This window comes from Toxotes jaculatrix, chromosome 3, assembly GCF_017976425.1.
Source record: "Toxotes jaculatrix isolate fToxJac2 chromosome 3, fToxJac2.pri, whole genome shotgun sequence".
NCBI classification, from domain to species: domain Eukaryota; kingdom Metazoa; phylum Chordata; class Actinopteri; family Toxotidae; genus Toxotes; species Toxotes jaculatrix.
Window position 1 is genome coordinate 20,325,692 of NC_054396.1, and position 114,047 is coordinate 20,439,738.

Consider the following 114,047-nt stretch of genomic DNA (forward strand, 5'->3'; position numbering starts at 1 on the left):
GTTTTTGTAAAGATTAAAGGGGAAGTCAACACATTTTACAAGTCACAGTCTGTTTACAGGTCTTGGCAAGTACTATTGCATATGAAAAAAAAAGTTCTATAATGTATTTTGTGGCTCCAGGTGAAGCGGCAAAAAATCTGACAAAGTGCCTCAAGTCATGTCACTTGAGTCAGCGTCAGTTTGAAATTGAGAAAAAAAAATATTGGGGTGTGTAGCCAGAAAAATGTCTAGTTAACGAAGCTCAGTAGCCTGTTCCTCATCTATGTTTGAGGCTACCAGCTGCAGGCTACATTAGCTGCTAGAAGCATATCCCATCTGAATCTCCGACCAAAGTGTTAGGGGTGTATTGCAAATGCATTGTGGGTAATGTAGACACAAATTTGACAAGGAAGAAGAACATGAAGAATAAAACAGATGATATCTCTGGTTCTTGAGCAATGCTAAATCGGTGAAGTACTCTTTAAAACAAATAGAGCTTTAGAGGTGCTGGCAGGCAGATATTGTTACCACTGGACTGAGCCAGGTGAGCTGTTTTCTCCTGCTTCCAGTCTCTATGCTAAGCTCCCTGGTGGTAAGCATAGGCTCATATTTACCATGCTGACAGACATGAAGGTGGTATGAATATTCTCTTCAAACTCTCAACAAGAACACAAATAAGCATATTTCCAAAAACAGCAAACGATTAAAGGTCCACATTCTGAAGTCTCTCATTTCTTCTCTTGCCAAAACTGAGATTTTCATGTAAAACTGACATCTACATGATTGCTCCATGAGCCAGAAACAAAATTTGTCTCCACAGCCGTCCTGTTTAAAAGGGCGCAGAATGACTGGCATCGACTGAATACACACACCCCCAACATGTAACTTCAAGGAGAAAAAAAAAATACAGGCACTCTTTGACTTAATGGCATGTTTTCGGTCAAATGTCTGTCATCTGAAACGCTGGCATGCTTTAACCCCACTATTACCCCACTAAAAAGGAGACTCTGTGATTGGTGGATTACCCAACCTACTGTAGTCTCTGCTGCATGGCCCTATTATCAAAATATACAAGAATACTTGCCACATTCAAAAGCGGGTGTACCAGTGGCTGTGGAGCTTTTTATAGTCCCCCCTGTGTTCAAATAAAGTTTGGTTCACTTGGTTGGACAACACTGAAAAGAAAGTAGCCATTTATATGTGTACAGTATACAGTCTGTGTGTGCATGAGTGTGTGTGAGCTGGCTGGTGTGTGAAAGACAGAGAGAGGGAGAGAGAGACAGATGAAGGGAGAGGGTGGGGAGTGTCTGAATCTGTGTGCATGCTTGTATACTGTATGTTCCCTGCAACTTGACACCAATTAATCTGATTGACGGCCTTATAATTATTACCAAATGTAGGTGTGGTAACTTAAATCGCTGGTCCCTGTGACTTCCTGTCACATGACGGGTAATTTTCTGGTTAGAGAGGTGGTGGTCTCACTTTGATATTTTGCTGTTCCGTCACCATAATTGATAGCTTCAGCACAGTAAACAGGGGTTTAAAAAAAAAAATGACGCACAAGGATACATAAAGAAGATTATCCTAGAAGAGAATGGAGGTATAGAACATGGAGACATTTTTTCTTCAGCTGTCATATTCCACAGTCCTGTGCTTCTCCTGAGTGACCCTTCGCAAAGTTTATCACTGCAACCTGTCAGAGGTGCGGAGGTCCACCATCGGTCAGGAGAACCCAGCTTGCTCAGGCCAGCTTATGCAGCTGTTGCTCTGAAAAGGAGGGGAGGGCCCAGGCCGGGTTTCTCCGGGGGTTCCTGAGGGCAAGAATGTGGATGGGAGAAAGGGAGCGCAGTGATTCTGCTGAGTTCAGCAAAAGACTGCAGCTGCTGTCTTCTCTGTTCCTACCTGGACACTGAACTTCAGACAACAGCACTAAACATGTAATTGTCACTTTTCCCCATGTGCAGCCTTGTACATAAAACTGTAGGGCTGAAACAATTAATGGACAAAATGTTGGAAAGAAAATATATCAGCAGCTATTTTGACAATTGATTAATTGTCTCCACCTTTTAAGCAAAAATACCAAACATTTGCCGGTTCCAGCTTCAGGAATGTGACTGATAAAATATCTTTGTGTTTTGGACTGTTGGCTGGACAAATCAAGACATCTGAAGACGTAATCTTTACACGTCGACAATGGACATTTTTCACAATATTTTGACATTTCACATGCTTAACAATCCGTTGATTAATTGATAAATAATCACCTGATTAATAGGCCCTTCTACTATGTGTCACATTTGGCGCACATTGCTGTCTGCCAACCTTTTTTATTTAAGCGACCACTAGAGGTCGCTTAAATTAGATATTTTCAGACCCTACATGTCAGACCTTTAAAATTGGACTGAAACATAAGTTAAAGCATCTTTATCTACATGAGGTATTTTAAATCTAATATGTGAGCAGAGTATAATTACACAAAGTATTTAAATCAGATTCTTCAAATTTGACTGGATCATTCAAAAGTGGGCGTGGCTTACCAAATACAGTGTGTTACAGAGCTGTGGTAGGTTATGGAGTTGTTGGTTTTCATTTACCCCTCCCTCAGCCATACTGTGAGATCAGCATAGGAGGCGGGAGAAGTGAATAAAGCACATCATAAGTTTTTGCTACGGAGATCCGAACACAAACCTCTTTGACATATATCTAACAGACTGTAAGATGACTCAGTAACTAACACAGTGAACAGGTTCAGAGCTTGGAGAATGTTTTTTAAACTATTTTATAGTGGCAAAGAACAATTTCTCAGTATTTTGTATTGTAAATCATATGTAGCGTGCACAGCTGTCTGCCAGTGTCCTTTTGAAACTGCCACTTGGCGTCGCCCAAGTCAGAAATGCTGAAATCCTAAATATATGTGTTTTAAAATTAATTATTTCCACAAAATGTATTGACATAACGATCTTAATCAAATTCTATAGTGTTACATTATCCTGAATTATCAAACTATGTGCCCTCAGTCGTCAACATGAACAACACAAACTTCTACTCAAGTCAAATCTCTCCTTCACCACCTCCAAGATTTCATCACCTGGTTTCATCTGCAGGACCACTCAGCTCCCATAAATAGGCCTATTCATGTGCTTAACCTACACTGATCTAGTGCAGGAAATTAGCTCCATACGTGCAGGCCACAGAGACTCTACAATACAGTACCCCCTCACAAATATGGCCTCCAGTGTTTTGACTGTGTCACAACCATCAATTATAAGATGCATATCAAGCAGGACATGTTTTTGATGTGCTAAACTGTGTTTCTTGTTGGACTGCCATGGTTAAATTTCATCTGAACAATACATAATAGGAGTAGAAGGCTGGATTCATTTGTGACGTGTTCTTTTTTTAAATTTATTTTACTTAAACATAATTTCATAACCTAATTTAAGCTTGTGGTTAGTTAACACTGAGAAGAACATTCATGACTGTGTTTGACTCTTAGTGCTGTAAAACTAACTTTAAACATGCACTGTTTGGGCATCACTTGACAAAAGTTTACATCTGACTTAAAGAGCACTTTTCTAAAGTCTTAGGATGACACATAACAGTATTTAATGTTATTGGCTGAGGTTTTAGGACTGAAGGGTGAAAAGTATTTGTTTCCCCTAAGAAAAAATATCCATGAGGACAATAAATGCGCTGCCAGCATCTCTTTAAATCGTAGCAAGTGAATCACTCCCAGATGGATCTGCATAGATCACAATGAGGCAGTTTGTCACTCGCTCCTCCTCGCTGCCTTTGCTCTGATTGTTTGTTTGGCCTATTGTAATGGGAATTACACATCTTAGCACAGCTGTCAGTGATTAGCCTCTAAACATATATGTTGATGGCACTGCCAGTGCCCTAAGAACATCGGTGAGAGTTAACATTTCCAGGAAAATTGGCCCTGCAAAATAAAAGTCCACATTTTATTCATTACATTAGTGTGGGCATTACTCTGCAGAAGGGGTGAATCAAATACACAAATACACAAAAACACTTCTGAAAGCAATGCAGCACAGGTGGATCACATTAATGTGGGTTACATGTCTGTAACTTTATTTGTTTTATTCAACATCATATATTTTGGTACAGATGTACCTAAAATTTGGACATCAGTATGACTAATGTGAAATTAGTCATACTGATGATCAAAGAGTTGATTGCCAGACCTCTTGGAATTCAAAATAATATGACCCACCTGTTTTTATAGATAAGTATATGACTATGTTAGATTATAGTTGAAGTCTGTGTCCGTGAGGTGTTAACTGTCAGAGTTTTTCAAGTCTGTCTTAAAAATAATAATCAGGTGCCCACATGAACACTGAAGCAGGCTTTGTTTTCTATAATCAATACTTTGTGTTCATACTGGCCTAAGAGAGTTCCAGTCCTTGTTTTGTGCAGATATCTAGTCCAAAGTTCACCTAACACTTCTATCAGGCTTTAAACATCTGTTAGACAAACCAAATGGATATCTGTAGAAGAAGAGGCTGCAGAAGAAGAAGAGGCTGCAACAAGTTGACATACTTAAAAGAGCGGCAGTCAAACCTCAAACAAAAACAATATGGAAACAGTGATGGAAATATGACATCTATGTTAGTTTTATGTATTAATTTGAAGAACAGTCTACTCATTGGTCCACAGATAACTAACGTTTTTTTTTTTTATGATATAATCTGACCAGTGACATTTAAGTCACATGGTTTCAGTACACCATGATTTATTCAGCCATTCTGTTTCCATTGCACTTTGTCACATTTTGCTTTCACTGAAGATACTTCTATACTAGATACTACTCAATATACTCAATATGTGCATGGATCCAGGCACTAAATGGCATGTAGAACACAGAGAAGGCTTCGTTCAGCAGCTACTCTGGACTGCAACGTGTTTCAAGCTTGGCACTCTTCCTTAGGCAGCATCTCATGGCTCTCTCCCCTTTCGCTGAGTACTTTGACTGGCCTGTTTGGGAAGCTTAGTCCTCCCCATTTTTTTGTGGATTTTATTGATACACCAACCTTTCCACCAGAGCCAAGTGTAAAAGCTGTTTCTGCAATATTTTCACTTTTTTCTTTTTTTTTCCTTCTTGAAAATCTGGTGTTTTCACTCTGTTTTTTTTTTAATGCATGAATTGAAAATGCACAACAGGTGGACTTTTAGACAGAATTTTAGACATCTCAGTAAAACAAGTTGTTCAATTAACTGAATTTAATTTTACAAAAAATTTACATCTGTTAAAAAGCACGAGCAGAGAGGGAAAGGAAGCGAGCAGAGGGCAGTTTACAGTTCAGCTAAATAGCAGCTCTTCAGGTGGATTCTGTTGGAAATTTCAAGAGGCCATGGAGAGCAGATGTGAGGGGCTGGCACAGGTGTGAGACCATGGGTCTTCACGGACACTTTAACAGTCGAGGAGTCTTTCAACAAGTAACTTTAATACCGTTCACCACAATGGTTCCTAAATACAACCCCCCCCCCCCGCCAAAAAAAAAAAGAAAAAACACGGTGCACCTTTAAAGAAACAGATGATGCATATCTTTTACTGTTCATTAGTTTCAATGCATTTCCTAAAATACACAGAGTGAGAAATTCCTATTAACATTTAAGAATTTTAAAGTTTCTAAAGCATGTCAGTTATCTTTGGCTCATTGCATCAGTGCTGCAACAGGATACAATGTTCAGAGAACTAGCAGAAGAAAAATAGAGGATTTTTTGGATGTGTTTGATGTATTGAACACAGCTAGCAGGAAACTCGACAGCCCTGCCGAAAGAAAAACCTTCCCAACTCCCAAAGCTGGGTCTGTTAGAGAGGTGGGAACATTGATCACACTGATAGACAAACCAGACACTTTCAGAGAAAAGGAGACAGAGAGAAAAAAATAAGATTAATCAAAGCTTTGTGATTCTCTTGCTGTTAAAACTGTATTTTTCCTCACACCTAAAGTATTCCCAGTGGCTGTCAGCCAAAGCTACCTTCCTACATACACAAATCCTGACATAAGTAACCCTGTAAGTGCATTTGTTTGTCTATCAATACTATTGAGGTCATTATTTGATGAGATATCCCACTCTTAAATGCTTAAAAAATACTTTCTTTTAAAAAATATGTGAAGCAGTTCAATAATGTGTACGTCAGCATTCACAAATGCTCATGAAGTTTCCACTTCTTCCCCCCTCCTTCATCATCATCCTCCTCTCCCTCTCCCTCTCTCTCTCTCTCTCCCTCTCTCTGTGTGACTCGCTCACAGTGAAGGAGTCTCAAAAACACATGCCCGGACCACTGAAACCAAGCTCTTCCAGAGATTTGGACTATTTCAGAGCTCTCCCCACCCCCAGCTCCTTGAAGAGATTTCCACAGATGCTGCCACATTCTACCGCTTTCCTCTATTTTCCTCTCATTTTCTGACTCTGTCTTTCTACCTCATCTGTACTATTAAGGTGGTCAATATCCGAAATCTGTCTATTCTTTGAAAAAAAAATTTTTTTGCTGTTGTATTAGTTATGTCTTTTTAAAGCTTATACCATAACTAGAGTAAAGGTTTTCCTTTTTCATGGCTCTTATTGTGAATATAACACTTTCTCTCTCTTTTTTTTTTTTTTTTTTAACTTGGGCTCACACTTTGGTGTCAACTGCTGCTAATACAAATAGTGAGGGCTTTGTGCGAGACGGTCATTGACTTATGCAAACATAATTGGGCTGTGTTATTGACCGATGTGCTCATAGCTAGACGGAGGGGTGTCTCTGAGTCTGAATCATCAGGTACACAGAGATGGCAACTCAGAAACACACACACAGAATGTCTGCATTCACACCCAAACACACACACACACACATAATATATAGTGTGATGAAACAGCAATGAAAGTAAAACTTCTTTCCCACATCAAATCTCAAAGTGTTAGTTTGCTATTCTATTTCTTGTGCATTTTGATAAGTGAAAGGCAAGATCTTGTAGTAGTAGCGCACTTGTTCCTATGTTGAAGCCAAATCTGTGGGAGACATGATAGCCATGAACGTTTTGAATTGGATAAAATACTAGATTTTCAGTCACATGCTAATATCCATAACAAAGCAGAAAACCGCATTTAACATCCTGTGCTAAACAGGAAAATACTAAGAACCCGTAGCAAAAACATACACGCTTACAAACATTATTAACCCATTTACTTTTAAGTTTGAAGCTTTCATGGCAATGTTCAGTATCAATACACCACAGTTTGTTTAGTGGCTACAGTTTATTTAGCCAAGCTGGAAACACATCAAACTCCTAGTTCCCAGCCTTTTTTCATACTCCATCAATAAACATCCAAGTTCATAAGGCTAGACTGTAGATTTAATGCAGCTAATGATGGGTTGCCTGCTGATTTTGACATGATGTAATTTGTGGTGCAAAAACCAAAAGGTCATCAGTTGTCACTTAAAGAAAAAGTCTAGTGATATTATTCTTAGCGTCAACAAATTCTATTAAAATACCAAACACCTGCAATTAATTGATCATTAATCCATTTAACAAGTTTATGTAGTCAAAGCCTAATGTTGTTAGAGACAACCTAACCTTGTTGGTTTTTCTCTTTCCATGTGATTTGTTAACAATAACAAAGAAATTGAATACCACTAACCTTAAACTATAAGGTGGCAATAGTCAATAATTTTTTTATAATAGCAATGTATCAAATGACAATGGGGGAGGCGTTGCTTGTAGTGATGAATTTATTTTAGTATAGTCGAATCTGCAGCTCCACTTGGCTTTATGGAGCCAGGTGGTAGAGACCAAAAACAAAGCTAAAAGAGAGTGAATACTGGACAACTGCATATGAATGATAATGGTGCTCCATATCTACTCGATGTGTAAATAAGAAACTGTTTGCTCATTAATTTGCCATAGTAACTTAAATATTAATGATTTGTCAGTGTTGTATTCACAACTGTTTCCACTGCCACCAGGTGGCCAAAATAATCAATTATTGTTAGAGAGTAATATTTTGGAATTTGTAAAACTGAATAAAATAAGTGGTAAATTTAAACTATGTGAGTAGTGTGGGTAGTAAAGTTAAAGTTTAATTGCTATCCCCATTTGGCCCCATAGTAGAAACCAGGCCGTTTAAAGTAATGTTATTATGGCTAAAGACAGTCTGACAACTTCACATCCAACCTCTCTGGTGATGTAATGGCTTTTGTTATTTCAGTGGCAATCTCACATGGCCTTAGTTAAAGCTCTCCCTGCTGTGTGCACCTCTCTCTCTTCATTATCCATCTCCTTCCCACTCTCAGGGTCCCACCCTCTCCTCCTCTTTCAGCTGTCCCCTCCCTCACTCCTGCATTCCATCTTTCCCACCCACCTCACCTCTCCTCACCCTCTCCTTCATTTTCTATTTTTCTGCAACTCCCCTCTCTGTCTGACTCCTTTTCTCTCTTCTTTTTTTCCCATACTCTCTGATTATCTTTCCAGACAGTCCTCATTCCTAAACAACTACAGACCTATATTCACCGACTATTCCCATAATTTTCTGCCTCTTTAAAGCACAGGTCTTCAAGGTGAATCCTAAGAGGCACAGCAGACTGAGCTTCCTGCAGCTGTAATTTGTCAACACATCATAACTTCACAGAAAAGAGATGCCAATACAGAACCTGGCCATTGCAAATTTTTGGAAGACAATCAATGTTTATTACAAGAAAACTTAATGAGAAAATTGTTAAAAGGGTAAAAAGATTTTTCTGGGCCTTATGTTGGCAGGAATTAATCCTAATCTCTCGGTCATAGGTGCTTCCATGACACACATTTGATACCTCAAGTGCCAGTGTTTATTTTCTCATCCTTTCTGCAGCATTGGGGACTCTGTCACCCTTAACCCCTCACCGATAGAGAGGGGTACACGTCTGTCAGTTCAGTACAAAGAAGCTCTGAAGAAGTGATCAAATTCCAGCAAGAGGACACTGCAACCCATCTCTTTTCCAGGCATAACTGAGGTTTGCACGTCTGAAACAAAGCAATGTTTTGTCTGGAGTCACCGTCTGCAATTCTTAATACTTTAACCATGCATGCACACTCACAGGAACTGAGATGAGAATCAGGAAATATCAAAACTTCTCACAGACACAGGGTGTCATTTGTTTGGGAGTCGTCTTCAAAGAGGTCTCTTCAAAGACATCTGTGGGCTGCTTACTGAAAGATTGTACACACATACAGAGCAACACCTCTGCTCAACAATACTTCACATATCCACACAATGAGACCATGAAACAGCATATACACTTTTGTCAAGCAGCAGTATGTTATTGGTTTTACAACTGTGGACAAATTTTCAGTCCTCAACACACTGCCCGATGTAGCCAGACCAGCCAGTTACTACAAGCAATAACAAAATAAGAAGCAACAGCTGATTTTAGGTCTCCAGCCTATGAATAGATAATTGGTAGTTTAGTGATCCAGAGTCTTTGATCCGCGGGTTGCAAAAGGTTTATGGGCAAGCCACAAGATCACAAAAGGAAAACAATTATAATTTGCCAGGAATTTCTCTATACATAGTCAGACACAAGCTTTTTGTGCAGTACCAACCGCACAAAACGTCTGAGACTACACAAAATTACAAGTTGTTAAATTTTCAGTACAACTGTGGGGTAGGGATTACATGAAAAATATAACACTGATTTTATATTTAGGTAAAACAAACACATGTATATGGTTTACAAGTAAATGAAAGCTAAAAGGCCATAATTAAGTTTGTCTCAGCTTCACTTTTTGACCACATTTTATAGCTGAATTAATAGAGTGTTTAAGTCAAATCATTTTTGACCAAAAAAATCTATTTCACCACTCACTGTATGTTGTTATGCAAACTTGCAAGGAGACACCTGCAAGTTTCAGTGATTCACATGTTTGCCAGTGTGTACTACAGGATCTACCACTGATCTGTGATCAGTTATTTACTTGACTTGAACCTGGACTCAATAAATGAACCTCTAAACAAATTAACTTGAGGTATGATTCTCTGACCCAATGGACAACCACAGTTCTCCATAAACGGCTAAGAGACTGCAAGTGGCACTAATGCTGCACGCTCAGGCTGCACCAGCTGCTGAGGTCAAGACTCAGGGGTCACAACCTGCAGAGGGGTGAGGACCCTACATAAATGATGCAACCAAACTGCCCCTTACCATTTATATATAGCTAGAGTTGTAGCTACAGATAACAAGTAGTTCTTCATGGCATGAGCACCCAGCTACATGTGACAGGGTTAGACCAGGGACAAGTGTCTGTCTAGCACAAACTGTGGACTGATGAGAAGATCAAGGCTGTTTGGTTTGGCCATGTGTTCCCTCTGTGAACAGAAGTGGCCTGGAAATGATCATATTAAAGAGAATATAGAAAAGGTTGTTACGGCTGCAGCCACTGCAGCTTAAATTTAGAGGAAGTTTTGTTTTAACGAGGAAAATAATGGTCAGCAGTGGATTGTGACTAAGTACATCTACTCAGTATTACTTACTTGAGAAGGGGTGCATTACTTTTACTTCAAGTAAGATTTTTGCACTTTATAATAGTTTTACTACTTTTACACACTTTTAATAGGTTGAATGCCTGTATTTCTTAGAATACTGCCTCCACCCCTTCACCTCTGCTCATAATAAGTATAATCCATCTCAGTCATAAGTGCAGCCAATGCTGGCCTTTAAAAGTTTTGTTTTAAAATTTGGCTTTGCTTTTTAAATTGTCCAGTGTTTACTCAAATTACAATTGGTTAATTGTGAGTGGAGCTTGGGTTACGATTAGAGTATGAACATCGGGCATTCTATAAAGTACCCAAAATTACAACAATAAATTGTAACATCTAACATTTAACTGTGGTCAAAGCTGCATGGGAGGAGTCTCAGCAGTACGCTTCAATCATTCCCTCAGCGCATCATGTTGTGTAGTGAGTACAAAAAATGGAATTTTGCTTTACCAGCTCTATGAAATCTTACCTGTACTACTATATATGAAAAAGAGATACTATAGCACCTATATCAGTTTTCATGAAGCTATCACTGTCAATGCATTCTAGGCAGCTTACTGGTTTGTCACTGCTGTATCCTGCTGGTTTACAGCTACAGGTCTTTAAAATGCACAAATGCCCCCACCTGTATTTGAAGCGTCTGTGAAACTGACAATTTAGCAAGTCCTTCTAATAAAAATCTCTCCATTTCATTTTACACACAAAAAAAAAAAACATTGGTGCTCACTGGCTTTTGTCCTAAATAATGTATCACACTGGATTAATAAACACACCCAACAATAATAAACTGCATGAAACTTCTTTAACACTCAGTTGACCTTGGTGGCTGGTTTTCATCATGCAGTGGGCAAGTGAACTTTCTATCTGATCTAAAGTTAAGGACAGTTTGTTAAAAACCTGTGTTAACTGTCTATCTTCCTCTAATGTTTTTACCCCACTTTTTTAAGTCTACTCTTCCACGCCTGTTCTTAACCAGTGAGACAGAGAAAATACAGAGTAGCAGCTACTGAGAACACCCTCAATATCAGAGACTGTAGAAGAAATGTTCAGTCTTACACCAGAGACATAACAGAAGCAAATTGCCATAGTAAAGAGTGAAATACAGAGATAAGTCATACAGACTGTCTAAGTATAAATATTTTCTAAGTATTAATTTATCATACATATCTGTCTTACCATTGATGCTGCATTCCGTCAACCTCACCTAAGGTCATGCTTTCTTTTCGCACAGGCCTCACCATCAGATCAAATTCCTCCCTTTCACTCTAGTCTCCCTAAGGCTTTAAACATCACACAAGCTGGTGCAGCTTATTACAGCCAAGATAGTCACATCACAGAAAAAAAAAAAAAAAAAAAAAAAAAAACAGGTGAGACACCTGGTCCTGCCCACTCTGACATAAATCTCTTAATGCTTCTTCAGCTTTCAAGCTGATGAAAGAAAAAAAAGTAATATTCTAGTTTGAATGACACAGGTGTTATGTCTCTGACAGATGTGAAAGCAATCATCTGTAAGCTCATGCTACAAACGCAAAATGAACAAAGAAACACAATTTCTTTTTATTTAATGCATTTAACCTCACAAACAACTCCATGTGAACTAATGATTCTATTCATAAATACCTTACAAAAAATATCCAAGTTTTCACACAAGAAATTGGAGCCAGCAAAATGTCTGAAATGATAAATCCATTAATAATTCATTTTTTGTTTCGATTGACTAATTGATTACATGATGAATCCTTGCAGTGCTACACTCTTAATACAGCATGGCTGATCATGACCTGCCAGAGTAAATGCAAGATATTGTGAATTATTGTGGCTCAAAATTAGTGGAAAGTATAAAGCTTCGTAACAAATGAACTGCTTGCTTATAGAGAGGCTGATCAGGGGCCTGGGAAACATCCATGCCTGCAGTAAAAGTAATGTCCAGAAACTGATGGACCATTCAGTGTGAAGTAATGACATGAAATTATAGTGCCCTAAAGGTGTAATATATGGGGTTATGGGAACTTCACAATAAATGTTTTCATTAATAGTATTATGCAACACATCACTCTGATTCATGCATTACTTACAGTGTTTAAAAACGAATGTCGTTCATATATTTTACAGTGAGCTCAAAATATGTGTGAGAAATGTTCACTTTTGGGGTTTTTACGTCAGTTTCCAAGATCCACACTTGCCTTTCCTCTGTGTGGCAAGAACACTCAATAAATCTCTGTTTTCTTGTCAGTTGAATCTCTCTGACATTAATATTTAGTAAGACTATTAATTGGAATTAGACTTTCCCCAAAGACTATTTATCAGTTAGACTGCACATGCCAAAATACAGAAGAAGCTCCTTCAATTGGCGTAACGAAACGATTCTGACATCGCTATGCTTTCGATGAACAAGGCGGGGTGGGAAAGGGAGGGCACCAAAGTTAGGGGAGAAAAGTTTTTTTTTTTTCTTTTTTTTGGGTTCAGTAGCAGCACGTGGAGAAAGGAGTGGTCTGGGACTGGAATAATGGAACCTGGGAGAGAGAATGGGAGGGAAACGGGGCTCGGATTTCAGCCTGACAGGGGGTAAGGGGCCGGACTGATATTTGGGAATATACGAAGATTCATTGAAGGCAACGGGGACATAAAACTTTAGCGTCTGGCCTGAAGCGGTCGGTGCTGAGTTTCTGCTGCAGGTCCGGGTCCTGCCGCTGGATTCCCCCATCGGTTTTTGGGAAGGGTGAATGTCGAATGGTTCGGCTTTTGTAACTGGGGACACACACTAAATACTGAGAGAAGCCTCCGCTCCCCTCGCACCCTTCTTTCTCCCTCAAGGGCCCTGCATGTCTAATATTTAGACATGTTCAGCTTTATGGATTCCAGGACTGTACTGCTACTTGTAGCGACCCAAGTCTGTCTATTAGCCGTTGTGAGATGTCAGGAGGAGGACGACCGTAAGTGACAGATTTTTTTTTTTTCAGAGCTATAATGACGAAAAGTTAAAGTTATCTCAAGGTGCATATGGAGAGCAAAAGTTCTTCTCCAAGTCAGTTTACTCTGAAATATGTTTATCTTTAGGCATAGTACGTGAACTTTGAGCAGTTTTGAGGCTGTTCTGATGCTTGGAGTGATTTTGTTATCCCTTTTACGCACAGAAAGTTCACCTTCGTTTGGGTACTCTGTTGCAGGCAAAGTTATTTTTGATTGATGATAGTTGAGGACCTTCTGTTTACCATAACTACTGATATTATTGTGTCTGTAAGCTGAGATAAAACGCAATATATCAGAGCAGTGGACGTGCGTAAAAGTGATGGAATGGATGCAAGCCTGTGGGACGTTTACGTGAAATGCGGCGCACAAATCTGAATTTGTTTTCCTAGTTGTGCAGTTATTTTTTAATTCAGGTTCGTTGGTTCTCAGCAGTAGTTATTCATTCTCGTTAAAGTTTACATCCTTAGTTATACTTTGAATAGCGAAAATCACAAGATTCAGATTTTGATCCATCACAGTAAAGCTCAATCCCTTATCCTACTCCCCCCATCCTTTTTCAAGTTGAGCTGCTGGACACCTGTGGGTGCTTTAGGGGCCTTGACAAGCTCTCCTTTTTAACTGCAGATTCACTTAATATAGAGGGGGGGGGAGGGGTTGGGCAAAAAGTGAAAGGTGGTCAGGCTCAAGGGCCTTTGGTGAAAAGTGTTCACATTCCATTTCTGTCAGAGGGCATCCAGACAAATCCTGGCTTGTTGAGGCGGAAAGGTGGACTAATAACCAAAATTTCCTCAAAAAAAAAAAAAAAAATCTCCATTTAGAACCAAATGGCCCTATTCTGCTATTCTTCATACCTATTTTCTACTGTCTCTGCATTTTCTTTGAATAAAGCTGGAGTGGGCTTATTCAGTGTCGTTATTGATTTTAGTATCCACAAGAGACATGTGAGAGTTAAGGTATTCCAGCAGATTTGGGGCCAGAAATAATGTTCCATATGATTTCAGGGTTTCCATCTGCTTAAAAGATTACCCATAAGCTGTGACAGTCAGCCCAGAAAGAGACAGAGCCAGGGTGCAAGAGAGAAGTGATTGGAAAAATATAAAACAGAGACTTTCTAACAGTAGTTCTGAGAAGTGCAGTCTTCTCAGTATACAATAAGTCATCCTTAACAAGCTTTTAAAGCAAAGGAAAGGCATTTTTTTCAAGAAGAATGAGTGAAAGGGGGGAAAATGCTCATGCCAAAGCAACTGCTCGTCTCAGGTTACTCTTTCAAAGACGTATAATGCAAGTCCTTTCCTCTGCGTTAACTGGAGGCAGAAATTTTTCTGGGAGACACTCAAGTGGTAAAGAGGTCTGACTGTGACCTCAGCACAGCATGCTCAATGGCGGAGAGTCACACAGGGTTGACAGGGGTCAGTTCTTTAAGCTCTCAATTTTGGGGCTGCTGACTGACACATTCATGTAGGTGAGGGGGGCAGAAAGCTAATCAGACAGGGGTTAGAGCTGGATCAAGGCCTAAAAGTTACTAAATATAGAGAAAACAGCGATGACTTTACTGTCCTTGAAGTTCACTTGGGTTCATTTTACAATTTTCATTGTTCATTTTTACTCTCCTGGAAAACAGTATGTCTGCCAACACATGGGAAAGGAGACTAACAAATTATCCTCAGTGACGAAAAGCCAGCTTTCTATCAGCTCTCCAGTAGATAGAGGAGCCCTTGTCCCAGAATATCCCATATCAGACAAATCTTTCATATCTGAGTCAGTGAAAGGACAGGTGCAGGCCTTTGACAGTACATCCAGGCCTGTAAAACTAAATGTCAAAACCGCAAGGTATGTGCATGAAAGCTGACCATTTTCTTTTTTCTGACGTGTTTGAACTGGCATCTGACACAGCTATGGCTTCCAGATGGGGTTTAAAATGTGCCACATGTTTATACAAGGCAATAGTTTGTGAATTGCCCACTCTGTCCCATTCCAGAAAGACCTCATTCATTGCTGCTGGGGTCCGTTAGGTTACCTAGACTTAAGCAGGGCTCAAAGGTAAATATAGCTACTGTACTTGCTCCTTCTCCTCTCACCCTCTCGGCTCCCCCGTACCCTGAGGCCTTTCTTTTGGTGCGTCAGACACTTTCACCCCTCGGTGCAGGTTCAGTGACTCCAATCAGAGCATTTCTTTCAGCAAGTGTTTGGTCCTCTGTTCAGTGTTCAGTAAGCTGCCAGACTGAAAAAATGAACTTGAATATGGCTAATTACCTATGTCTATTGTTACATTTTCTTGAGTGGTATAATTTAGACCACTTACAGTACCTGTATTGAAACATGCCCCACCCCCTTCACATTATTCTGTGCTCTGTTTGCCAGACAGTGGTCAGAAAAAAAAATTAAAACATTTTTCATGCACTGAATGCAAAGACTGTGCCCTTTGCAGTAAATTAGGGTGTCTCCCGCAATGTAAACTGGCCCTATATTTAACTTGTGGTGGAATTCAGGCACATGGTCTCCAGCTCCTGTTAAGTTATTGGAGGTTTCCTGCAGGTCTCACTTAGCTTCAGTGTGAATCTACGGTGTTACACTGCTACCCTGTGGCTACTTGAGAGGTTGCATAGTTCAACAACTAGATTCAGTGTTTGCTACTTATTACTGTTTTTGTTTTTTCTAAGTTTACCATTGGGATGGTGACACCACACTCAGTCATCAGTAGCTGGGACATCAACTGTAATAAGACAGATGATCAGAGTTCATGTGCTTTTGATGTAACTGCCCTGATGAAGTCCCACTGAACAAGACAGCTCATCTCAATCAGCTTCAGTACCACTGGTCTGTTGCTGACATTGTTTCTTGCCTAGAAAATTTCCCACAGGGATCAATAAAGTATAAAATCACGTTCTTATTAAGCAAACAAAAATCTTTCTGGGTTAGGTTTGTATTCAGGTTAATGCTCTCCAACATGTGTTTTCTATTAACACCTTGGAATACCTGTTATTGTTCTGCAAATGTGTTTCCCACCTGAGCAAAACATTTGGTTTGGCTCCTATCTCAAACACGTTGTGATATACTGTAAATACTATACTTGTTTGTCTGTGAGCTACACATTGCAGTGACTTCTATTCACACCTGATGCATAATCTCCTTTTTCCTCCCACCTATCTACCTGTCTGGGCCTCTATGTGTCCTTTACTATGATCTCGCACACAGAGGAGGATGCTTTTAGCTGTATACAAGACGGACAGCGCTATAGCGACAAGGACGTATGGAAACCAGAGCCTTGTCGCATCTGTGTGTGTGACACTGGAACCGTCCTGTGTGATGAAATTGTCTGCGAGGAGCTAAAAGACTGCCCCAAACCTGAAATCCCATTCGGAGAGTGTTGCCCCATCTGCGCAGCTGACACGTCTCCGCCCATTGGTTGTAATTTATTTATCTCACACCTCTCATAAATAAATTACTGTATGACATCATGTTGTTTATTTTGGGGAGAAAATGACACATGGATAATTTGGTATCAATCAAAGGTTGACCAGGTGCAGTTTAACCTCTTCACTTTAATATATTAATCAGGCTGATACTGTATGTCACCCTTTGATTTGAATACTCTTTTCTTTCCCCAAAGCAAACAAATGATAAGAAGTAAACAGCAACAGTGACACATCTGACCAGATTTCAGTGCAATGCTACCTCATCGTCATTTTTCTATAGCTGGCTCACCTTGGCCCCATCTTGTTTGAATACTCTGTCCTTCCGTGAGTATCATGAAAACATGTGGGAGTCATTAAGGAAATACCTCAGTCAAGCAGACGCGGCCTCGCATTTCTACTCTATATCCTCTCTGTAGATTTCTGCAGATCTGACGGCAAGAAAAAACGCTGACACTCTACTGAGGGTTGAGACTTTTTGAAGGAGTTATTCACCACATTAAAAACTGCCATTGCTTCCTGATAAACAGGGACCTTGTTGGTCAGCTTTGGAAATGTCAAATGACAAATTTGGTTGAGGAGCATGAATGAAATCAGAGGTGTCATTGTTTGCAATGCATGCTTATTGATTAAAATGCTTTATAAAATACTTATGTTCCACTCAAGGCAAAGTTAAGTGCTTAGCACCAAGTGTGTAACAAGTAAAGCATCATTTTAAGTTATCAATCACCTAAAAATAGGGCTGGCTATCAAACCTCCATACTTTTTTGGTAATGACTGAAATGTGTCTGGACCACAGATTATCAAACACTGTCAGGTACTAAAAGTTGGCGCTGATTGTCAGGTTAAACTTGTAATTTGTTTACTTATTCTTAAACAAATAGTCCCTAATTTTAATCAAAGTTTTGCAGATTTCAGACTAGTTTATGGAGGCATACGTCTTATGGATCCTTGTAGTACTTAAAAGTAGTTATAAAATTGGAATTAGTACCAAGCCTTTTGATTTCATTTCAGTGATGCCCAGCCCTACCTAAAGAGTGTGCAAACTCATAATTTATCAATATTGCTACTTAACAAATGCTTATTAGAATGCTTAGATATATAAAAAACAAAAATACAGCTCTGGTCTACAATACATCACATTTAATATTGTAATGAAAATACATACTTTACAGGAGCTGTTCAAATGCCTTTGCTTCATACTAGTCTCTTTTACCTGCAGCTGCTATGCTTTTGCTTTGAGCTCTCGAGATGGTGATTCAGACAACACTTTAAATCCTGATGGGCTCTTTGGGTACCACAAGTCTTATTTGGTGGTGGTCTTTAGTATAGTTTAATTTTAAGTACAACTGGTTATCAGCATATACAGACTGTCTGGGCCTCTGGGAAATATTGAGCAACCCTCATGGATTGTTCTTGTGTAAACCAGTCACTAACTGCATATCTGTTTTTCCCCTCTACCTCCCACCCCCGACCACATAACAGGAGTACCTGGTGCTAAGGTGAGACCATTCTAGAATATGGTGTGTGTGTGTTTGCATGGATTTGTCTGTGTATGTGATCATGATGCTCTGTGTGTGTGTGTGCCTATGACATGAAGCTCCCCAGCACCTGCAATTAAATCTGTATCTGTCCCAGACTCATATCAGTGCTGCAGGAGGGCCCTGTAGTTTATGGATTTAGACGAGACTTTGATCTGAAAAAGCTTTGCCAGATGGCAAATAGTCATTTCCTGCCCCACACTGTGTGCCATATTTATGTGTCTGCTGATACTGTAGGGGGATACTTATTTTCAACATTTTGCTGTTAACCAGTTTATAAAAGGTCTCATCAATCAAACTGTAAGTGTGAAAAGACAGAACACAGAAAAAATGTCGAATATAATTTTGTTGCCCTAATGCTAATTGCTGTTTTTATGCTTTATCTTGTCAATATCAGGGTCAGAAAGGCGAGCCCGGAGACATTACCGATGTAAGTTGACACCACACCACCCTGTACTGAAAATCCATCTTAACACATCTAACATTTTTACTAAAGTAAAAAAGTAGCAATACTGCAATATAAAAATACACCATTACAAGTAAAAGTGCTGCAAAATAACTAGTCATTTAAGCTACATACTAAATGTATTAGAGTAGAAAGTACATTTCCCTCTGAGATGTAAAAGGAGTAGAAGTAGCATGAAATGGAAACACTAGTGCAAGTACCTCAGATTACTTGAATAAATGCTATTAGCTCCATTCCTTCAGTGTTGGTAGCACATTATCCCTGTACATCAGAATAGTTTTTACTAATTACAGAAGTAATGTAACTCAGTATTACAAAATAACTGAAGTATTGAAAGATTGTATACTGCCAGTCTACAAAAGAAAGAAGGAGTAAGAGACAGAGAGAGGAGGCAGGTCTGTAAGCCCACTCATCAGGAGGACAGCCAAGCACAATAAGGCCTCCATACAATCCTCCATAAAGATCTTCATAGGCCAGGAGAGAGAGAGAGAGAGAGAGAGAGAGAGAGAGAGAGAGAGAGAGAGAGAGAGAGAGAGAGAGAGAGAGAGAAACTCCCCTCTGCTGCGGCACTGCACCTGGAAATGTTTTACCCATCTGAGGGAATACAAGTTCACGGCAGGAAATAAGAAGGCATTGTTTATTGTATGTTTCTTATAATGCTTTGCCTGAAGAGATGGGCAATTAACAAGTCGGCTCTAATGGGAGCAAGATAATGTTTCCCCTCATGTGCAAGGAGATCTAAACCTCACATGTGCAAATACATCTGGTAAATGTAAGCTTTAGTTTTAGTAATGGGTGTGAATTTAAAGAGTATTCAGCTTGTGCACTCCAAAATATCTTCATATGCTTATACATTAACATGACTTCAAAGATTGAAGGTAACATTTTCTACAAGATAAGTGACATAGAAATACAAATAACTTTATAATTTCCCTATTTTCTTCCCTTGTGCAGGTTGTAGGACCAAGAGGACCAGCTGGCCCAATGGTATGCAATTATTACTGCATTTCCACATTTTTCCTAAGAAGGCTTTTAGAACTTGATCTATGTAGAGAGTATTCTGTACTATCTGTGTTCATGCAAGACAGAGAGACTGCATTCAGTGTAACTATATAGGTAATAAATGTAACTGCCAGTTGCAGTGACAGGAAATAGAAACTGATCTGACATTAACAGTAGCAGAGTTCACAAGCTGCAGCTGTTTCTTCAACTCACACCTGAAGTTACTGACAACTTCACTGTCTCCCATTCACCCAGGGCCCACCAGGAGAGCAAGGACCCCGCGGAGCAAGAGGAGAGAAGGGAGAGAAGGTCGGTTTGAAAGGTTTTTAAAAAAGATGGTTGTCTTACTTTCGCCTTGACCTTTAAAAAACTAGACCCACACTCTGCTCCCTTAAGAAGTACAGTATGTCCTATTGAATCTGATAGCTGTAGGTCTTTGAGGGGGTGTGCAGTAGAGGTGGGGGGATGGGATACCTGCTATAGCTCGCAGGTTTGCAGAATGGTAGCCTTTCACTGAGCAGCTCAGTCTAACTAGTCATGTGTCGTTTCCATTAGGCAGTGTGGTCTGGGTTGTTTAACAGATGTGGGACTGTCGGAGTCTCATAATATAAACTTCTGCTTCTCTCTGAGGCCTCACAGTCAGCCAGTGTGGGAAATCAGCTTCGCCGCGTTCGCCAGGCTTTGATCATGACATTAACGCAACAACACTTGTATATATGATAATGGCTGGAGGCGAAGAGTTTATATCATGTAGTCATCTTGTTTATGCAGATTTAAGCACAAGGTATACTGAGATTTGGCTAGCAGAGGTTAAGTAGCTTTTTAGGTGTTCAGCACATTCTTTGTCCAGGATTCCCTTGCAGGGTAATTTGTCACAACATGCACAGAGGTATGCCAAGTAGTCTGATTTGGACTGATAAATCATCAGCATGCAAAACAGCCTCCAAGAGGGAAAAAAAAACTGTATTTTGTTTTGCATTGCATAACTTGCAACTGATATAAAAGTTAACCTATTTTTTGTGCTTTCATTTTTTTTTTTTTTTTGCCTTCAAATTTCCAGTGTATTTATTTAGACAAATCTCAGTCCTGATGGATCACTGTTTGCTACCAGCTGGTCACATGTAGACTGTCAGTGCAGTTTGGAAAAGGTTCAACTGAACATTAGGCTTCTGTCAACAGTGTCTGACGAATGTAGTCCAGCAGTGTATCGTCTGCCAGCAACGGTGTAATGATTTATCCAAAGTACTTATGGGTTCAAATATTGGCACACAGGCCTGAAATGAATCAATGCTGAATTGTAATGATTAGTATTTAACACCTTCTCTGTACTCAAATATGCTTGGAAAGACCATGTTATTTTGCAAGGTGTATTTATAGTTAATAACAATAAGATCAAAAGAAAAATGGAGGATTATTAGTCAAAGATATGTAATTTGCATTTTATTCCAAATATGTGCCCTTTGTTGTCAAAAAGGAAACTGCAGAAAAATCTAGATATGAGCTGCATATGTGAGTACAGCAAAAAAGCAACAATTATTTATCAATCACTCGATAAATTGGTAATATAGATTGCCTCAAGTCTTTTTTTTTTAAGTAAATTTCCCAAATTACCTGGGTCCAGCTTCTCAAATGTAAATATTTGCTAGTTTTTTAGTTGTTAATAATATAAAATTTAATTTACTACACATTTGAATATATCTGCTTAGGAAATTGTGATCAACACGTTTTGCAGTTTTCTCACATTTTATGGATCAAATGTTTAATCAATTGATGGAGAAAACCACCTAAAGATTAAATGATAATGAAAATAATTCACAGTTGCAGAAGTTATCTCTGATTGATATGTATTTTGCTATCAGTCATTACAAATGACCTTATCCTTGTTCTTATCCTTTTTATAGATTTAGATAGATTTCATTCATTTTAATTCTACTTTTCTATTTCAGGGAAGCCCTGGTCCCCGTGGCAGAGATGGTGAGCCTGGCACCCCTGGAAACCCCGGACCCCCTGGACCTCCAGGACCTAATGGACCCCCTGGCCTTGGTGGAGTAAGTATCCCATGACAAGTAGGAGTGGTGGACTGGCATTCACTGCAGACATGGGAGCTGACAGGTCGAACACTGTTGCAGGGCCAAGAGTGGGTTCACTTTGAATGCGTGGAATAAGCAGAGAGAATGGTAAAATGGAGCAGGGAAGAATTCAAGAGGACAAAAGATGTGGGAAATTGCTGGAGATGGGAGGAGGCAGAAAGACAACAGCGAATGGATGCAGAGTGAGAGAATAGATCGAATGCCTCTCATTCTTTGCAGGAGAAAAGAAGGGAGGAGGTGGATTGAGGGGAGGGGAGGTGGAAGGGCTGGAGGTAGTATGATAGACTTGGGGACTTGGGGAGGGGAGGGGAAGGAGCTTTTCTTGGGGAGGGGGGGACAAGGAGAGTCTTTGTGAAGGGGAGAGAGATGAAAACTGTTCACATGCCCTCTGTCTCTGTTCTGTCTGCATCAGGATTCACAAAATAAGCTCTGCTGCTGACAATCCATTAAAAACTGATCCTCTCTCCTGCTAAAATGACACAGCATCCTCCAAACTATGCAAACCAATAACAACACTTTTAACAACACAAGATACATTATTACATTTTGCATGATAGACGCTGAAAAAGCTAAAGCTCAGTTTTATGGTTTATGCAGTCTGAAGTATTTTTTATTTACTTATTTATTTTTGGCCTTTTCTTTTCAGTTTATTCCAACCAGATGCTTTACCCAGCAGTGAAAATTACATCTTTTCCAATTTAGCAGATAACTTTAAAAGCCTGATTTCACTAACAGTTAACCAACATCAAACAACATTCATATTTCATAATCTTACTGTCTTTTCTTTTGTCTTTTTTAGAACTTTGCTGCTCAGATGGCTGGTGGCTTTGACGAGAAGGCCGGTGGCGCACAGATGGGTGTGATGCAAGGACCAATGGTGAGCGAGAGATGATGAGAGCAGCCATGTTCTTGTTTTACAGTCGGCTGCTTATGAATCTGCTAGGATGCAACAGTTTGAGGGCTCAGGAGCAAAACCAAGTGCTTAGACAGACTTGTCTTTCCACGTGGAGGCCTGGGTTAAAATTCTGCATCAGCCAACATCTGCTCAGCTAAAGTACTGGAGTCAAATGCTGAATGCCAGCAAGCTTTTTTTTGTGACTGATTCTGCACTTTGACCTTTGTGGAGGAGCACGAACCAGAGAAGCATCACACAGTTATCAAATAATGTAAACTACGAGATGGACACATCATCATCATCGTTCTTCACCAGGAGAGGAGATACCCATGTAGGATTTAAAATCAAGGATGGGAGAAAACTACGCAGACTACTGATTTAAGACTAGTCCAAGTGATACGTATCATCGCCTGTGTTTTTCCCCTCCTTTACCATTGGTTTTGGGAGAAACCTGAGACATAAAAGTGAGAGCTTTCCCAAATGTTGGAGAAAAGAAACAAGAAAAGTTCTGTGTCCTGAAGGAAAATAAACACCTCAAATGGAGTACACAGGGGCAATTTTATAAACTGAGGAAACAGCCGTTGATCTTCATTATACTTGAAGCCCATGAAAAACCACTGCTGCCATCAGTTAGCTGGCATGGCAGGATGCCTGAGATGGAGTGAGAAGAGGAGCACACTGGGAGTTATTTTGGTTTAGAGGGCCACAGAGCAGCTTGGCAGTGGCTCAGCCCAGCAGAGGTTGGGGTGGGGGGTGGCGGGAGTCTATCAGATCCCCACAGCTAGCTGTGGTGTGTGTGTGGCTTCACTCCTACTGACTGTCCTACCACATGTCTGAGAGCACACCACAGTAGTGGGTCCTTTTGAAGCCAGCCCATGTTTACTTTAGGGTTTGCCAGCGTGCTGGGGGGAGGAAGGGGGGCAGTGAAAGAACAGACTGGACTGATGTTAAATCACAGGTCAAGCTTATAACCCACTGATACACACGCTGGACCCCAAATCATATCCATACGCCTACATACCAAACCCTCAAACAACGCTCTTACTGAAATGTATGCACACACACATAAGTACACATATGCATGTCCCTCAAACACATATTCAGATGTCCGGAAGATATAGAGCCCCATTGATAGGTTTCTACCCGCTGTGGTGAAGGCTTCCCACAGCCACTGAAAGGTGACTTTCATTCCCTTCTGAGGACCACTGTGCCGCACTGTGACGTTTTCTTTGGCTGCAGTCCCTGATTTTTTAAGCATAACCATGATGCTAAAATGAGGGTTTATAAAAATCAAGCCTACTGAAAGGAATATTTTTTTTTTATCCGAGAGGAAAGCCGTCACACGTAATCTGAATCGAGGCATTTTTTCAAAAGTTACCTAAGAACTTGGAATCTTGTGAAGCTGTATTGATACCAACTCGTTCAGCTTCATTGTTCCTTCTACAGCTGATTTTCCTTGTGTATGTGTGTGAGAGAGAAAAGCAATGAAGATTTGGCTCATCACCTCCACAGAATGTGAATTTCTCTTGCTGAGCACTGATGCATGAAATTTAAGCAGAAATTACTTTTGCTTGTGAGTCCAAGCAGAAACAGAAGAGATTAAGATTCAGTCAGAGAAAATTTAGTCTGAGAAATCTCACCTCGTCCTGTTTTGATGCCTGAAATCTTACAGCTCTAAGACCAAGAATTTCTCTTAACCTAGACCTTTGAGTATTGTGTTGTTTTTCATCCCATGCCAAAGTGTAAGAAGTCATGTAGAGTTCAAGACCTTCCCTTAAGAGTACAGCACTGCCACTGATGACCTCTGAACTATGGAAATACACAGCAAGGGGAGGCTGAAAAGAAGTGAAAAGAGAGGGACAGAAAGCATGAGAAAGTCTGAATGCCACTGAGGAATTTCAAACGATTTATGGATTTGACAAGTAGAGCTGTTTTGTGTTGCTTTAGGGCAAAGCAGGTGAAATGTTTTTTAACAGCTTCTGACAGAATTCAAGTGGACCAGAGTGTAGGATTTCCTCTTACACTAAAACAGAATGGCAAAATGTATAGAATTGTACAAGGGTCTGTTTTATGTGTTTGTGTAGTTTAAATAGTGATTACAGGATGCAGTTATATGTCATTAGCCTCATGTTGTGTCTCTTGCCTCTCTTCTTCCCCTCAGGGCCCTATGGGACCCAGAGGACCACCTGGCCCCAGTGGAGCACCTGTAAGTACCTCCTGTACTCCCCAAACAACACATAAGCTGAGCGCACCTGTAGACAAGATCGGTCACAGACAGGATACTGAAGACTAAATCTTATAATTGTAATGTGCTTGATACTGCGTACAAATGCCTCACAGTTTACTCCCTCTGAGTGTATTTAGTAACAATTAAATGTATATCTGTTTATAATTTAATAACAATAAAGACCCCTAAATGACCAGCAGAGAGCATACCACAGTCTGCCAGAGATAAATATTTACACACAGCCCTGTTTTTATGGTGTGTCTGCTGTTTTACGGAGGAAGGTGACACACAGAGAATACTTTCACCTCCCCAGCTGCAGGCTCCGGGGCTTTTTCCTATGCCACAGCCCCAGACATACTGAAGCACACCTGACAATTTACCTTTCACAGAGCCTACTGGGCTTAACCCTCCTATTCCGACGTCCCCACCTCTTTCTGTTCCTGCCAAGCCCTAACTGTAGTGAACCTCCAGAGTAAGGCTATGAAGTTGTAGGCAATGCCATCTGACTTGCCTCAACTTGATGTTTTAATAACCCTAAACCCACATATGGAGAGAAGTAGCTTCTTCTTGGGAATATAATAAAGAAGTCATTTTGTAAGGATTGCTTCTGTAGTTTTCCTCTACCCTGCTGCGGGTGTACATGTACTCGGTTTTGCTGAATGTGTAAGTGTGCTCTGTATTGCAGTTTAAATTAAGTCTTCATTTTAAAGTGAAAATTAAGCTGTGAAGAGAAATAGACAGCATCTGCTACAAATGACCGGACTTAATTGCTCAGTTTTTCAAGCAACAACTGTGAAAAAATACAATACATTCTCTGATTTCAGGTTCTCTAGTGTGAAGACTTGATCTTAAAATGAAAACCTTTTGGTTTTGGATTTTTGGTCAGAAATTTATTAGACTAAACAATTAATTGATTGATTGAAGATATAATCTCTGGATTAATTCATAATGAAAATGTTTAGAGGCTTTCTACATAACAAGTCTGTAATATCAGTGATGCTTAAAAGTAAGATATTTAGTGATGCACCTAGTGATTATTTTTATCTGCTAATCTGACAAATATTTTTGTGATTAACTGATTTGCCACTGTATATATGCACTTTCATCAAACAGTTTGTCTCTTCTTTCTACATCTCAGGGGCCACAAGGTTTCCAGGGCAACCCGGGAGAGGCCGGAGAGCCTGGACAATCTGTAAGTGTCCCCCAGAATACTATTCCTTCCCCAGTCCACATTACATGGTTTGTTATAAATTCTTGCTCTATAGCCTTCTTCAAAACCTCTTTAGATATCTCCCCTCCAGGCTCCCGTAAGCCTCTCTTCTTCTCTTATTTATCTGTCTCTTTTTACTCATGCCTGATTTTTTAAAAGGATGTCATTGTCCACAAAAACACTATTATCACATTACTTCAACAAATAAGGAAAATCAGATATCGTTTATACAGGATAGTGTGTGCAAAGAAAAACAAAGTCAAAGAAAAACAAAACAAAAAAAGAAACAAAACATCATGAAGCTCCACTGTACTGAATAACAGTCTGTTTAACCTTATTCTATCCAGTTTTACTTCTTCATGAGGAAACTTCAGCCTCAGCTGAATCTCATGTAGCTGAACTTCATTTCCATTAACGCTTTCTAACCTTTCACTGCAGACCAGTAAGTTCTATATCCTGTATTTGAGTAGTCAGGTCCTTATATTTCAACATTTACAGCCCTCTTCGGTCACTCGACAGTGCTCATGACGCAAACTCACACTTGTGTGAAGCCTGACATCTACTGGTGAAAGCAGGGTACTGAAGCCTTTCTTTACCAATCTTCTCACTCATGTTGTGCCTCTCCTGCTCTGTTCTTTCTCCTCAGATTAATTACCCCTCAAATAACTGCTCTCAGACACAAGACCCTAGGTTTTTCCCATTAGTTATCACTTTGTGTTCTTCTTACAATCCTCTTAATTTTCTCTGTCCTCAGGGCGCCCCCCTCTACCCTTTACCCCTTACCCCTCCTGTAGTTTTACAAAATCAGACTACCCTCCTGTCCTTCCCATTCCCACAGCGGGTAGACAAGTCAGGGTCTCCCCACTGCTGTGTTAATCTGCTCCTGTGGAGTTCAGATAAGCAGAAGTGCCTTCTCTTTTAAATACATGCCAGTGCATCATTACGTGTGATTAAAATCAAGCTTCTTACCAGAAAATAACTTGACAGTTGTATAGGGGTCACGGTGTTGGTTGAGTGTTTGTGAAGTCCAGAGATAATTTTAGCCTTTGAAATCATAATGAGTCTGTTTTTTTTCTTTCATGACAGTACAAATTCACCCCTTATCCCTTATATTATTGCACTTCAATGTTTTATCCAATATCAGCACTACAGAGTTGCTTACTAACGGCAGGGTAATACATGGAAAAAGAAAAGAAGTCATCCAGATGGAAAAATAATAACAGGACCAAGAGACCTATCACTACACATTCACTGAGAAACCTTAGGAAGAAAATGGCAGGCAGAAAGACTGGAAACAGATGAACTTTATAATAATGATTTAGGATAATATTGAAGTATTTGTTTCATCTTTTTTGCATAATCTTCTCAATTTAACCTAACTGATTCTCATTGAAAAATATTGTCATTAATAATTGTAATATTCTCATTACTGTTCAGGGAATCCTAAACAGAGATGCTTGCATTAAATAGAAAGCAAAGTTCAATGTGTTTCAGATCAGCAAGATAATATCTGATTAATGTGAACTTTAACTGCCACAACTGTTTTTAATGAATCTATTAATAAACACATTACTGATAGCAGCTTATGTCAGCAATTTCAACACACACTTCTACAGGTTAAGTGATAACTGATTGATTAATTGATAACAATATACATCTTTAATGTGTCTCATTTGGCATCTCTGACATGCTTTCTGTCAGGGCTGATTGCAAAGCGAAGGACAGCAGGAGCTGACACCCCATGTTATGAATTGCGACCCAAAAGTCCAAAATTTTGCCCTCTGTCGATTATGAATGGTAACTGTGTTTCACTTTTGCATGTTTTTTTCTTCACCAATAACAGGGCCCTATGGGTCCCCGTGGCCCCCCTGGACCTCCTGGAAAAGCTGGAGATGATGTAAGTGTATCTCAACTTCAAAAAACTGTCACTGCATATTTAAATAGCAGGAACACAGTACTAACTATTCTGATTGTATTCTTTAAAAAAAAAAAAGTGTCAACATCTCTGTTGAGCCCCTTCTTTATCTGACCTAAACCCACCATAAAGAAAAATACATTCTGATTGATTTTTCTTTTCGGACTCCCCCTCCAGAAGTACCGTGTCAGTGTTATGGTTATCATAGGTGAATTATGCTTAGTTTTAATATCCCGCTCCTGACCTTTTGACACATAAAAACACAGAAATAGCGTTCTTTGATTTTTGTTATTTGATTTATACTTTATATTAGTATAGTATATTAGTATATTACTCTTACTACTTACTACTGTACCAGTTTGTACCCTTTAGTTCTGAATGTTATTTTCATCATCTTTGCTTTGTCTTTCAGAGCCATATCTACAGTGTCTGACATTTTTAAATTTGGTGTTATTACTGCTATACCACCATTAAAAACAAGATTTTATGAGAAAAAAATATGCAATGTATTTTATATTGTTTTGTCTATACAACTGCTCTCTGGGTTAACAATTATGACATAAGATGTGTGTCATTACTGCCATGCATTTAGGCCTTTACAGCATTCATTAAATTACATATTGCTTACCAGACTGTAACAATCACACTCAGGAACAACCTCCCAAATTACCGTCTTTCACTTGTGTCTTTTGTTGTTATTGTGACCAAACAAAGATCTCAACCCAAACCCTGACCTGAAATTCTACCATACACTGGCATATTCCTCGCTTATCTGCCTGACAAAAGGGGTTCAAAGAGATCAAAATGTAATTTCTACTTTTAGCCACATGATGGCAGCAGACATGACATATCCCACTGTGCCCACTAGGAGTGCTCATTCTCACATCAACTACATTAACTACACAGTACAGAGTTTTACATTTTACAAAGGAGCACTTACATGTATTCACACTTTTTTTTTTCATGTATTTTTCACATAACTTTTCCGTTCTGTTTCTGTTTTAGGGTGAACCTGGCAAAGCTGGAAAATCAGGCGAGCGTGGACCTCCTGGACCTCAGGTGAGATTTCTGTTGATTCATTCTCGACAACTGACTAGAATGATTTGGGGGAACCACACAATATTTATCTGAACTTTTATACTCTAATGGACTTCACATACAGCTATACTGATGCTGTTACTTCAGAATAACATAATCCTCTCAAACTGTCAGTGTAGTTTTACATTTCATTTTCTATTCATTAAACAATAAAACAGAACTCACCATTAGTAATGGCGGATTACTGTATAAACTAAGTACATCCAGATTTTTTATTATAGAGTTAAAAGTTATTTTAATTATTTTTTTATTATTTTCAGTCTAGCTAAGACTCTGAGCATTTATTGACCAACAGAAGTTGGAGCCAAAACTGGACAACTTCTAAAAGTGCATTTGAAAAAAAAAAATTCCACACTAATGGGAATAATTCACTTTAAAAGTTCCTTCCAACCAGTGGAGGAAATCTTTACAGCAACATTATTTTATTTCATTAGCTTCATCTTCTTTCTCCCTTCTGTACATTAATCTTGAGCATCATCTCTCCTCTTGCATTATAGGGAGCTCGTGGATTTCCAGGAACTCCTGGCCTGCCTGGCATCAAAGGACACAGAGTGAGTGTGTTTGCCGCCTGTTGATGATTTCCACGAAAATTAGGTGGTTCTAGTTTGTGATCTTATTATTGGTTTCCTCACTATCTTGCACTGTCTTGCTGTGCTGTCTTTTAGGGTTATCCAGGTCTTGATGGTGCAAAGGGAGAGACTGGAGCTGTTGGTTCTAAGGTAGGGGCGTTCCTACTAGAACACAGCTTAACATTAAAAAGACAACAACAACTACTACTCAAATAACACTTGGTATTAAATTATTTTTCACTGACCGAGAAATTGTTAACCAAATATAGTGTATATACCCCCCGTAAATTGTAGTTGTTGCCAAGGTAACAAATAATGGGGATTCAAACAAAACATAAATGATCTTTAATTACGGTTCCTTGCCATACTAACAGCCAAATCTTTCCTCTTATTAGGGTGAGTCCGGTGCTCCCGGAGAGAACGGCGCTCCTGGACCAATGGTGTGTATTTCTGAACTTCACAACAACTGAACATCACAACAGAAAAGACGTACAAACCCAGTCTTAATTATAAGAGTAATCTGATTGTCAATGTTTCTTTTCCTCTCCATAGGGACCTCGGGGTTTGCCCGGTGAGAGAGGCCGTCCTGGACCCAGTGGAGCTGCTGTGAGTGTCTTTTTTTTTTTGTTTTTTTTTGTTACTCTTTACTATTACTATTACTATTCACAATAGATGGTTTAGATGCTTCCCTTGGCTTTCTTAGTGTCTACTGGAGAGTTGGTGAGCATTTCCTTAGAATACAGTTTAAAGGTTTTACCTTTAATGTATCAAACTGTGGTACTTGTTAAAATAACACTGTAACTCGGAGGCGTTAACCTCGTTGTGTAAGGTATTATCCATATGTCTCATGTACCAATTTGCTGATTTTAATTGCTTGTGTGAAACTATTTATGTCCCATTATTTTGTCCAACTGCTCTTCTGTCAAATGCTGACGATGCATTGCTTACTATTTTCAGGGAGCACGTGGAAATGATGGCTTGCCCGGCCCTGCTGGTCCCCCAGTGAGTATCATTTTGAGTGTGATTTAATTCATTTTCATAATTTTCAACTAAGTTTGAGACTTATTAAGAAATACAGTTTATAAACACCCAGCATCCCTGTCTCCTCTAACCCTCACTTCTCCCCACACTCCCCTCTGCAGTATAATAGTAGTCTCTACATCTCTAAAACTGAAAGTGTCAGTGATTAATAGTTGAGCTGACAGCCTGTCTCTTTTCCTCTCTGTAGGGCCCCGTTGGTCCCTCTGGAGCTCCTGGCTTCCCTGGCTCTCCTGGTGCTAAGGTAAGTTAACTGGTGCCACTGCTTCTTCTCTCCCTTCACCACTGTTATATTTGAGAGAATAAGTGTGTGTGTCTCTATGTCTGTCCCTTTCTTTCTGCGAGAAATCAAGCCAACATAGCTGTACTTACAGCTGAACTGACTGACTAGACTGACTTTTTCTCACCCAAAACAAAGCTGTGTGTAACAGGCACAATTTTCTTTTTTGTGAATTCTACATAGTTAGAATAAGACTTTCTTGAGTCAAATCAAAAAGTTTATATCGCAGAAAATGGCAGCACACAACTCAGGGAGGATTTGTGGGGACAAGTTGAAATGCTTTAGTGAAATTGGAGAAGGCTGCGCTGCACTGAAAAGTGCTTTAAGCCTCCATCTGTGTGGAAAATTAGGGAGGAGGGGTTTTAAAGTGTTATTCTCCATCTCTCACTCACGCTGTCTTTTTCTTCTTTTCTCTCTCTGCTCTCTCTCTCTTTGCATTTGATTTATTCCTCCTGCATGGCAGACAGGCTTAGCTCTGTGCTCGAGGGCCCAGTGCTAGTGGTTTGCTTTCTTCTTTAAGCCCCTTGCTAGTTTGGAAAATCTTTTAGAGATCACAAATGAAGTATCTCTTTCCAAAATCCTGGAGTTTCCCTGGAAGTAATCAAGTGAAAATGTGTGTCTGTACATGTGGTGATCCATTGTATAAAGTTACATCCATAAACACAGAGTATAGTTTCATGTTTGTCTGCAGGACAGTGTGTGTGCCTCTGTGCGAATGTGTGTTTTTGTGTGACTTTATAATATCACAGGAAGTGTCCCACAGTGAGGAACATTAAATATCTCATATTACATTACTGTGCTGTACCTTCAGGAGCCCGTTCTGTCTGGTTGGATCTGACCTGCCTGTTAATTCCCTGAGAGTTCATGAAATGTAGCCTCATTTTAAGTTTTTCCTTTCTGGACATTATGAGTGAGGCTTTACACATTTAAAATGGACCCAAGATTAAACTGTGCTGCTGAATAGAAGTTGTAATCAGAACAATTTTTACGTAGCTCCAACTGCTCTAGCAGCATTATTTTGCCACCTCTAAAGTACTGAGAACCTTAAAAAAAACTGGCAATGTTCCTCCTTTTGTCCCAGTTTTCACCTCAGCGGCCAGCGGCTTTTACAGTGGGCTAAGGCAGAAGAAAAATTCAATCTACTACATCACCATTTTTGAAAAAACTGACAAACCGTATTATGTCATACTATCGAGTCTGCAAAGTGTACAAAGCTGCAACAATAGCAAAGGAATTCCATTCAGCACCATGAGGCTGCAAACCACCAGTGTGGTAAAATCTCTGGCTTGTGTCCATGTGAGGCAGGGCTACAAAATATTCACTTCAGTTCCTCTGAATAGAGGCCTGAGTCATTTTTTTTTATACTGAACCAGAAGGTCTGCAAAACATTATGCACTTGGCTTTGGATAACATGCCTTGGAGAAGCACAGAAAAGACAGCAAATTGATTATTTTGTTCACTTAAATGCTACTATAGGCTCTTCACCAGCAGGTTGAGAAGCAGACAATGATTCGCCCACTGTTAGAATCACAAGAAGGAGCAGGCAGTCTCTTACTATGAAATGCAGCAGATACAGGCTTAGAATTGGTGATAAGTGCAGCAGCAGCATCAAAGATAGATCAGCATAAATTAGATGCAGCGTAATGAGGATATGAAGAATAGTAAAGCAAGCAGTCACATAAACAAATTCATTTAGGTGGATTTTCTTTTCTTCTGTTGTTAGGCTGACTATGGGGTGTCTGACAAAAGGCATGCAGAGTTTTCTATCAAGCTACTATTACAGGAAAATAATTATGTGACTGAATGGGCTGTGTGCAAGGCCAGTCCTGTTTAAGTCCCCAAAACAACAGCAGCAAGGAGGAAGAATGCAACAAAACAAAACCAATACAGCCAACAACCGACTCATAATACTTACAAGCATATTTTATCACCATGTAAACAGACAGCAGAAAATTTTTCATGTATGCCAAAAAGCACCCAAAGAAAAATGAGCTCAGCAGCCGTAAGAAGGAAAATTACTATTAATACCAAATAATACTTAATACAGGCAGATGACAACCACACAGGATGAGAAAATAGCAGAAGCGATTACCAGCAGCAAACAGGTGCACAGCAATACATACAGCCACGGTGCTACACGGCAGTAATACAAGCAGAAACATGCTCTTGTAAAACTGAAAAATACTGTTTGAAAACAGTTTGATAAAGAACCTTACTTTTATGTCACTTTTCCGAGTTCACTTCTAGTGGGTGTTTTGCCACCAACGACCACAAGGAGCGCCAATGAGCCCATTCCATTTATTATTAGTTTATTGCTTATTTATCTTAAGTGTTTTTCAAACAATATTTTTTTCGGTTTTACGAGAGAAAAGACCTTAAAGCTGAAAACTAAATGGTTTGTTTGGCGAATGCGCGTATAAGCGCCCCACCTCTGCACAGCAGCTTCTCTGAGCTTCTCTTAGGCAACCAAAAGCCGACTGAGCAAAGCAAAGACATGCGCTCAGGAGCACATGCAAAGCAGCAGAGACGGAGAGTATTTACCTTAGTGAAGTGAAGCAGTGACATCCTACATTTCCATGAATAACAGCGTAAATCCTTTGGTCAGAGTTGGAGCGGGCCTTGGGTTTACAGGAAAACTCAGCTTGGAGACAGAGAGGCATGGCTGATAATGTCCAAGGAGCAGAGTGGCAGATCAGACACTCAAACACAGTCCTTCACAGTTAAAGTCCAGGCGATATGACGTGACAATACAGTCGGTGGACTAGCGTCTACCAATATATGAGCAAAAGTGGTGGACATTAGCCACAGAGCTTTAAAACACACAATATGGGAGCAGGATGCTAGAGCTCGACATGAGACACTGACGGTTTAAAGGGCCCGCCTGTGCGCAGAAGGTGCGCTTGATATGTGTTGCGGTGCGTCGAGCGTAATCATGGATGGATTACTGAACGGGTCTCCCGGGCACATGCCCAGGGGTGAGAGGAGTCAGGAGGCCTCTGGTGTTCAGCTGCAAAATATTCCAGAGTTAGACACAAAATGACCAAAGTGAGATGTAAAACATCTCAACAGAGATTCACGACCTCCACAAAGAGTACAAAAGTACACAAAATACAAAGAGACTCAAAACATCAACAAAACAAAGCAAAATAACCATAAGGAGATGCAAAGCATCTTCAAATAGACCCAGAATAACCACAAAGAGATGCAAACTGTCTATACATATTATATAAATTAATGTTTTCAACGTTGTAGTTACAAACAAATGAAAAAAAGAACTATTATAATTTTAGGTTTTACATGTGTGCAGACTTTAGTCTGGTGTAAAGCAGAACACTGGAACAGAAGTCATTGCAAACACTGGTTTATGTGATTTCACACACATTAGCTGTATCATCATATGTGAAAAATACAGGAAAAATAATTTTAGTAATGTTGGGTATACTGTTGGATACTGTCTTAATCCAACAACTGTTCTGTCATGGAAGATCATTTATTCTGTTGCATTCCACACATTTTCCTGCGTTACATCATTAATGCTTGTTTTTAAATGGATGTCTATTAATGTCATGTCAAGTGGATGTCTATATTTAGGGCTACGTTTATACTGTATAACATACATTTATAGCCCCCAGAACTGCTTCCATTTTTTTCTATAGCCTCCGAAGATCTTTGCTTGCATATTCATTTAATACCATCTTCTTTTCTCTCTTCTGTGTTGTCGACCAGGGAGAAGCTGGTCCTACTGGTGCTCGTGGACCTGAGGGTGCTCAGGGACCTCGTGGAGAGTCTGGCACTCCTGGATCACCTGGTCCTTCTGGCGCTTCTGTAAGTGACGCCGTAAACATGTATTTACAAAGAAAAACTTTTTTTAAAAAAACAACGGCTTTTGAATACATCCCTTTCTGTTATATTAGTTGATATTTTTCTTGCCTGGTTTATATATACTGTAACATTGTTGAGTAGACTAATGAGTCCAGAACAATAACTGAATCAGGACCAGTTATGGCAGTGTATTGACTTTCTTTGTCTCTTTTTCTTTTCAGGGCAACCCCGGTACTGATGGTATCCCTGGAGCTAAAGGATCAGCTGTAAGTTTAAAGCTGCTGTTTGTCTTTATTTCAAACTACCTCCCTTTTACCATATATTTTCCCATTTACCTGTTGTACAGTAGAAGTGCTGGTGGTGTTGTCTCACTGTACTTCAGTGTACATAATCTATATGCACACTACATTTGCATTTAAAATACAGAGCCATAGTGTTGTAAACTAATATGCAACATGTTTCACATCATCAGTCCACAGTTTGTACAGTCTTGTAAGAACTGGGCTGGTCCATAAAACAGAAAAAAAAAACCGGGGCAGCCAAATTCAAAGCCTTATAATAATTTGTAATAACTGATCATTTATAATAATTAATAACTTTTTGACCTCTAAATCTACATCCAGTTAGATGGATGTTTAAGTGATGAATCTGCTGACTGGCTTCATGTCTCCCTCTATCTTTATCTCTCTGTAGGGTGCACCTGGTATTGCTGGTGCTCCTGGTTTCCCAGGACCTCGTGGGCCTCCCGGGCCTCAGGGAGCAACTGGACCTCTCGGGCCCAAAGGAACATCTGTATGTACTCACTGAGTCATTCGTGAACCAGATATAGCCCAATTAAATGGCACTGAAAAAATAAGACCATCCTGCTGATTCCTCTCTCTCACTCTCTGTCTTGCCTGTTTGTCTGTCACTGTTTAGGGAGACCCAGGTATTCCAGGGTTCAAGGGAGAGGCTGGACCCAAAGGAGAAATTGTGAGTTTTCTTTTCTTTTAATTGTCCCTATATTCCCTGTTTGTTCTCCTATTCCACAAAATCCAAATTCACTGATACAATCTGCAAACATTGCATTTAGTTAAGTTTAGTTTTAATAAGCATAGATAACAATCACTACCAAGATCAAGTAAATTTGAATTCATCAGTTAAATACTTCAAATGACACTACCTGAAAATTCCTGTAAGATTTTGCAAAAACAACAAATTCTTCTTTTCCAGCATTAAAACAATTTGTTAATGCATGTGTTTTTTTAGGGACCAGCTGGTCCTCAGGGAGCACCTGGCCCTCAAGGAGAAGAGGGCAAGAGAGGACCCAGAGGTGAGCCTGGTGCTGCTGGACCACTTGGACCTCCTGGAGAGAGAGTAAGTATCTTCAAGTTAGTGGAAAACAGGTTATTTTGTAGTTCCAAAAAACTATATGCTGTATGGAACCTCTTCAGTGACCACTATGAGATTCAGTGACTGACATATCGTTCTTATAATCATAAGCCCTGACTCTAGTTTCCTGTTTTGTGTGTAGGGAGCCCCTGGTAACCGTGGTTTCCCTGGTCAAGATGGTCTGGCTGGTCCCAAGGTGAGTATCGTCACGGTTTCACTCATCCCTGAAGAAGAGGTTTTATTGTTGCTGTTGGAAGAGAAAGTCTGCTCTTACAAGAGAAAATAGCAGAGATGCATTTAGAGGATACGGATCTGGACAAGAAAGGCTGAGATCTGGAAATGAACGCAGCTGATGTGTCAGTAGTCACAGGTGTAAATCTGTGAAACTGACAATTCCATCTGCTCCAAATTGTATATGGAAATTGCTGTCCAAATTGCTGAATCCAGTATTCTCATTATATTTCTATTTGTTTTTGCTGCAGTGGAAAAAAAGGACATTTCTGAATCACTATCACACTGTACAACGCATACTGATTAAAAATCACATCACCATAAACTGAAATTTGATTTCAGTTTGATTCAATAAATAAATAAACAAATATAATTCACAAGGGAGGCAGAATGGAGTGGGGCATTTCTGTTGTCAGTTGCAGTTGATCTTTTGCATGTGAACAACCCCCCCCCCATCAACTTAGTTTTGCATAAAGTTTGCAAAAACAGGAGCCCTCACAGAATTTCTGAAGTTACAGTCACAAAGTTCAAACTTTGATTCTCCAAGCATTAGTTATTATCCATATTTGATCGCACTATGGTAGGAAAATAAATGGATAAAGCTCTTGGCATTATTTTGGCAAAAGATTTCTCTGAGTACTTGACCCAGTTGTCTGAAGCTCACTGCAGTGGTGATACATGTAAGTCCACCATGTGGCCGCAAGATGGCAGCATAGCTCCTAAACCCATCATGCACTAGTGACCTACAGACAAAAACCTGCATAAATGAGCACAGCAAATGCAGATGCTTCCAGACAGGTGCACTGCATGGTACAATTAAGCAATTAATATCCAGTCATGCGATGTGGCATGGATTGAAATGCTGAGCAGGCCTAGTTGATTCTGATTTTCTATCAAGATGGAAAAAGGAAAAGATTGAAGTGACTTTGAAAGAGGATTCATTGCTGGAGCATGGATGACAGGAGCTTCAATCAAACAGACTGCTCAACCGGCTAGTGTTTAGGAATTGTGACTAAAGTGACATCTGCATTTAGATCTGTGGGAAAGGCGTCAGTAAACTGGGTCAGAAATTGTGTTTTGACAGCGCACATTTGATGACAGTGATGCTTGTGCCTTGGTGCAACATGTAAGGAAAAACAAAAGAGCATCTCTTCATTATGCGAATGAGAATGTCAATGCAAGACATGATCTGACTGTGTCAGCAAGAACAGTCCAGGATATTATAGTAGGGCTGCAGTGCATAAACCCCTCATTCACAAAACGTGAAATGGTCAGATGAGTCATCCCTGTCTCTGGGGGACATTTTGTAGGCATTGTGACCCTTTAGAGGGAAGGGTCACAGCAAATCAATGCAAAGGTGTTCTGAGTGATCACCTTCATCCTTTGATCAAACATTTCTGACCTGATGGGAGTGGTCTCTTCCAGGATGACAATGCCCCCATACATAGGGCCACAGAGGGGTCACTGAATGGTTTGATGACAGTGAAAATGATGTGAATCATATGCTAGGGCCTTCACAGTCACCAGATCTCAACCCAGTTGAACAGTGGGGAGATTTTGGACCAGTGTGCCAGACGGAGCTTTCCATCACCATGGTGGTGTTCCATCCCTCTGTGAGAATTCTGGTGGCCAATGGTGGACCAGAACCTAAGACACTTTATGTTGGTTTTTCCTTTAATGTGTAACCCATCTGTCCCATATCACCAAAGCCAGCATCTCATTTAACATTATCTTCCCCCGGCCCAGTTTCATTTATACCAAAATGAGTCTGTCAAAATTTAATCTTCTCATCTCCAGCGGGTCAATGAAACTCCTTCACACTATTAAAAAGGAAACTTATTTCCTCTAGGGTTTGAGAATTGAAGTGTCGCTTCCTTAGTGATTGACTGAGTGACCAGCTCCTGTTTTATATTCTTTCTCCTCACACAGGGAGCACCCGGTGAGCGTGGACCCTCTGGTGCCAGTGGTCCCAAGGGTGCTAACGGTGACCCTGGCCGTCCTGGAGAGTCTGGTCTGCCTGGTGCCAGGGTAAGTCCCTCCGTTACCTTCAGTGTTTTACCACGGACCTGGATGTTGGTGATCTGCAGAAACGTGCTTCAAAACCTGCAGAAATAATAATTAACCATCAAGATCAGTATAATACATTTAATGTGAAGTAAAGTGAAAATACGATAGTGGTAATATTTAAGAAATTATTATCTAGCCGTAGCTCTGGGTCAGTCCTAATTTGTTGAACTATTTAAATCTCAGCTCACCACGCAGTTGCTGCCCTGTAAAAACCATGTATCTCCAAAAAAGAAGAAAAGAAAAACATTCCCATTTTCAGCTTTGTGACAATGAGTTTTTATGGTTAATTTAGCTTAAGAAGAAGGAGATTTATCTCAACTCACGAAGGAACACTTAAATGCTCCAGTGATTTAGGATTGCACTTCCCTAAATTTAGAAGACTTACAGAGGTAGACTGAAAATCAAATGAGTCCGTTAATGCTGAGATATCCTGAGTTTTAGTCACTTGTATAGATCAGTTGAAATAACCCTTATGTATGTATTATATTTCCCATAATGGAGGCAATAGAATTCATTAAACTCTACCTGCAGCACTCTGTTCTCTCTGTTCTTACTGCTCTCTATTAAAAGAGTATTCCACTGATTTAGCATTGCATGCCTCAGATTTGTAGTCCTCAGTCCTGACAGCCGCTGACTCAAACAACCTCACTTGAGGCAATGTTTCAGACTTCGTGTTTCCTCGTAGAATGACTTAATTTCCAGACAGTGACACAAGTGGTTGTTACTGTTTGTGTATAATCACTACAGAGGAAGTACGAAAAAAGCATCCGTAGTGAACTGAACCCATTAAGATCAGTTTCCTTAAATGTATTTTCATTCATGTTTCAGTTCTCAGTCATTTCCATCAGTAGGTGTTGAACTGTTGCTTCCGCCACACAGGACCAATCAGAGGTGTAAATTCAGTTTCCACAGTGCCATATGTTCCCACCTTTCTTTAGCACGTGTCTGCATTGAGGTGTTTGATGACTCACCTGGATTTCGTCTGTGTTTCTATTCCCCGTCTCTTACAGGGTCTAACTGGACGCCCTGGTGATGCTGGTCCTCAAGGCAAAGTTGGACCCTCTGTAAGTGCACTTTTTTATGCTGTAACAAATAATAATGTAGTTGTTGTGTAAATCAATAAAACAATCACACAGCCTGTATGTTGTTTTTTTTTAAATATTACATGGGTGAGTCAACAAGGGAGAGTAATTTTATCAAATGTGCTGTCATCATGTAATGACTCATAAGTGGTTTCATCAGATTGAATTGCAGGAGATTTATCCACCCATTATCCACCAGCCTCATCCCCAGTGGCGTTTGTTTTTCAAATAAGATCAGCTGTCCTGCTTTTTAGAGCAACACACAAGTCTGACACACTATAGCTTGTTTCAGCTTTCACATTGTATTCAGAGCACAGTCATTTTCTCAATCTCTGCACGCGCTGTTAGACAGGCTGCTGTTAGACATGCTGCTGTTTTTCATGATAAAGCTTAATCCTAAAGTGTATGTACTTTTTTTTCAGCCCAGTAAAAAGTCCTGTGAAATAATGTTTACATCAAAACTCTTCACTGAAACCACTGAAGCTGAATTATTTTTTAATAAATTGGCTCCTCATATGAAATTTGAATCTTTTGTTGCCTTTGTATCATACTGCTCACTGACAGATGAAGCAGTTGTTTCATTTTTTGACTCACTGCTTGAGTGACTGGCATATGGATAGACTGATTATGATGGAACAATTATTTGGTCTTTGACTTTACTTGACTAGGGATCTCCTGGTGAAGATGGACGTCCAGGACCCCCTGGCCCACAGGGAGCCCGTGGACAGCCTGGTGTCATGGGATTCCCTGGACCCAAGGGAGCAACTGTAAGTATTTATGAAAATCATTTTAAAAATGTGACAGAGCAACAAAGCTAAAAAATGAAGCTAAAAGCAAAAAAAAAAAAATGTTCTACTGTTTTATTATATTAGATGTGGGGCCAGTAGACCCTCTAAATCAGAAATACACTGTATGCCTCTTCACCTGAAGTACTACTGAACAATTTTATGCTATTCCATGTGCACCATCACATGTAACCTCTCTGCTCCCAAAATAGGTGCAGGACCAAGCGAATCAGTCGTGGCCTTTTGACTAACTACTGCATTTTGCCTGTATTTTGATTAGGGTGAGCCTGGCAAGTCTGGTGAGAAAGGACTGGCTGGGGCTCCAGGTCTGAGAGTAAGTTGGTTCACCTTTTCCGCTTTAGATAACCTAGCGTCTTCCAGATGCCTCTTACATGTGCTGTAATTTCAAAATACAAAAATCATTTAGCTCATAAAATTCAACCACTCAGTCTGGTTGACTTTTATCAACTAAATGATAACGTTATATATCAGTCAGGTGTGCAACATTAAAATGTTTTGGAACATGTAACCACATAATTGCAACATGCTAAAGTAGCAAAGACTGTGTTTTTACAATCTAAATGTACAGAAGCATACAGCGTACAGAAGAATGTATCTAAAGATCCAAATTATTAGACAGCTCAAATTGAGACGTTTTGTTCAAATATATAGTGTTTTATATTCTGTTGCTACTGTGACTCCCTATTGATCTGCTGTTATGTCTGTAGTTCAGCTTCCACATGAGAAGCATGTTGAAAAGCTCAATTATAGCTATCAGATGTCTATCTGGTTAATAGCATCATCTTTGGCCTAACTGTTGACATCTATCTCTTTGTTGCCCCCCCTCCTCCCTTTCTTCAATCCTCTCCTCAGGGTCTGCCTGGCAAAGATGGAGAAACCGGCCCTGCTGGACCCCCTGGCCCTGCTGTACGCATTTCATATCTTCCCCATCCCACTCCATATAGCTTCAATACTGATATTATCTTTCCCTTTTCTCACCCCGGAGTTAAAAGCAAACTTCGGTTTCTCCATTTACTACACAGCCTCAATTATAGCTGTGTCTGGGTGAAAATAATTCCTTGACAGTCCTGGACATTATAAGAGGGCGTCACTGACTGACTGACTGAAACACTAGTTATTCCTGTAATGTTTACCGATATCAGAGCTGCATTAATGGCAAGTTTAGCAATATTTTCCCACCATATCAACCATCAAAGTCATATGTGAAATTGCTGACATTTAGTTAATGATAGAAGTTGACTTTGATCATAAATTATGGATTATTTATGTAGGGCCCTGCTGGAGAGAGAGGAGAGCAAGGACAGCAAGGTCCTTCGGGCTTCCAGGTGAGTCTGTCTCCTCATAACTTTAGGCTGCTTATGTATGAATTGTGTCTGTATGTGTAGTATTAAATATATTGCTGTTTTTACAGTGTGAGACTTTCAAATGAAAACATCAATCACTCAGTTTATCTCTGGTATCTCTGCTGAGCAGTGCAAACATCAGTACACTCTGACCTGATTAAAACAATTGCATTACAACTGTTACATGTTTCTTTTTAGAATCAAGCTTTTTTTCTTGCTATACAAATATTCTCTTAACCAACAAATCCTTTTTTTTCATTTCTGTTTCAGTGTTTTTTACATGTTTTTTTAATTTCTTTCCTGTACACAGGGTCTGCCCGGACCACCTGGCCCCCCTGGTGAGGGTGGCAAACCCGGAGACCAGGTGGGTGCACTTTTTTGGTGAACTACAGCTTGTAAGGTCATGTAATTTCAATGGAAATACTAGTATTTATCTATCATAGGCTTGAAGAGAAGAGATCCTGAACTTACTGTGCCTAAGTAATTTTGTGGATGCTATTATTGAAATAACTTGACAAGATGGTAGTTACATGTACTTTACTCCCAATCTTGAGAGCATTAGTATTTTTCTGCTAAACTGGTATTGGTATGCTCAGCAGACTAACCCTGTATCGCTAAAGATCAGAGAAAAATAAATGAAACTAGTTTCCTGCTGCACTATTTCATGTAATACTAAAGATTTTATCAATCAAACAGCCATCTCTTATTGTCTAGTTATCTCATCAAAGAAGAAAAGCATTGAGATGTTGTTAATCAAGTCCATGTTCTCTTTAATATATATTTTTATACTTAGTACATCCTGTATATATCCGGCTCTCACTAATAATTTTGAGTAAGCATGGCCACTGTTGTAAGCCAGTCAAGAGAATAACTAAATCTGTCTGTAGTAGTAGTAATGCTAGCTGTAGTGGTTCCTCATTTTAAACATAAAAGCCTTGGTTTCTCTTACATGGATCCCACACATCTTTCTCTTAACGTCTCTTTCTTTTTGTCATTTAAGGGTGTTCCTGGAGAGGGTGGAGCTGCTGGTGCTACTGGACCCAGAGTGAGTTGACAGTCTTGATTTAACTTATCTATTCTTTGGTCAACTGATTGTTAGACATGCCCGCTGATTGTCTTTGTGTCACTCTGCAGGGAGAGCGCGGTTTCCCCGGAGAGAGAGGACCTGCTGGTTCTCAGGGTCTGCAGGGACCCAGAGGTCTGCCTGGAACTCCTGGAACTGACGGACCCAAGGTAAGTCCAGAATTTGGAAAAACCAAGCAGCATACTGGCCAGTGGTGTACTCACACCACTGGCCCAGGGCAGCAGTCCCAAAACTAGGGTTTGGGACCCCCACAAGGAGTCACACAATAAATTTGAGGCAACAAAATTTTGACCACAGTACTCCATATATGCCTGCATAGTCATATACACACTGTATGCCCATACAAGCATACACACTGTACACACATATTTGAATATAAACAGTAAATCACTGTATGATGTATAGTGTACATATCTGAAACACTATATGTATATGCTCCTGGAAACCCTGTATATTTATCACTTGAATAGAGGACTATATTATCATCATAATGATGATCTGCACAATTCAAGACTGTTTACCTGCATTTGAATACTACATTTTAATGAGTTAAGAAAAAGTGTGAGTATTTTAAAGAGAAATAATTTCTTCTCTGCATTCCTAAACAACTGTTCCCTCAGTGGATTTCCAGTCAAGCTATGCAGTCACTTGTCTATCAGCCATCAACAGATTCCTGCCACTGCAGTAATATGACACAACTGCACTGTGAGTGGAGGCAGAGCTCAGAGCGGCTGCAATTCCCACTTGTGGTTTGTTATCTGGTCAGATTTTAATCCCAGTTCATAGGTTTTCTTCCCTTGAGGTCACACGGGGGCTGATAGAGAGGATGAGGATTATAGAGCTGACATGAGTGATGGAGGAGGATTGAACAGACAGTATTTGGAGGGTGGAGCACGAATCTGAAAAAGATTCAGAAGGATTTCTTTGCACAAGAGACATTGTACATCAGTACGCTTAAGTTAAAATACAGTTTTAATATATTCACAGCCAACATTGGAGCTGTGTAAGCCCTGTGGTTACAGCTTAATGACTAGAGATAGGCAGCAGAGTTGGTGTTTGTCTGATCTCCAGTCTGAGGCTGCAACAGAAAGCCCTGCTGATAAGCCTGACAGCTTTTGACCAGGAGTGGGCCTGGTCGAGCCGCTTAAAAAAAAAACAAAAAATTAAAGTCTGCATTCCATTTTTCTTGGCTTTGATATGTGGAATAGAGTTTTTTTTATGATAAAACTCCCCTTTCTACTTAAAATACAGAATTAAAGGGGGCCCACCATCAAAAGGAACACATGGAATTTGAGATAGTTTTCAGAACCAAAACTGATGGGCTGATTAGTGGATTGTTTTTTTCTACTTTTTCATAAATTAGACTTGGTCAAAAAAGTTAGCCAAAGTTTATTTTAATCCAGAAAGTGAAACACCTGTGTCAGGTGTATAATATTTTACAGCTGTTTTTCAGTCCTTTTCTTTTATACTTTCAATTCTCTGATAACCTCGAGCAGAACACACTGAGACAAAGATGAGCGTGGGTCTCTTTTGTTGAATAACTGAATGTCTGTGACAGCATCATTTTTGTGTTTCTGACTCAAATGTAAATAAACACAAAGTCTTAGTGGAAGCAATCTGAAATGTGACAACAAAACATGATCACAAAACTCTAGTTTCAGCCTAAAACCTTGACTTCATCAATAAGCACACGGCTCCTCCTCACATCTGTAGCAGGTGCTTACATACAGTTATTCAATATACAGTAACCTGAATTACATCTTCTGTCTGTGTCTGTTTCTCAGCCCACTGCTGTCATTTATTTCTGCTCTGTAATAGGGAGCCATTGGACCTGCCGGTGCCCCTGGAGCTCAGGGACCCCCAGGCCTGCAGGGTATGCCTGGAGAGAGAGGAGCTGCTGGCATTCCTGGACCTAAAGGAGACAGAGTAAGACATGATGGGAACAATGTGTTAATGACAGAATATTCATATGTTAAATATGTTGAATTCTGCCTACTTGATTTTAGGTTTTATTCCTTTAACTGCCAAATGACTGAGTTGTTTTTTCTTTTGACCTCATAGGGTGACCTTGGAGAGAAAGGACCTGAAGGTGCTCCCGGCAAAGATGGTGCCAGAGTGAGTCATTGTCCTCCACTGTATTTTTCATGAACGATAATTGTCAGTGTTGAATATGGACAGAATGTATTACTCCACAAATGTTCAAGCCTTTAAATCTTAAAAGGCTTGAACAAAATCTCTGTTACAAATGGAAGTGTTTATTTTTCCAGGTCTTATTTCAAAAGAAAATATTAATTCTCTTATACTCTTTTCCTGTTTCCTGTCACAGGGTCTCACTGGTCCCATTGGTCCTCCTGGTCCTGGTGGTCCCAACGGTGAGAAGGTGAGTGCTGTATCAGTTTTTTGAAAATCTACAGCCACTGGTAGACTGGCACTAATGATTCAACATATCTATTGTGACTGTGAAAGGTCCTGCTACGCATTTTTTTTAATAAATTAGTTTATTTTTTATATGGTTTATTGTTTTAAGTATTTGAATTATGAAGAACATGCCTGTCATTAAGTGTATATCTGAGCCAAGTGTTTACAGCTTGATGTGTGTTGCTGATTCTGTGTTTTCTTCTAGGGTGAATCTGGTCCTGCTGGTCCTTCTGGAGCTCCTGGTACCCGCGGTGCTCCTGTAAGTGTCATAGTTTAAACAGTGTTAATTCAATCAAAAAGTGGGATGCTGTTGTCTTAGTAACAAAACGTTCCATTTTAACACTTTTCAGAAGTCAGTTTTCCCTTAGAGCCTATCATTTTGAAAGATCAGAGATGGTAGTTTTAAAACAGAGATTAATTGTGTTGGAGTTCAGAAAGTCTTAATTTTTTAACCCATTTCTCTCACTCAGCTTTGCAGCCTGAACTTACATCTGAGTTTTTGTTGCCTCTCTTCCTTCTTCTTCCAGGGTGACAGGGGTGAGACTGGACCTCCTGGGCCTGCTGGATTTGCTGGACCCCCTGTAAGTAACCAAAGACAGCAAGTGACCAATAGTGGTGGAAGATTCAGAGCTTTAACTTAAGTAAAAGTATCAATACAGCAACGTAAATTTCTCCATTACAAGTCAAAGACCCACATGAAAAATCCCACTTTCCGACAAGTACTTCAAAACTGTACTTAGGTACATTGCTTGAGTAAATGTACTTAGTTACTTTCCATCGCTGGTGACCAATTCTTAGCTCTGCAGAAATTTGAAGAACGTAATTCCAGAGCTAGTTCATGGCCCTGGAGTTACGTTCTTCAAATTTGTTAAAACATGTAGTCTCCAGGCCCTTGAGTGATGGGCTACATCTTGACTTGCGAGCAAGGTTAAGAAAGTTATGGCAAAAATAATTAAATCTGAATACAAAAATGTGACTGTAGATTTCTTTGATGTTTTCCATTCAGTCATAAATGTTTAGAATTACAAGAGAGATAAGGAATTGTTTGCATTAACTTTCAAGCCTTTGTTTTCTTCTTGTTTTCTATTGCTGCAGGAAAGCTGTAAGTTATTAAACTATACTAACTATATTAAACTATATGTTAATTATGACTATCACCCTTTTAAAAAACAGTAACACAAAGTTAATTAAATTGTAAGCACGCAATTACTCTTCCAGTATAAAAACAATTTCATATTTAAATGTTGGATTAAAGCACATTAGATATTCAACAGATAACTTCGACACCTTTATAATAATCAAGTCAAGTTAGAATAAAAATGTGGCTATTGTATTTTCTAAAATTAAAAAAAAGGATTTGAAATGTTTTGTCACCTGGAAAATGAGACTTCAGCTTTAATGTTTTTCTTTATCAAAAAGAGTCGTGAGCTGTGAGATGACAGATATCAACCTCACACAGCTTTCCTTTTTATCACTGCTACCTGGAAACACTTGGATATGTAATTGCCTTTACTTCTGTTTTAGCCCTCAGTGAATCTTTATATATATATATATATATATATATATATATATATATATATATATATATATATATATATATATATATATATATATATATATATATATATATATATATATATATAAAGATTCTTGTATATCTTGGCACACATCTTGTATCCTCAATCTATTATTCTGTGGAGCGAGATTTGTGTATAGATAGTCAGAAGTCTTCGCATCACTCATCCATTTAGTTCCTCCCAAAGACTCAAGGCCGTCATTGACTAAATGTTTTTAATAAGCTGCATCCTTCCAAATGCAATTCCATCAATATTATTTTGGACAACACAATTTATCAAACTTTTTTTTTTTCTCTAGGTTGCACTGTGATTAATTATTGAATTTATGTCAAAATGAATGAATAACACTACTAGGTGTCTAAAACTGTGTTTGGCTCACAGCTCACAAACTGTAACATCACAGCTTTTCACCACAGACACTGAAAATAGACATAGGTGATCAGCAGAGCTTATTAAATATTTTGAAATCCTGGTTCATAGTTGTAGACTTTTAAGTTGCTGTCGAAGCAGCACAATCTCAGTCTGTGAAAGAAAAAAAGAAAGAAGGAAGGTGAAAAAAAAAACTCATCTCCTTCCATGCTGTTGTTCTGTCAGTCAAGCATATTTCTTATAAAGTTAATAGCACTTGCTGCTATTTTAAATGAAGTCTGTGTAACACCAGCTACAGTGACAATCAGTGACAATTACACCATAAAGGTAAACAATAAAATATATTGCAGCAGTAGGACTTGTAGAGAACAGTCACTACAGACAATTTATGCAATGTTTGCTAACATTAGCCACTATAAGCTAATGGCTATATCAGGACTATTAAGGTTGTCTCAAACGGTATAAAATTGAGCAAGTTAGTGTGTTGTTGCTCATGTTTGCTCGTGTTGCTAACAAATTTTAATTTGTAAGATGAAGAACATGTTTCTTCTTTCTGTTGTTACATATTTATGGTGGAAAATATTAGTGTAGCCTAAGTGTAAAAAGTATGCAGAATGACCCATTTCAGCATAATGTATATCATATTATTGAATTATAATTATTGATGCATTGTTGTATATATTACTGTAATGTTCCAGTTGGTAAAGCAGGAGCTTACCAACCAGAATCTCCAAAAATGCTGGGAAAAAAATTCCCATAGTGCAACTAAGTAGCATATTTTTATTCCACTTTCCAAGCTTGAGAAATACTCCACACCTCTAATTTATAATGCCGGCTGTCTGTTATAATTTCTATTATAAAGCCCCACAAAACACAGTGCAACTGTTTTCACACCAACCATCAACCATGACTAGTAAACTGATCTTTATATGTAACACTGGTGGAGTGCCCCTTTCACCAAATTTATTTTTGGGTAACATGTTGCTCTGTCCTAGTTTTTAACTAATTCCATGATTGTTTCTCTCTTTTTCTCTCAGGGAGCTGACGGTCAACCTGGAACCAAGGGAGAGCAGGGAGAATCTGGACAGAAGGGAGATGCTGGTGCCCCTGGACCCCAAGGACCATCTGGTGCCCCTGGACCTGCAGTGAGTGTCACTCCAGATATTTTTTTTCTACCTGCCCTAAATTATGTGGGCTTATTCCAAAACACTGCACCACAGCAAGACAGACACTAACTGACAGTCTTTCTAATGAGAAAAGAAAAATGCAGAAATCAGCAGAAAACTCCTCCGTTTTTCTCTTTGTTGAACACGTGGTGGGGTTAACATCACGTCAGTTGTCACTGATTGTGCTACACTAGGCAGAATAAAAACTAGCTGAGGCAGATAACCCCCCACCCCAATGAATAGATTCCAGTATTACTTCACAGCAACCAAAAGTGTTTTTTAGATGTGTTCATATTGTCCTCTATAAAACATAAAACCAAGGTCAGACAGTAATGTACAGTGTGTTTTTTAATTCCAGGGTCCTACCGGTGTTTCTGGACCTAAAGGTGCTCGTGGTGCACAGGGACCTCCTGTAAGTGACTTTTTGAAAATACTTTTATCTTTTGCAAAGTTTCTCACTTTTCAGCATGCACAACTATAAGGCAAAAGTAAAATGTTATTTTTATTTTTACTTTATTGTGCATGCTGAAACCATTATTATTTTGAGATTATTTTTGGCTCTGACTAGATTTATCTTTTTCTGTCAGGGTGCCACTGGTTTCCCTGGAGCTGCTGGCCGAGTTGGACCCCCTGGTCCCAATGTAAGTTTAGTCTCTTTATACTGTAGACAAACAGCCTGCTGAGTATGAATATGTTAAAATACAATATAAATATACTATAGTATATTTATACCAGATATGTGACATTGATGTAGATATTATTTGACAGTTTTTTTAATGATAACCTACTTTTACAGACTTCTAGTATAAATAAACCGTTAGATAGGGAAGGGAAAATAGCTTTATGTACAACCCCAAGTATGAGAAAGAACAAGAACAATGGGCTTGCTTTATGCTATAGAGGCAAGAACCAGGTGTAGCAGAACAGAAACAGGAATGTTTCCTAAATGCCACCTGACGTAATGTCACCTTGAAAGCCTTTTTAATTTGCACCTGTAAAGCACTTCCTCTTGCTGTTTCAGCACCTAAGCACTACCAAGGCAGTATGTCTGACACAGTGGGAGTTGTTGTATTTTGTTTGGAAATATTTTTACAGACTTTCTAAAAGGAAGTGCAGCATATTGTGAGAAACAAGTCTGATCATGTGAGACAGCTGATGTTAGACGTGTTATTAAGAGTTATTTAAAGATCCTCGAGTGCCCTGGGACTAATAGAAATAATAGAAATCTGATTGCTCTTGGAACATTATGTGTACATGTACATGTTTGTGTACCATAACTGACATGCATTGTAATTTAATGTTATTTTCTGCTCGTGATTCCATTTAATGTATGTTATGTCATCCTACTTGCGCTTCTCAGGGTAATCCTGGACCTGCTGGTCCTCCCGGTCCTCCTGGCAAAGATGGACCCAAGGGTGTGAGGGGTGATGGTGGACCTCCAGGCAGACAGGGTGACCCTGGACTTCGCGGTCCTGCTGGGACTCCTGGAGAGAAGGGAGATGCTGGAGAAGACGGCCCTCCTGTGAGTTTATCATTCTTTAATCATATTCCTATATAAACCACTCACAACACTGCTTGGCTTTTACATAATCTGTAACTTCTTGACCTTGTGACACTTGACATACCTCTCCAGTCCCTCCAGCGCACACATGCACACATATTTAGCCACTCTTGAGGCAGCACGTGTCCTCAAATACCATCAAGGTGAACAGAGGTGTCCATTACAGAGAGAAGAAAATTAGTGTGAAAAGTGTTTTGTTTGTTTTCTACATTTCTGTCAACCTTTACGTAGCTCTCTCAGCCTCTTTCAACCATAATGGACAGCAGCTGAGCACATTCTCCATTAATACACACAGCTGTCAGTGGCCATCACTGGCTGTAATAGCAGACCAAGACATATGACAGCACGGGGCAGCACAGGCCCAGTGACAGACTGATGACAGGACCCCAGGCTTTTACCTTGCCTGCACTTAGCACTGCACACACACCCGTCACAAACACGAGGGTTTGAGTCCTGTCAAGATAATGACACATAGCAGATGATTACATACTCCAACATGAAGATAGCTGCTTGGCCGAGACCCTTCCCACCTATAAATTACATATATGAAATCTTGAACCATGTATCAACACATCAAAGTCTTTGTCAGCTGAACAGTGTGTCTCTGGTATCAGTTGGAGCAAGGTATATTGTGAACATGAGTTGAGGGAGCTTTCACTGTTGCACACCGTAGGATGTGGCAGAGTGGACTAAAGTGGTGTGGATGAAGTAGACTTGAAAGGTTTGATAGGGAGATTGATGTCGATATGTGTAGCTGCAAATGGGGGTTGTAAAATCCCAAGTGGAACAAATGACAGAAGATATAAATCAGAGATCTTTGCAAAAGTAAAGAAACATGACAGAAACAGAAGAAAAGAGAGGAAAGAAGAGGACACAAATAAAACTTGCTAAAACACAAGCATTAAAATGACTTGCTTTGTTTTCCAATTGTATGCATCTGTCAACAATGCTTGATGACGCAAAGGAGTATTTGCTGGTTAGTGTGCAACCTCACAGAAACAACAAAAGTCTAGAAATCACTGCTCCCACCCAAGAACTAGTCTGACACATAAAAGCACCCTTTAGATTTGTTACGCTCCTTGTGCTAAGCTAACTAGCTGCTCACTGGAGCTTAACATTTACTGTACAGACTTGAGAGTGATAATCATTAGTGGTAATATAGTTTTATATTGTTTTGACAATGAAAAAAGGAAGAAAAAACCTAAATAAATAATACTAAACTCTCATCAAATGAATTCACGATTACTACTATCACAGCACAAATGACATATGGCAACCTGTGACCGTGCAAATACATAATTTGTCACACATTAATTGTGTTTTCTGCCTCTTTGTTCCCCTCACAGGGTCCTCCAGGTCCTTCAGGTCCTCAGGGTTTGGCTGGTCAGCGCGGTATTGTCGGTCTACCTGGACAGCGTGGTGAGAGAGGTTTCCCTGGTCTGCCTGGACCTTCTGTAAGTAACACAATGTTCATCAAACAGAAATTCAGGCTGAAGCTTACAGTTGTTTTCATTATGAGTTAAATAACTAATCTGTCAATTTTTTTTTCAATTAATTGAAATTATTTTTTATTTTTATTTTTTGCTCAGTAAAAGATTAATTGATCAGAATTCATGTCAATTAACTGTCAGTCAACTAATCAGTACCAGTGTATTTGGATCAAAACAGGTTTATACAAAGTAGTATGACTTTTGGTGCAGTGTTTTTGGGTTGAAAGGAGGATTAGCACACACTGATAGTCACCGCAACTGTGTTTACTAAACCTAGCAATCCAACATGAGGTGTTTCTGCTGCAAGTGACAGTTTGTTAATTTAAAAAAACAGAACAGGCTGTTAACTAAATATTTATAAAACTGCCTTAAGAGCACAATACCTAATGTTTTGTCACATAGTACAAGTGAATGCAGAAACCCTCAGACAGGTTCTGAACTGCCTTTCTGCTGTCCTCACTGGATCACAGTCAAATCACATCTCACATGAGCCAAGACTTTTCTCCTGATTCCATTTGATGTACAGTATGACACGAGATAAGAAGGCTCCCCCTGCTTGCATGTCTCACTATCTGATATGTGACATGAGCCATGTCCCCTACTTACAACATCTCAGTGGGCATGTCCTTACCATTAATTATTCATCAGTACGCATGAAAGGGATGCCAAGAAAGCAGTAGTGATGCCAAACTCACCCAGGAATGTTTCAAGCAGAGAATATGCTTTTAATAACGGAAGTGAAGTTTGAAGTACAGATACAGTGTCTGTGACGCTGTGTAGATTTCTGCAAGTTTGGTCCCCTTGAAGGCAGCAGGTGTTCAGAGTTCGGTATTTCTGAATTGAGGTAATAGTTTGTGCCATTTGTTTATCCTTAAATTTTACCATTTTCATTCAAACTCATTTGGAAAAAAACTGAATATAGTTTTCAGATTAAGTTGCTTGTTTGTGGGTAAATTAGTATTTCAAGTTGTCTGTGTAACAGATAATTGGCAATTTTCTCCTTCATTAAGACCTGGACATGAACCCTTCCTACAGCTGACTGGATGAATACATCATTTGCAGGGATGAGATTTCTCTTTGCTTCTGATATTCAAACTAAAAAAACATGGTGACTGTTCTGGAAACATCTCCAATACTACTGACCATCATCTAAACATTTGCTGATTGATCCACAGTACCTGAATGGTCTGTTTTCAGACTTTAATTCTGCAGCAAAAACTGAGCTTTAAGATGTAGACTGGCTGTGCAAAGATAAGGATGAAGTGCTCTGACACAGACTTCATTGTCATCCTTGTGGGAATAACCTCTTACATGAACTTAGATTTTCAAGCCCTGTTAGACTTCAGTTATGTTAGCAGGTCTCTAAGGCACGATTAAGCAGGTAAAAATCCCACTCCTGAAGCTGGCTGAATAAATAATAATGAGATAATATCCTCAGCTCCACTTGAGGACTCAGCCTGCTTGCAGTATCAGCACCAGTATGTAATGATCTAACCCAATCTGTGTTCACTGGGTTGTTTCCCCCAAACAGTGATTCACTGAGATGTTAGAGAGAACATATAATCACAGTTTGAAGAGTGATTGAACGTACCAGTGGGTCTTACAGCATAATTTATCAGATTTAGTGTCGTAATGAGTCTTCTCCTCTCAGGGTGAGCCTGGAAAGCAGGGAGCTCCTGGTGGCGCCGGAGACCGTGGACCACCTGGACCTGTTGGACCACCTGGACTCACCGGACCCGCAGGAGAGCCTGGCAGAGAGGTGGGACAATGTCCAACACACAGCATTTTATTTTGCGTCTTGTCCAGAGGCTCCTAATTGCTCATATCCCATGACACAAATGGTAGAATTTTGGTCTGGAGGCCAAGTCCATTAAAATGCACTGCTATTTGCGTCATGTATACATTTGCATTGTGTTTACACCGTATCATTAATGCGTTTTGTTAGAGCAGGGTTCATTATGCAGCTGATCAGTATTCAGTAGGACATCTGGCTCAGTGGAGGTGGACGAAGCTATTAACGCTTGATATTGTTCTGTCATCTAACAGGGCAACCCTGGATCTGATGGACCTCCTGGTAGAGATGGTGCTTCTGGAATCAAGGTGAGAGAATCAGAATCATGCTACAGGAGAGAAACTACATCAAACACTCTGTGGTTAAAAGCTGTAACTTAAGGGTTTGACAGTCCTCAGATGTTAATTTAGTGTTTAGTATTGTAATTGTTCTGTTAAAGGCCCTTTGCCAGTCAGTTTTTTATATGCTGGATGAAATTCTACAAATGTTAAAAGTTTAATTGCATTAGTGATGTGAATCAGTTAAACACCTCTGATTCAGATAATGTAAACCTGCTGTTTTACTTCGGTGATTACTTTTAATCTGGCCTCATGAGATGGATTTTATTGATTCAGACAACAGTTTCCTTGAACTGTAGTAAAACTGTCTGCAAAATCTTTTTCTTACTCTGCTGCCACAAAAAAAAAAAAAGAAAACAATTGGAAAGCTATTTACCCATAATTTTAGTGTGCAAGAGAGATTTTGTTGTTGGATGGTAGTGCTGTTTCTTTCCTGGATGCTGCTTTTTTCCTTGAGTGCACTATTTCATTGCACTCGGAAATTTCTTACTTCCAGTACTTACAGTGCAGACTAAAGATAGGCGACCCTGTGTTCACAGCTTCCCTCATGTGACTGTTCTGCTCTCTGTGCTGCAGGGTGATCGTGGTAACACTGGTCCTGCTGGTGCTCCTGGCGCTCCAGGTGCTCCTGGTGCTCCCGGCCCTGTTGGTCCTACAGGCAAACAGGGAGACAGAGGAGAGTCTGTAAGTAGCTGCTCCAACACATCTCCTATGTCTGAAAATGTGAAATTATTTTCTTAAAAACCATTAGCAAATAAGAGGCATGATTTTAATGAGGTGGATTTTTCTCCTGCTGGAGATGAGCATATTGTCTGATAGCCCATAAGTACAGAGAAGGATGTCTCAAGTGTCTCATCCCTGGCTAAATGACCTGTGGTTAAAACCTTTTTCATGCCATTAATTCAGTGCACTGCATTTCTACATTATTTGCTCCTTAAATGCAACTTGGTGCAAAATTACCTTGCTCCAGAAGACATAATAACATTATGGGTTACCAGAGTGGTTTTGGAAAATTGGACATTTATCTTAAGTTGTACCAATTACCTACAGCAACTATTCTTTACTAACTTAAAGGGACAATGAGGCACATAGGTGATGGGTATACTGTATGTAGACATACTGGCTAAAACTCTGTTTGAAAAAGGAAAAACAAAGGAAAAACAATAGTAGATGACAATGATCTGCATATTTAAAGATAACAGTAACAGTAAATATTATGTCAGTTGAAAATTCTGCTCCAGTAAATTTTCAAGTCTTAAGTTTCTACTGTAAAATCTGTACCTTTTTTTTGTTTTTCTTTCTCAGGGTGCACAAGGACCTGCTGGACCTCCAGGACCTGCTGGAGCCAGAGGAATGCCCGTACGTATCTTTCTGAACACTGACACAGTTTTTAAATTATTTCTGGCCTGCACAAACTCTGAAGTCTGAACACAGAATTGGTTTATTCATTACAAGAGTGTAATTAAGCTTTGGAGTATCTAAACACTTTGCGAGGCAAACAAAGGTGTTTTAGGATGTTGTCTACTTTTTCCCAGGGACCCCAAGGACCCCGTGGAGACAAAGGTGAGGCTGGAGAGGCTGGTGAGAGAGGACAGAAGGGACACAGAGGCTTCACTGGTCTGCAGGGTCTGCCTGGACCTCCAGTAAGTATCCAAACAGAATGCAAAAAATGTGTATCCACTCCTTTGTGTCAGATGAGTTAAAGTGATCCTTGTTTTAGCTACAGTTTATTCCTTTCGTATTATCATCCCACTAAATGTAATTGTCATCTGTTCTAGGGTCAAGCTGGAGACCAGGGTGCTACTGGACCTGCTGGACCTTCTGGACAAAGAGTGAGTATAAACTCTACTTTATCTCAAATAAAATAAAATTGGAATGTTACTTTTAATTCAAAGAGAAATCAAATAAGCTTCTTCACATGTAGTGTCTTTAGAGATTAACATCAAGCATATTTTCTCCATCTGTGCATGTAGGGACCACCTGGACCTGTTGGCCCTGCTGGAAAGGATGGTGCAAATGGTCTGCCAGGACCCATTGGACCGCCTGGACCTCGTGGTCGCTCTGGAGACACAGGTCCCTCTGTGAGTACCCACCAGAACTTGATCCATACTAAGAGTCCTTGAAATAGCAAGAGTTTGAAACCAGAACTTACAAATGTAGCACAAGATTAAAACTGCATGTTGAAAATTTACAACACATAATTCGTTTCACTAATAAATCAAAACCACAACTACCCTGTCATCTTGGGCGATAAAGAAATATAAATCATTTAATCTGGGTAATGTCTTGATACCACTTGAAGACTTCAGAGCCATAAAAAAATTATGGGTTCACATACTGAAATATTGTAAAACAACTAATATTAAACATATTAGAAGCTCTTTCACAATTCAACCAAGTAACATATTTCTGCATTTTTCTCATTAGTGAGATCTAGCAGAACGCAATTCATTTTCACACAAGAATCACAATAATATTGCTGACATATATTTAAAAGCTGTAACTTAAAAGTTTGACGGTGCTCAGATGTTAATTTAGTGTTCACAATGCTCCTTTAATTCATACTTCAATACTAAAGAAGGAATTAATTGGAGGGATTGATAAAATCACTCCATCAATAAATAGATCAAGTTAATAGTAAATAAAGCAATTCATCTCATTATATTGAAAATGAACAAAAGAAAAAAAAAGAAAGAAAAGTTTAATGAAAGTTAAAAAGGAGATTTAATGTAACAAAAGGATATAGCGTGAGCTCTTATTGGCATCACATGAACTTTTTTACAACACATGCATTGTTCAAATTAAGAGTGAAGTCCTAGACAAGAAATGAGAGGAGAGAACAGATTGCCGAGCAGATGGTGGCATTTCCTGCACCAGAAATGGGAGATGAGGAGGGACTGGTCTGATTGGAGAAGAAAGAATAATCCACCATTTGTGAACAAAACATTAGAAAATACACAAGTTGAGCAATGACTGGACAAAAAAGTATTGTCTAAATGGTGCCAGATATAATCCTTTTATCTTTCTCTCTATTCTTTTTCTCTCAGGGTCCCCCTGGAAACCCTGGACCCCCTGGTCCTCCTGGTCCCCCTGGCCCTGGCATCGACATGTCTGCCTTCGCTGGACTCGGTCAGACTGAGAAGTCCCCTGATCCTCTCAGGTACATGAGGGCCGACCAGGCTTCTGGAAACCTCCGTCAGCACGACGCTGAGGTTGATGCCACCCTCAAATCTCTCAACAACCAGATTGAGAACATCCGCAGCCCTGAGGGATCCAAGAAGAACCCCGCTCGCACCTGCAGAGACCTGAAGCTCTGCCATCCTGACTGGAAGAGTGGTGAGTGACACGGGGAGGAATTGGTCAAATTGGGGTGAGACGATGAAGTAGATAGAAGTTGTGTGGCATTTCATGCCGGCAGCTCAAGTTTGGTAAAGTCAAGATTTGGGTTAAATATAGTTTGTGCATTCTGGGAGTGTTTGCTGGTGGCTGATATGTAATAAAATATTATATATGACAACATATCATAACATTACATACTACATTTTCAAAGATAATCAGCTTTTCATGCAGCCAGACAGGGGCTATAATGTGTGGTAAAAAGTTCCTAGAAGCTAATATGTGTATTTTTTTTTTTTACCTGTAGGAGAGTACTGGATTGATCCCAATCAGGGCTGCACTATTGATGCAGTCAAGGTCTTCTGCAACATGGAGACAGGAGAGTCCTGCGTCTACCCCAAGCCTTCCAGCATCCCTCGCAAGAACTGGTGGTCCAGCAAGAGCAAGGACCGCAAACACGTCTGGTTCGGGGAGACAATGAATGGAGGATTCCACGTAAGTTGCACTATGGTTTTCACTTGACACGTGCCCTCCTCTACTAGTAGTACTATAATGTAATCACAGATTGACTCTTGACATGACATGACCTTACCCACTGTAAGCTATCAGCCATCAGTCTTCTTGCAGCAGGAAACTCAACAAATTTTGGATGTGAAGGAATATAAAATCTTGGTGTGTAGGATTTAAAAATTTGGTGACACCTAATGGTGGTTTCAGACACTGACACTCCACTGACAGCCAAGTTCACCGCTAAACCTGCCCCCCACCCCCAGGATTGTCATAGGGAATTTAATAAAATCCGAGCACCTCTGTAAAAAAGTGTCAAAAACAAAAACAATTAGCCAAAAATAACAGTTAATCAGTAACAGTAATCAAAGCCTTTATTCGTTAACTGCTATCCTCACTTCCTCTTTCTAACTTGCGGCCTCTTGCAGTTCAGCTATGGTGATGACAGCCTGGCACCCAACACTGCTGCCATTCAGATGACCTTCCTGAGACTGCTCTCCACCGAGGCTTCTCAAAACCTCACCTACCACTGTAAGAACAGTGTAGCCTACATGGACGCCTCAACAGGGAACCTCAAGAAGGCCGTGCTGCTGCAGGGCTCCAACGATGTGGAGATCAGAGCCGAGGGCAACAGCCGCTTCACTTACAGCGTGATGGAGGACGGCTGCACGGTAAGACTGGCAGTTTCAACACATTTAGACAGTGCATAAACAGCTTCACTTGTATTCACAACATCATTTTTAATATTGGACCATAACACAATCAAACTTAAAAGAAGGATGTTAAAAATAATTATTTTTCCCTTTGTCACAGACATTATGCGCTGTCTTTTTTACTCTCTGCTGTTCAGTGAGACTCATCAAACTAATCTGTGCAATTTTGGGGAAGTCATAGGCCATTTATCAGCCATTGTGTTTTTTTTTTCCTTCTGCACAGAAACACACGGGACAGTGGGGCAAGACAGTGATTGAATACAGATCGCAGAAGACCTCTCGTCTCCCCATTGTGGACATTGCCCCCATGGATATTGGTGGAGCAGACCAGGAGTTTGGAGTTGAGGTCGGGCCAGTCTGCTTCTTGTAAAGAATGAGGGATCGAAAAGAAGAGAAAGAAAAAGTGGAAATTAAAAAAAAAAAAATTAAATGAGAGAGGAGCACACTTCAGATAAAGGAGGAGAGAAAGAGAGAAAAAGAAAAATCAAGACACTTTTTTTAAACAGGACTTTTTTTCTAAGTAAAAAGTGCTTTTTCCAAGTTGAACTCCGTAGGATATCTGCACTGAATGGCACTAGCAACTGTCATCTGTGATTCATCCAGCATTGCCTCCAGTCAGCTCGCCCTGCCCCTTGGACTCCCGGCATTCCCCAAAAGCCACCACTTCACCCTGGGTGAACAGCAACCCCCTCTACCCACCCCAACCCCACATCCATGAACAAGAAGGAGGAAGTATGAGGAGAGTACGGGAACATACCAGGGAACTAGAGAGAGAAAAATGTGTTGGTGTTATTTATTTATTGTTTAGGTTTGGGTCCCAGGTGCGGTAGGACTGAGTTTGTTGCTAAGTAATAAAAAGCCCACTTACACATATTTAAAAAAGAAACTTATCCACCAACTTCCTCTCTTACTTCCTCCTCTTTTCTAACTGCCCCATCACTCCTGTATCCCATCCACTAATTAATAAATATATTTTTGAAACCAAAAATCTATCAACTTAGAAAGTGCAGGTGTTCCTATTTCTACCACCACAGTGTGTATCAAAAAGTTACTGTGTATTATAATAAAAGTTAATGGTGCTATTGTTGTAAAACAGTCTGTATTTTTTAACAACCAGATACTCATTTGTAGTGACTTGTATATATGTATATATATGTATATGTGTGTATACATATATATACAGTTTCTCAGAGAGAGCATTTCATCCTGGGATTTTGGATTTCAGGGTGATCAATGTCCCCTGCCTCACCCCACCCTCCTGCTTCAACCCTTGTATGTAAACAAACATGTCCCTGATGAATTTTTACAGTCAAGGCATGTCCAATTTGGAACGAATTTCTTTTTTTGTTGATTTTCTTTATATTTGTTTTGATATTTTAAAGCTACCTCACACTAAAAAAGAAACGTCACACATCAAACTAAGGCCTTTTCCTCCCTGAATCTTTGTTTACAAATCCCATACTTTAGGCAAATAACAAGATGACCAATATTTTGAAAAGTATGGTCATGAAAGTCCAGTCTGCTGCCCCCTATTTGCTGTGACCTTTGACCCCCCCCCCCATCCCTCTCTACTCCCATCAGTCCCCTCACACAGGGCGAGCCCTCTGCCTCGGCATACACACTCACACAGCTGAAGAGATTTAAGGTGTGTTTGACTTTGGTGCTCCAGTTCTACAGCCAGCGCAGAGGGTTCATTTGTGTGAGGTTGTGTATATTTTTTATTATTAATAATAGTATTATTATTAATAATAATAGCATTATTATATTATTATTATGATCATGACTTGTTTTTGTTACGTTTTAATTAATGTAAATTGGAAATAAAAGACAAAACCAAGTAACAGGCTGAAGTTGCTTTTTATTTATATCATGTTTTGTTCTCCCCCATGTTGAAGTATCTGGGGCAACGGTTTTGAATCTTCCCCAAGGAAATTCCTTAAAATTCGCACCTAAAGTTTTTGTTGTGCCCTGCTTCCACTTTATGCTTTTATGGTGATGTCCAGATATATTTCCAAGGGGAGAAACGGTTCAGACATCACAATAAGGCAGTGGAGAGTTGGATGAATGCGAGGCCATTTTAATTTTGTTTGATGGTGATAGAAGAAAACAAACCAACACAAAAAACGTTGAAGGAGGTGGTGGTGGAAGTTCATATCATGTTCTTTTTATATTTGTAAAATAGTTTTTCAGTCATTTGCTTTAATTTTAACGCATGGTAGAGTAGAAATAGGAAACACTGCCGACCATAATCAGCTCATTCTGTGAACTGATAATGTCTTCCTGTACTTCTATTACTTCTCTTCATCTTCTTGCCTTTTTCAACTTACAGTAGCAATAAAAGGTAGAAGCATTTCTATGAACAAAGTAGAGCAACGTTTCTTTTATTTTTTATATATTTGTTGTTGTTTTTTTCCTAAAATCACTTTTTGATGGTTCATTTATTATTTAATGTAATGGTTTCCGATCAATGACTTTACCCTTGTTTGAATGATTATTTGCATACAAACAGGAGAGAAAACAAATCACCAGAACAGAAATACATCACCAATAAAAAAAAAAATACCTACAGAAAAAACTACACACAGATGACATGCTTGGTTCTTGTGTTTTGGCTTATCAGAATCACTGTACCGTCATGAACCAAAGGGGGTTGAAGATTATATTATTGGTAGAGATGCATTCAGGAAACTGAATTCTAGCAACATCCACATTTGATGTATGATTTGTGACAGACAGGTAACATTTAGGAAATATTCGGATCACGTGACGTTACACCAACAGCTCTTGACTAGTGCATCCACACACTGTTTTGTTTTTAAAGTCACAGAACAAATTTCCACCTTTTCTATTCTCATCTCTTAGCCTGTGGTCTACCACCAGAGACCAGGTTCTACATTTATCTTACAAACAACAACAATATCAACATCGTTCTACTCGTGGTTTAACTGACTCTAGATATAATTCACAGTATGTCTTCATCCTGAACAATACAGACTTAAACCTGCCTTTCTCTGTAGATTACAAAACACACACACACCACATTTAGGACATTACTGCACACAGAAAGTTGACCTATTCTAGGTTTTGCCTCCACTCTTACCAAACCAATTGTTATATAAAATGGGGTACGGTTATATCTTACTATATCCATGAACATGTAGAAGTTTGTAACTGTACAATTTAATCCATCAGGGATTAAAGACACTGAATAAGACAGTGAAGAAGAGTCCACAGCCATGCTAGTGGCAATGCGACGCTTTGAGCCTCATGCTCACAGTGACAAAGCTAACATGCTCATTTTGCGCAGGTATAATGTTTACTATGACCGTTAACCATCTTAGTTTAGTATGTTAGCTTTGTATAATTTGCACTGAACACAAAGTACAGCTGAGGATGATGTGAATAATCATTACTATGCAGGTATTTAGCCTTAACCAAAGTAAATTTTTGGATGAGGAAAAATTAAGGGATCACCAAGTTAATACAATTAATTCAGAGGGAAACATGAATGTTTGCACCAAATTCCATCATGGGATATCCAAAAGTGGTCGATCGACAGAGGTCCACATCACCAACCATCAGACCACGCTGCAAGCATGACTAAAAAGATCCTGTTAAAACCAAGTGTTCTCAGCCTATTTGGCATCAAAGAAATGGCCTAAATTATCCAATAATAAATTATTAGGGTAAAACCTGAAAAAATTACATAATTTTATTTATTTTAATAATTTTGTGAGCACTCAGGTTTAATTTGCAACCCCGTGTGGGGGTCCAAGCCCCCAAGCTGGAAACCACTGTCCTAAATATTCATTAAATGTTGCTGACTAACATTTTGAAAGAGGCCTTTTATAGTTTCTGTGTCTGTGACAAATGCACATACATCAACTACACAATACACCCTCCCCTCAGAGAATAATTCTCCACAGGCACTGCCACAGCAAATATGATCACCATGAACTCAAGTGAAATTAAAAAAAAAAAAAAAAACGTGGCTGTTAATCCAGTCAGGTTGTTCCATTTACTCTGAGCCAAATATTCAGTGCTCCTACAGTACACACACCCCAAGTGTCAGGATTGGCATTACTCTTAACATTACAAGCATTAAATGTACTAACTGAGAAAATTATTCCATTTATTACCAGAGTGCTCATTTCCACAGTGGCTTGATAAAAAAATCAGTTATACAGCCTATATGGAAAATTGGGAACGGAACGATTTGTACACAGCAATCAGAGCAGAGAGGAAGCAGGACTCAGGAGATTAATTAAAGCTTAAGTAACAGCTTCTCCCAGGATAAATGGCTATACTCATCTAATTTATAACAACGATCCATTTCTGGTTGAAATTTCTCTGTACCAATGAGTGACAGCTGTATGTCCACTAAGCTGTCCAGATATTTTTGAGCTGATTGCTGCAGCTTAGAGACAATATAGTTCACCTCCGGCTCTAATGACTCCCTGAGAGTAAATTTAGATCAGCAATTCTCCACCGGCAGCAACTGAAACAACTGGCTTAGTGATCGTGTATTGGCAAAGGCTTAAATAGCATCCGTGCAAAATCAATGTTATCAAAGCAAAAACGGCCGTAACAATGCACAAAGACACCACGTGCACACACATACACGCACAAACGAAACAAGCAATTAGATGAGGACACACATTTGAGTTTGCACACTGTCCTTTTTGACCTGATAAACACACTCCACCTGATTAGTGCCTTTCAAGTGTTCATTAAGGGTCAGTTGGTCAAAGACTCCTAATTAGAGCTTAATGAAAGATAAAAGGACACAATATGAGGCATCGTGGGAGAAGAAAAGAAGAGGAAAGGGACTACAAAAGGGAGACAGAAGGTTATAAGGTTCAAAGAATTTCTTTCTTTTGACTCATTCTTATTTCATCCTTTCATCTTCTGAGATACCACTTTTTTATTTTTCAGTTTCCTCTTTTCTCAAATGCAAATGATAAAATGAGTAAACCTACACTCACTTATTTTTCATCAAATTGAGAAAAATGCAATAGGAAAAGAGGAAAACCATGGGGGATCAGTAGTAACAAATATAAAGATTATATAAAGAATTTTGCAATCACAAAACACAGCTGTATCTGCGTCCTCCACAGTCGGCTTACAGTAACTCCACGCAGTATTTTAAAGTTTATCAGTCGTTCTCCCTAAAAACTGGCATTTGATTATTCCATTTAAATTACATCTGAGCAGAGGTTCAGAAACCGGTGCTTAGGGTGTCTGTCTCAGTGGGGGTCTTGCGTGGGCTGGGTAAACTCTTCAGATACTCCAAATGCCTGCGGGCTTCGGCTTGGTTCTGTCTCACATAGTACACAACATACACAATGACCATAAAGAACCACACAAACATTGTCACCAGCATGGCCACATCAGTGGTTTTCCTCTGGAGGCTGCAGAAGTTCACCCCAGAATCCAAGAGTTTGACCAGCGGTTGACCTGCATGCTCACTCTGCGAACTCGGGTCCTCCCACCTGCTCCCCTCGCCCACACCCCGCACAGAGCTCTCACAAACGATCCCGTTCACCGTTTCGGGCTCCAGGTTCAGAGTCTCCATTAGCTCCTGCAGGGCGCAGTCACAGTGCCAGGGGTTGTGGTAGAGACGTGTCTTTGCACGTGTGGAGCCAAACTCCTCCCTGTTGGCCTGCCTCAGCTGGTTATGTGAGAGGTCCAGCAGGCGCAGCTCAGGGCCCAGATGCCGCAGGGCCCCCGAAGCAAGCGAGTCGATGCGGTTGTGGGACAGGTACAGGTCCCGCAGGTGGACCAGGTCACTGAAGGCACTCTCCGGGATGTTACGGATGTAGTTGCGTTCCAGGTGGAGGGAGACAGTTTCCGGTGGGATCCCCTCCGGGATCTCCTGCAACCCAGCATCTGAGCACAGCACCGTGGCCGTGTCCCAGGCACAGTGGCAGCTGTCCGGGCACTGGGGGGACGCTTGGCCCCACAGAACAGAGAATAAGAGTGAGAAGCACAGCCATGAATGATGATCCACTCCTTTACCCCTCTGTCTTCTTCCACTGATGCTGGTACATCTCTCCTCACACCAGCCTGTGCACATCGCGTCACCATAGCCCCCTGACACACACCAGGTCCAAATTAGACACACACAGTCACACCAGGAGAATCTGACAGATTAAGAGAAAAAGAGTCAGTCTGGAAAAGATGAGTCTCTGTATTTCTCTCTTGACAAACCCTTTAAACAACATACACAATCAAATGAATGTTGACAGGGGAGATTATGATGTTTAAGGGGAGGAGGAGGAGCAAAAAAGGTCAGTGGGTAAAGAGACAGACACTGAAATGGGCTTAGACCGGTTTAGCTGATAAACACGATCCTGCATGGAGAAACAGTGCACGACAAAAGTACCAAAACATGTAATAGGACAACAATTTCAGTGCAACAAAAACATTTCTTGTTATTCACAATGCACAGTAACTGATTTAGATTTGATGGCGATGCTTGTCCATAATTTTGAAATGAAATTGGACATTTGGAAGAAGCAACAGTGTGTTTTATTGCAGTGATTCCCTCATGAATCACTGTCTGAGCAGCAGTAATGATAGTTTTAAGTGATCTAATAAGGCTGAAAATCCCTCTTGTATTTCTGCATTAAAAGAACATAAATCATTATACATCGTTGTGTGAACCCCCACCACTCATCCAAGAAGAAAAGCATCACATTACACTCATCGATACATGTTCTTCTCATTTCTCTGTCTATTTATTTTCCCATGATGCCATAGTCCCTTAATCATATTCCATGGGTGGAGGGATGAGGGTTTGAGAGGGGTGGGATCGATAGCCCGAGTATTGCCTGCTACACTATTAACAGCAAGAGCATCAATCCTGCCTGAGTCCCACAGTGTCAATAAGTGACAGAGGTGGAAAAAATAACCCAGCAGTAGCCTGGGTGTTAGCATCTGCTCACTACTCCTGCAGTTAGGAGGCTAAACTTTCGAAAAAGCAATCTGGCTAGACCCTGCATCACACGGGCAAAACCACTGGGGAATACATGACATGTGTTATGTGTGTTAAGCTATTTTAGAGCTGCTCAGTCTCATCTGCCTGTCTCTCTGACTCTTTTTTTTTTTTTTTTTTAATCTATGTAGGTCTGGAAATGGTGTCAGCATGGTTTGTTCAGACGATCCAATCAGGTGTTTTTAGAACATTTTTGTTTTGCTGAGACAAGAAGGGCCAAATGATGTTCTTGTTCCTAGACAGAAATAACAATACACTCCTTGAATTTGATTAAAAGACCATCATCCTTAAATGTCAAGCACTTCCATCTTTGTCCCTGCCTTCATAATAGAATCAAAACTGTCATGTGTCTCCATTCCCCTGCACAGAGAGCATACACTAAAGGCTTCTGTCCCAGACTAACCAGTGGCCTAGATTGGGTTGATATGCCTAAAGGTGACTGACTGACAGTCCTGTGATGTCCATCAAGTGGCCCTGTGTGTCTTATGAGCAGGACTGAGGATTTAGCTCACCACTCATTAACAGTCCGTTATTATCATACTGAATGTAGATGCATGCAAATCCCCAATTAACAAAAATAATAATCAGCTGCATGAATAAGAATGGGAATGAGAAAGGTTGAATGACAGGAATGGAGAGAGACTCCCAAAGCAAATACAGCTGGCACTGAGGTTACAGCTGATGCTTGCAATGGCTTTTTTGTTTTAATTGTTCCCTATTTCTCAAAGAAAAAGGCAGAATATATGAAAAAAAAAAATCACTGCGAGTTATAAGATTAACCTGCACTAAAGTCATAACATTTAGGAGAAAATTAAAAGTAAGCGTAAGTTTTTTTTTGTTTTTTTTTTTTTTGTTTTTGTTTTTTTTAGCTTCAAGCAAACATATCTGTCCTGTGTTGTTTTGCTACTTTGCGCTACTATTAAAAGTTAATGCAAATATTAAAAAGAGAAATCATCGACTATACAAGAGTACGGCAAAGACATGGTTAGCACTAATTAATTCTCCAGACACATTAAGAAAAATAAATAAATAAATGGACATGAACTATTTGCTAAAATAACTTACCTGTGTAGGGTTTGAAGTTTGAGATCCAGAAGGCGGACAAAGAAGGGTTGTTGTTTTTTTAGACTCTGTTCGCAGTTTTCCTTCGGACCTTTTCCGACGGCAGCCTGGACATCATTATTTTCTTCTTCAGTGTAGATACAGTTTTGAGAAAAGCTAGGAGAAAAGAATCAGTTGCGGATCCGTGTTTTTTTTTTTTTTTTTTTTTTGTCGCCTGCAGACGGCTTCATCACCGACTGTCGTACCGGAGGGTAGTTATAGCAATAGAGATGTGGGGCAAACTCTCTCTCCCTTCCCTCCTCTCTCTCTCTCTCTCTCCGCGTGTGTGTATGAGACTAAGAGACAAAACATAGGAGGTGTGCCATCATCAGTTCTGTCCACACTACAATGGGCATCAATCTCGGATTTCTGAGAAAACATTGCTTACCTTCTTATGAGATATTAATTTAATTACCTGTAGGTATAATCAGATTTTTCTGCCTGTGATTGAATCACGGGGGAAGAGACAGAAACATATATACAAATATAAATATATACTATATTTTATAGATCTATATCTATCTATATGTGTGTGTGAGTAGATATATGTCCACAAATAATATATATACATACTGTATGTATCCACATACATAAAGTATAAAAGCTGCACATAACCAGAGCTTTTATACCAAAACGGAATGTGAAATATCACCTGCAAAGCAATGCATATGCAATAGGTGTCACACTGTTAAGATAAATATTATTTTCCATTTGCAGCTGTCACAATAAAACAAACAGCAGTGGTGACTTATAGAGCTGAAAATAACAAGATTAAAGGAAACATGTGCCTCTTCTAATCACACCTTCCTTTCCAGGCTTAGTATTGGAGGTTAAGTACAAAAAGACATGTATCATGGTGTAAACTACAGGGATTCACCTTATAACAAGACTGATTTGAATATTTAGACATGGCAGATAATGCACATGCATACAAACAAACATGCATTTACAGATACAGGAGACAAAGGACGTAAAGGCGACCTTGAGGCTCACACATTTGACGGGGTCACAAATTTCCATATAAATAACAAGGACATATCCACACAAACACACACAGTGACACACAATGCATATACTGTACGTAAAAAAAAAATGTTATTCATGGAGGTTCCACTCTTAACACAAGTGCCCTGCCATCTCTTTGCTTTTCTACCCATAAGCAACAAGAATATCTGCCCATCTACAGGAGATCCCTCGGGGGGGGGACGAGTCTGACAGCCATGATGGCACCACACATCCCTCCGCTGCCTCCCCAGCCTGTCCTGCTCCCGTCAACCTGCTAAAAACTATGACATTTCCACTCCTGACAAATATAATACAGAATGCTGCAAATATAATACTTTTTTAACCACTTTACAGCTGAATGTTTTGCCCTTGACAGGTGATTGTCTCCATGGTTGCCAGAGACAGGGCTGCGGACAAGCTGAGTTTGGTGGTTTGTCAGATACAATACAACGGACAAAGGGGAGTATAATGAGAAAGCACATGGTGGCTGGGAGAAAAATTCCTGGGGAAAAAAAAAGTATTACACTGTTTATTTTCCTGGCCCCTGAACTGAGAGTGAATGGCATGATGATGGGTAAGAAGTTCAATTTGCAGCAAGACAAATAGAAATGGAAAAAATGACCCCCAGGAAGGTTATGTAGTGTCCATTTGGGATGTTCTCATAGGAAGCAATTCTAATAGGTGTGCATGCCTGGGGGCAGTTTATTGATGACAATGTTGACAGTGTGAACTCTACTGGAAAACCTGACTTCAGTGAAGTGAAGCAGTTTGGCATCATCTGTTTTATTTGGCTAGAGTTCTCCAAGGGGAAAACTGAATGAACCCTACTCAAATTTGTAAACAGATAGAGGCAGCGGAAAAGATTTGACAGCTAGTAGCAGAAATCTGCTCCTCCAAGACACACAGCGCATGTTTGGTAATGATTCTGTCTATTATCTCTGTTATAAAAAGAAATGAGGAGGACAAAAAAACACAAAATACATGTCCTGGCTGCCTGTTGAGTGCGCTTGATGGAGTGTGAGAGAGATAAAAAAGCAATGGAGCATTTTTTTTGTTCCTAGCCTGTAATTCTCTTGGGATTGAATCCACTAACAACAGGTCAGGTGTTCTGCTGAGGCTTTGAGTAGCCATTTTTTCACAGTGTGGCTCACTGGGACCTGCCAGGGCTGAAGTCTAAAAATGCTTACGACCGAGGACCAGGACAAAGGTTTGGTCTGTTGCTGCGTCGTTAGAAACTACAATGCAGACGGAAAATCACCCCTGCTGACAAAACACGGTATTAAAAAAATGTTGCTTTGTAGGGGATTTGGGTGATAGGAATGGACTTCATGCTGGCTAGTGGTGACTGGCCCTGTAGGGGGAAAACCAGAGCACAAGCTAAAATGAGAATTTAAAAAATGAACAAAAATGCAGGAAAAGGACTTTGAGAACATTTTGAATTTGAAAGTACAGTCGACGCATCCTGTGATTTCCTGTGCAAAGCAATCAGGCAAGTGCACTTGATCATGAATAAGCCTGAAATTGTGCATGCAAGGGTAAAGTGGTGGCTGGAAACTCAAATCAATACATATTAGACTATAAATCTTTTTTTTTTCTCCTTTCAATGTGATGTTTCTCTCAAACTGTCCGCAATTACACCCTCCACAGTGAATACACCTTCACTGTCTCCTGCTGCTTTCAGTGAGTTAAGCTGGGAAAAAGGGTTATCTTCTGTATCTCCCAAAATGACACGGCACTGCTTGGCAGAAATTACAATATGAACCATGTGACTGTAAAAGGCTGTCACAAATGTGTATAGATTGGATTGAGACCTTGGCTCAGATCCAGCACAATAGAGAGCAGAGTAATAACACTAAAATGTGTGAGTGTGTGTGTCTGTGATTTTGTTACCTTTTTAGGATCTCTTCCGGTTTGAACACCGACCTTGTCGGGACCAGTAGGTAGTCCCCTCATGGGGACCAAAACCTGGTCCAAACACAGCACAGCATTGTTTCTGAGGACCCAGCTAAGGTTAGGTTAAGGTTAGGGTTAGGGTTAGTCTGTCCACAATAAATGGAAGTCAGTGTAATGTCCTAACAAGGATAGCTGGGCAAACCTGTGTGTGTGTGAGAGAGACAAAGGTAGTGACTTTTCCAAAGCCATTAAAAATAAACACTGCACTCTCAGCTAAAAGGGAAACAATAACTCTGCAGCTGAAACTTGAGACTAAATATAGATTAGATGATACACTAAGAGATTTATTGTTATGACCATGTATTATCTTTGCAAATTTCTTGACTTAATGGCATCTGATGTTTGTATTTCTGAGTAGGATTTAGTCAAAGCATTAAAAGTTTCTCTGAGAGAATCATATTAAGAGAGAATCAATGAAAGCGAAAGAGTGACAAAGAAACATGGTACAAGGGTACCAGTGCGCACCACTGAACACAATAAATGACAAATGAGAAACAAGAAAAGAAGCAGAGCAACATTAACGACTGTAAGTAACAACATATGAATGGTTTCTTTTTTTCTCTGCTATGGCATTTGCACAATGACACAGCACTGATGGTAATAAAATTCATAGCAATGAAATTATAGAGCAATATGTTACATAGGGCAAAAGCAGCAGGAGGGCACCCTTGTAGAGAATGCAATAAGGGTGGAGTAACAGGTAGAGCTGGGGGGTAAGAAAATCTGGAGCAGTAATGAGAAAATTCAAGGCACATCCCCTGACTTTATTACAGGGAAATTGACTGTATGGCTCGTCCCGCTGGAGGTAACCTTGTCTCGACAGTGGCTGCTATAAGGAGAACCTCTTTGTGCTGTTTGGAAATTTAATTTTCTCAGAATTAATCAGGTCTCATTATTGACACTTTGATCTTGGAGCAAGTGGAAGTAGCCTCTGTATCTCTTTGTAGTGCTACAGTTAATGTCAGCACGCTGGAAATGAAAGGATGAACCACTGTCCAGGTGTCTATATAAATCAACCCTTGAAAGGTAAGGCCACGGTATTCATAGGCTTTGAAGATGCTGGAGCTGGTCGGCCAGATGGACTACGACAGCTAACAGTGAAAAAAAGAGGTGTGAGCAGAAGTGGAAGAATAATATTTCTGGATTTAATATCATACTGAGATGTTTATAGAAGACCAGAATATAATCCAAATAGTTTTTTATTGCAAATGAATACCAAAACAGATACGTATTTGTAAGTCCAGACAGAGAGAGGAAGAATAAAATGAGTGAAAATTATGATTCAGAGTGGGTGTTTTGAAATATAGGTATTTAGGGAACCGGTCCAAGGTTATTTGGCTGCCATTCCATACCATCCCCATTCTGGCAAGACAGAACAAAACAACATTAGCTCTGGCTGGAACAAACAAGCTGAAAGGTAGCAAACTAACATTTTAATCCTTGATCTCCTCGCTAAAGACTGACCCTGAGGACAAAACGTGCTGTTGGCTGTCCTCTCTGACCGGTCAGCTGCCTCCATTTGCAGGGGACTGGGCGGCAGCCTGCAGAGTTCTCCGGACCATCTCCAGGGCTCCATCCTGGGTCTTGTTCCCGCCAATGAAGCCTCCAGCGTGGACGAAGATGCAGCCCTCAATCCCGCTGAGCTCTGACAGCGCTTCGTCCCGAACGCCTCGCCACTCTTCTGGCAGGGACAGCCTGGTAAAGGAAGACAGAAGGGCTTGTTGGCTTACAGATGGACTCTCTGTGGTCAGCTGCTCACTTCCTGTTGACACATTACTTTTGCAAAACACACTGTGCTGTACATGTCTGCAAAAGCAGAAAACCAGCAATTATAGCATCATTTCTAGGCTCAGGAAGAATAAAACAAAATGTATATTTATTTATTTATTTATTTATTTATATTTAATTAATAGGTAACTATTTTATTAACTGATTAATTGTCTGAGCCACTTTTTAAGCAAAAATACGTTTGCTGGCTCCATCTTCTCAGGCAAATGTGAGGATTTGATTCTTTTAGACTGTAGACTGCAAAATTTTTGATAAGGAAAATAATTATTTGCGGCACTAAAACCAAAAAAGCAAACTCATTTAAAGGTGTGAATTAAATAATAATGATTTCCTTCCTTTATTTCTGCATGCTTTTGCACAAAGACTTGCATTCCTCTGGTCTCTTCGGATTTCATGACCAGAAGGACGTGAGGTAAACTGCTGCCATTAAAGGTAAACTGCAGACAAACCTCACACAAGGCACTGCTGCAATCAGTCCCAGCAAAATGACCAATAAAACTAGCTTTATTCTTCTCCAGCAACGTGGAAAACCACAGGATGGCACAGCGGTTGGAGAGCCATACAGTGGCAGCACAGTCAACAGGCAATCTTACAACGTGGGGAAAAGATTGGCTCTGTGAGGGTTTACGAGCTGACCTCGACAAAGTGTCTCTGGATGTAGCGTACAGAGGCTGAAAATTCATAAAAATGCAGAGCAGTTCATTTACCACCCACTGGATGTAGCATACGCCTCTGTCTACAGCCTGGCAGATCGTTTAAAACACATCGCCAGTTCTCTTTTGTGTGTATGACGGTGTCTGTGTGCATGTGAGTATCATTTTTGCCTTGATGGGGTCATTATCTCCATTATCTCAGACCTCTGTTCTTCTCAAAGTATTGATATATTTAGCTATGTTTCATACTGATCCTGATTTAATTCTGATTCATAACTTCATCCCTCGCCTCTCACCCTTCCACTGCCTCTGAAATAGACTTTAAATGCCTTAAAAACTGGATCAATCTGCTAAAAGCTTCAGATTTCATTACAAATGTCGTACCGACCTCAGGCACCTCTTCCTCTCTGTCACAGGCTTGATGAATTATGGAACTGTAACAGTCAAAACTTGTGAGAAATAAAGTGACACGGCTGCCAAACATGGCTGCAACTTTGAAATGCATAAAATGTTTTCCCTTGTTCTCAATTCTGAAAATGTTCAATTCTCAGACATTCTGCTCCCCTTGGAATATTATTCACCATTCTGTATAATATCATCTGCAACTGTAACATTCAGAGAGCGAGGAGCTTCAAAATCAAAAGAAATTACACGAAAGAACTATCATTTTAAATAATAGTCTAGACAATCTTATTCCTATTAAGACAGTTGTAGGACAACCTGGGGAGGAAAGCACAGCAAACCCATAATCCTTGTTAAGTGAATCAGCCAATCGATAGCTCCACAGTATGACTGGAAAAAGAGCTCTAAGGAAAGGTCAACAGGGCTGGTAATGAGGGAAGGAGTAGGCGGGGATGACTGTTGTTGTTATGACAGGCCAGGAAGCGCTGATTCTCAAGATGACCAGTCTAAAAATAAGCCCATAATTAGCAAATTACTTTTCTCATGGGATAAGACCCCCCATCAGACCTTTATTTACACCATAATAAGACAGATATTGGGAAGGAGTGCTTCATTAGGGAAAAAAATATTACTCAAGATTAGGTATACTGGAGACGATATGTTATCAAGACATAAAAACTGCATGTGCTTAGATGTTGTGCAGAGTCTGAACCTTCTGTGAAGTCTTAATCCTTAGCTTGCTGACTCAGAATTCATGGACACCTCACACATTTTTCTTTCAGCTGGAGCCATACGAGTGATTTAGCCAATTGGTATTACAAGGGGGCTGAGATGAAAAAAGGATAAGAATTTTTAGGGGAAATTACACAGAATTATTTCCATTTCCTCACTTCCTCACCACAATTTTAGTTTTACCATTTCGCCCAGCCAGAAACAGGACAGCTTTTTTATCCTCCTCTAATCTACAATTAAATCTGCAACATTTGATTCAACTGATTGGTCTACTGACAAAAATAAAAATTAGTGACAATTCTGATAATCTATAAAGTACTTTCCTAATTTTTACAGCAAAAATGTCAAACATCAAGTCCGAGCTTCTCATTTGTGGGGATTTGCTGCTTTCCTTTCACTCATGTGTAAGGTAATTGACTGTTCGTCAGACATTTGAAAATGTCACCTAGGGCTTTTGGAACATGTGATGGGGATCTTTATCAATTTTCTGACATTTTACTAAGCGAATGATAGATTGGAGAAAAAACATAATTGGCCAATAATCATTAGCTGCAACCCTAACACAGATGCACAGCAGATAACTATGACAGCAGCCAGTGTGTTTTTCAAGAAATGTTCTGGTTCAGCTCATTTTGTTGTCAACTTACAGTATTATCCTATACTGTACATCTCAGAGGAAGGACTGCTTCCACTCCCTCTCTCTTCCTTCTCCCGGCTCACATTTCCTTAGCAATGTGATGCTGATAAAAATAGACCTTTTTTTCCCCCAGGTGCAGTAGCAGGGACACAGGTGATAACAACACCCCTTTCGTGGAGTCGGCACATGCCAACTGAGAGGAAGCAGGCCACCCAGAGAAAGAGCCATCTGGTGCTATGTTTTTTATCCATCTCACAAGCCATTGTTCTCATGTAGCTCCACACCAACCGCCACGTTTGCATTAAATTAAATCTTTGAAGTACTACACGAACATAAACAGGTGCATGTGTCTTTTTAGTTAAAAGCGCTGCCGCCTGATGAGATTCTGCAGTGGAGTGGAAATAAGTCTAGCACAGGGATGAGGAAAGGGAGGTGTGGAAGGTGGGAAAGGTGAGACAGCGAGATAGGATGGGGGGGGGGGGGGGGGGGTTGTAGAAAAAAGGGGGGGTAGGATTAATAGGAAAAGAGAAAATCAGATAGGAAAAAAGGTGATGAAATGGAATAGGGTGATTATAGGAAAGAGACAGAAATACTGTACATGAGAGAGAGAGAGAGAGAGAGAGAGAGAGAGAGAGAGAGAGAGAGAGAGAGAGAGAGAGAGAGAGAGAGAGAGGGCAGAAAAGAAACACTAATAGAAGAGCCAGGAGCAAGGGGAGCTCATGGGAAGAGGTGAAAATAGAAAGCACGTAACAGAGAAGCCACTGGTCAGATAAAGCCTGAATTAAAAACATATTCCACCCTCTTCCTGTGTCTTCGGGCATGATGTGCTCTGGAAGCCCCCTACTGCTCCCAAGCAACCCACAGCGTATCAATAATGAGACATGTCAAACCCAGCATAAAGGCATAAGGGCACATACTGTCAGAGGGAATAAGACTTTTAAAGAACGTGGTGGTCACCATCTGCTGTGATAGTGAGGTCTCAAGCCCAGTATGTGGTATCTGAGATGTCACATTTGTCAAGTCAATCTTCATACAGTTCAGAGTTGCAAATTTGTCTCAGAGGGCTGAAGAACACCCTCTATGCTTAGACCCTTGATTCCAATTAGATATATTCTACAAAAAAAACTGGAGAAATGCTAGGAAGAGCAACATAGGAGGGATTTGCCCTCCAGGAAATATGTCACATGAACAAAAGAGAGAGAAGTAGCAGTAGAATTATGTTGTGTAGAATCAGAATGGCTGTATTAGAGTTAAAGTCCTTACGATCCTTTCTATTTATAGACAGCATCTTTTCAGCAGTTTCCATTTATTGCATATACCATCTATAATTACGTCTCTATAATGTAGTTTCCATTATTAGTGGCAAAGTCCACCACTCCCGCATGGGCTTAAAATTTCATGAGGGATTGACAGGAAACAATACATGCACGTAATCATTCAAACATCAGCATTACTGTTTGTAATTTTATCTCATCAATATCAGCACCCCTGCTCCCTGCTCTGTCGATTTACACTGCATCAGTGCTGTATTAAGTTCTGATGCAAAGCAAACATTTCCTACTGCTGCTATGAATATGTCACCGAGGTTAGTACGCAGTGTAAAATAATGTGTGAGAAGTTAAAGAGCTTCGGTGCATTTGGTTATGATGATAAGATGTTAGGCTAATTTTCAAGCATAAAAAGGAGTCACACTTACTTCACTTACATTTCAGAACAGAAAGTGTTTGCTCAGGGGAATTTACAAACAGAAAACACCTTGAATGCTGGGAGTGGAAATTATACAGAAAACATCACAGCTGTACACAAAATTATCTTCACTTTGACACTTGTTAAAGAAGCTGTCTTTGATACAAATCATTACATTTTTTGTTCAGCTTTCCCTTGGGACCAGAATGTGGATGAAAATTGCTCCTTAAAATCATCCAGATGGAGAGGATAGAAGTGGGATAAATAAATAAAATAGAAGCTGCAAAGCTAATCATTCAGCCTCAAAAAATGCAAGAGAAAGCTGGGTAATTTGTGCTCCAGGGGGAATTAACTAAGAGTACAGCTGTCAGACAATAAGGTAGGATTCAACTTTAATTTGACTGAAGGCCAGTTTATCATTTGCAACAAAACTGAGTGACCATAACTACACATCTGAACATATGCCAAAAACCTGAAAAGTGAAATGAGCAGCCTAATGTATGAAATGTTAATTAAATGAATGTAAGACACACTGCCACTGAAACACACAATCCACTCACCGTCGTACCTTGGTCTTACAGTGTGACAGGTTTTTTTTTTCGCTCACAAACACTGCTACAGCAAGTGACCGAATACAGACATCAGCTGCAGAGAGCACGTCAGCCGGTGAACAGCCAACCTTTCCATTTTAGCCCTTACCGAATTAATGTTAATTACTTACAGATAATCTAACCTGCCACCAGAGATGTCCGTCACTTTAACCAGCAGCTAAAAATGAGAACCAAGGCAAACGTAACCATAGCCACCATCGGCACCACAGGCTAGGTATGACATTGGGTTTTCCTGTATTTTGACATACATGTGTATGAAAATTATAATAAAACTTAAGTTGAACCTTTGCATCGTTCTTTGGTGATCAAAAATGGTGAGGAGAGTAAAACAGTGCGATAAGAGATTTGATAAGATTTGGAGCTTATCGAATCTGCTTATTTTAACAGAATCACCACTCACCTTGAACACATACATTTACCAGCTATAGATTCTATACAGTAGCTGATAAATATATGGTTTAAATAAGCCGCTGCTGGGTGATGGACTTATTCTTCTGCTGGGAAAACAGCCAGTCAACAGCGGATGCCAGCTGAACCTAACTCTAACCTCTGGGGGGGGGGGGGGGGGTCGCTATGGGAAACACAATTATAACGGGAGGTAAACACATTCTGATGGGAGAACAGACTTAGACACAACACCAGTCTGGCTGCATTCCCTGCAAAAGAACAAGTCCACCACCTACTATCTTACCAGTATCTTATTTAAACCATTTATTTACATTTATAAGCTACAGTAAAGAGTCTTTAGTTGGTAAATGTATATGTGACAAGCTATTCTGTCTGACACAGCATGTATTTGTGGATCTGTGTGGAGCTGGAGGCTGCGATAAGAGTCTGAAAACTCCACATGCAAAATGATCCGTGCATATCAGCTGATTCGTGCAGTGGGGATGCTAATGACGTTAGAAGAGCAACATTGCAGGTTAGTGTGTGAGAGACACTCCTCAGGTAAACATTCCCCTCCAGGGGTAACCAACACAGACATGATAGGTGTTAATCACCTGACAAATTCACACAGAGGGGCTTTGTCTTGTCACTGTCATCATGTACTGAGTGACAAGACAAGAATACTAATGTGATTTAATAAGCACGGATGAGGCACCTTTCGTTTAAGTGCCAGTCTTATGGGTTCAAGACCTCATTATTGCTAGAAGATGAGAAAATGCTCAACAACCACAGCTGCAGGGACAGACGCACAAGGAAAGGCAAGACATGTACACATGTATGGCACGAACACAAAGTGTTTTACAGGACATAAGGTGAAAAAATGTATTAAAACATTTAAAAGACGATGACGGGAAAAAATTAAATTAATGTCATGAAATGAAGGAAGATACACAAGACTAATAGGGATAAAAGCAGTGTAGTTTCATTTCTACATAGCTTAAAATTTAAATAAAAGCAATTGCAAACAAAAAAGGTACATTACATTAATCTATAAGAGTTTAGAACAGAGCAAAGCTCAGACCTTCATTAAGTTTGTTCAAGATATCTGATACACAGAAACAAACTGCAGCTCCACCATGTTTTATAAGCAGACCTGTCGCTGATGAACTGAGACTTCTGGAGAACTGTAACACATTTACTTTGTCCATAATCAATTTAGTAGTTTATTAACAAGTAATCTTAGCACCTTAAAGTCAATACTCTGACAGCAGGTAGACTCTACAGTGGTTTGACAACCGGAGTTGTGTGATCCACTTTCTTAGTCTTAATAAGACGCCAACCATCAGCATTCTGAATGAGTGAAAGAGGATGAGCCCCAGCTGTCCACTACAATGCAGCAGTCCACACAGAGCTCCAAAAATAAACACAGAGACAGGAATTTTATCCATACTAGTGCTGTCGCTCAACTAGAAGATGGATTGCCATAAAATTTTATACAAAAATTCATGGTCCCCAGAGAACAAATTCTAATGACTTATGACTGGTGGTTACTCAACTTTTCATGCAGCTCCGTCATAAGGCCAAAATTACAAATTGCCAAATACTCAAGTACAAAAACCTAGCCTTTGTATTCTATGTTTTGTGATAATTAGCAAGTATCAGGATGCTAACTCACTAAACTAAGATGTTCAACATGATAAACATTACGTCTGCTAAATATCAGCATGTTAGGACTGTCATTATAAGGATGTTCTTCAGTAACAAAAAAATAAATAAAAATGTGTTTAACTTAAGCACGTTGGCACAAAACTACTGATTTGTTCAGTGCTCTTATCTGAAGATTAAAGGGGTCTGTAAACACTCAATGATGCAGCTATGTAACTTCTGAGAGGCCTAAATTATATTCATATTACAAGAGGGTTGTGATTGTGAGAGTGAGTCTGATGGTTCAATAGAGTGTGTATCTCACATTCATTAGTATTCATTTTCATAAAAATCCTGAATCATGCTTAAACAAGTGGCTGCAGATAAAAAGTTGTGCCATACATTGCTGTACTTGCTGTATTTGTAGCAGCGTGTGCAATTAACATGAGGAAAACAAAAGAGAAACACCTGAGCGAGAGGGGTGTGCACAGAGGAAGGACTCAGGTGGCTGTGTTGAGGTGTTGGGTGTGTTTACATCCTTTCAAACCCTTAGAGAGAAATGTGAGAACAAAACCTCTGCCTTAACTAAAGGATCATCCTCACTCTACAAACAAGTATTTCTGTCCTAGCAGGAATTACTCTCTCCCAGAATGGCATGTCAGACCTCTGTGAGTAGCTGTCAAATGGTCCAAAGAGCACGAAAGTTAAATCATACGCCATGGCTCATCTCTGTCACCAGAGCTCGACTCAATTCAACACATTTGGGAGAGTCAGGAGCTGTGTCTGTCACTGTGTTTTCCTCCAGTGCTTAAATAAATCCTGTCTGGGAGAATTTCTTGTGTGTGAGTCAGTGTCACAACATCCCTGCGAGTTCCGCATGCTTGATTTCTGCCAAGGTAACTCATGCAAGGTGCTCCCTCCGCACATGAGATCACAAGCTGTACCTCGTGAAGCAGAAATGGCATTTAAATAACCTTTAATAAAGTCTAACTAAAAACAGACTTTGGATCAAGCTGTAGTTGTAACTCTTGTATTTAGAATAAAAAGATCACCTGTTTTGAAAGGTGTTGAGCCCAGCGGGGACACACTGGACCCTCCACTGTCCGTTCTGGTCTGAATAAAGGACAAACTTGATGGGCGTCTCCACCTGGAGCTCATTCTCCAGGGCAAACAGATGTTCCTTCCAGGGGCATCCACCCTGGGAGAACAACACCACCTCCCCACTGGGATCTACCTGAAAATGAGAAAAGAACCAGGAAATTGGAGGTCACTGATGTGCAAGCACAGAGGATAAGCACAGACGTGGAAGTCTTGAGCTTTAGTAGAGAGTAACAACTGCAGTTTTCTGTGTAATTTATGATTTCTTAGAAAATAAGGGAAAGAGAAAATACTAATCAAATTTGAAAACTGCTTGATTTTGCAGCTTTAAAATCAAGTTTCTCAATATCATCATATCGTATAGTGTATTATACGATTTAACAGAAGCTAAAATATGGAGCCAGAGCAGAGTCTTTAGTTAGAGTGTCTAGTTTTTGGCACTGTTTAAGTTTCCATTGAAATGAACATTGAAACTGCAAAAAGGAAACACTGGCATTGCGAAAACTTGTATTGGCACCGAAAAAGGATACTGGAACTGAAAAAAAGTTCCATTAGAAAAAACACACACACATCAAATATGGAAATCATGCAGCTGCTCCCCTCCATTGCCAGTAACAGAGAATCAAAGCTGAAAGATTGCAGTTGGAAAAAAAATCAATGTCAATGTACAAAAATAAGTAAATTTAGAAAAATCATACACTGAAAAAAGAAAATGCCAGACTGTTATTTACAAAAAAGGTAAGGTGACATGAACAAGCAATCACTAACAATGAAAAATCAACAGCTTCCAAGCCCCAAGTTACAGTGTTAACAAAGGAAAAAAAGCTAAAATGTAAACATTAGATTGGACAGTCTTGTACCTGATACCTCTCCTTAACAGCTTCCTCCACCACCGCACGAGCTGGCAACCAGGAGGACTGGTAAAAATCCAGACGGTCCATGAACTCCTCCCCAACCATTTTCATAGCCTTCCTGAAACCCTCCTGGTGGGAACATGTGTCAACACATACATGCTATTGTCAAACAGAGTGAAATAACGTGAGAGAAATACTATATCATATTATGAAGGCAGAAATATAGTGTTTTGACAACTGACTAGACTTTAGATGTCATTTTGATGAGAAAACTTGAAATCCTTATGATCATTCACACGTTTCATCACTGCAACACCACCTCTGCATTCCACATACTTTGAGACGGTGTGGCAGATAAAATGAGGAAAATAAAGTCTTGTCTAACCATATGCTCACTGACCTTTGCAGAAAAGTGAACAGAAACCCAAGAGAGCATGAGAAAGAAAGACAGACACAAATACAGGCACAAACACATGCTATCACAAACAATTGGGCACACACATGATCTGCCATTCAAAAGTATAATCTGCATGATCTGATTGAGGGGTCTGCAGAGCCCCTGAGTTTAACAGTTGTGGTTGGAGGAGATGAAAATCCATTAGGTTTTTCAATTATGACAAACAGCCACTGTTGAGGGTTCACTGCGTCAGTCCACCATCAAGTTGTCTGACAACATTTTTCAATACAAATCTTTCTCACTTTCTGATCTCTCAGCACTATCTTGCCTCGCGGCGTGAGTGTCAGTGGGGAACTCGTAGGAAAGAGCTAGGACATGAAACATAATCATGTGAACTGAAATGTGAAAAAAAACAAACAGGCCAGCTACTCCACTGAGACAGTCCACAACAATGGAAAATGTTGGCATAGTCAACATATATGCAGCCAGGTTGCAGGTATCTCATGAGAGTCTGCAGAAAACTGGTGTTGTTTCCCTGCAGGAATCCCCTCCTGCACTAATGAGAGACAGAAAAGTCACACTAGTCCATGTCTGGGCCTCTGCTGCTTCTGCACAGCTCTGAAAACGACCTCTGCACACCAACTGAACTGCTGCACCTGTTGTGTTTACTGCAGGATTATTAACTCATTTTGTGTTTTTGTTTCACTACAGGTTGCCCAGGTTGTATGTGATAATCATTAAATGATGAAGCTAAAAGCCCCGGGCGTGGAACAGTCTTCTATTAAATATTAAACGGTCAAAACAAAATGGACTCCAGGTCAGGGCTTGTCTTTGGTGCGGGGTGACACGTTAGTGATTTATCAACTAGAAATGTCCTTTGAGATATCAATTACATGTATTTTGTTATTGTTGTAGTTCAGTATTTTGATATAGATATGTATTTTTATTTTAGTTTCTAAAGTGTAATTTGAGTTTAAGACTTTTTGCTGTAGTGCCTGTATGACAATGTCATGTGGTGATGATGTCTTTTTTGAATTAAACAAATTTAGTAATTCACACAGTAATACCCAGAGTGTCCATGAGTCATACAAATCCAGGCAATGATAAAACACATTTATTCACAGAGAACTGAGATGCGCTGAAGCGTGACCAATAATTTAGATCGACAGGTTTTAATGGTCATAAAACCCGCTTCTGTTAAGTATGTGTGCTTTGTCACACTATGATTCAGGATATCCCGATGTACACTGTACTGTATTGAGAATAACCGGATTCAACCTTGAGTGTGTGTTTGCTTAGCCACGAACACACTTGTTCTCACACCTCCTACTTATAAAATGTGTTGCTAGTTAAACCTTGTGATGCTGCTAAACCTGACATTTCTATTTTGTGTATGTGAAGACATTCACTGAGTACAGTTATTTCCTCTCATCAACCCTCTATACCACGTGTCCACAAATCTAATCCAGTTTCTAATATTAAAGCTGAATCCAATTTCTAACCATTTCCTAAGTACAGAATATCTCTAGCCTTGTAATCCTAAAATCCAAACCAATCTGTAAAATCTGCCCAGTTCAGGGAAGACCCCCCCCCCCCCACGAGGAACTGCAGGTTCAGGTTCATCATTAAAAGCGACCTTTTTCACACTGTTTTCACATTGTCATTAGATTGCAACTGCTATTATAAAAACATCAGTTACAGTGATTAAAGAACAAGACACACTATGTTCCATTTCAATAATATTATACCACAGATTCAGTCTGACACACGTTGAGCGAAATCTGTAACCTTTAGTTAACATTTCAGTCTCATCAAGCTGATATATATCAACAGTTCTGCAGCAGACCAGTCTGTGTGCTACGTGTGAGTTTACATTCACACTCATGCAATCACTCACATGCACTCACCTCAGTGTCCTGACTCTTGCTGTTCCAGCGTGGGTTCAGGTAGCTAACACGTGCGCTCAGCGTGCTGGAAATGGTGTAGCGGGCCTCCCCGTCACACTGTGAAATGCCATTGTCTACAGCATCCACCTCCTCCACAAAGTGCTCGTACAACTGCAAGAAATTGAAAGAGACATAAGAGGTTATGAACCTTTAACGACATGGAAATCGGCTCTTTCACGATTATGCTTGTTCTTAAAAAGAAGCATCAGCCTCCATTATTTTGAGTCAGTGTAGTAAAGACAGACAGGACTTTCAGGAGAGAGAAATGTACTGGGATTACATTATCATGATTGAAGCCCATTTGGTCACAGTGTGTGGGCATTTACTGAAGGCTAAAGTGCACGGCTGAATCATTAAACCAAAAGGAAATTGCTGCTATTTTACAGTTCACTGGCAAAACTCCAAAAAGAAGTGGAAGAAGAGCAGAGGAGCAGAGAAGCTGAAACATATTTCGGGCTTAAAAGTCAGCTCCTCGGTACATCAGAAGGTCAATCACCTAAGAGCTGACATTTTACAAGTGGAACTAAGCTTTGGGGCAAAAATAGAGGTTCAGTTTTTCTGAACTGGCTAAGGACAAGATGTGCAACATCCTAAAATAAATAAAACCCCAGCCAAGAGTAAAAGGATTACTCTGGGCTTTAGATAAACTGACACATCAAAAGGCCAATGACAGTGTGAATTATTAGTGCTAATATTCATGGTGATCTAAGATTTGGCTGGCTTAATGTGCCTGGCCATTAAAATGTTTTATGTGCCAGGGCCTCCTGCTGGCTGAGCTTTTTAAAATACATTAAATATAACTGCAGTGTCTCAGATTGAATCTTTTGGCGAGGAAAGCTTTGTCACATCCTTGTCTCTGTGCTTTAATTTCGAGTCCCACTCTACTGCCAACTGTCTGATTAAGGCAAAAGGCCATAAACTAAACAATAACAATAAACATTCTGCATTTCCCACAGACAGTATGCATGGATTCTGTTTAAAAAAAAAACAAGGACAAAGTGCACATGAATGAGTGCCCTTTAACAATATAATTTCCTTTCATGTTATGTCTATGGAGAGAATCTTTTCTCTTTACCTCTTAACAGACTTCTGTGCCCTTTGTCTCCCCACTCCATATGGAAATTCACTTTGTTTAGATTCAGTGTGCCAGGTGGGGGGGCGGGCACTTTGACACAGCTGAGGAAATGGAAAACATCTGTTTCCAATGAAGTGTTTGTGTTGTGAATAAAACATAATCAATGGTAATCCACTGCGTGCTATAAATCTGTCGTCTTTCTCCTCTCACCTTGTCATAGAGCACCTCCACCTGCCTGTCATCCTCCTTCTTCTGCGTCAGCTGGGCCAACAGCCGACGGCCAAAGTGCAGGTAGACCAGGCCGGCTGAGCTGAGCTTGGTCACCCATGGCTTCTCTGGACACAAGCTGTGGAAGCTCTCTGTAAATGTCCTGAACAGAAAGACAGAAGACAATCTGTTAGCTGACTGCTACAGAAAAGTCCTGTTAACACAAGATAATATTGTGTTCACAGTGTGTGAAAAAGACTTGAAGATCTAACATTAGATGGTGAACGCTTCACAGTTGTGAGGATTTACTTGTTTTTATGTTACATGTAATTTTAAATTGAATACACCTGGGGCTTTCTGACCATTAGTTGGACAAAAAGCGTTTTTAAGATATTTACTTGAGATTGTGGGAACCTCATAAACTGCTCCAAAACTATTGGATGATAATCCAATGACAGGCATCTTGAGTAAAACATCTGCTGAATCCCAATGTATGATGTACATTACTGGATGTGTATCACATATCAATAAAAAGGACTTGTATCCATAAGTATTCTCTTCAGCTTCAGGGACTGAGTTTGCATTGACCGCAGAGAGAAAGCATGCTAAGGCATGTTTGTAAGCGTGAGCACACATAAATAAAAGCCACCGGAGGTCTCCTCTCAGCCACGTGCTGAGATGGGTGGGCTCCAGCACTGAGCCACTGCTGGTCATTTAATTCAGGCTTAATTAGGATGCTTGGGCTGCAGCACAGCGGAAAACAGACCGTCAAATGAATGAGTGACATGCTGCAGGGGGGGCTGGGGGGTTAATCACAGCCATTAAAGGACTAATTGGCCAAGCTGAGGCATTTCTATGCTGATTTTCAGGAGATAGGAGTGAATGAGAGAGAGGAAAATGACAGAGTGAAACTCAGAATGTCTGAAAAAGATATATTTACCAAAGAGAAGTCATCAAACTGTTTGTGTCAAATCAAAGATGGTTACATCACTGAGCAGACTGTCATTTACCATGGAGAACTAAATCAAGGCAAGTCAGTGAAGTAGAATATAACTAGAATTATTGCCTTGCGGTTCTATGCCTCCAGAAACCAGTCAAGTCCAGACAGTAAAGAGTTTTCAGGAATTTGATATTTTGAAAAAAAGTATTAAGTGGGGCGGCACGGTGGTGCAGTGGTTAGCAAAAGGGTTCCAGGTTCGAACCCCGATTTGGGCTCCTCTGCGCGGAGTTTGCATGTTCTCCCTGTGCCTGCGTGGGTTTTCTCCGGGTACTCCAGTTTCCTCCCACAATCCCAAAAACATGCACATTAGGTTAATTGGCTACACTAAGTGGTTGTCTGTCTTTGTGTGTCAGCCCTGCGATTGACTGGTGACCAGTCCAGGGTGTACCCCGCCTCTCGCCCATAGTCAGCTTTAATTCATTGCTGATTCCTGTCATATGATATTCCTGTGATAATTATGTCACAAAAACCCTGCTGGTATTTCCTTCACTCAGTGAACATTTTAGTCACAGTGTTTTTGCTTTTGTTGTAAACAAGCTGTAGGTTAAACCATTCAACAGTTCTTGACCTACTATATCTGGCTAATTACTGGCCCATCTCCAAACTATCTTTCTTTCCCCCTGTGCTTACAACAGATATTGTTCAGTCTAATATTTTTCATATCTAAAAATTCCAAACTGGATTGAGAAATTCCTATCTGGTTCCATTTTAATTCATTTAGATCTCACTGCGACCTTCAGTACTGCAGAGAAGACTAAATTGTTTTATAGAAGGTCTTCAGAAATCTGACCTAAAACCTACCTTTCTAGGAAAATGATTTCAGTATACTGTTCTATCATACTACTTCTTTAATGGCTTAATTTGTAACCCTTATTTTACAATTCTAACCATAATGTACTCATTTTGCTGTCAACTTCATCTGTACATGCTCACCATTTTTTTAAGTGGTATTTAAATGTGGACTCTAATCATTCCTGCCAGCTTCTTATCCAACTTCCTGCAGCATCCCAGCCCACTTACATCCATGCCTGCCATCACAACCACCTTTCCCCCCATCCACATATGTGAGTGACAGCCACATTCTCCTGCGGCCCCTGACAGTGTCGCGGCCTCGTGAGCCAACAGCAGGGGGGCGTTCAATTGAAGGAGTGCTAATTATCACTAACCGCCTGCCAGGATGAGAGCCCTGGCATATCTTTATCACCGTGGTCATAAAAGCTATCTCTGATTATCATCAGGACATTAAGCTGACAAGACACCTGGAATGGGCTGATTACTCAACGTGATCAGACTTCGAGTGAATGCAAAATCATTCAGAAGGAACTTAAGCAGTAAATTTAGCAGAAAACACAGGGACTGTTCCTTCATGTCCCTTCAGTAATGGTGCTTCAAGGATGTCAGGGAGTGTCTTGGGATCCAGAAATCTAATCCTTTGAAATAAACCTATTTTTTTTTTCCCTTTGTTTTCTTTACAACAGTCAAACAAAACAGCAAGAGGTCTGAAATCCAGTTTGATTTTCCAATCTAGAGCAATGTTATTTGAGGAAAAAAAAATCATGATCATAAGTACCCCAATTTAAACTGAAAGTGGTTCAGCAGGTATTCTCAAACATCTCACGAAATGACTAGAAGAAGCAAGAAATCCAACTTAGTAACTGCTTAGTAGTATTAATTACTACTGTTATCATGAAGAACCCACTATGATTACCATAACAGGTGATGAACAGCAAATATCAACATACTCCCCAGCCTTAGGCCATTTTATTCCAAACATCTATTGAGATCAAAAAATTATTAAATCTCTTTGCAGCAGGTGTCAGTGCTGTACCTCTGATGATGGTCATAGCGGTGCCTCTTTGGGTCAAACTCTCCTCCCACATCTACTACAATGTCGCACTGTGCCAGCTGCGCCGGGTCCCTGGTCCGAATGATTTCTGCATCCTGTGGAATGAATAGAAAGATTCGCAAGCCTTTATTATCAAGCATCTGGTCAAGAGGAAGAGAACATTTTCAGGAAATAAATGACATCTGGATTTCATGTATAGGCCTCATTTAGGCTTTCAAAAACCACATCAAACCAAGAAATTAATTCCACAATGACCAATAATTATAGCAACAGTTTGACTCTAATTGGACCCACTGAAAGCAGGCCTGTTGCCCATTTGGGCACTGACATTTAGTTAAAGGCCTCGTCTCTCACCTCAACCGAGGTTGCGAGAAACCTGGGTGTAATGAATGATGATCGGCTATCCTTCTCTGACCGTGTTGCATCTGTCTATACAACACAGGAAAAAATCAGGCCTGATCTGACTCAGTGCCATTCAGCTCTTGATATAGGCCATGGGACAGGCCATGGTTATCTCTCGCCTTGACTACTGCAATGACCTTCTAGCGGGTCTCCCTTCATGCACAGTGAAACCCTTACAGATGGTCCAGAATGCTGCTGCGTGTCTGGTTTTCGATCAGCCTAAAAGGGCACATGTCACTCTGCTGCTCATTGACCTCCACTGGCCACCCATGGCTGCCCAAATCAAATTCAAGTGACTGATGCTTGCCTACAGAGCGACTTCTGAGATAGATCTAGCACTTAGTGCTTAATCCAAGGTCTCCTACTGTACCAAAGCTTGACTGTTATCCCTCATTTGTCAGTCACTTTGGATAAAAGCGTCTGCCAAATGGGTAAATGTAAATCCAAATCAGTTATTTTTAGACCATATAGATCACATATACATCCCCATTGAGACAGGTGAAAAAAGTAAAGGAAAAACCCTGGATAAATTAGTCAAAAAAACATTAGAAATATTAGGAGATATGTAGATGCCTCCACACAGGGCACAAGGGGTCAGTGAATGGCTTGGTGACCCTAACCATACCCTGAACATAATGTAATTCTCATTGCAACAGTCCTGTCCTAACCTTAACTACTGTGTAGAGTATTTACCAGAAAAAAAAATGCAGAAAACAAATTTTAAAAACACTGACACTGCATGCAAAAAAAAAAAAGAAAAGAAAAGAAATTACATTGTCACTAAACATAAGCCTGTAAGCTATGCTTACTGAACTGTCAAATACTGACATTGTTGTCTAGCAGCAGATAGTGCTGGTTAGACAGTGCTCTTCACCACCAGAGGAATGCTGTTCATCCATAGAGTTCCTGACACATGAATAATCTATGCCATTTTTAGTGCCACTTTTTCAGACAATAAGTCACTTTCTTTTATCTATCGTCTATTCGGGTCCATCTTTCTATCTATACAGCAGCGCCCCCTTTCGGTCTATCTGTGTAAGTTCTCATTCATTCAGGTCAAAGTTACCCATGACAGAGGGACACAAAAATATTTCTCCAGAAAATAAGCGCATGTAAAATGAAGATAAACCTTCACTGTGTGGGTTTATTAACAACAGCGTTAAACCTGAAGCGGAAGACTGTGGTTAAACAGCAGCGCAGAAGCGAACAATAAACGCACTTTAGCAGCTTTCTGTGCTTACCTTGTACTCAGGCAACTGGCGGAGGAAGAAACAGGCCAGAACCTCGTCACAGTGAAAGGTGCCGTTATGAGTGCCGATCTTTTTAACGGTCATGTTTTCTGCGCAGAGTCTCTTCGCTTCAATTGACATGTATCGTGGTTTTACACGAGTAGCGTTTGCAGAGAGCAAACAACTGCAGTTAGCTTGTGATCTTAACAGCCGTAAAACACTCACTGGTTTGCTAATGTTTATTAAAGACTTCTTTTTTGGTAATTCAAGCACTAGCATGCAAAGACGCCACATTCAAACACGACGAGCCGCATTGGTAGCGGACGATTTTGCCGGCCGGACCGGATATGGTGCGCCTGTTTTGTGAACCGGGCAATCCTCGGGAGCGGGAAAGTTTCTTTGTTTTTATACATTTTCATCACATGTAAAGGTTTCACTGTGCATTATCATCACATGTCTCTGTGATGATAATAAAAAAAAAAAAACAACACAGCTGAGGTGAACAAAATCATGAAATAGGATCTATAAGGGTTTTTTTATGTAGTGTGGAATAAATTATCACGCTATATTCTGTGTCAGCAGAGGGCGCTGCGGATAAATAAACAACAAACCCACAACTTGTAAAGCTGTGGCCACGGACGGATTACGCTCGGAGGGGCCACACTACAGGTGGCAATTTCATTATTTCCCCAGGTACCCAGTACTCTAAAGCAGTAATGATTAGTTCATTAATCAACTAGTCGATTAATAATCATTGGTGCTACTGTACTCCAGTGATGGAATAATACTAAAAAGGTCTTAAGACCTTGAAACTAACTAAGGTCTTAAACCTTTGACATTGAGACCCTCTATAAGAAAAGGCTACAATATGGAGGACTTGTCCTAGTTGATATTCTACTTAAGTGGTGCAAATTTGAAACAAATTTGTGAATGATGAGTAAACCTAGGTAGTAGGTATTAATAGAGTGTATAAATATCACAGCAAAAACCAACCTAAATAAAGTTCTAATAGGAATTATATATCAATGTTGCATATAGAGTTATAAATCAGTAATCACAGATTATCTATTATTGATTGGATTACTAATTGGGTAAAGGTAACGAGATAATTGCCCCAGGGCCCCAGATCCTCAGGTTCACTGTGACATTTGTGTTTCTGTATGATTGCTGCCATTGATTTTTTTTCAGTAATTATTTCTATAGTTGTTATTGTTTATTTCTGATGTGTTTTCTTCTTGTATTACTACTACTACTAATAATTATTATTATGATGATAATAATAATAGTTTTAATAATAAAATACATTTCTGTATCCAACAAACGCTCTCTTTTCATCTTTGCTCAAATTAAATTAATACATAATCCTTATAAATGCAAGTACGAGCTCCAACATCGGAATCGGGTTGATGCCATTAAGGAAGGTCTCAGTTCTCACCCCCAGCTCTCGCTCTCGCGATATTATCTTCAAGGTTTATTGATAAGGTAATTAGCCAGATGGGATCCTTGTAGAAGGAAGGCTGAACAGAGGCACCACGGGTTTCAGGGCTGCCTTGTGTGGGGAAAAAAAGCAACTGTTCTTTATTTACAAACCAGCCCACCAGCGGAAACCAAACGGTCGAGTCACTTCACTGAACAACACCGAGCCTGCAAAAGGTAGGTTTTTCTTTTAGAATTATGATTGCAGTCTTTCTCCTGCAGGGCATGATTAATACCTCTGATGCTGCTCAGTGCACCAGTCTGAAAATGCGCGTACATAATGCACTCGTAATAATGCAGCTGCATAGACAGACACTGTGAGCCGAAACGCAATTTCTGCCTTCATGTCGACACAATGGAGAGTCACTCCAAGGCTGTAAGATTTTAATCAGTAAATCTCGTGGTCCAATATTTGGTGCAGATGCAGGTTACGTTTACAACCGCCAGGGTGCGCCGTGGATTAGTCCTTCTGCAGAGCTGGCTGGTGTTGATCGCATATCACCAGTTCACCAGGCACGTTGACAACTCTTTATTTCAGCGTAATGAAATCGATAAACATTGATTTGAAGGGGGGTTGCTTCCATTTTCCTGAGAGGGTGGGGTGTAGGGTTTCTGCTGAAAAAGACCTTCAAAAGTCGACGCCCACGGTCCATCCATTACATCTTGTCTCTGATTTGCATCTACAGTAAATGTGGTAAAAACAAAGTTGAAAATGTGTCTGAGGGCCACAGTGCACTAGAAAAAGAAACTCACCAGCATTTTAGATTTGTATCAAGACATAAAAGCCAAGATTTGCCAATAGGGAGAGGAATGTTTCAGTTACAGTTTCACTTGCTTATGAAACAAAAGGTTTATCAAATCACTGTTTAAATTGTGAATGAACTATTTTTAAGATAAGTTAGGAAGATAATTTAGGAGGGAATCTCCTGAGGGAATCAATCTGATTTTGGTCAGGAAAAGTGCAGCCATTTTATTAGTTTTCATTTGTCCCAGGCCCCACTCCGGGTAAGTTAAATTACTTATTATAAACTACTTAATTATAAGTTAAATTACTTACTCCAACCTTCCACCATTTTCAACATCTTATTCCTACTCAGCCACAGGTTAAATGAGGAAATACATCAGGTGCCCTCTGCAGCTGCCAATAGGCCTTAGAGCTCTTGATCAGCACCATGGACAGCGCACTGCACTGAACAGCTGAGGGCTCAGCTTGCCTCCTGATGTTGCACAATAGATGTTTCATTTATGTTATGAGTCCTGATCTGTGTTTTTGAAACAGCAATAGTCTTTTTCATCCTGACACTATTGATGTGCCATCATTTCCATCACAGTTTTGTAACGAATAATAATTGGCCACTTTACTTTGTCTGAATTAATGACTCTTAATACATCTAATATGTGATTCAGTCAAGTGGGGTAATTAGCATAACAGTGGATAATTGGTGACCAGTATTCCTCCAGAATACAAATTTGGAAAAGAATGCAACTGCCTCTTATTATTCTGAATATGTTAGGTAATATAGTGAATATTATGTGTGTTGACAGGAGATTGCTGAACATATTACTGCCTAACAGAGCAAAAATGAGAAGAGAGAAGAAGAAAAGTCACAGAAAGACTTCAAAATAAATTAGGGATAAATGGGAGGGGGGGGGGGGGGGGGTTGTCAGATTCAGATTTACTTACTCAAGACCATGATTTCATGATATGAATGCCAAACAAAATATACAGTACAATCAGAACTACAGCACCAGTCAGGAGGGAAGTACAACACTGTCTTTTCACTAGTTTTTCACTAGTTTTTGTTTTTCTTGTGAAATATAGTTGGTTCTGTTATCTCTTCAGGGGTATAAAAAAATTAAATTCAAATCAAACAATTTGACTAGAAGAAATCATCTTTGGCTTAGATTTACAGGCAATTAGAGAGAAAATCTAAAACATTAAGATTCAGAGGATGTCCAGCTGGCTTTCCCTCAGGGGGTAATGTAGCTGCTCCTTTTTCCCAAAAATCGAATGAGTCACAGTCACAAGAAAACTGGTTATAAACAAGCCCGAAGATTCATCATCCAGCCTCCTACATTGCTGACCAGCCAGCGAACCTGGTTCCCCATTGGCTCGGCCCATACCATGAGATACAGTTGTGGGTGGCGACTGAGAAAACGTCACACTGCTTGTGATTTTCCCTGCTGCTTCCAGTTTTACACACGGCAGTGATGGGAAATGAACCTGCCCCGGCTCTCCTTAAAAGGAAGAGCAAAGCAGCGTTCAATCAAAAAGTCAATTATTTGCCATAGGGCAAGTGTACGTCACATTCCCCTGAGTTATAACACTGCAGTGGCTGCTTTGAACAGCAGAAAGTATGTTGTCTTGGCTGTGGATGTTAGATAGTAAACTGAAGAACAAATATAGGACTTTTTTTGTTTTGTGTTTTGAGGAAACATTTAGATAAACAACATTAAAAAAATACCCTATCTATTCAAATTATGTTCAAAGCATCTCATAACTTGTGCGTGAGCAGTAGATTATTTCTCATTACTGGATATCGAATGTTAATGATTACACAATGACAGAAATCAGCAGTTCAATTGGTAGACATAACTATGTCTCCTTTAGAGTAAGAATAAATAACACATGATGTAATAACAAGGTGATGTAAACTTCCAAGTTACATTAAAATATTAATACTCCATAACTTCATTATTAACTCTTTACTGAAGAAAAATTATTCCAGTCTCTGCCATTTCAACAGTCGGATTCCCTTTCATTGGGGCAACATATCACAATATCAGAGGAAAAAATAGAGGCATGCATTGCATTAATTAAGTGTCCATAAGCATAATTAGTGATTTTACACATTTGGTTACACACTTCAGTTAGCCAAGTCTGTTGGCTGTTGTTATGAATTGCTTTTGTCAACCCTGAAGCATCATTAATCTCATGGGGGGGGGGGGGGGGGGTTGTTTTGTTTTGTTAGGATTTAGAATGGTGCGTTTGACAAAATATCTGTTTAGTATAGCTTCTTATGCTTTCTTGTCTGGCACCCTGAGAGAAAAAGTTCATTAACATGAAGTATTTTCCTCCAACACATCTAATGAGATACAAACCGACTTCCCTGCAGCCAAAAAGAAAAGACCCTCAAAACAAGAGCCTAAAAATCGTCAACATAATTATTAATACTTCCCATGTAACAGCTGGTGAGCCTCTACACTCAAGGGCATTTGGGAAGTGTAGTTAATCCAATGATAATCTTGAGCGTGGTTTACACATATTATCTCTTTAATTGCCACGTGTGCTATGCAATTATACCGTCACCAATTACATGGCTATAGTTTACTAGCCTGTCTAAGCATTTGGTTCCCTCTAATAGATGCCCTTTATCAGCACATGCAAGTGAAGCCACCAAGTCGTACACTAATGGATTTTCCATCGACATAATGAATTAATTATATGTTCTGAAGTGGAGTGTTGCAGGATAATGCTGAGCCATGCTATATAGCAGCAGATATAGAGGAGAGAGACACGAGATTCTAAGATGAGAGAGGAACTGAAGGTTGAAGGTTTTAGATGATGTAGCCAAGGAAGGTGTATGTGTGTGTGTGTCTGTGTGAGCAAGAGAGTACTGTATGTGTGTGTGTCCATCCATTAGAATGCAGAGTGCATCCTCTAGTGTGAGTCACCCTCCTCCCTCCTCTCCCCCTCCCCTCCCATCCACCCACCTCACACCACCAGCAGCATCTAACTGCAGTCACCGCCTAATATTACGCCTCTGACTTCACACCAGCCAACTGAGGATTTTGTTTCTACGGCAACACGCTCCAGACTCCACCTCCTCTCATCCCCACCACCAACCCACCGTCCCTCCCTCCCTCCCTCTTCTCCTCTACCCCCTCCCGCTCCTTCCCGGCACAGACCACGTGACTTTCAGGAAGGTTTCTCCAACCTCCCCTTTATAGTTATTAACCCTGTCCTGACCAGGCTGCTGCCAGTGGCTCTCCACAGCAGGCTGCCTAGCTGGCTTCTCGCCTCTCTGAGTTTTCAAAGGGAAATCAGATGCATCTCTAATCTGCCTGGAAGATCAAAGCAGTGCTTGATCTAAATGTTAGACTAGCATATTTTAGACCACACCAGAATGAGTCAGTGTGGTTACACCATTGGCTGGAACACTTCTTCTAGCTTTTCTTTTAAGTTTTAAACTATATACACTATTGTGCATGTAGTAATGCAAAGTGAGGATACGTTCAAAGAAATACCATGATTAGTGTTTATTTATCATTTAAATCCATACAAAGTGCCATAAACAGAAAAACTACTAAATCAAACCAGTACTTGGGGCAAAGTTTTTCAGGATGGCAGGTAGGTTGCTACATATATCTTGGAGAACTTGCCACACTTCTTCTGTGGATTCTGGGTCTGTGATGTCCAACAGAAAAGCCAGGTCGGAAATCAGTTGCTTATTCATGGCCACATGAATGTTACGTTCCGTTCATGCTTGAAACATCCAGATTTTATCCCCCAGCTCAAAAAAACAGTGGAGAAATTTCCCTCAGTTCAGCCATCTCGCCTCCTGGTGGTACAGCACATCACCTTACTGTGCATCCTATTTGGCACACAGCTGTTCTTGGCGTAAAATACAATGGTATTTTAAAACTTTCCCCCCAGACTTGCAGATTTTGTCTTATACCAGCATAGTTAGGCCACATTTCTTCCCTACCATTGCCAGGGCTGCCAGCCAGATTCTCCCACTTCCCTTTTGTCGTACCTGAAAGTCTCAAGGTCAGCCAGCTCCAGCAAGACTTTAAAATCTTTGCTGACTCCATGTAAAAACAGTGCAGATTCAGATCTAACAGTGCTGTTGAAGCAACGGAAAAGGCAGAAACTCCCTTTGTGGCCGGTAACAGTGTTCTGGGACAAGCTGATTTTGGAGAGAACATGCATCCAGTTAGGGTACACAGATGCAGCAGCCACAGTCAGGTACTGTTTCACAAAAAGAGAGAGATATTACCAAAATTCTTTGTAGATAGGACCTATTTAATTTAATAGGAAAGCTTAATAGTGCTGTGCTATACATTGCTATGAAACTAACTTACTTTTTAGCTGCGCAAAATGTACATTTCTTGTCATTACAGTTAGAATTTTACAACACTTTAGGAATAAGAGAAGAATGAGCTTGTCAAATGCTATGGTGGGCCAAAAAAAGGGGGCGGCCCCGAATTGGGCAGCCCTGCTGTATGCTAATACGTTCGTCCTTATCAACTTTAAAGCTGATAATATGTCAGTGTTATTTTTATAGCTTGTTTGCGTTGCCCACAAGAGGCCAGAAAATTAAGCAAATTTAGAGAATCTGAAACGTGCATTATATATAGTTTATGACTAAAGACACACAAATGTTTATAGCTTTTATCCAAGAACTTGCATTGTCAGTCAGTTTTTTATGATGTCCTCTTTCCACCCCTGAGTTTGCTGTGCTGTAATGCAGGCAAGGTCAAGTAATGAAAGACGATAAACACTCATCGTTTGTAGAGTTTTGAAATGGGAAGAGGAAGCTTGGTGTCCAGCAATGATCTCACCTGAATATTGCCTCATTGGCTCAACTGTTTCCTCCGCATCCCATTGGGAGATATGTTGGTCCTGTGTGTGTATGTGTGTGTGCACACATCTGAGCACACGCACGTGTGAATGGATGAACTTTATGAATGAAAACTCTTCTTCCTGAGCTGCAGACAGGAGGTGAGATCATCTTGTTGAAATGGAGAATCCCCCACCCACAACACCACCCCTTGCCGCCTACCAATACTGGGTGGCGCCAATCTTAATGAATCCCATCAGTGGATAATATGGATGAAACACACAGTAGTGGCAACCTGATTGATGACAATACTGTCCAATATCAGCTTCCCCCAACAGACAGGAAGCGATCACTCCGTAGTGTATGCTGACACAGACATACACAAACACACAGGCACTCACCTTTCTTCCTTCATCGGAAATCTAAAAGAATATCTCTGGTGTTCTGCTGTTGGTTTTCAGTCAATGCGATGTTGAAGCTGAGTGCCAATTATCTTGGCTTCTTTTGTTCACGTTCCCTATAGGAACAGAGTTGAGTGGATTTGATGATTGGTCACCTTTTCACTAGTGTCTGCGCGAAAGTGACAATGAGTAACATGAGGGGCTCTTGATGAGGATCCATAAATAGGCTCTCCAATGAGCCAGAAGCTGCCCTCCCCCTCATTCTCTATTCTACACCCAACTAACACACACACATACACACACACACACACATTCCTACCCCCTTCCCCCTTAACCGGACTTGGACAGTCTGTGACCACTTGGCACTGGGCCTCACACAGCATACTGTACACTCATACTCAGAGGCATGTATACCCACACGCACACATTGCATTCCTCTCAACATCCTCCACTGCAGGCTTCTGTTAATTCCCTCCTACAGATTATGAGGCATGTTGCCAAACAATGCAGCATTTTACATCAGCCATTTAGATTTATACTTCTCAGTGGCTGCTCTAGTCAGGGTAAAGCTTTGCAGTTCTAATTTTACACATTTTTAAAATCTTCTCTTAAATATAAAGAATGATATTTGTGCTGGATAAATGACATGACAGTAAAAGAAGCACAGCTCCATCAGAATCCACTGTGCAATATTTTAAAAACCAGTGGGAGTCGCACTGAATATATTTTTGAAAAGCTGTCACTTTGTAGATTTGGGGCTTTCCGTCTGATAAGGAGCGATACCCTGCGGCGTTCGTTCTGTGTTTGTTTCTGCCGTAGTTACCGCAGCAGATGAAGAAGCTGTGTTGGTGGACATCAGATCCTCAGAGGCCTGAACATACCTGACGAGAAGCTGTACTGCAGCTGCAAGCACCAATAAATAAATCATGGTGAAAGTTTTAAGAAAAGACATAGAAATAGAACAGAGGGGGTACTGCTCCATTCAGACTGCCTTAGGACAGAGTAGGGAGTGGAAGTGTAAATGGATGGCATAAAATAGCAAGAATAATTAAAGCAGCTGATTTTTTCCCACCTCTCTTTCTATTTTATATGATATTAAAACCTTTGTGAAATATTAATAAATCACATTTTGGCTAGGGAACTTGAAGATAATGTTAAAGTAATGTTAAATTGTAAAATTAAAATGTACGCATTAAGATCACTGTGAAAAAGAAAGCAATTAAATATTTACAAGTGCAGCAAATGATACTTTAATCCCTAACAATGCCCCACTGTGATACTGTACGCTGTAAAACGTTTAGTTGAATGTTTAATTACTTGTATAAAAATAGTTCCAATATTATTTTGCTGTTGCTTTCTGGTCCCCTTTGGTGGCTCTAAAAGGTAGAATTATTTTTTTTAAAAACTCGTTATGTTTCAGCCTGCTTCTGTCTTCCTCCATAAACCACAAACCAAACACTCAAGAAAGAAACAAAATATTTCTCACTTTAATTTGGCAAGGGTTCACGTGGAAGCAGGAGGCAGAGGATGACTCAAAACATGAATACATGAAAACCAAAGCAATCAGTTTTTCCGAAATATAATTTCACTGGAGGTTTCTACCTCAGACAGAGCAGAAATCTTTTTTTTTAAATCAGGATTTCATAAATCACGCTAAAAAGAGAAAGAGGGGGAGGCTTTGAATGCTTGTGTATGTGCAGGTTTCTCAGCCTCACATGGTTTGTTCTTGCACTAGTTAGGGTTTCCCCGCTGTCTACAAGCAACACGATGAGGTCATCGTTATGGGTTTAAGCTGAACATGAGCTTAATCTGGGAGATAAGGGCTGGATTTGGATTTAGCACTAAAAAAAAGGGTCACGTAGCTACAACCATTTAGACTCAATAAATACACAGCTCAGACATGGGATCCCCAGCTGTTCCACTAACTCGCATCTTCCTCTGTGTCAGCCAAATATTTTGACTCTTGGAAGATTCTCCAATGTCTATAGCGATTTCATGATCTCCCAGTTGGCATGCAGAGTTAAACTGGCACCCATTCATCATGCAGGATTTCCCTGACTTGAATGTGTGAGCTGTGTAATTTGGGAGAGGTGGAGAGTGAGCTTTTTTCGTTCCCTACATAGGCTCACCATGATGAATTAAAAGTGCTCATTTTCCTGCGAAGTAGCGCAACAAAGCCTCAAAATACTCAAAAATTGGAGTGGTTGTTCAATTTTGATGTAAGTTTGAAAAAGAAGGCAAGATTCATTATTTATTTAGTATTTATTCAGATTTTCCCAGTATAATACAGAGCAAGTTTTCACACATGCCAGGTCTTGGAAATAATACCCAAAATAATAAAAGGATGCTTTGAAGACAAGGTTACTGTGTTATTGCATGTACTGAGATCTTCAAACACAAAATGAGATACGTGTTAAAAGGTGACAGTTGTTTAAATTAGTGTGAAATTTTTATTTCATTCAGGTTAATTAAAGTCGCTGAGGGAAACAAATCACGCCTGGGGAAAGTCCCATTTAGGTCCTGCATGTGCTGTCCCAACTTCCCTCACTCTCAGAGAAATGGGTCAGCAGAGATTGGAGATGATAATAATAAAAACCGACCTGCCGTCCTTCCTTCATGTCCTCTCTCTGTGGCAGACTGAGTCGTGCTCACAGATTGTGCACCAATTACACTCGATACAGAGGGCGTTAATAGGGTTTGAAGGGATTTTCATGGCGCTGTCCAGTCAAATGCTGCGTGCTTTGGGGATGACATCATTTTGATCACCTCACATACCGGCTGACCCCCCCCCCCCCCCCCCCCCCCCCCCCACCGGCCACAACACAGACACACACACCCCTCCTCCCTGCCTTAAGAGTTGCCACACTCGCACATAAACCCGCTTACCTGCGGTTGTCCCGTGTCTCACCGGACTGAGCTCGTCACAGCACATATCTCCTCTGATAGGTGGACATCAGCTCTGGCCCCCTCCCACCCCTCACCCCCTCCCCCCGCCCTCCCTCTCCTCTCCAGCCCTGTTTACTATAGGTGAGGTAGCCGTATAAATTCCTGAGTGTGCGCAGACCGCATCCTCAGAGGAGAATGGAAAAGGAGGAGGAGGTGTAGGAGCAGGGAAAAACAAGCGAACCAAGGGAGCGTAGCTATAGCTGTGTTTACTGTTCAGCGGGATAAACGCAGGAGAAAACGCACACTTCCACGCAGACCTCCACGGCTGAGAAGCCTCACTGGATGCAGAGAGAGGGAGGAGGGGGGAAGAGCGTGGATGCTGATCACACCGACAAACCAAGACAGGAAGAATTTTTAGGTGGCTGTTATTAGAATAAAGCCTAAAATAAAGTGGAATAAGCTTTTGCAGTCACCAGCGATGGACTTAAGCTGTCGGAACTGAGGTAGGAAACGTTACGTTGTCTTCAGTGATTATCAGGTAGACAGGGAGAATGTAGACGGTCTTAGCACAAAATATCGCAGCCTGTCCTTTATTATGGAAGAATAAGCTCAAATCGTGTATTTGAGCACAACTTCAGTGCTGTCAGTGATGCTCCACTGATGCACCGGAGATCTTAACCGCAGGAGGTGCGAGGAGAAGCGATGATGCGCACAAACCCCACCGATACATCCACAATGCACTGGCCTGTAACAGACCGTAGCCTGCTCCTGCAGCTCCCGCAGCTGACACCTCCAAATAAATAAAGTGGAGAGCTGGAGCAGGACTATGAAGAGACAGGATCAGTCGGATGTGAATGATTTGTGATTATTCCAGATTTCAGACACCAGATGTGTCTCAGTGGTTGGGTTTCTCCCTGCGCAGAAAATTATAATGAGGATTTTTTTTTTTTTTTTCACAGACTTTAGGGTTTATGGTTGTTGCTCTGCTAATGAATAATCCTGGCTGTGCCTTCCTTGTTTTGGGCTCTCTGTATAATTTCTCTATTCCTATTTATGAATTACAGATCAGTAATACACAGCCACACACACTGAGTATCACGACATAGTAGGCTGATAGATCAACCATCAGATGCCAGCAGCAGTATTTTTAGCCAGGGTAATTGTTAGAGATGGACATAGTCTAATAGCATGAAGATACATTTAGGATTAGTAGTTTGACTCAAACTGAGGATATGAACAACAAAAATAAGATACCTGAAGTGCATCTCACAATGACTGACTGATACGGAAACTGATAAGCTCCACGTTTAGGATTTTCTAAGAGAAAAATATATTTTTTTGTCTAGTATGTGCTACAACAAGACAATTGTAGTATTGTTAAGGGTTTTGATTTATATCATTATTTCACTGAGCAGGTAAAACCTGTCACCTCTTAGTCTTGCTTGTCACAGACAGCAGAGGAGGAGGAGTGGATCACTTCAAAAGGCTCTGAAAAGAAATGGTGCATTTTCACTCTCCACTGAGCGTGCACTGTACGTTGTTGTCCTTGGAGACATGAAAAGCCTTAAAGAGTCTTTCAGAATTAAACAGCCATCATCTGATCTCATCCATTTTAATACACCAGTGATATTGTTCAAATGTAGAGTGTAAATCACCAGCTGTGGCACCATTCTGCACCGTGGACATGCTAAACAACAACACTGCAATAGTATTATTGTAATGTTCTGTAAGATGGAGAGTTATTTAACTCATTTACTGTGATGCTGTGATACCTATGCATGGCTGTGACAGTTAGCCTAAGTGCGGGCTCGCATATTATTTGCCATGCACTTTATCAAACGTAGAACTGAACTGAGGCTTTCTCAGATTTATGGCCCAGACAGGCCACACTTTTGTCTTTTATCCACATCCTGAATCATGTTTCACGTTGTAGTATTGATTTAATATCTTCAGATGCGTCATGACTCATTAGTTAATGTCAGTACCCTGATCACATGGTGCATGTAGAGTAGTATCCACTATACTCTCAGCTTCATCAGATTACAAAATTGCACCTGTGGTGCAGCATGCAAGAGATCATTTCAGAAATGCTAAAAACAATTATGTGCAATCCTTGTTCCATGATATTTGAAGTTTGTGCTGAAGATGAACTGTATCTTTTTCACTGAGTTTGTTGTTATTGTGTGCTCCTTGAAACATTACCCTTAAAGGCCTTCGTATAGAAAGCTTCACAGAGATACAACAAAACAAAAGAAAAACTGACCTGAATCAGAGCAGCACAGAAACTATGAATGTGCATTTCTGTTTTGCTGTAGTGGGATGTGCTTGCCTGTATTTGCAGATAGTTCATTGTGGTTTAGGTCAGACTTGGTTTTGTGGTACAGAACAACCACTCCGCTGAGTTTCTCTACTACTTGTGTTAAGTTAATAAATATAGCTAAAGGTTCTACTTATAGGAGACCTAATTAATTATCTTCCAGCGGCGACACAAAATCAGCCTACATGGCTCTCAACTTTGATATGATTTGTAACTATCTCCATCCTCTTTTTCCCTCCCTCTCTTGCTATGTCTGGTCTTGTCAAGGCTCCAAGTTCTCTGGTTGTTCGGATGACTGCAGTCCCTCATGGCACTCATTCATGAACCTCGTGCCCCCTCTCCTTCTCTCTCTGGCTTCAACACACCCCTCTCTGATCCCCCATCCTTTCGGCGGCTCGATGCAGAAACACCCTGCACACCAGAAATGGACCTAACACCGACACAGTGTGTCCTTCGCAACGTACTCTCCATAGATACTGGGGGTGCTGTCGAGTCCGGGGGTGGAGGAGGAGAGGGTCAGAGTGCTGGGCACAACCAGACACCAGGCGAGGAACAACAGGAGCACTTTGCCAACAGTGTCTTGAAGCTCCATGAGCATGATGGGAGTCCTGGAAGGACGGAGGGAGAGGGGCAGGAGCTGGACAGCAGCGCAGTCAGGAGCCAGGCGGATGATGCCAAGCTACAGTGCCAGTCTACCGGAGGGGGAGGAGGGTTTCTGGAGGGGTTGTTTGGGTGTCTGCGTCCCGTCTGGACAATGATTGGCAAAGCCTACTCCACAGAGCACAAGCATGACCTGGACGGTAAGTCAAGGAGTCTAAATTCATTTCAATACACAGTGGAAGCACGTACACACTGGGATCAATAGTTGCTTTTAGTTTTCCAATAAAAGCAGCCACTAGCTCCCATTTAATTCCAGTCTGAAGCTTTGATATGCTAATTAAATGATCTTATCCCCCAATTTAATTACATTAAACAGTTGCTAGAAAAATTACTCACACAAAGGCCATGTTGTAAACAAACACTTTCCTTGACGTGAACGAGCTGTAGCCAGTGAGGGACTCTATCAAAGCTGCAAAGGGCTTATTTTCCCCTGATGTTCCCCGCTCCGTCCTTCGCCTGCTTGTGCCCACCCCACCTCCCTCCCACTTCTACCCCCCACTGAAACTAGCTCCCTGTGACGCTGTGTTGTTTATGTCTGCAGCCACTACAATAGCGCAGAGCTCCCCCGGGACTCCTCTGCCAAATCTGCTTCATGAATTATGCATGCCCACGCTCTGACCCTGTGCCTCTCATCTCTATTAACGCAAACCTGGCACACGCACACACAGACACGTATGTGAGCATGCGCCCAAGGATGAATGCACACACAGATAAACACATCCACAAATAGAAACACTTAATATCCAGCACTGACATGAACACGAGATCAGTTAAGATGCCAAAAACAAACTTGACTTGTATGAAAATACATACTGCTTCACACATCAGGCACGAAGGTGGCAGTTTTATATCTCTTCTTGTCTTAATGGCCTCCTGATATTTTATCACCCGTTTGACATCTCCCCTTCACTCCCCTCCTCCTTCCATCTCTCATTGTCTCCTTTCCTCTCCTTTTCATCCTGTGCTGTTATCACTCCCAGCCCATCTGCACCTCGCTGCTCCCCTTCTCTGTGCAGCATCACAGGGAGTCATACACACTGACGAGAGCAAAATGGATATTATAAAGGTGAAATAAATAGGGATATTTCAGCTGACGGCCTGCCTACCGTATGACAATGCCCTATTATTAAGCTTTGATCAGAAGGAACAATGTAGCACAATAGAAAGCAGGAAAATTGTCTGTCCTTTATTGATTCTGGAGGACATTGGGGTGTGTGATGATGTGGTAAATTTCCCTCAGTTTTTCAGATCAAACAAAGCAGACCAGGAAAAATTCTCGTGTATCAGATGCGGTCTTTATTGTAGGAAATTTGAGGGCCTCATTAGACACCGAGCCCTCAGTCAATCACTGGAGAGCATTAATCATTCATATCTTCCTTATTAATGTGATAAATGTGTCTGAATCTTCTCTCCCCCTGTTAAGAACAGCAGCAGAGCGGGCTGTAAATTTTCCTTATATTAACAGTCTGTCTTTGGCCACATGGACCCCTGCAGACCCATGGGGAATCCCCCTCCCATCTCATCTCTACACACATACACACACACATGCACACACACACACACCTATCGCACCACTACTGTCACTTCCCCTGCCCCTCTCTTTTCACCATACATCCACAGTAGGCTCTCAGATCCCCTCCCTTTTGCAACCCCCTCCTGCACGTTGGACCCCTATTTTGCGTCAGCCCCACAATGGCACTAAGCAGGATTTAGGAGGCTGAGGGAGACTTACCCACAGGAGATTAGAGCTCCCTGGCTGTCTGCCTGCACACCCTGAGTCTTAGGTTAAGGTGAGGTTCAACTGCAGAACAAGATGTCAACTGTAGTTCGGTATAGAGGCTTACAACAGGTTTTGCTGTCAAAGGATTTTAAGATATGGCAGCATCTGTGGTGGTGCTGCATATTTCCCAGCTACCGGCTTAAGTTACCAATGTTTTGGGGTTTTTTTTTTCCTCCATTATGCAATGATTTTTGCCTTTTGTTGTTGTAGTTGTTTAACGTATTTGGCAATTAAGTATGAATTGCGAATTTCTTTTTCATTTTATTAGCACTTCAACAAATACCAGACAGAGCTGCTACATAGTGCTGCACAGAATGCTGTACCACAAGACATTCTGACACATTAAATGAAGAGATGCACATCAAAATAACTCCGAACAAGTAGGAAGCTATAAAAAAATGTATGCAATAAGAAATAGGTATCATTACAACATGAATGCAAAAAAAGATTTAAACAAGACTAAGAATCTACAACCTCTCAGTGAGGCTCTTCTTCGGAACAGTGGTGCTAACAGCCTCACAGTGACAATACTACCATGCTGATGTTTAGGATGTATGATATTTACCAGGCTCACCATCTAAGATTAGTCCCCTTAGCAGGCTAACATTTGCTAATTAGCTCCTGACAAAAAGTACAGCTGAGGCTGAATGTGTTTAGTTTTGCTGTTTTTTGGTTATGAACTAAAGCACAGCAATCACTGTCATAGCTGTCAAGATATTTGAGAAATGCCATTGTCATGATGCTTCTAGAGATATCAGAGAACCATCAGTCATTAGGATTAATCCTCTGGGGACAATGAATTTCTGTACAAAATTTCACATCGATCTATACAATAGTTGTTGAGATGTTTAAGTCGGGACCAAAGTGTTGGACCGACATTTGCTCACTAAAAATCTAGTACTTAATAGCAGTTATGGACATCAGCTGCTCTTGTGAACATAATTTTGAGGCATTATTTTGTCATTCAAATTGGTGAAATTGATCTGCAATCATGCTCTCTATCCATAACTGACATGTTTCTACACCGACAAACTCACCAACTACTTTCCCTACATCTTTTTCCCCAATCTCAGAGGCATGGGAGGTCCCATTCGAAGAGATATCGGACCTGCAGTGGGTGGGCAGTGGAGCCCAGGGTGCCGTCTTCTTGGGTAAACTGCACGGACAGGAAGTGGCTGTAAAGAAAGTGAGAAACATCAAAGAGACTGACATCAAGCACCTGCGCAAGCTCAAACACCCCAACATCATCACTTTCAAGTTAGTAAAATGATCAGTTGGTTGATTATATCACAGGGTTTTCCACAAAAATGGATGTTTATACAGAATATGACTGATGATAATTTCCACTTTTCGTACCTTGTTTATGATTGTGTCATAGTTACACGTGAGAGGGTGTAAGGAACTAAGAAATGCAGCCTTAAGTCTAACAATGGTACGATGTGATTATATTATAGTGTAAAATGTCTGTTAGTTTAAAGGTTTCCATTCAACACTGGCATTGTAACAACTCTGATATGTTTTATCCTAATATTCTATACTTGCTTTTCTTCACTCTCAGAGGTATTTGTACCCAGGCTCCATGTTACTGCATCATCATGGAGTACTGTGCCCAGGGGCAGCTGTACGAGGTGCTGAGAGCAGGCAGGAAGATCACTCCATCCCTGCTCATGGACTGGGCCATGGGCATCGCCGGGGGCATGAACTATCTTCACCTCCACAAGATCATCCACAGAGACCTCAAGTCACCAAAGTGAGTTTTGTAGACTGTGTGATTCGCTGTGTGAGTACAGCTCTGCAATTCAAGTGTGAATGATAATGTTAGAGTAAACAGGTCACTGAATAGTTGCAGTTAAATCTTAGGTCCAAATAAGAAACTGTCACAGTAGAGCTAGAAACCCACTAAAAAGACTAATTACATATGAACTCAAACAGGTAAACATAAACCTGAGAAATGTTTCATTCCAGCATGCTCATCACCTACGATGATTCAGTGAAGATCTCTGATTTCGGCACGTCCAAAGAGCTCAATGACAAGAGCACCAAGATGTCCTTTGCTGGCACGGTGGCCTGGATGGCTCCTGAGGTCATTCGTAACGAACCCGTCTCAGAGAAGGTGGACATTTGGTAGGTGTCATTAATCCCTTTTATACTGTCCTTTTGCATTGGTCAACCTTTGCAGTTTTCCCTCATGATTTGTCTTATCTGCCGCTGAATCAACATAGAATCTCATTAGTTACAGCCTGCTACTGTATAGAGTACAGGATCCTATTTCCAGAAAATCTATTCAGTATTATGTACAATATCTCATTACATGAAATTCTATAGGGTCTCTGCCATATCTGATGGGTTGCCCTGTGTGAAGCCCTGAACTCCCCCATTACATTCTCCCTCCCTCTTTCTCCTATCCTACATCCCTCCATCACTCTTCCTCTCCGTCCTGAAAGGAACGCTGGCTAATTTAATAATTGATTTGCCAGATGCTGCAGTGCTTAGGAGAGGCTGGAATAACCGTCCAAGCCTGCGGATGGTTTGGCCTGGGGCCAGCAGTGCATTAGCAGAGAAGTGAAAATAGGATTAAAAAGCTTTTGATGTGGAAAGAAAGCAAAGCATGGGTGTATACTGTGCAGTTTTGTTTAAATTGATGTAAATCAATTGATAGTAGTCCATATCACAAAAGAGAGGAAGAGGCTGTGGTAAAATATTATGTATTATGTATAGTGAGTTTTGTTTGTGATGACATATAGTGGAGTGTTTTCACTTTTTTTTAGTGTTACTTTAAGTCAAATTGACAAATCATTCAGTATATTTCTAAATAACATCATACTGTGTAGAAACACACCAATAATTGGAATCCATCAGATATTTAACAGTCCTTAATCTGATGGTACAAAAACTACATACGTTGACTAAAAATCTACTAAACAATAGTTTATAGTTCTTGTGTATTTATATCACAAATCATAAACAAGGAGATGGAGAGACTAAAAATATGCATGTAAACACAACATCACACAACCCCTCAATGCTGTATGTGATGCTACTGCCACCTTGGATACTGTGCATGAACACCATGGCAACCCAGGGAGTCACTAACAACAGACTTTCCTTAGTAACCATCCCCACGGGCCTGCTGTTCTGCTCTCCTACAAAACAGTTCAGTGTTTCATCAATGAGACACTAAATTACATTCACATTCTTATTTGTATATTTTGGTAAATCATAATAATATTTCACCAGCTGTTTCCTGGAGTTGTGACCAAATATCAGTAATATTTTAACACATACCTATACATTATATATGGGCACAATCCATAGAAAATTGTTACCAGTGACCAAATGTTTCATAATACTGAACTGATCATGGCATTAGCATCAAAGGCGCTTTCATTAAAGACAAATATCTTTTTACAGAGAAGTATAGCTGCACCAGTGTTAGTGGTAAAAGCAACTTTCTTTGCAGAAAGTTTAAAAGAGTGACATTTCAGTCATGCTGCCTTTCATCTGTTCACTTCACATCTTTATCAGTGTGTCTGAAAGTGACTGTGCCACATCTCTCTGCAGGTCATTTGGCGTTGTGCTGTGGGAGATGCTGACAGGAGAGGTACCCTATAAGGATGTGGACTCCTCCGCTATCATCTGGGGAGTGGGCAACAACAGTCTACAGCTGCCTGTACCTGATAGCTGTCCAGAGAGCTTCAAACTGCTCCTGAGGCAATGCTGGTGAGCATGCTGGGAGGGGGACAGGAGGAGGAGGAGAGGGGAGGAAAGGAGCTAGATAGAGATGGAGGGAAGAAGAGTTATATGGAAAAAGAAAGTTGAGGCATTTGCAGTAAGAGAGTATAATAAAGTGGAAGTCATGCTTGCTGGCAAAAACATTGTTTGATCCATTCACAGGAACTGCAAGCCAAGAAACAGGCCATCATTTCGACAGATTCTCCTGCATCTGGACATCGCCTCAGCCGATATCTTATCTACTCCTCAAGAAACTTACTTTCAGTCTCAGGTAAGCTCCCTTTATCCCTCAGCATCTGAGTTAAAAAAAAATCAGGTTCATTGCCATTGTACATATTAAAAAGTAGAAAAGGAGAATGAAGTGTATATATATTATAATTAAGGGAAAATATAATTGAGAATAATCACTTCTCAAGCCCCAGTGTCGTTAGTCATATAAATAAATACTTGAACATCAGACACAGGTAGTCTGTCTACTAGAGAACATCTTGTCAACAACATCCAGTTTCTCTCATACTCATTTTGCTCTCAAGCTATTGCCATTTGTTTCCAGTCTGCTGCAGTGATTTCAGGCAGTGCAGCATGTGCAGCTGCCTGGGGCCCCAGGCCTCTTGGGGCCCCACTAATAATACCTGCCCTTTCAATCATAACATATTATTCTTGGTTCCTTGGTCTTTGTTCCTTGTCACATTTGAGTGTTGATTTGTGGTCAAAGCGAGAACCTTTTCCAACCTCCATCATATCGAAATGAGAAGGTGTGTGTGATGGAGATGAAGGGTGTGTGTCTGCCTGTGATTGGGTGGGGGATGGGAAAAATATGTTGGCACAATCGCAAACCCAAACAAATGAAGGACAGGAGACTTATAATTGTGTGGAAGATATGTCTTAAAAGCACATATCCTTTTATAGCTCATGCATTTGTAATTACAAGACATACAAACACTCAAATATGATTTTATTTTGTCTTAGCTGCAACCGCCCTGCCTCCTTCTCTGTTTTTTTTTGCATGATGCAAAACACAAACCTTTTCCACTCTCTCCACTTATCCTTGATCCTTTATTTCTCCCTGCCCCCCCCCCCCCCCCCCCCCCCCTTCCCCCTCCTGCTACCCTCCCCAGTTTCTCTCCTCTCTGCCCCATAATGGATTTTTCTTGTGACGTTAGAAAGAAGTATTTTCTGCTGGAGTGTATTGATTGCTTTAATGGTAGGGAGCAGAGAGCAAAGAGACAGAGAAAGAGGGGACTGGAGACATAGAAGAGTGTGCACAGAGTCCATTAGCTTAATAAGAACAGCACTGCTCGTGCACAGACAGACATACACACACAAGGTTGCTACGCTCACTTGCTTGTACATGCACACGCTCATATATCTGACTTCCTTTGTCCTTTGATATGACAGGTATCAGATAACAGCTGCCACGCTTCAGTGTGAGCAAAAAAATGCCCACGCTGCATTTTTTTTTTTTTGTGTGTGTTCATGTCATGTCAGTTCATGTTTAGTTCTGCTCCCAGTGTATTGATTATTATCTGACAGCTTAATGGGTTTTGTTTCAATGATACACATGAACCTCAGTGTGTCTGCAAACTAAGAGCTTTTTTTACTACATCGAGGTGCAGTGAAATTTAATCTCGATACAAATATCATTCACTGTTAATATCATTTGTCAAATGAAGTGGAATAATACTTTATTATCCTGATAGAAAACACAGGAGCATTGGCAGCATTTTCAAATCTAAAAAAAAAAAACAGAATTTTACAACAGGTGCCTAAAAAATGATCACCTTCAGAGACAAGTAACTATGATGATTTTACTTTGCATTACCTTCCACTGTTTTCTGGCTGACACTGGTTATTGTGCTGTTTTTACTGGGATCTCTTGCTATTTTTAATTGCTGCACAGACAGAGCATTAATTATTATTAATAGCAGCAATGGTCATAGTTACAATAGTAATGGGATTGTATTAGGAACAGAAGCAGTTATCATACTAGTTGTGGTAGTAGTGGTAATATTAGACACCATATTACTATTCATCAAGAGTCTATTCAAGACATTTTTTTCATTCATTTTTTATTTTGTTCTGTAAAACTGTGAAATATTCAGCCACTGTAAATCATTGAAATTCTGCTCTGATGGATGTGTCTTATGTGTTCCACCAGGCGGAGTGGAGAGATGAGGTGAGGCACCACTTTGAGAAGATCAAGTCAGAGGGGACATGTCTTCACAGGCTGGATGAGGAGCTGATCAAACGGCGCAGAGAAGAACTCAGGTCAGACAAGAAATGGGAATAAGGGCGCATAAAAAGGATGGACAAAGGAAAGCTAACCAATGAGAAAAGAGCACATGCAGTTATGGTGGTAGCAGATAAATGTGCACATCTGTGTATTTATGTCCCTCTCCTCGCTTTTCTTCTCCACACAGACACGCCCTGGACATCCGGGAGCACTATGAGAGGAAACTGGAGAGAGCCAACAATCTCTACATGGAGCTCAATGCTATCATGCTGCAGCTGGAGATCAAAGAGAAAGAACTACTCAAGTATGAACACACTGACGCTGATTTGTACTTATATTTTTTTCAAAGTACCTGCAGAATTGCTACATGTTTAAAAATGTAACATTAGGAAAACTAGGGTTTTAATTATTCATACTAACAGCTTGTTGACCATCAGCTGTCTAGTATTTGTTATGAAAAAGCTTGGAGAAGTTCATCCATAATGTGAAGCAAGTGGACATTACTTTCAGTCACACAGGGCCATTGCATGTAACAAAGTGCTCTCGCATATAAGTATCTATTGACATCCATTAAACAAATATTGGCTTTGTGTTTAAACGTCAGGAGGGAGCAATCACTGGACAAGAAATACCCAGGCTGCTTCAAGCACCACAGTTCCAGACAGTCAGCCTCCTCAAACTCGATGGAGAAACTCATGAAGAAACGCAACATACCTCAGAAACTGCCCTCACACAGCAAGAGGTGAGACAGGAAAGAAATTATTCACATTTGTGAGGCAATGTTAAGTGATATAGTGAAAATATATAGCTGAAAATCCTTAAAGCAGTTGAAGAATTTAATCTATTCTTTGAATTAATTCTGTCCCTGTCCCTTTTCCAGGCCGGACTTACTAAAGTCAGAAGTAATCCTCCCCAAACTGGACTCATCCATGACCCAGGTCACAATACCCAACAAAGGCTCTACCTCTCCTGGCCGCTCACGCAGAGGAAAACCCCGCTATAGGAAGGCTGGAAAAGGCAGCAGTGGGGATTTGGCTCAGCTAAAAGCCACCCTCTCTTCATCTTTAGCAATGGTCAACGCCACCTCATCTGTTCCCAGCAGCAAGCACCATCTAGATCCCAGTGCAGCCCTCAGGGGCCTGCAGCATGACCTGCTGCTCAAGAAGATGTCCTCCTCCAGCCCTGATCTCATTTCAACCACCCTGGAGGCTGAAGGCCGGAGGAAGGGGCAGGTGAGGCCAGGGCTGGACAGAGTGGGCAGCCAGAGCGCCTCAGCCGGTTTGGGGGAGAGCAGAGGGACGGGGGGGCCAGGGGAGGGGCCAGATGTGGGTGTAGGGACTGATGATCTGGCAGAAACACCTCCACGCAGTGACACGCCCAGTGAAGATGCAGCTTCGATTCCGTTCTCCAGCAGCCCAGACTCTCCGTGTGGCAGGGGAGCAGCTGCAGGGAGGGCGTCTGTGCTCGGGAGCCCCCGTGTTCCTCAAGAGGGCGAGGAGAAGGAGGATGGAACGGTGATCACGCGCTCACCCAGAAGTCAACGCCTCACACCTGCAGCTCTGCTCTACAGGGCAGCGGTGACACGCAGTCAGGTGAGACTTGATCTGCAATGAAAAAGTATTAACTGTAGCCCAGTTTCACAAAATCATTTTGAGCAAATTTTTATTAGGGAAAGCAAATCATTTTTGTTTCATTTGTTGCCAGTTAAGCTACATGCAGTGCTCAGCTGGGGTTATAATAATACTTAAAGAAGTAATAATAATAATAGTAATAGAGAAGCAGCATGCTTCAGAACATCAAGCCCAGTCAATTCAAAACCTGAACAGGCTGAGCTTTCCAACAGTGATATGTTTCCAGAGTGTCATCAGGGTCATATCTCACCAGATGGCTCTGAAATCTTGGCAGGATTGTGGGCAATTAGTCTGCAGTGAAACAGGTGAACACTGATGTTTCTTACTTACAGTAAATGTTCTCCACAGAGACGTGGACTATCATCAGAGGAAGAAGAAGGAGAAGTGGACAGTGAAGTGGAGTTGCCAAGAAGACGGTAAGAGTTTTTAAACACTTCAGATAGAATTGTTGAACACCCAGACTTCTGTTAGTCTTTTTAGTAGATGGAGTTTGGTGACCTCCATTGCATTAATTCCCAGTGTGGCTTCGTCCAACTTGATAAACTGCCGCATGTTGGGTTTGAACATGCCTGTGGCTCTTTATCATTCGACTGAGAGGAAGTTATCAATCCACTAATTCCATGAAATTATGTAGAATTTTTTCATGAATATATTGCCTCTCTCCTGTTGTGTTGCCCCTTAGGCGTCCCGTGAGCATGACCAAATGTCAGTCCCTGTCAACGTTTAGCTCGGAGAACTTGTCAGTCTCGGATGGCGAGGAGGGAAACACCAGCGACCATTCCCACAGCGGCACACCTGACGTGGTCAGCACGAACACCGACGAACGTCTCGACGACAAGAGTGATGACCTTCTGTCTCAGGGGTCAGAGATTCCTGCCGACCCATCTGACCCGACCCAGCTAGGCTCTGATGGGCTGTCTGAGAAGGAGGCTATTCTCCGACAAGTCAAAACCCAGCTCGCTTCAAATGATCATAATTACGAGGTAGGCAAAAAAAAAGAGTGAATAAATAGAAAGAGACAAAATAGTAGTCAGGTATACAGTACAGAGACGTGCAGATATAGCTGACAAACACTCTGAAATTGTACATCAGAGTTAAAGAATCTGTTGCCATTCTAAATCAAATAATTCATGTTTTCGCTCCAATCCAGGGCCTGTACGATGACTCGGACTGTGACAGTGCAGAGCTGGACCATTCAGGCAGTGCAGAGCCTAGCCAACCTCCAACCAACTGGTGAAAACCCAACACCTCAGCCCACTCAGACACTCGCAGATCTGGCCTCATTCACTCTCACAGACCTTTGAAAACACTGAATCGTAATCAGGGACATTGCAGAGAGGCAGGAAATGAAGGCCCATCACCGTCATCATGAGCAGCAACACAAAACAAATCCTTGGAAAACGGTGAGTGGGATCAGAAACCTGAAATCCTGGGGAAAAATAAGTGAAAAATCCCATTCTGTGTGAGATAAATGCATCACGGGGATGCAAAACTGAGGGGCACTAGCCAAGCTGACGGAGCAGCTGCCTCCTCTGTTCCTTCCATAGCAACTGGCCCAAGATCAGCTTTGCAAAAACACATCAAATGACACCTCAGTGACAGAGGCCTCAGTCAAGAGAGGCCATCTACACAGCCGTCAGTTCACGCCTCCTGTCATCTTCCATGTCAATTTGTATTTTTATCTCCGTCATGAAAATGTGTGTCGTGTTATTTCATGTCGTGTCATATGAGAACATGTTTATGAAATCCTATCAGGGCTTCTATTTTATTTTAATGTTCCAATTATCAACATCACTGTGGGACACCCACTGACGTTGCTACTTGCACTTAATTTATGAAATTTTCCTATGTCCTCGTGATCATTGTGTCATATCCTCTTAAAACATTATGCACTGACTAATTTATTGTTAATTTACAGTGAATTCATTGATATTTTATAAAAAAAACAACAACAAAGTTTACATTTTTCATTTGTGTTGTTTACATTTTTTTATTTATATTTGTAACACGGATTATGTTACCATTTTCTACTTCTATGTTTTAATATCAATGTAAATATGTGATGTTGTACAATGAACAAATTTTTAAAATGTGAGATTGTATAATTTAAAGGTGCTGATGTTTCTAATTAGGTGGCGCTACTCTATTTGAACCTCAAAAAGCTTATGGTAGTAGAATGTACTGTAGCTGCTGTTCATGTCTGAGCATCGAAACACAGAGAAAAAAAAGAAGGAACAACATGTGAACAAAGAAAAAGCAATATGTCTGCTCTGGTACAGTATGTCCTGTCATATCACAGGTTAAAGGAACCGCATCTGGGTTCATTCAGGACAGACGGGCTTTTTTATTAGTATTGCAGCGTTTATTGTATTAAAACGCAATACCAGTTTCAAAATCCTTTTCTGAGCATCTAGGTGTGTATATAGCATCAAAAAAGCATGCTTGTGAAAAGGTATGGATAGCCCTTTGGAAATTTAAGAATCAAAAAACTGCCTCTGGAAAATGTAACAAAAATAAGACTGTTGATTTATGGCAGGCATTTAAAGACACGTGCAATGACTGAAGGCATATGGATGACAGGGACACGAAACGCCAAGATAGACCTCAGAAAAATCTGATTATGTTCATGGCTTTCTGCCCTCTCTCAGTTCTAGCGTTGCCAGACCAGTGGCCGCACTATGTCTGCAGTGTGCTAACATAGAGGAAAGAAGCTTATCTCATTTTGGGAAACATAATTATGTGGCTCATATTTGCCATAGAACCCCTTGGTTCTATATTGTGGATGCTAGTATTATTTTAGTTAATAAATCACAGAGAAAAAAAACATACATATTCAACATAACGGGGTGAAAAATGCTGAACATTTTGGACCACAACTTAGCAGGTTTACTGCACATTCATACAATCAGTGTAAAAAGGAAGGACTGCGATACCACAATTAGTCCACTTTTAGTTATTGCCTGCCCCTAACGTAGCAGATTACCTTTGATTGTGAAGCTTTTCAAGCCCAAAGTGTGTCTCATTGACTTGGGGAAAGATTACCCTGACATTGTCCTCACCAGCTGAAATCTTGGCCAAGTTTTCACTAATGTGTAAGGGCTCCCTCATAATTAACAGTATGATACATAAATCTGTGGTTCTGATGTACTTGTGTCCCTTGACAAGCCTTCTTAATGTGCATGTGCTTCAATCTGACTGTACAACAGCACATTACATCCTGTTCCGTTAATTCATGACTGGTCAGGTCAAACTCAATAAGCTAGAAACGGCAGCTTCTATGTATTTATTTAATTTTAATTCATCTTTTGTTAAGTTTAAAGTTTAAATTTAAAGAACATTTCAAACTGATTGAGTCCCCAAGGCTTAAAGCTAAAAATCCTCATGCAGGATAAAATGTTGCCAAAAAGCAAAACTACTGCCCTCTAGTGTC

The 114,047-nt window shown here is 40.4% G+C and overlaps 4 protein-coding genes across 5 annotated transcripts; 2 read left to right on the forward strand and 2 right to left on the reverse strand.

Moving 5' to 3' along the window:
- Positions 1 to 13,141: 13,141 nt before the first annotated feature.
- col2a1b (collagen, type II, alpha 1b) lies at positions 13,142 to 58,771 on the forward strand. 2 transcript variants are annotated; one of them, XM_041033668.1, is made up of 54 exons: positions 13,142 to 13,433; positions 16,666 to 16,875; positions 18,369 to 18,385; positions 18,822 to 18,854; positions 19,845 to 19,877; positions 20,148 to 20,201; positions 21,839 to 21,940; positions 22,782 to 22,859; positions 25,039 to 25,083; positions 26,243 to 26,296; positions 28,158 to 28,211; positions 29,235 to 29,288; positions 29,825 to 29,878; positions 29,993 to 30,046; positions 30,292 to 30,336; positions 30,449 to 30,502; positions 30,854 to 30,898; positions 31,125 to 31,178; positions 34,941 to 35,039; positions 35,258 to 35,302; positions 35,730 to 35,828; positions 35,955 to 36,008; positions 36,285 to 36,392; positions 36,550 to 36,603; positions 38,568 to 38,666; positions 39,716 to 39,769; positions 40,456 to 40,554; positions 40,853 to 40,906; positions 41,446 to 41,499; positions 41,865 to 41,918; positions 42,247 to 42,300; positions 42,937 to 42,981; positions 43,071 to 43,169; positions 44,839 to 44,946; positions 45,082 to 45,135; positions 45,347 to 45,400; positions 45,644 to 45,697; positions 45,966 to 46,019; positions 48,422 to 48,529; positions 48,909 to 48,962; positions 49,138 to 49,191; positions 49,911 to 50,072; positions 51,458 to 51,565; positions 53,253 to 53,360; positions 53,648 to 53,701; positions 54,308 to 54,415; positions 55,037 to 55,090; positions 55,267 to 55,374; positions 55,510 to 55,563; positions 55,705 to 55,812; positions 56,779 to 57,067; positions 57,375 to 57,562; positions 58,003 to 58,245; positions 58,511 to 58,771. In XM_041033668.1, the coding sequence occupies exons 1-54, from the start codon at positions 13,340 to 13,342 to the stop codon at positions 58,655 to 58,657; spliced, it is 4,476 nt and encodes a 1,491-aa protein (XP_040889602.1). In that variant the 5' UTR covers positions 13,142 to 13,339; the 3' UTR covers positions 58,658 to 58,771. The 2 variants fall into 2 exon arrangements, with proteins under 2 accessions (XP_040889602.1, XP_040889603.1); XM_041033669.1 differs by lacking the exon at positions 16,666 to 16,875.
- A 4,642-nt stretch (positions 58,772 to 63,413) lies between these two features.
- Positions 63,414 to 66,658, reverse strand: LOC121179552 (leucine-rich repeat-containing protein 3-like). The gene is made up of 2 exons (XM_041034455.1): positions 66,350 to 66,658; positions 63,414 to 64,430 (listed from the first exon to the last, which is right to left on the reverse strand). Exon 2 carries the CDS (start codon positions 64,361 to 64,363, stop codon positions 63,506 to 63,508), a length of 858 nt encoding a protein of 285 aa, XP_040890389.1. The 5' UTR covers positions 64,364 to 64,430; positions 66,350 to 66,658; the 3' UTR covers positions 63,414 to 63,505.
- Positions 66,659 to 70,526: 3,868 nt separating this feature from the next.
- myg1 (myg1 exonuclease) lies at positions 70,527 to 88,269 on the reverse strand. Its single transcript, XM_041033007.1, has 8 exons — positions 87,950 to 88,269; positions 86,289 to 86,401; positions 83,464 to 83,623; positions 82,140 to 82,289; positions 79,842 to 79,964; positions 78,936 to 79,117; positions 70,808 to 71,038; positions 70,527 to 70,705 (listed from the first exon to the last, which is right to left on the reverse strand). The coding sequence occupies exons 1-7, from the start codon at positions 88,229 to 88,231 to the stop codon at positions 70,849 to 70,851; spliced, it is 1,200 nt and encodes a 399-aa protein (XP_040888941.1). The 5' UTR covers positions 88,232 to 88,269; the 3' UTR covers positions 70,527 to 70,705; positions 70,808 to 70,848.
- Positions 88,270 to 100,888: 12,619 nt separating this feature from the next.
- On the forward strand, positions 100,889 to 111,854 carry LOC121179421 (mitogen-activated protein kinase kinase kinase 12-like). Its single transcript, XM_041034264.1, has 13 exons — positions 100,889 to 101,381; positions 104,095 to 104,278; positions 104,580 to 104,771; positions 104,987 to 105,145; positions 106,583 to 106,741; positions 106,916 to 107,024; positions 108,912 to 109,021; positions 109,174 to 109,290; positions 109,591 to 109,728; positions 109,867 to 110,578; positions 110,966 to 111,033; positions 111,300 to 111,600; positions 111,768 to 111,854. The coding sequence occupies exons 1-13, from the start codon at positions 100,889 to 100,891 to the stop codon at positions 111,852 to 111,854; spliced, it is 2,829 nt and encodes a 942-aa protein (XP_040890198.1).
- The last annotated feature ends 2,193 nt before the right edge of the window (positions 111,855 to 114,047 follow it).

What these genes read in the sequence shown, in the direction of transcription:
- LOC121179552 (XM_041034455.1), bottom strand. Translation starts at nt 64,363, where the DNA reads ATGTGCACAGGCTGGTGTGAGGAGAGATGTACCAGCATCAGTGGAAGA.
- myg1 (XM_041033007.1), bottom strand. Translation starts at nt 88,231, where the DNA reads ATGTGGCGTCTTTGCATGCTAGTGCTTGAATTACCAAAAAAGAAGTCT. An exon ending in GCAAGAGTCAGGACACTGAG is followed by an intron (nt 79,965 to 82,139) that starts GTGAGTGCATGT and finishes TGTTCCCACCAG; the next exon opens with GAGGGTTTCAGGAAGGCTAT. An exon ending in CTGTTAAGGAGAGGTATCAG is followed by an intron (nt 79,118 to 79,841) that starts GTACAAGACTGT and finishes TCTCATTTTCAG; the next exon opens with GTAGATCCCAGTGGGGAGGT.
- LOC121179421 (XM_041034264.1), top strand. Translation starts at nt 100,889, where the DNA reads ATGGCACTCATTCATGAACCTCGTGCCCCCTCTCCTTCTCTCTCTGGC. An exon ending in GCACAAGCATGACCTGGACG is followed by an intron (nt 101,382 to 104,094) that starts GTAAGTCAAGGA and finishes CCCCAATCTCAG; the next exon opens with AGGCATGGGAGGTCCCATTC. An exon ending in AAAGAGAAAGAACTACTCAA is followed by an intron (nt 109,291 to 109,590) that starts GTATGAACACAC and finishes TTTAAACGTCAG; the next exon opens with GAGGGAGCAATCACTGGACA.
- col2a1b (XM_041033668.1), top strand. Translation starts at nt 13,340, where the DNA reads ATGTTCAGCTTTATGGATTCCAGGACTGTACTGCTACTTGTAGCGACC. An exon ending in ACGGCGCTCCTGGACCAATG is followed by an intron (nt 30,337 to 30,448) that starts GTGTGTATTTCT and finishes TCCTCTCCATAG; the next exon opens with GGACCTCGGGGTTTGCCCGG. An exon ending in AGGGTCTGCCTGGACCTCCA is followed by an intron (nt 55,375 to 55,509) that starts GTAAGTATCCAA and finishes CATCTGTTCTAG; the next exon opens with GGTCAAGCTGGAGACCAGGG.